The sequence below is a fragment of the Notothenia rossii genome (assembly GCF_949606895.1).
Source record: "Notothenia rossii genome assembly, chromosome: 4".
In the NCBI taxonomy this organism is placed as follows: domain Eukaryota; kingdom Metazoa; phylum Chordata; class Actinopteri; order Perciformes; family Nototheniidae; genus Notothenia; species Notothenia rossii.
The window spans coordinates 75,459,585-75,585,136 of NC_136902.1; the positions used below are offsets into that span (position 1 = coordinate 75,459,585).

The 125,552-nt window shown below is 39.9% G+C and overlaps 4 protein-coding genes and 1 long non-coding RNA gene across 9 annotated transcripts; 4 read left to right on the forward strand and 1 right to left on the reverse strand.

The window, feature by feature from the left end:
* Positions 1-19,724: 19,724 nt before the first annotated feature.
* LOC307034930 (extracellular calcium-sensing receptor-like) lies at positions 19,725-23,166 on the forward strand (the record flags this gene model as incomplete). Its single annotated transcript, XM_079673855.1, has 6 exons — positions 19,725-19,861; positions 19,955-20,243; positions 20,520-21,317; positions 21,404-21,631; positions 21,955-22,078; positions 22,271-23,166. 6 exons carry the CDS (start codon positions 19,725-19,727, stop codon positions 23,164-23,166), a joined length of 2,472 nt encoding a protein of 823 aa, XP_079529981.1.
* A 752-nt stretch (positions 23,167-23,918) lies between these two features.
* Positions 23,919-27,118, forward strand: LOC307034931 (extracellular calcium-sensing receptor-like; the record flags this gene model as incomplete). The annotated part of the gene is made up of 6 exons (XM_079673856.1): positions 23,919-24,124; positions 24,220-24,505; positions 24,635-25,459; positions 25,553-25,783; positions 25,949-26,072; positions 26,205-27,118. The coding sequence occupies 6 exons, from the start codon at positions 23,919-23,921 to the stop codon at positions 27,116-27,118; spliced, it is 2,586 nt and encodes an 861-aa protein (XP_079529982.1).
* A 13,983-nt stretch (positions 27,119-41,101) lies between these two features.
* LOC307036738 (extracellular calcium-sensing receptor-like) lies at positions 41,102-45,198 on the forward strand. Its single transcript, XM_079677319.1, has 10 exons — positions 41,102-41,408; positions 41,602-41,905; positions 42,096-42,182; positions 42,389-42,496; positions 42,617-42,783; positions 42,949-43,426; positions 43,535-43,765; positions 43,873-43,996; positions 44,089-44,561; positions 44,649-45,198. The coding sequence occupies exons 1-10, from the start codon at positions 41,137-41,139 to the stop codon at positions 45,081-45,083; spliced, it is 2,679 nt and encodes an 892-aa protein (XP_079533445.1). The 5' UTR covers positions 41,102-41,136; the 3' UTR covers positions 45,084-45,198.
* Positions 45,199-50,110: 4,912 nt separating this feature from the next.
* Positions 50,111-79,773, forward strand: LOC307036740. Of its 3 annotated transcripts, none has more exons than XR_013807435.1 (6): positions 50,111-50,491; positions 52,038-52,159; positions 60,879-60,973; positions 62,683-63,043; positions 63,163-63,254; positions 63,486-79,773. It is a non-coding gene; the product is annotated as an uncharacterized lncRNA (long non-coding RNA). The 3 variants fall into 3 exon arrangements; XR_013807436.1 differs by lacking the exon at positions 50,111-50,491 and adding an exon at positions 51,553-51,588; XR_013807437.1 differs by lacking the exon at positions 50,111-50,491 and having other exon boundaries at positions 51,950-52,159.
* Positions 77,809-107,836, reverse strand: LOC307036739 (neprilysin-like). Of its 3 annotated transcripts, none has more exons than XM_079677322.1 (23): positions 107,674-107,836; positions 104,247-104,423; positions 102,852-102,887; positions 100,926-101,087; positions 91,333-91,413; positions 91,000-91,095; positions 90,789-90,907; positions 90,514-90,582; positions 90,122-90,256; positions 89,496-89,597; positions 89,252-89,388; positions 89,027-89,120; positions 87,566-87,694; positions 85,137-85,235; positions 83,466-83,543; positions 83,161-83,264; positions 82,746-82,804; positions 82,538-82,657; positions 81,999-82,132; positions 81,536-81,601; positions 80,811-80,906; positions 80,470-80,546; positions 77,809-80,294 (listed from the first exon to the last, which is right to left on the reverse strand). In XM_079677322.1, exons 2-23 carry the CDS (start codon positions 104,380-104,382, stop codon positions 80,195-80,197), a joined length of 2,229 nt encoding a protein of 742 aa, XP_079533448.1. In that variant the 5' UTR covers positions 104,383-104,423; positions 107,674-107,836; the 3' UTR covers positions 77,809-80,194. The 3 variants fall into 3 exon arrangements, with proteins under 3 accessions (XP_079533448.1, XP_079533446.1, XP_079533447.1); XM_079677320.1 differs by having other exon boundaries at positions 107,411-107,836; XM_079677321.1 differs by lacking the exon at positions 107,674-107,836 and adding an exon at positions 105,269-105,422.
* Positions 107,837-125,552: the final 17,716 nt, after the last annotated feature.

The window sequence follows — 125,552 nt, forward strand, 5'->3', positions numbered from 1 at the left end:
CCCTGGTATACCGTAATACCGTCATACCGCCCAAGCCTAGTCCTGACCTGATATTCACAAGCTTGCATTCCATCCTGTCTGAAAACGGCTACCATCATTCCTGTCCCTAAAAAGACACCATTCAGAGAGCTCAATGACTACAGGCCCATAGCCCTAACATCGGCGGTGATGAAATGTTTTGAAAGACTGATAGCAGACTACATCAAAGCCAGCCTCCCACCCTCCCTCGACCCTCATCAGTTTGCCTATAAAGCCAACAGATCCACGGATGATGCCATCGCCACGGTCCTTCATACAGCTGTGAGCCCCCTAGAAGGCCCAGGCAACTATATAATGATGCTGTTTGTCGATTTTAGCTCAGCTTTTAACACCATCATACCTGACATACTAGTGGAAAAACTGTCAAGCCTAGGTTTCCCCTCCGTTTATGGGCCTGGATTAATAATTTCCTTACAGACCGTCCTCAGACAGTGAAAATAGGCCCATATTGCTCCTCCATCCGCACCCTCAGCACTGTCTCCCCGCAGGGCTGCGTGCTGAGCCCTCTACTCTACACTCTCTACACACACGACTGCTTTCCCATTCACCCCTCCAACTCCATTATCAAATTTGCAATGACACCACTGTGGTCGGCCAAATATATAAGGGAGACGACGAGTCGACATACAGAGACGAGATCCTGAAGCTGTCTGCGTGGTGTTCAGCAAACAATCTATATCTGAACACAAGCAAATCAAAATAAATCATCATAGACTTCAGAAAGCACCGTCCAGAGCACGCCCCCCTTCACCTCAATGGAGAGAGAGTGGAGAGGGTCTCCACCTTTAAGTTCCTGGGGGTTCACATTTCGGAGAGCCTCAGCTGGACAGCACACACAACTGCAGCAGTTAAGAAGGCCCAGCAGCGACTACACTTCCTGAGGGTGCTTCGGAGAAACCGACTGAACAAGAAGCTGCTGGTGTCCTTCTACCGGGCGACAATCGAGAGCGTGCTGTCATACTCCATCTCGGGGTGGTATGCAGGATGCTCAGCTGCGGACAAGAAAGCCCTGTAGAGAGTGATCAGGATGGCAGAGAAAACCATCGGCTGCCCTCTGCCCTCTCTGGAACACATCTCCACCTCCCGCTGCCTCAGCAGAGCTAACAAAATAATAAAGGACAGCTCTCACCCAGGTCACAGACTGTTCTCTCTCCTGCCTTCTGGGAGGAGATACAGGAGCTTCAAGTCACGGACAAACAGACTCAAAAACAGTTTCTACCCCTGGGCCGTCAGGCTGCTCAACCACCACACATAATGCAATAACCGTAACCATTCTCACACATACACACACCTTTTAATGCACTTTATATACTATTTGTATATCAATATTTTTAACTATTTATTCCCCCGTATGATTGTATGTTGTCTGTCCTATTGCCGTGTTTTTTAGTTTTATGTATTTGTTTGTAGTTTTTGCACACCGGGATGCACTCTGAATCTCGTTATACTCTGTGTATAATGACAATAAAAGGCTTTAACTTTAACTTAACTTCCCAAATATTTTTGTTGCATCCTGGTAAAATAAAAATATAATGTATAATGTTGTTTGTTTCTTTAACATTAGCGCTGCTATGCAGCCACCTGTGCCCTGTTCTACGAAGCCAGTTCAACAGACCCTGGATATGCTTGAGTTATCTTAAATAATCCTAACAAACGAGATCTCGCTAAGCGGTCCTACGACGCTGGTTATAAACTCGCTAAATCAAGCCAGGGTTTCTCTTTCTAGGTGAGAGCGCGTTCACGTGAAAGGGGTGGGGTTAGCAACATTTGACCAATCAAAAACAGGGACAAGTGTACTGACAGCGCAGCGTCATACTTCATTAATGAAAAGTAAACTAATATTAGACAAATATGAACTTTAAACATCCATGACTTAAACATATAATCCAGGATACAAGCCACATAGTTGCACGTGCAAGGTGAATATAGAACAACTGGTTAACAAATAAATAAACTACCGATTGTTTGAAAGCGTACAACAGGTTTATGATATCACTGCCCCATCTAAGACACGAGTGGATCTGACTTTAATTAAATTTGAGTAGAGTGTTTCGTCAACTTAATGTGTTGCTTAAAATAATACTTCTGCATACAGTATGTGACAATGTAAGTGTTGCACGGCCACATACGGCTCGAGAAGCTGACATCAGACAAGGAAATATATGATATATTATGATAGTATTATCGATGATGTGATTGATGATGTGATATGAATGATAAGTGCGACACGTCGGCGTCTTCTCTGCATACGGCAGTTTAAACTGTATTTCCTTTATCCTGTAATATGACTTGATAGATTTAAACTCCGTACACTGAGCTCTGATTGGTCAGCAGGCAGTGCTTTCACTGAGTTTATCTCTTTTCTATAGACGCCGGAGGCGGGCAGCGCCAGGTAAAAAAAGTTATTTAGCCTTCCCAAACCTGAGCCTCATGCGCTCATGGTTGACGGGTGGAGGGGGGTGCTAGTGGAGCACGCGCGTGACCTGGGAGCTCCCTCCACAAGATGAGGCTCCTTCCGCGAGGTCAGGCCCAACGCAGTCAGCGTGATCTGCGTGTAGGTAGGGGCGGGCTAGTGGTGGACGGCCCATAGGGGCACTAGGGCGCCGCCCCACCTATTCCCACATTCTAGATTATGATAGAAAAAAATATTTTAATTTTTTTATAAAACATTTTTTTTAAACATTTTTTATTTTAATGAGCAAGGTACATATTAAATAGTTGGTGTCAGCTAAATGTATAATCTACGATTAAATATCGATACAACAAAATTACGATGTCTACATTTAATGATAAATCACGTGTTTCCTACTTGGGGCGCAGAAATCTTTGGCACTTGACGTCTCGTTTAACAATTTGCTAGGGACAAAATGCCAATATAAAGAGGTACAGTACAGCCTTGCACCATCAGTGTCTGATTTATTAAAACAACAACATTGTAACTGAGAAACACTTAAATGCTACATTTCAAATGTTTACAATCCCTCACTAAATTCATGGCAAACCAATTTTAACTAATGCTGTCAAAATTATCGCGTTAACAGCGGTAATAAATGTTTTGAATTAATTGCGTTAAAACGGGGTTTTTTTCAGGACACTGTGTCTCAAGGATCTTAATATTTAAGAACCTATTAATGTGTTATGCCAGATTAACGGAAATAATCTCAGCTAACTGACGATATAAAACATTTTTACCAAAACAAAACACAAGTCTCATAAGAAGCATCTAAATGACCCCTTAGCGAAAAATGCTAACGGATATTGGCACAGACCTCACGATAAAAGTACCCTTATTACTTATCGTAGCTGCACATACAAGATCTCCGATTAAAGCTGAGGTTCCACAGATTATTTAGGTATATAGTATCATCACTGAGTGATCCGAATTTGCGACAGGGGAAGCAAAAACAGACATCACAACACGTACCTTTACGTAGCTTCTAGGGAGATCGTCTCACCGTAGCTGTTAATCTGATCAAAAGACGTGTTCAATGGCATTAAAACGAGGGAAAATGCGGCTGAATCGGTTAATCCATAGGTTGATAAAGTTCCTGGGCAATAATTGGAATTATTTATAATCCATAATTCAATTTTTATGTAAAAATCGCAGAGCAAAAATTAGCTGCTAATGGTAGCCACCAGAGTGGCTGCTGCTTCCGGTCTTGGCTATGCGGTAGTATAATACACACACATGACCAAATAAGGACTATGTGGGAGTTCCCCTCGATTACATTGGCTCTGACGGTTAGAAAGCGATGTCACATGTCAAAATCCAGCAGGGGGAGCCAGAGATATGAAAAATCAACCCAAATGGCCCTAGAAGAGGTTTTTTTTTGCTAAATCTGTCTAAAAATGTCAAATATCACTTGTTTTGCATCAACCTTGATACAGGGTACTTATTATATGTTGTACTTTGGATTCCTAAAGCTTTTAGTCTACTAACCCATTATCCAAGGTTAGTTTTCACTATAAGTACAAAATATATTTTGGACGGACACTATAATTTACAGTTTTTTACCATGTTCAATCGGAATTTTCTTTAAAATAAAAAACATCTATATTGAATCTGACTTTTCTACATCCAACTGACAGGTTTATCATTACTTTGAGAAAAAAGATTACTAATTTAACCCTTTTAGAAGGGAAGATATGGTCATTTGTTCTGGGAATGTCATTTTCGAGCCTGAAACCTGAAAAACAGGCTCTGGGTTTAACAGGTTAAAATATTTAACGCATTTAACGCATGTGCAGAATGGCCCGCCCCATACATCCCACCAGTGGCAGCGCCGGGATAGGCTACAGCCATACCAAGAAATGGCTTAGTCCCACCTTAGCCCCACCATGAAAAATGATGTTAAAGTAAGGTAAATAAAGTAAAGTAAATTGCCGAGTAAATTGCACAGACAGCAATTAGTAAGATTGACTTCAGTAGTCACTTGTCTGGAAATACAGAAGACTAGAAACGGTTTTGAAAACTTTTGGCACGTAGTGATCGTCTTCTCAATAGAACATCTTTGATAATGTCTTCTGGCCAATCAGAATCACGATAACGGCGTGGTGTTGTTGCAGGAAGTCCTGACGGAGAATACTTTTGCTGTAGTACATCTCTATACATCGATACAACATTACGTGAAATCAATACTGAAATAAGACCCCACGGTTTGATGATTGATAGGTGTGTGGGCTGTCTTTCATTTTGACACACAGAACAATGTTATAATAAACATACATACTGTATGTTAAATGGATATATCCTAGGGTGACCAGACGTCCCCGTTTTCCGGGGACAGTCCCCGTTTGTATTGGCCTGTCCCCGGTTGAAACTGTCCCCGGAAATGTCCCCGTTTTTTAATATACGTTAAAAACACATAGCAAGGTGAAATAAAACGTTTCATGTCAGGAAACACTGGGTAAACACTACAGACTGTGATCAAGCCAGCCCCCACTTCGGAAAACACAGTCAAGCCAGCCCCCACGTTGTATTGCGGTGCTCGAATATCCTATGCTTTACGGTAGAGGCCTGTAAAAACTGCCTTCAAAATAAAAGCGTTTACTCGGTCAATAACAAATATACCTAAAAAACACACCAAACATATTCATATATACTGGAGCTTAAATTAAGAAATATGTCCTATATAATGTGATCAATAATAATTTAAAACAAACTACGTATAACTACCACATCATAACTGAGTGAATGTAAAATGTAGGATACAGTTATGAAGACACATCTAACATTTCCACTGGGTGACTAATTTCAATTGATGTTGACTCCATCTCACAACACTCCTAAATAACATTACTTTCTGAAGCACAATTTAAAATGTATGCTGTTTAAAATCTCAAATGTAGATCTATTGTCCATCTATATTTTGATTATTATTTAATGGTCCATAATCAAAGAGTCATTCGAAGTCAATCAAAGACTTATTTCACTTCAGGGTGATAGAAGGACACCCCATCTAGTCAATCAGAGAAAATCAGGACACTCTGATGTAGAGTTTCAAAATAAAATACTTTTGAAATCTCATATATGGGCTATCGTCCTTCTGTTTTTATACAAGGATAAATAAAAAACTGTCAAATTATCAAAGACTTATTTCACTCCAGGGTGATAGCAGAACACCCCATCTAGTCACTCAGAGAGAATCAGGACAATCTGATGTAGAGTTTCAATATAAAAGACCTTTGTAGTCTCATATACGAGCTATCATCCCTCTATTTTTAGATAAGAATAAAACAAAAACTATCCAGTATCAAAGACTTATTTCACTTCAGGGTGATAGCAGGACACCCCATCTAGTCACTCAGAGAGAATCTGGACAATCTGATGTACAGTTTCAAAATAAAATACCTTTGAAGTCTCATATATGAGCTATCGTCCTGTTTCTATCCAACATTTAAAACGTTCAAATTACATTGAACCAGAATTGTCCCCCTTTTTTCTTTAACAGTGAAGAAAATTGGATATGTTAATGAGATTTTGACCGCAAAACTCAAAATGTCCCCGGTTTTAATTTTGAAAATCTGGTCACCTTAATATATCCGCCTTCTTTCATTTATCTTTCCATTCCCACAACAATATACATAAAGAAATGGCATATTTTGGACATAGTTCGAATGGTGATTAATCATGATTAATTAATTTTTAAGCTGTGATTAATCTGATTAAAAATGTTAAATCGTTTGACAGCCCTAATTTTAACATCATGCAATAAAGCTAAGACGACATTAGTTGCATTAAACTGATCTTTTTAATAAGTTGTTCTTACAATGTAGTGAGAAACATGGGCTTGTGCTTCACTGAGGACCTTTGTCATTCTCAGTGACAGGGAGGCAAACTGCAGTTATTACACTTCGCGTTTTGAAATATGTGGAACGGCCTGTCTACACAGCAGCGTTAAAAAAATCTTCCAACGCTTCCAACGCTTCTCTGCCCATTGACTTTGAATGGGGTGACGTCACTTTGCCTCGCTTTTCGCCGAACTGCATTGTGGGGAAGCAAAGCGAAGATTTCCAGGATTTTCAGGATTCAAAAGTTGATGTTTACAGCATTTACAACATTTACAGCAATCTGACACCCTCATCAGCACCCCCCACCTCCTCTCCTGGCTCCCCCCCCCCTTCACCTCACAGCCCCTGTCCCACTTCTCCCCTGTGACCCCCATGCAACTGTCCCACTTCATGACTGGAATTAACTCCACCTGCACACTTGACCCAATGCCCTCCAAATGTGTTAAAGAGAGCCTCCCTGCCATGTCCCAGCTCATCACCACCATCATTAACTCCTCCCTCAGATCTGGATCAGTTCCCCCCTCTCTCAAACTGGCTGCTGTCACACCCATTCTCAAAAGACCTGGACTCACACCTGACATCATGTCCAACTTCCGGCGCATCTCAAATCTCCCCTTTCTGTCAAAAATACTTGAACGTGTCATTGCCTCACAACTAAAATCCCACCTCAGCTCCAATGACCTCTTTGAGCCATTTCAATCCGGTTTCCGATCAAAACACAGCACAGAAACAGCTCTTCTGAAAATCACAAACGACCTCCTCCTCTCCTCTGACTCCGGCAACCTGAACAACCTCATCCTCCTCGACCTCACCGCAGCATTCGACACCATCAACCACACCATCCTGCTGTCCCTCCTCGAATCATCCCTCAACATCACTGACACTGCACTCTCCTGGCTGAAATCCTACCTCACCGACAGACATCAGTTTATCAACATCAACAACTGCACCTCCTCCACTGCTCCTCTGTCCCAAGGCATCCCCCAGGGTTTGGTGCTTGGCCCCCTCCTCTTCATCCTTTACATGCTCCCCCTTGGCAAAATAATTCGTCGCCACAACCTTCAATTTCACTGCTACGCCGATGACATCCAACTTTATATCTCAACAAAAACCATCACCCCCACAACACACTCCACTCTCACCAACTGTCTCTCAGAAATAAAAGCATGGATGCAAACAAACTATCTCCAACTGAACAGTGCCAAATCAGACATCATCATCATCGGCCCCCCATCTCGTATCAAAGACATCCAGAATTTCAACTTCACCATTGACAGCAACACTCTATCTCCCCCCCCTCACATCCGCAACCTCGGAGTCATTTTCGACAGTCAGCTCAAATTCAACCACCACATAAATCACATCACCAGGACCGCCTTTTTCCACCTCAAAAACATTGCCCGTCTCCGCCCATCACTCTCCTCCTCTGCTGCTGAAATCCTGATTCATGCATTCATCACTTCACGACTCGACTACTGTAATAGCATCCTCTATGGCATACCATCCAACCTCCTCAATAAACTCCAACATATCCAGAACTCTGCTGCCCGCCTCCTCACCCACACCCGCTCCCGAGACCACATCACTCCCATCCTCCAGAACCTCCACTGGCTCCCCGTCCGTCAAAGAATCCACTTCAAAGTCCTCCTCATAACTTACAAAGCCCTCAACAACCAGGCCCCCCCCTACCTCACAGACCTGCTGCACCACCAAACCCCTTCCCGCTGCCTCTGCTCATCAGAAGCCAACCTCCTATCCATCCCCACCCGCACCAATCACCGGACCTGGGGGGACAGAGCCTTCTCCGTCGCTGCCCCCTCCCTCTGGAACTCACTCCCACAACCCATCTGTTACGGCTGCTGCCTTCCTGATCGTCTGAGTGTTTTCAGCTGTGTGTTCTATGTAAATGAGCTGTGCGGTTGCCCTCCCGGTATTGGCTCCCATCTCCTGGTCCGCCTCCTGAAGATTGCGATTGGAGCGCGCCGGGCCCGACGCACTCTAATGGCAGCGCACAGCCGGCGCACACCTGCTGGAGATGACTACAAAGCTTGGGGACAATCCTCATTCTGGAGGCTCTGTAGGTGGACAGATGCCTCTCGCTACTTGCTCTTTGTTCTGGGGTTAAAACTTGTGTGATTAGTTAGAGTGTAGAGTAGCTTAGTTAGTGTTTAGAGTATAGTTAGGATTTGTGACTGTTGCCTGTAGTTTAGCTGTGTTTCTGTATAGATTATTTGTGTTAGTTGTACCACTTTTAGAGTGAGGTTTTGTTTCGTTCCTTATTTAGTATATTAGTATGTATTTTCCCTGTATGTCTTAAGACTCCCTTTTTGAGTCCTCCTTTAGTTGGTTATTTGTCAACCTGTGCCCTTTTGGCGCCTTTGTTTGTTTCAGGCTGCTTGCCTGCCATTTTGTTCACAGCTGTTTTAAATAAACACTTATAATTAATACCAATTCCATACTGGTGTGTGTTGCATTCCTCTTCCCCTAGTTGGGACGTAACATACATGGGGGCTCGTCCGGGATAAATAACTAATTCCTGGGGTTATAAGTGGTTTGTATAGCTAAAAACAATTTGGTAAGTTTGTGTGCAGTTTAACTGAGTATGGCAACTTTTGATTTGGAGTCGTTTTTGGTCTGTCCTTCGCATGAGCAGGTAGTTCAGTGTCGTAGAAACGACTTATATGAGATAGCGCAACATTTCGGTCTCCAAGTGGCAAAACAATTGTTAAAAAAAGAGTTAAAGGCTCTGGTGGTGGATGAGTTGGTGGAAAGGGGTTTTCTGGTGCTGCCTGCACAAGCTGAGCTCACGGTGCCAAATGACCGTGCTAAACCAGAGGGTAGTGGCAGCGAGGGGGGCGAGCCGTGTGAAGCACTGCTCAGGCCGCCTCGTAAATGTCCACCCTCTCCGGTTGGTAGTATAGATTCCCGGGAAGGGAATAAACTTAAAGTCCGCCTCGCCCGACTTCAGTTAGAAGCAAAAGACAGGCAACAAGACAGGCAACTTCAGTTGGAGGCAAAAGACCGGGAGCAAGACAGGCAGTATCAGTTTCAGTTGGAGGTAAAGAAAATCGAAGCCGATAAGGAAATGAAGAAAATCGAAGCAGATAAGGAAGTCCGGGTGCGGCAGATGGAGCTAGACTCCCAACTGCGCGCATCCGGTGCTTTTGACTCTGCCGGAAGAAACTTGCCATCTCCACCTCCTCCACCTGCCTTTGACGTGAGTAACAACATTTCGCTAGTGCCAACATTCTGTGAGACTGAGGTGGATGCCTATTTTAGCGCATTCGAGAGCATTGCTACAGCATTGCAGTGGCCGGTTGAAGTTTGGGCTCTGATGGTAACGTGCAAATTACGTGGAAAAGCTCGGGAAGCAGTTGTGGCTCTCACGTTAGAGGACAGCCTGCAGTATGACTCAGTAAAAGGTGCCATCCTCAGAGTGTATGAGTTAGTTCCTGAAGCTTACCGGCAAAAGTTTAGACACGATAGGAAGAGTCCTGATCAAACGCACGTAGAGTTCGCTAGGAAAAAGGGAATGTGTTTTGCTAAGTGGATTGCTTCATGTAACGCTATGGATTATTCTTCTCTGAGAGAATTGATCCTGTTGGAGGAGTTTAAGAAGTGTTTGCCTGATCGCATTGCGGAGTACGTGAACAAACAAAGGGTAAACTCTCTCTCGGCTGCCGCTGTGTTAGCTGATGAGTATGTGCTGATGCATAAAACTGTGTTTTCCCCTGTCTCTACGGAGAGATCCCGCCGTGTGTCAGCCGCACCATTTACTCAGCCAGCAAATGTGTGTAACGTGAACAGAGAAGAGAGGGAGTGTTTTTACTGTCATAAACCTGGACATGTCATCGCCAATTGCGCAGCTCTGAAACGCAAGGAACAGCGGCAGAATATATCCCCGCCTAAAGGCATTGGCCTGGCTACACGCGCACGCGCACAGGCAAGTAAATGTGACCCTGATGTTTCATTAGCTGATCCTGTGATTGTGCCTGTGCCTTCAGATGAAGCTGTGTCCGAGGAGAAGCCAGAAATTGTGGCTCCCCCTCCTCCTCGTGAGGATGTCGCGAGACTGGCGCAACACGCCGGCTCAGACAAGCCTCTAGACTTCTCGACACTCCCGGTAACCCGAGAGCGTCAGCTCGTGTATCGGATCTTAGTGTTAGTGTTGGCTCTACAACATGCTAAGATTGATGTTGGACCCAGCCTTTGGCCAATTGTGATGTGTACATGTTACGATCCATTCATATTCTGCCCTAGCGTGTCCACGCACAATCAGCGTCTCCTGCAATGGGCTCGGATTGTGCGGGATTACAGCAGTCGACACCCGTCATTAAAGGGTTCAGAGAATGTGTTGGCCGATGCTTGTCCAGGTTGAGTTTGAGATGTTAGTGTGTCCAGGTTGAGTTTGTGATGTTAGTGTGTCAGGTTGAGTCTGTGATGAATGTGTGTTATTAGGAATTTCGTTAGAGTGCTTAGGTTCACAAAACCTGTGGGTTTGTGTCTTAAGGGGGGGAGTGTTACGGCTGCTGCCTTCCTGATCGTCTGAGTGTTTTCAGCTGTGTGTTCTATGTAAATGAGCTGTGCGGTTGCCCTCCCGGTATTGTCTCCCATCTCCTGGTCCGCCTCCTGAAGATTGCGATTGGAGCACGCCGGGCCCGACGCACTCTAATGGCAGCGCACAGCCGGCGCACACCTGCTGGAGATGACTACAAAGCTTGGGGACAATCCTCATTCTGGAGGCTCTGTAGGTGGACAGATGCCTCTCGCTACTTGCTCTTTGTTCTGGGGTTAAAACTTGTGTGATTAGTTAGAGTGTAGAGTAGCTTAGTTAGTGTTTAGAGTATAGTTAGGATTTGTGACTGTTGCCTGTAGTTTAGCTGTGTTTCTGTATAGATTATTTGTGTTAGTTGTACCACTTTTAGAGTGAGGTTTTGTTTCGTTCCTTATTTAGTATATTAGTATGTATTTTCCCTGTATGTCTTAAGACTCCCTTTTTGAGTCCTCCTTTAGTTGGTTATTTGTCAACCTGTGCCCTTTTGGCGCCTTTGTTTGTTTCAGGCTGCTTGCCTGCCATTTTGTTCAAAGCTGTTTTAAATAAACACTTATAATTAATACCAATTCCATACTGGTGTGTGTTGCATTCCTCTTCCCCTAGTTGGGACGTAACACCATCAGAGACTGCACCGACCTCACCACCTTCAAAAAACTCACAAAAACTCACCTCTTCAATCTGGCTTTTCATGTGTGATTGTTTTTGTATTATTTGACTTTAACTTTAACTATATATTTATTTGTTGTTCCTTTCTTCTCTTTTCTTTTTTTCTTCACTATTATCTGTAAAGCGTCTTTGAGAACCTGTAAAAGCTCTAACAAATTAAATCTATTATTATTATTATTATTATGTTCAACTTTTGAAGCTGAGGTGGAAGCGTCAGCCAATCAAATCCTGTTTATGCAAATCTGACAGTACAAGCGCTAGCCAATCAAACCGTGTGCAAGCTGGGAGAGCCAGACCGCAGTTCAATTTATATATTCCTGAAAATAGAGGAGAAATGAGTTATTGCGGTAGTAAATCACCCTGTTCTTTATGACCAGTCGCTAATAACTTACCGGGATACAAACCGGAGGAACCAGGCATGGAGGGAGGTGGCAAAGACAGTGGGTGAAACTGTTAGGTTTTCGCCTGTTTGGGGATTTTATATCCAGTTTACTTTGTTTTAACATTACTATTGCTTTGTATGTCGGGGGCGGGAGATTCATGTGATTGGTTGTTGGACGCGTTGCTCACAAAAAATCCCCAAGCTTTCAGACACGCCCAGCTCCAAGATTTTCAAGATTTTTTTTAAGCTGCTGTGTGGACGGGCCGTAACTCTTTTCATATAAAACCCACACTGCTCAAACTTCGTTACTTTTCCTAAAATTGGTATATTTATTTATTTTGGGGCGTGGGGAATGAAGAGAAAAAATTATATGACCATTTTATGAGCATGGGATTTTGACCCCTCATATAAACATGCATAATGCTGCGCTATACTTTGCGGCCACACGCCGTCGCCAAGCAACGCTTATTGTTTAGGTCCTTTAATAAGCAGGCAGTCATATCATTAGCTAGAACTAGCTAGATCTGATAGATTTGGACAAAAGCGTGAGTGAATTATAACCGGACGCGAGAGAGAGATCAGAGATCAGATCAGCTGCTGCTGACGAAGAACACGCAGCTCTGCATGATCACAGCTCCGCCGCTGTGACTGACCGTTGAGCGGAGCAAAATACACTAAGAGTTATACCTAACACACTTAGCTAGTAAATCTACTCTGGAACAAGCTAAACTAGTTATACATATATTTATTCTTTACTGTCGAGTCACTTATTACAGGTTCAGCGAGCTGCACAAGACTGACGGGCTGTCAGATCGGCGAGGACGCTGCGAGGGAGAGGAAAAGAGAGCACCCCGTTTCTTTTTCCCATTTTATTATCCAGAAGTACTATATACCTTTGAATAAAGTAGTTAATCTACTATTAGTAGTTTGTTTAAATGCATTAATTATGTTTTTTTTTTTCATTAACATAAAATAAATCTCACGCACCCCCTGCAGTACTCCAACGTACACCTAGGGGTCCACGTACCCCCATTTGAGAACCACTGGCCTAGGGTACCAGATCAGGGAGGACGCTGCGCTGGCATCTCTGGGAGGAGAAACATTTTTTGGACCGTTGGTGCTCTACCTAATTTTCGGGCCTAGATGTAACAACATTCATAACTAGAGAATGCAATTCCTGAAGAAATTGCTAGTGGGAATGCTTTATGCTGAAAAGCTGACGCTGAATTGCTATTCTAAAATGTAATGTGTAAGAAGAAAGTGAAGAATTTAGATTAGCATTTTCACTAAAGTTATAAGATAACCATGTTTCATAGCGAGCATTGTGTCGCCATGGCAACGGCATTTGAAGACATTTCAAAACTGTCACGTAGATGTCTTCACGGCCGGACTGTTAGCACACGTGAAGTTTGAACACTTTTTGGCCATTATCTGAAGTCTGCTGCTCTGAGCATGTCAGTTGGAGTTATGACATCATCGTGTTCCATGACACAGGTGTTTATATTTGACCTAACAACGTGTCCAGAGATCAAAGGTTTCCATGGTGATGTGCAGTGAGAGGAGAGCATTTTAATTGTTCTGAATTAGAGATAAACCTCTTAAATGTGAATGTTTTGTTGAGGAACCGTAACAGATATCGGTGAAATTTCAAAGCGTGAAGCATGTCAAGGAACTTGAGCATCTGAAGTGTACTTTTTGTGTACTTTCGGGTTAATAATGTGGCCTTTTTGGCAGATTAACTAAAGGTGTGCGGGTGCTGTGGTGGGGAAAGATGAGGCTGAACTTACAATGGGGTTTAATGGAGACATGTTGAAAGTTTGTGTCACTTCAAGAGGCAGTTTGTTTGATTATTTTGCTTAATTTCTTTTAATTTTTCAAGCTACGAGATGTTTTCCTACGTTTCTCATGAAAGATTATGTCTCAGGAATCTAGGGTTTGGGAATTATGGCAGGTTTAAAAGAAAATATGAAGGCAAAATGAAATCTGTCCTCCACTCTAGCTGTGACATCACAAACTCTAAAATCTGAAGAAGGCCTCTTTACCAAGGTCTGAACAATGTTTAATATCTCTAAGTACGAATCCGATTTAAAAGTTGTGTTACACGAATAATGTCAGAAAGATGTGTAACATTTTAAAGTTGGAATGAGGTTTCTGAGTGAAAGTATGAAGGAGCAGTTAGCAGTTGAAGTTGCATGAATATTGTTCAAGTCTAAAAAGTTTCTGCATTGACTTCCATGTTCAAAATGTGATGAATTATGGGATGTATCTCTGGAATTATGAAAGTTATGAATAAGAAAAGTAATAGCCATCGATTCCCGACCGAGCTGAACGTTTTGATGTTTGAACGGAGTTTCTGTGATTTGGAATGTAGGAGAAGAAGAGGTGCAAAATAACCTTGCGAAATAATAAAGAATTGTGTGCGTAGCATAACAGATAGTTGGAATGCTGTATCTGCATTCCCACTAAATTAAGTAAATGTAAAACCCTTTTCACCCCGGTTACGCGTTTCATTTGCCCTGTACGATGTGCGCTTGTTACGTGCTGGGTGTGTTTTTCTATGTCTCTCTGCTGTGCAGTTACACCTGGTCCTCCCCTGGCTCCGCCTTCCCCAGGTGTCCTGATGACATTCAGCTGGGGATAACTTAAAGAGGAGAAGATGAAGGAGAGGAGGTCTCCTTTTCCCATCCTAAAACCGAGGGATTACGACCATGGCTTTCCTCTCACCTCCTGTGGATATATATATTTATGCTGTATTTATTGTGTGAACTCTGGAGGATACTTTTATAGGTTTTTTCGCGGCTTTGTTTCCTTCCCAGTAGGCTGTGTTTGGACCTCTGGGTAGAGGAGGGTAGTCTGGGTCCTCCAGCTCATGGTGTGGCTGGCCCAGGCCCCTTCTTCTTTTTTGTTTGTTTTACACTATCTTCCAGACTTGGTTCCTCTCTCTGCCGGTGGGCATGCATGTGAGTTACGGCTGTGCTACAAATAAATGCCCGTCGTTAACTGAATTCTGTGTTTGGCGTGGTTGTTTTTATGTTACGGGCCTTCCCACGAGCCACTACCGCTTGGTAGAGGGACGGGACGTAACATATGGGGGCTCGTCCAAAGGCTGTCTCGGGCAGGTGCCGGTGTTCTTTCTAGAACGGCCCTTGATAGCATATATATTTTTGCTTGTGTGTGCAGTGTAGGGTGGCTAGAGTGATAGCCTAGCTGGTTTCAGTTGGTTTTTTGTTTTTTTTCTTTGGAGTGAGTTTAGGGTGGATTTTTGCGCTATGGAGTTTGAGCTAGAGGGGTTTGCTAGTGGTCCGACTCGGGAGAAGTTGGACGCCTGTAGTAAAGCCCAGCTGGAGCTAATTGCAGACAGATTTAACGTTGCAATTAGCAAACAGCACAAGAAGCAGCTCATCAAGGAACAGCTGTTGGCGGCACTTATTGAGAAGGAAGTGTTACCGGAGGAAACGGGCGCTACCTATTTATCTAAAGACGAGGAAACCGATGTAGCTCCGACAATGAGCGAGCTTCAGCTTCAGCTGGGGCTACGTAAATTAATGATTAGAGAGAAGGAGATTGATAACAAGCTAAGAGAGAAGGAGATCGACTGCAATCTCGAAATCAGGAAACTAGAGGAGGAGTCGAATCGAATGCTTCGTTTGAAGGAGCTGGAGTTATCGGCAGTGTCGCACCAAACTCAGCAGTTGGGATCCGCACATCCTCATGAGTTTGATGTGGGTAAATACACCGGATTTATTCCAGTGTTCAATGAGAGGGACGTGTATAATTTTTTTATTCTTTTCGAACGGGTTGCAACAACCTTGAAGTGGCCTAGGGATGTATGGACTGTGATGCTGCAGTGCGTTCTAACGGGGAAAGCTCAGGAGGTATACGCTGCATTGTCTGACGAGGTCAGCCGGGATTATGGGCCGGTGAAAGCAGCAATTCTGCGCGCCAATGAGCTCGTGCCAGATGTGTATCGTCAGAGGTTTCGCAGTTTTAGAAAAAGGGATTCTCAGGCTTATGTGGAGTTCGCTCGTGAGAAAGAGGGACTATTTGATCGGTGGTGCTCGTCGACAGGGGTAAGATCTCTAGAGGACATGAGAACATTGATGCTCATGGAGGACTTTAAAAACTGTTTGCCTGACAGAGTAGCCACATACATAAATGAGCAAAAACCTGTGAAACTGTCTGACACTGCGGTCCTGGCTGACGAGTATGTCCTCACTCACAAGTCTGTCTTTGGTGAGAGGGATAGCGCGCAGGCCCGGTTTTGTGACAACAAGGTCAGGGAAAGCTCCGAAAACGTGCAATTACAGGGCAACATGTCGAGAGCTGTGGAGGAAAATGCGAGGGAGGTGAATTGGGGAACCAGAGATAGCCCATTGTGTTATTTCTGTAAGAAAATAAGTCATAGTGTGGCGAATTGTTATGCGTTGCGGGATGAGAAGAAGCCTGTAAAGACGGTCGCCTGTGTCAATACTTCTCAACCGGGTCCTCCTAAATCAGAACTTGAAAAGTTTGCTCCGTTTCTTATGCAGGGAGTGGTGTCTTCGCTTGGGAAGAACAACAGGGTTCCGGTTACCATTTTGAGGGATACAGCAGCATCACAATCTTTTATCGTGAGTGGTGTGTTGCCCCTCTCGGAGGAGTCTGCTGTTAATTCTGGTGTTCTTGCGAGGGGGTTTGGGATGCAATATGTAGGTTCACCCTTGCATTATATTCACCTGGAGTCAGATCTAGTTACAGGGCCGGGGATTGTCGGCGTTCGGTCATGTTTTCCTATCGAGGGAGTAGATCTGATATTGGGGAATGATTTAGCCGGTGGCAGTGCGCTCGTTAAGCTGGGGGTGAATGCGGTTGCAGTCACCCGCGTAAGGTCCAAGTGGGAGTTGGACGGACCGATCAGGGACCCTCCATCATGGCGTGAGGGTGGGAAAACAGGTACGATAAGTCCCGGGGCTGTTCGTAAACCTGTCTTTGCCGGTGTTGTGGAGCTGTCCAGTCCTGAAAGTGACCCCCCCGTCACCTCGGTGGACCAGATCGCTGCGGACCTCTGTGTCGTACCGCTCCGGGAGATTCGGTCACCACCAGCGGGTGTGTTCCACCATCGAAAGGGAAGCACTGGCTAGGGTTCTGGCTTTAATCCACTTTAAGCTTTGTGTGGATTGAGTGGTAAAGCACGTCTGTCGACTTAGTCGATTGTTGTGATTTTTGTTTTTGTTTCTTTAAAAAAAAAAAAAAAAAAGATCACTAACTCATGGTGGGGGTGTTACGTGCTGGGTGTGTTTTTCTCTGTCTCTCTGCTGTGCAGGTACGCCTGGTCCTCCCCTGGCTCCAACCTTCCCCAGGTGTCCTGATGACATTCAGCTGGGGATGACTTAAAGAGGAGAAGATGAAGGAGAGGAGGTCTCCTTTTCCCATCCTGAAACCGAGGGATTACGACCGTGGCTTTCCTCTCACCTCCTGTGGATATATATATGTATGCTGTATTTATTGTGTGAACTCTGGAGGATACTAGTATAGGTTTTTTCGCGGCTTTGTTTCCTTCCCAGTAGGCTGTGTTTGGACCTCTGGGTAGAGGAGGGTAGTCTGGGTCCTCCAGCTCATAGTGTGGCTGGCCCAGGCCCCTTCTTCTTTTTTGTTTGTTTTACATTATCTTCCAGACTTGGTTCCTCTCTCTGCCGGCGGGCATGCATGTGAGTTACGGCTGTGCTACAAATAAATGCCCGTCGTCAACTGAATTCTGTGTTTGGCGTGGTTGTTTTTATGTTACGGGCCTTCCCACGAGCCACTACCGCTTGGTAGAGGGACGGGACGTAACAGCGCTGTAACTGATGAAAGTGGGGGATGTTGGCTTATCTGGCGCATGCAACTCACAGCCAAAGTGCGAGTGAGCGTGGGAGCGAGCGAGGGAGAGAGAGAGGGCGCACCGGTACCGGCACTGTTGTTATTAGCAACTGGTGCTAGCTGCGCTAACGGATATAAGAAGAAGGTGTTTCTACAACAAGGTGTCAGACTGAGATGTTCAGTGAGGTAAAGGACTCTCAGTGTTTAGATAGTTAACTTTAGTCTAAGTTATCTCAGTGGGCCCCAAACGTTTTGATCACAATTTATGTAAACACATATTTCCAAGGCACTCCTTTATAATTATTGGGATAAAACAGGTTTGAAATCATTTCAATGTATACTATAGGAAAGTAAACCAAAACTATTGTTTAAAACTGGAGAGATACAAAAATATGCATAAATAAATAAATGTTAACTAGGCCTAGGTAAAATGGGGGGGGGGGGGGGGGGTGGCAGCTAAAATCTTGCCAAGGGCATCAAATCAGCTTGAACCGGCCCTGGGTTACAGGCTTAACCCTTGGTTGTGCAGCCTGATGGCTACAGGCACAAAGGACTGTCCGAGGCACCTAGTGCTGTGTCGAGAAGGGATGAGTCTGTGACTGAACGTATTCCTCAAATATGTCCAAAGCCAGACTCCTAACAATTGCATACATTTTCAACACATCATGTATGTGGTTGATTACAGACAAGCGGCTACTAGGGATTTAAATGTCATATAAAAGATATTCTGCACCAAACAATTTTAAAGCTATAGCCTTCATCTCCACAACTTTTTTAATAGATGTAAAAATAGATGTAAAAAATGTATGCACAACTGTTGTCAGGGTAATAAACTCTTGTGTGCTAATTATTGGTCACCCAGTCTGGAAACATTAAAGTGCCACAAATTATTATTACCATGATAAGTTATGTGATTACCTTTGTAACAATATAATTATTTTCTCATAAATGTATAATTGTATTATAAAACCAATGCCCTACCGCATGTTTTGGTTTTCAGATTTGTGTGAATAAACCACCTTGTATTTAATATTTTCAGATATTTTCATGATTATGGATTTTACATTTTCTTTTTTTTCCTTTTCATTATTGTGCACATATTCAGCTAGATATTATCTATTATGTTACGCCCAGGTCTAGGGGAACCTAGGTGCAGAACAAAATGTGCACTCTCCCCACTCTTCCCACTCCCAAGAACACGGACACCGAGTCAGAGAAAGCGTTTGGTAAATTTATTTACCAAAAATAATTCACAAACAGGAGTAGCAAAACCAACAAAAAAGAAACAAACCTTTAAACTCAAAATCTTACCTAACCAAGAAAATAAGTATACAGGCTTCTTACCTACACTAACTTAAACAGGAGAAAACGAACAATCCAAAAGGAAAAAGAAAACAAAAGGGTTTGCACTCCTGAGAACATAAATCTGTCTTACAAAGAAAGGCAAGATTAACTAGCTCGCAGCCAGAGGAGAAGGACAAAACGATACCAACGTGCGAACACAGCACCACAGAACAAAATATCAAATCAAGCGCTGCATTTGGAGTAGGAGAAGTTGAGTCAGTGAGAGCGTCTTCGGTTCTAAGTCTGCATACATTTTTAAAGGATATGAGTTACCCCATCATAGGATGCAATTTCATTTTAAACTTTTGACATATTGGTCTTACAAACGGTCAGTGAAAAACCTTTGCAAAGCAAGAACAGCAAAGCGCTCTGACATCATTTAACAGTGATTCGATAAGAGGACCTCAATCATCATCATCATCGTCATCATCTGCAGAAGCTCTGCCCATGAAAGGAGATATATAGTCTGTTATAATAACAATAACTATAACAAAGGTGTGTGTGTATGTGTGTGCCAGATTACTCCAGATGTTGGACTGTTTCTGTGCTATGTTACTGTTTGTGATTTTTGTGGGAGCCTTTGGAGCAGAGAACACTGAATACTGTGAGATGCTGGGAGACCCAGTGTTTCCTCTGTTATCTAAGGATGGAGATATAACAATTGGAGGAGCTTTCTCCATCCATAGCCTAATATCGAAGCCTTCTCTCTCCTTTACAGATGTTCCAGAAGCTCTCACATGCTCCAGGTATAGTTTAATGTCTCTTTTCTTGTGTGTCACAGAATAAATAATCATGTAAGTAAGAAAACTGTGAGTTAAAACAATCGTTTCTCTTTTCAGAATAGACTTAAGAGAATTTCGTTTTGCCCAAACAATGATTTTTGCCATCCAGGAGATCAACAATAGCACCTCATTGCTGCCTAATATCTCGATTGGTTATAAGGTATTTGACAGCTGTGGTTCAACACTTACTTCAACACGAGCAGTGATGGGTCTATTGAATGGACAGGAAAGGACTTTGGGTAAAACATGCTCAAGCCAGTCATCTGTTCATGCCATCATCGGAGCCTCTGATTCCTCCTCAACAATTGTAATGCTACAAAGTTCTGGGATTTTCCAAATACCAGTGGTACATGTTTATAATATTTCATGTTTGGACTGATTTCACTTTTTTTATGCAAAAGGCTTCCAATTGTGTATATCTAGCATATAACAACCATCAACAAAGACTTAATACTGGTATTATTGTGGTTTGTTTCAGGGCTATGCTTAGGTTAGGATTACATGGTTTGCACATATGCAGATTGAGGAAAAAGACAGACAACATTTATTTTGCTAAAATGTCTTACTTAATACTTATCTGAAATCTAAAGAAATATGTTTTGTTTCCCTTCTTTTTTGTTAGATCAGCCACTTTGCCACATGTGCTTGTTTGAGTAACAGAAAGGAGTACCCCTCTTTCTTCAGAACCATCCCCAGTGACTATTATCAGAGCAGAGCCTTGGCCAAATTGGTAAAGCATTTTGGCTGGAAGTGGGTTGGGGCAGTTAGAAGTGACAATGATTATGGTAACAATGGCATGGCAACATTTATCACAGCCGCACACCAGGAGGGGGTCTGCATTGAATACTCAGAAGCCATATCAAGCACAGGCCCCAGTGGAAACGTTGCAAAGGTGGTCAGAGTGATAAAAAGTGGCACTGCAAGAGTTTTAGTTGCCTTCATAGCCCAGGGTGATATAGACATTCTGGTTGAGGAAGCCCTGAAGCAGAACCTCACTGGGCTGCAGTGGGTGGGCAGTGAGTCCTGGATTACGGCAGGTCGTCTGGCAACTAAGAGGTACTCAGGAATCCTGACTGGGACTCTGGGCTTTGCCATCAGAAAAACAAAGATCACAGGCCTCAAAGAGTTTCTTTTGCAAGTAAACCCAGGTCAAGACCCTCATAATAATCTGCTGAGAGAGTTCTGGGAAGCCACATTTGGTTGCAGTTTTCAGTCCGGTCTCCATGGTCAGACCCTGTGCTCAGGCTCTGAGATACTAGAGGACATCAACAATCCTTTTACAGATGTGTCAGAGCTAAGGATATCCAGCAATGTGTATAAGGCTGTGTATGCTGTGGCTCATGCCATGCATAATATGTTAAAATGTGGTGATGCCATGAATCCTCAGTGTATCTGGAAAGATGACTTTGAGCAAAAACAGGTAACAGGTTAATACATTCAGTAAATTATTTGAATACAAAAATAAAAATAATCTTACAATATTTCACCACTGTTCTCATTTGGTAGGTTGTGAAACACCTCCAAAGTGTGAATTTCACCCTTCAGTCAGGAGAAAGTGTGTATTTTGATAGAAATGGAGACCCTGCAGCGATCTATGAGCTGGTGAACTGGCAGAGAAATCCAGCAGGAGATACTGTGTTTGTGGCTGTAGGGAGCTACGATGCATCACTACCAAATGAAAAGCAGTTTATAATGAATGGAATAAACACAACATGGGCTGCTGGATCCCTAACGGTAAAAAGAGTTTAGTATAACTTATTGTGGAGGTCATTTTTCAAATACATAACTGTTCCCTGAGACCTTTCCATAATTAATGACCAAATAAAAAGGTATATTCTCCAATGTAAATGTTGTCAAAATGTTCACATATACACTAATATACTGTACCTTCACTCTATATATTTCAGACTGGGATTGGCACTTTCACATTTTAGATTTACGTGAAAGATCAATGAGAAAAAATATAATTTTTAGAGAAACTAAGAAAGAAAATAACATTCATAAATGAAGGGGCAACTAACTGTGAGTAACTGATGAGTTGAGTGGTGTTTTTACAGAGGCCTGTGTCCGTCTGCAGTGAGAGTTGTCCACCAGGTTTCCGGCAGGCTGTGATTAAAGGGAAACCCATCTGCTGTTTCTCCTGCATTGCCTGTGCTGCGGGAGAGATCACCAAATCCAACAGTGAGTAGAATCTATACTGTAACTCATTATATATTGATATATGTAAAAAAAAAGTATATATTTTCCAGTTTCAATCCAATAAGTCTCCAAACATTACAAGGCCATTATTTATTTCATACAGTATGAGCTTGAGTCTCATAACTTGCAGCTTGCAGCACAAACACATTTCAGTGGTCCATGTTTTCTATTCAGATTCTGCCGAGTGTTCGCCATGCCCACTGGAGTACTGGTCAAATGAAGATCACAGCCAGTGTGTTCCAAAGGTGATCGAGTTCCTATCTTATGGCGAAACCATGGGCGCCCTGCTCACTGCTTTCTCGTTGTTTGGAGCGATTTTAACACTGGTGGTGTTGTGTGTATTCTTCCGGTTTCGTCACACACCTCTTGTCAAAGCCAGTAACTCTGAGCTGAGCTTTCTGCTGCTCTTCTCCTTGACTCTGTGTTTCCTGTGTTCCCTGACCTTCATAGGTCAGCCCACAGTGGTGTCCTGCATGCTGCGACACACAGCATTCGGCATCACCTTTGCCTTGTGCATGTCTTGTATCTTGGCTAAAACTATAGCAGTGGTGATGGCTTTTAAGGCTACAAGGCCGACTAACACACTTCCTCAGTGTTCTGCTGTGCTTCAGAGAACAAATGTTCTCAGCTGTACTTTACTGCAGGTGTTGGTCTGCGTGCTGTGGTTAACCCTTGCCCCACCATTCCCCTACACAAATACAGCTCATACCACTGAAAGGATTATTCTAGAGTGTAATGTAGGTTCACCTATAGGGTTCTGGGCTGTGTTGGGGTATATAGGATTCCTGGCTTTGATGTGCTTCATCCTTGCTTTTCTGGCTCGAAAGCTGCCTGATCATTTTAATGAAGCTAAGTTCATCACTTTCAGCATGTTAATATTCTGTGCAGTATGGGTCACTTTTATTCCTGCGTATGTTAGCTCTCCTGGGAAGTTCACTGTGGCTGTGGAGATATTTGCCATTTTGGCCTCTAGCTTTGGATTGCTCTTCTGTATATTTGCTCCAAAATGTTATATTTTACTGTTGAGACCAGAGAGAAATACTAAAAAACAAATGATGAGAAGAAACTAATAACAATTCCCTTAAAATTAGTGTGCATGAAAATGAAACCTAAAAATCTGAGATGCTATTTTAAAACCATTGCAGGCCTTTAACAGAGTAGCACTTGTACGTCTACATTTGCAGTTTTTAAAAAGCTCTTAAAAATATCAGTGCACGGCATCCCTGAAACTGAATTGTAAATCTGATATTCTCAAATCTACTAACTAGAACATTTTCAAAATAATGCAATGCAGTAAATCCTTTACTTGATAAATAGCTATATAACTTTGTCTTTTTCTGCTAAATTAGTTATTTGTTCCACATTTGATGACGTAAACACATTTTAGTTCCTTCTTGAATGTAACACCATAGGTTTTAGATTCCTTGGTGTATTGGGATATGTTAGCCTATTGAGATAATAATATTTATCCATTGGCCCAATGTCCAAACATTTAGGTATTTTCATCATTTAACTTGTAATAAAAACTCAAAGATTAAATATACTATTGAAAAACAGCTCAGATATCCCTATGGGCGCATGTCTCTGAAATTATTATTGTAAGGATCTGGTTATGCTAAAAACAATGATCACGACCAATAGGCCTTCTCATATGTCCATCTATCTGTCAGTCAAACCACAATTTCTGTAATTGGTTGACAGAAACACATATTCACACGTTGCATCTAGGCCCCAGTGGCTTTGTGATAGTAGGAAGAAAACACTATAAAACACTCAGAGTTGAGGGATTTTATCTTTGGGCATTGGGTGGTAAATAGCTACTATGCTGCTGATAGCAGATCTGCTCCTTGTTTCCCTCCTGGCCGTCAGAGGAGGTGAGCCTATGTGTCAGACATATGGGACAAAAGAACAGTCTCAATTTCACAAGGAGGGAGACATCAACATTGGAGGCATTTTCTCCTTCCATCAGAAACCAGTCAGTGTCAATCCATCTCTCCAAGTAAACCCAGGAACCATCCAGTGTGAAGGGTAAGAGAGGGGTGGAAACATGTACAACTTTTAACAATATGTGTTATTTATTCATGTTAAAGTGTGAATCCTTTTTTATATATCATTTTTGTAAGATTGGACCCAGGAGAGCTTCAGTACGCGTATACTATGATATTTGCCATAAGGGAAATCAACAACAGCTCAGAGCTGCTGCCAGGAGTGACACTGGGTTACAGGATCTTTGACTCCTGCCCCAGTATCCCTCTCTCCATTAGGGCATCGCTAAACCTCATGAATAGGTATGACAATGGGGAAGGCAGCTGTAGCAAACTCTCAAATGTCCATGCTGTCATAGGGGAAACCACATCTACCTCTACAATAGGTATTGCACGCACCATGGGACCCTTCCATATACCTGTGGTGAGTGAATTGGCGTTGTTGAATAAGAACAATTATAACATCTGACAATGTTTAATGAAATGTCTGTTTTGTACAAGGCATTGAATGCATCTAAATATTAGCTAATTTTCTGTCTTATCTGTATTTCAGATCAGTCATTCAGCAACTTGTGCTTGTCTTAGCAACAGAAGAGACTATCCTTCTTTCTTTAGGACCATCCCCAGTGACCTTTATCAGAGCAAAGCCTTAGCAAAGCTTGTGAAACACTTTGGCTGGACCTGGGTGGGTGCTATCAGAACTAATAGTGACTATGGTAATGGTGGCATGGCCACTTTCCTGGAAGCAGCAGAAAGGGAAGGAGTGTGCGTTGAGTACTCTGTGGCTATTTACAGAACTGATCCCAGAAAGTGGTTCTTAGAGGTAGTAGACATCATAAAGAAATCCACCTCTAAGGTAATAGTGGCATTTGCTGATGGCACAGACCTTGACATACTTATTAAGGAGCTTCATGCTCAGAATATGACAGGCCTGCAGTGGGTGGGCAGTGAGGGCTGGATCACGTATCGTTACATTGCCTCTCCAGTAAACTATGCTGTGGTGCAGGGTGCAGTGGGCTTTGCAGCACTAAATGCTCACATCCCTGGACTGCAGGAGTTCCTGGCTAACAGCAGGCCCTCCACCACAGCGGGAGACCAGGGACTGGTGGAGTTGTGGGAGACGGCGTTTGGCTGCACCCTGATGCCCCAAACAGAGACTCACGCACAGAGTTCAGTTCCAGCCTGTTCAGGGAAGGAGTCTCTTTGGGAAACAAACACACGCTTCACAGATGTTTCAGATGCAAGTTTGTTAAATAATGTTTATAAGGCCACATATGCTGTCGCTCATGCATTGCACATGTTATTTACATGCAAAGATGGACAAGGGCCTTTTGAAAACAATACTTGTGCTGACAGGGAAAATCCCCAAACATGGCAGGTAAACATAAAAACAAAGTCAGTGCCTCAATTCATTCTACTTTGTATGTTACTGGCTATGTATATTATTAACAACATATGTGTTTCCCTAAAGGTGCTCCATTACCTAACACAGGTCAATTTCACCACCAAGATTGGCGAAAATGTGTTCTTCGATGAGTTGGGTGACCCAGTGGCTCGTTATGCACTGGTAAACTGGCAGATGGATGACAAAGGTTACATAGTCTTTGAAACTATTGGCTTCTATGATGCCTCCCAGCCTGAGGGTCAGCAGTTTGAGATGAAGGAAGATGTGAGAGCCATCTGGGCAGGCGAGAATCTTGAAGTAAGTACAGATGTATTAATTAGTTGGTTTCTTTGTAGAGATGTTGAATGTCACATTGTTTTCTTATAAATTATTATTTTGATTACTGAGTAAAAGGAATTAATAAACAGTTCATTACCATATTAATCGGGATATTAATGACTTTATGCTGTCACTATGATACAGGTTCCGAGGTCAATTTGCAGTGAGAGCTGTTTGCCAGGGACGCGTCGGGCTTTTGTCAAAGGGAAGCCTATCTGCTGTTTTGATTGCGTCGCCTGTGCTGACGGGGGGTTCAGCAACAGTACAAGTGAGACAGCAGGATTCCTAGCCTTTACGCTAGCACTCACCGTGTTTCTATTGGGCAAAATCACTGCAAGCACTTTACTTGTCTATCTAAAGATGTGTGTGCTGTACAGCCTAAACATGTTTATGCTTTCAGATGCAGTGAAATGTGACAAATGCCTTCCCGAGTACAAGTCCAACGAAGAGAGGAATAACTGTGATTTGAAAGCTATTGAGTTCCTCACCTTTGGGGAATTGATGGGTATACTCTTGGTCTCCTTTTCTGTTTTTGGTGCCTGCCTGGCGATAACTATAGCCCTGATATTTTTCCACTACAGACAGACTCCAATTGTCAGGGCCAACAACTCTGAGCTGAGCTTCCTGCTGCTCTTCTCCTTGACTCTGTGTTTCCTGTGTTCTCTGACCTTCATCGGCCGGCCCTCTCAGTGGTCCTGCATGCTGCGACACACAGCGTTCGGCATCACCTTTGTCCTCTCTATCTCTTGTGTTCTGGGGAAAACAATAGTGGTGTTAATGGCCTTTAAAGCAAGACTTCCAGGCAGTAATATGATGAAGTGGTTCGGGCCTGCCCAGCAGAGACTCAGTGTTCTGAGTTTTACTCTAATACAGGTTATAATTTGCATACTTTGGCTGACAATCAACCCTCCATTCCCCTTTAAAAATATGAACCACTATAAGGATAAGATTATTCTTGAGTGTGCCCTGGGATCACCTGTAGGGTTCTGGGCTGTTTTAGGATACATATGGCTCTTAGCTGTGTTGTGTTTTCTACTTGCTTTTTTTGCTAGAAAGCTGCCTGATAATTTTAATGAAGCTAAATTTGTCACATTCAGCATGTTGATATTCTGTGCGGTCTGGATCACCTTTATCCCAGCATATGCCAGCTCTCCTGGGAAGTTCACTGTGGCTGTGGAGATATTTGCTATTCTGGCCTCCAGTTATGGAATGCTGTTCTGTATCTTTTTGCCCAAGTGCTACATTATTATATTAAAGCCTGAACATAATACAAAGAAACATTTGTTGGGTAAAGGGACCCAAAGAGCCCTTTAATTTAACAGTTAATGAATTGTTCTAATATATACAGTATGTTTTCTATTATATCTAATTACTATATAAATATAGACCTTCCTGAACAAATATAAATGTTCAGGTGACACTGTATATGAGAAAAAGTCTGCACATATACACCTATGTCTGAAATCGTTATTAATATCTCAGAAAAATATAACTGATTAAATATAGATTTATATAAACTACACCTGTTATGTTATTACTTATTACTACCCACCTTTTCAAAAATGTTATCACTGTTCATTTATTGTTCAAACAAGATCAAGAATGAACCTCAGCTCATGAGCATGAATAATGTGAAATAATACATTTTTGAAACTGAAAGAAAATACAAAACTTTGCTTGAAATGTTCACTCATTGTTGTTGTTCGTTGCCATGAAAATATATACATTGACATTATTGTTCACATGAAAAATATACATATAAGTAAACAAGATAACAAACAAATGTTGTGCAGTATGTCTACATTTTAAATAATTTAGGATTTCTGAATTTACAATTGATTCACTATCCATAACATATAAATACTTAAAAATACAACACTTAGGGCCTGTACTCTAATTTATCTAAAACCTTACACTCTATCTTAGTTAATAACATCAGCTTATGATAATTAAACACATGAGAGAGAATCATTAAGAGGATGTCAGTGAGATACACAAGTTTGTAAATAAAGTTTATGCACACCAGTCTTGCCTGTTGGGCCTACTATATGAGTTGTGCTTGTACACATAATCTTGCCTTATATGTCTTACAGTATGAAGTAAAAGTGATAAATAAACAAACTTAAACAAATAAAACGTTTCTGCCTTAATTCATTTTGCATGTGTTTATAAATTGTATGTGCTCTGCCCTACGAACGAACACATGATGTGATGGTGAATATATTTCTGTGGATCAGTAATGCAGTGTCCGTCTTGTACGCATACAAAAATGCAACATGTGGGCAAAAAAGGCAAATGTACTGAACAATGCTTTGTGTCCCTGCAATGCCACTCATGAGTTTTAGTCAAGGCCGGCCATCTAAATGGTTCACACACAGTATTCAGAATGGTCCTTTTCTTCCTTATCCCTTGTGTTCTTGGCAAAACTACAGTGGTGTCATTGAGTATTAGAGCTACGTGATTAAATGGTTTGGGCCTGCAAAGCGGAGACTTACTGTTCTGGGTTTCTTTCTTATGCATGTAATGAATGTTTCCTCTCCTTAAAAACATGTTTCTTCATATTCAAAATGTGCCTTTTATTCTACACTCAAAATAAACATATACACAATAAAGAAAGAAAAGGCCCACTTTACAAACAACACAGAACAACATCTGCTCAACCTCTAAAAAAAGACCACACATAAATTATTGATAAACTTAAACATAATAAAACACTTGTGGCCTGTCTAGAACATAGTATCTAGATAAAGACATAGAGTTTAGGATATTTTAACTCTAGAAATGAACTCATAAAGAGAATATCAGTAAGATTCCCAAGTTTGTAAATAGTGTTGCCTTATAATACAAGTAAAAAAACAAGTAACTACATGTGTACAGTTTAAAGTTTATATACTTTTGAAATAAGCAGTTTTATTTTAATACACAACCATAACCATAATTACAATATGTAAAAAATCCACCAGGTGCCTCTAAAGAACAACCTAAATGTAAGCACGCTAACAACAGCTAAAAAGTACATCCAAGTCTATTAATACTCCTGATGCACATATAAATACAGCTTAAACTATATAAAATAATGCTTACATAAACAGTCATCAGACATCTTAAATCTACTTGTGTGGGCTGACTATTGATTTTTTCGGAGTAAATACATGTACCAGTCAGTGAAACTTATTAGTGAAGGTTATATAAAAAGTAATGAATGGTAAGAAATATATATTTGTATGTTTATACAATCATTTTCCTCATCAATTACTGATTTAAATGATTCTAGAACATTTACATTTGATTTTCTATTAGTTCATACATCAGTTTTAGGGATTCTGTATTTGGATAAGGGAATTTAAGTTAGACTTTTGACAACTAATCAAAATAAATAATGTAACACATGCATCGGGCCATGTAATGTTTAATTTGGTGTTATTGTTTTTTTGCTTTTGTTTTTCAGCGAAGGATATGTTAAATTAGCGAGCTGATATGCCTCTTAAGGCTTTTTGGAATACAACAATAACTTGTTTGTGTTTGTAGAGATGCCTGTTAGTTTATGAAACACTTCAGAGCTCTCCAGAGGATTTGTCTTTAGGGTCTCATTGAGTTGGAGCACATGTGGTGAAATGAAGGTGCCTCAGGCCTGACTATGACTCAAACCTCAGGCCCAACTAACAAACTTCCTCTAGAGTTCACACAGTGTCCCCAGCCTGCCTCACACCTGTCCCCTCAGCCTTCACTGGAAACTTCCCTTCAGGCCTGTTGCATCAGGATCATTAAGAGCCCTCCTGTTGAACTTGAACTCTTTGTTAGTGCTTTGCCCTGGAGCACCAATTCTGACACTTTTATTAAACCATGATGTCACTTTTTAAACTAAAACTTTAAACTAAATAAAAAACTGAATAGTAAAGAATACAACTCCTTAAGTGTTCTTGCATTTAGTTGGATAGTCAGATCAATTCTGAAAATGTACCGGTTTAAATGACTGTTTAATTTTGACAGAATTTTTGTTGTGATGTTTAATTCATTATGAATTAAAAGTAAAAAATGTATGTAATGACGTTTTTTTCAATTATTTATTCATATGGTTAGAACCAAACAATCAAAATAGGTTAATATTAAGACTTTATATACAAGATTCAACAAAATCATTAATTCCAAGCATTTTGAAGCATAAAAAGTGTGCTAACAATCTGCTACAAACCAACCATGTTGCCTTTGCTTGTCTCTCACACACATGTTCTTGTTTTATGTCATGACATGACCAAAGTTATGTAGTAACCCTAAACAATACATCCCTGTATGTCTGTTGAACATTTCTTTCCAACCATGGACATTATATACAGCTTCAGAACTCTAACGTTACTCTGAATTTTCCCAAGATTTATTTGACTTGGCAAGAGTGATTTCCTCCCATTTAGCCACATGCATTAGTGAGAATATCACTGATGTTGGGCGGTTAGTCTGTGTTCAAGTTCAACCCATTGTTATGATGAAGTTGAGGCCAGAAATCTGTGCAGGCAGTAACATTTGTCCATATCAAATGTCCATTTACATAGACATGAATGTATGTAAGAAAACATTGTCATTTTGAAAGAAAGTAAAAGCCTTCACTAAACAGTTGCCATGAAGTGGGAAGTACAATATTTTCAATTTCTCTATATTATTGTAGAGTATTGTTTAAACACATTGTTCATATACTGTATGTTCCCTCCACTTGTAACAGGCCGACTGCACAGGATACAACTGAGTTACCTGTAACACCTTACCACCACAAGATGATTGACAGAGCATGTAGTTGACCAAAACAACTGAAACATTTAGATATATCTTGGGTGAAATCTTGTTAACACCTTTTTATTACCACCATTTGGTGAATAAAACAATAGAAATCAGTAAGCCATTGCAAGGACAATGTTGCCATCTCCTGGCAATATTGTGCAATTGCTGAACAGCAGCAATGGTGATAAGAGATGATTATGCACCTATTCATGATGATGTTTATAATAATATTAATAATAATAATAATAATAATAATAATAATAATACTAATACTAATAATAATAATAATTAAAGTAATAATAATAATAATAAATATAATATATAATATTTTAGTATTATTAATGGTTAATAGGGGGTTAATTCGAAAACACAGCATGAGGAAATATGTTGATATGCGAGGAACAAAAATAGATATATCATAAAAACGGCTATTTAAAAAAATAAAAATAGGATGACGTTAGAAATAAAGAGAAATATTTAGATGGAATATAAATGTACAAGAAAATCAGTATGATAAAAACTAAAGTGGAGAAATTTGAGCCTTATAAAAGAGATTGCATTGTACAGAAATGTGCAACATATTCAGGGTTGGATGTGTAGGGTTCACAGTAATTCAATGAACAAGATCTGCTGACTTGTTGTGCATTAATATAATGCATAGTGTTTATGGAGAGGGTCAAACCAATGTCATTCCGGGCCTCTGTTTACCATTTTTCATTGTGTTTAGTTCACCTGTTTCCTGTTTTATTTTTGAAAGATTTTCTCCCCTTGGTATCATATCTGTTTTTACTTCCTGTCCCAGTGTGATTTCCTGTCTGTTTTCATTGTCTGTGCTGGCCTTAGTTTCATCTATTCTCTATGAACCCTGCTACCCACTGTCCTCCTGTACACCAGGACTTTATCCCCTCATTAGTGCAACCTGTATTTAGGTCCTGGTTTTCTGTTGACTCATGTTTAGGAAGTTCTGTTCTGTTTTACCTGTCATTGTCTTGTCTAGACCAAGACAACAATTAAGGGATCTTCAGTTGTACATTCCGATTTCCTGCGATTGATCCTGCTCCGCTACACATGACACAAATTCGCCTCCTCCTCATGCTTAACAGTTTTAATCGTAGAAGTTCTCTTAGGGCTAAGATGCTTTATGAATGACATTTTCCTTACCAGGATACATTCCTTGCTGTTTAAAGGAAATTCTTAGAAAATGTCATTATTCCAAGAACATTCATTAAAAAAATTCCATCACCAGAAGCAACTCTTTGTATAAGGAAGATTTATTAATATGGCCCGGCGTGTTCCAGCAGGAAAACTATGTATGTCATGCAGCCTACTAGATGGAGTAACAACAACACCTATTTGGTCAGCCTAGATGTACTGTAAACTCCATTTATTTATTTTTATTCCAAACTACAACTCAGTGAACAGAACTAAAAAGTTATTTCAATAGGAAGAGGAATAATAGTTAGAGAGCAGATCCAAAGGCACCTTTGAGCCTTTGCCAAAAAATTATCATTTGTATAATTGTTATTCTGGATGTTTGCTTCTCTTTTCATTTGTGTTATAATGATATAATTAGGACATCACTGATCTTAGAAAACTTTTTTGGGATAGTAACATTTATTTGGCTTACCATTCAAATGTCAAGGTGTCATGATAACTTCATTATCTATCGATACTTTGTAGATTTTATTAAAAAACATTTGTTTTCCATAAGCACCCTGTGATTACACAATCATAGATTTAGATGGCGTCAACAAAGTTTTAACGTACCAGATTGTTCACATTTAACATAAAGATGTTATTCTCTCTATTATCAAACTTTGCCAACTTTGATGGCAAATTAATGAAAGCAGCTTGTTTTGCAAGAGGTAAGATCACCTTCCATTAAAACTCAAAGTTAATTAATTTCCAACACAACACCTGGTGAGCTCCTGTTTCACAGCCCCAGGCCTTGATGTCATCAGCTTTGAAGGAAACACTTGCTTGTCTTTGCTTGCCCAGCTGGCCCCTTGTTCCTCCTAAACCCCCGGGGTAAAGGTAAATTGGCAGGTTTATGGTGATGTCGTGACGGCGCAATAAACACAATAACAATCTTAAGTGTTTTCCAAGCGTGTGTCACGCTTCAGTGCCTGTTGTTCGTCTTGTAAAAATTCATCAACAAGTCAACCCCCCCAAGACAAGACACACTCAAACATTTAATCAGTATGTCTTTTTTTGTTTTTGTAGCTGCTCCAAAAACACATAAGAAAACTATGCCTGGATTGTGACAAGCAGTTACTTTCTGGCAGATATATATTTTATAATCCATATTATAAAATTACACTTTCACTTTGACAGTGACAATTAGAGCTGAATTCAGCCTTTTGTATACACATTAATTTATGGAAAATCTGTAATAGTGCTGAAACAGTATGGGAAATGGTCTCAACACTGTCATTTGGAAAACTACATATTATCCTTTATCCTTCACTCATTGCCCATTTTTCCTTGACCCTCCAGGCAGGTACTTTGATTGGTGCAGCTCCATAAGATTTTTGTCTGTGTTTTTAAAAATGATCTTTAATATGAACAAAAATCCAAATTGTGATTCTTAAGACAATGCTTTTTCAAACATAAGCACCAGATAGAGTTAATAATAAGAGGGCCCTTATTGACAAAGGTGAGCTATAAGGTTGAATTGGGGACCACTCGTTATTTTATGTCACGTCTTTAGGGTTTGTTATTTTGAAATGTTTCGTATAGTTAAAGTTCCGATGTCTGGGCATAAGATAAAACATATTTGGAAAAGTGAGGTAAAAGTTCATGATCATTATGAAGATGGGAACAACACGATGGTGAAAACGTGTAGAGATTTAATCAAATGCATTATCTATCTCAAATCATTATATAAGAAAGACTGGGTTAGCCAAGCATTTAGTTACTTATATAATAGTAGTAAATTAAAAGTAGCAATACTTGTGGTTGTGAACACAAAAAATGAATTTTGGTTTGCTGAAAGAAAACAATAAAGGGAGGATTATAGTCACTCAACTCCTGCTCAGCTGTTTCCACTTCCCCATTGCAAAGTCACTTTATTCCACCCACACTAAGTTTGTCCGTTTGGAGGTTTGTTTACTGTGACTCCTTTGTCCTGCCTGCAGTTTCCTGCCAGCCTTTTCCGACTAAAAATATATTGTAAGCCATTCCGAATAAATCATTGTATTGTTACTGCTGCCTCCTTATCTGTTGTTTGTGTTTTTCAACTTGCTTTTGTATAATTTGGACATCGTCCCGTGGCTGATATCAAATCAAATAGAGTAATAGACATTTTGCACTCTGCAATTAAAGAGCAGGAAGTTAGAACCGCTATCACTTTAAAGAAATCAGGGTAACCTCCCTGTTGAATATTATAAGATCTACATTGATACTCTTAAACATATTTTGCTTAAAATATATTCTGAGGCTTTATTAGTAACCCAGTACTGTATATTCAATCAGGCAGCAATTGCAGTGATCTTTACAAAAATAGAGGGAAAAAAAGATACACTGTTACCCATAAAGTTGGAATCAAATATTTTGTACCTCTTCTAATTAAATGATTTTGCCAATGTGATTTATTCTTGATAGATTAAGTGTATATATTTTCAAAACGGTATTGATCAATCTCTTCCAAACATATCACAGTGAAAATTAAATAAGAATAAAGCGAAATGTGTCTGAAAACTAAATTATTCCCACTTTATGGGCAACAGTGTGCTTACCAAGGTATTTGATATGCACTGAAATGACATACATTATACAGCAAGATCATGTTGAATGCATGATTGTTGATGACCTATTATTTTACTTGATGGGCTAAGCAGGGAGTGTGACACTCATTGTGGCCTCCTGCCTGATTGTAGTGAAGGCCTTCAACTTGTTGGACCCTTAATTCTTGCCTAAACCAAAAGTTTTTAAAGAATGAGTCCTTTACAAACGTTTGGGTTTATTATACTCTATGTGGGCGGCAGTGGCTTAGTTTGTAGTGACATGGCCATGGAACTGAAGGGTTCACTTCACGATCGGAGCAAAACAAAAACGAAGTGTGGACTGGTATAGCTGGAGAGGTGCCAGTTCACCTCCTGGGCACTGACTTCCTGCTCTGGATCTCGACTCTGCTGTCTGTATAACAAAAATATGTATGTGCATGTGCAACCATACTATACTTGTTCTGTGTGTGACCCGGGCTAACAAAAGTGTGGTATTTGTTTCTGTGCACCTGTCTGGGCGTTCTGTGTGTGTGTGTGTGTGTTTGTGTGTGTGTGTGTGTGTGTGTGTGTGTGTGTGTGTGTGTGTGTGTGTGTGTGTGTGTGTGTGTGTGTGTGTGTGTGTGTGTGTGTGTGTGTGTGTGTGTGTGTGTGTGTGTGTGTGTGTGTGTGTGTGTGTGTGTGTGTGTGTGTGTGTGTGTGTGTGTGTGTGTGTGTGTGTGTATTAAACCGGGTGGAAACTGAATTTCCTTGGGGGATCAAGAACGGTCCATCTTCTTTTATATGTTATACAGGCCCAAAGGCATTAGTTATTCCAAAAAAGTTGATATTACTCCCCTTTAGACTGTCGGAGGGCACACAATAAAGGAATACAGTCTCTCTCTATTATTGTTTCAGTTTTTTCCTGAACCTCCTTCAGTGGGTCTTGGAACAGACTCAAAGATTGCTAGAGGTAGGGCTGGAGGAAAAGCCGTTTTATTTTATGCAGGTAATATTTTTTAGCAATCCAAAAAACCTTTTCTGCACAACAAAGGTATTTAGTTGGAATGAAACTGGGGTTCTTGAGATAACACACAATGTAAGCTAAATACAGCTATAAACCCTCCATTGTGTCCCCCCTCTAGTCTAGACATGCCTGGAATAGCTTTACAGAGAGTATGCATCAGCAACCCAGTCTCACAGCATTTGGTGTTATAGTCACGACATTTAATCTATTGATTCGTGTTCACCAACACGATTTTCCCCTTTTTTTCGTGTCACACAGAACGATTTTAAAAGCAATGTATTTCTATTGATAGTATGTTTCGTGCCTGCAGCACGTCTTTTTGTCCGTTCGGGTCTTGGAAGACCGGAAGCTGTGGGGTTGATAAAAACATGTTCTTACTCAATATCAAGCCACAATTATTGTTTTTATTTTAAATCGTATAATGTCTGACTTTTTTTGTCGTCTGTGAGGAAAATAAATTGGGCGAAGAGCCTCAGAATACTGAAATCTGTATTGTTTTAAATATTTTTTTCCTTCTAATTTGTTATTCTTTTCAAAATAACACATTGTTATTTACTCACCAATAACACACAATTATCCTTGTTTTTATTAATTTGTTTAATTCCATAACCTCTGGCTTTTTTGGCGTACGTCAGGAACTGAATTTCAACATAAAAATAACCGGAAACAGACGTAGCATCATTGCGATCATGATTGCAATACACTGAAATCTTCAATTTCTCTTCACACAACACGTCTCCTCGCAGTATCAACACTAATTCGGCTGACTTTTACATTTGATCTAATTCGTAGATAGGTTATATTTACACCATAACGGTGCACAGCTGATATAAAAAGACTTGTAGTTTTTAAAGATATTACTGATTTTCTTTGAATATAAGAATGTAAATACTGAGTCTGAAATAGTATAGCAATATACTGTAAAATTATGTGAAAACATAAATAAAACTACACATCTTCAGATGTTGTACATACATAAGTGTCCTACACAATAATACAAAGTTATTATGGCTGTGTGTACCTTGTGTGCACCGCTTAGTGGTTAAAGCACGTTATTGAATTATTGTTTTTATGTGTCATATTTGATGAAAAAAATATTAAGAGTACATACTTTCATAGGGGGGAAGTAGAAGGTCTGTGATAGAAATATAGAATATAACAAATCAAGAAGATACTGTAAGTGATCTCTACAATAAAACAGTTTAGTGCAGGATGTACACAGATATTAATAGGAGGAGGTGCAAAACAGAAAAACGAATTAACCTTTATTTAAACATTAAACAATACTTTAGATTAAGGTCTTCTTTTAAATAAGAAAAAAGCTTTGGGGGTATCAAAAGATAAATATTAAGCCTGACAAAGTACTTAACGTCTAATATATTGCTTTCCTGCAATTTTAATGTTGAAGCACTTATTTTAACTGATATTATACATATTAATTATACTCTTCTGTATGTAGATAGTATAAGAAATGTGCAGAATATGACAGTTTAATGGTGGAGGTATACACACATATTAATAGATGTCTTGTAATGCACTGTTGAGGAACCTCAGCTGCGACCCAAGTTTTTCATTCATTGCATAACTACACCGTAGTTGTGTAGTATGATATGTCAATAAACCTTAGAAAATCTTGAAATCTTGAAAGGGATGTGCAAAATAGCAATTATATAGTCTTTAATTAACTATTAGTAGAGAATAACGAGTAATGAATATTGGCCTACTTTATTACTCGTTTAGGTTCATGTCAATTGCAGATAAATGTTTAGTCTTCTCAAGCACCAACTATCAAATATCTCTCCTGATTGTTGGCTCTTGACAATCACCTTTCCCGAATTTTACTCAGGTGTAACTAAAGTCTGATTTAAGGGTTGTTTATATTTCACATAATTAATCAGAATCTGCAAAGCAACTCAAATAAATGTAGTGGAGTAAAAATAGCAGGTTAACCTCTGAATTGTAGAGTAGAGTTACAAAGTAACAATGAGCTGTCATGTGGGTATATATTAATGCTGCGCATTATGGACACAAGCGATTTTCACCCATTTATTAATTATATGTTTTACATTTGATAACAACAATGTGTTTAATACTGGCAACTTCTAATTGTGGGAAAAACGAAAACGTTCAGTAGAGAAGTCCCATAGAATATTTTGCGAAACACCAGCATGAAAGCCAGCATGTGTAGTTATTGGGGGGGCGTTCGATTCCAGTCTTGTATAGTCTGGCGTGGTTTCGTTCCATTTCAAACAGCTATTTGACGCTCGGCGTAACCTTGGCGCACTGCCACTCCAACATCCAAATCCCAGAGCTTGAAGATTAATCACGGGGACAGTAGTCCTAAATGATAGCCGGGGATTATGGGTAGTGTAGTGTCTTCGGCCATCCTAAACTCAGAAATATTTTTCGCATTTGATATGGCATTAATAATAATAATAATAATACATAACATTTATATAGCGCCTTTCACGAAACCCAAGGTCGCTTCACAAGTCGGGCAGGGGGGGGGGGGAGTAGGGGAAAAGAGGCAGACAGGTCAGGGGGGGGGCAAGCAAGTAGCGGATTTTTTTTTGAAAGTGTCCAAGGTTGGGGCGCTGCGGATTTCGGGGTGGAGAGAGTTCCAGAGGGTGGGGGATGCTACACTGAAAGCTCTGTCACCGAAAGTCTGCAACCTGGTGCGGGGGGTAGAGAGGAGATCCTGTCCAGACGATCGGCTTTCCGGGATGGAGTGTGGTGGCGGAGAAGGTCAGACAGGTATTGGTATTAACACCATATCCCTACATGCATTGGGGCTAAAACATCCAATTAGCGAGTTTAAACCATAGCTGAGGATCTTGGGTAATCAGTTCAGTGGCTGTGTATCGCAATGATGCTCGAAATGTCCCTTCTTGGCCTATGTCTGTTTCCGGTTATTTTTATTTTGAAATTCAGTTCCTGACGGACGCCAAAAAAGCCCGAGATTATGGAATTAAACAAATAAATAAAAACAAGGATAATTGTGTGTTATTGGTGAGTAGCAGTGTGTTACTTAGAAAAGAATAACAAATTTGAAGGAAAAAAAGGATTAAAAGAAATACAGATTTCAGTATTCTGAGGCTCTGAGCCCCATTTCTTTTCCTCACAGACGACAAAAAAAATCCGACATTATACGATTTAAAATAAAAACAATAATCGTGGCTTGATATTGAGTAAGAACGTGTTTTTATGAACTCCACAGCTTCCGGTCTTCCAAGACCCGAACGGACAAAAAGACGTGCTGCAGGCACGAAACATACTATCAATAGAAATACATCGCTTTTAAAATCGTTCTGTGTGACACGAAAAAAAGAGGAAAATCGTGTTGGTGAACACGAATCAATAGATTAAATGTCGTGACTATAACAAGAAATGCCGTGAGACTGGGTTGGCATCAGGGTTGGATGCATGAACCGCCACAGATAAGCAGCGAGTCCTTTTCAAGTTCCTTAAGGATGAGAGATACATATTGGCAGGACCGCCCCTCCCTACAGGCCGATCACGCAGACTGCGTGGGGCCTCACCTCGCGGAGGGGGCCTCATCTTGCGGAGGGTTCTTCATTTTGCGGAGGGAGCATCATCTGAAGCACAAATGCGGCGCACCTACAGTGTAAGCGCGCCACAGTTTCGCCTCTGCGAGGCTCCACTAGCACCCCACCCTACAATATCCAACCCTGAAGCATCTCAATGTGTATCTCCTCTTGTGTCCACCCCAGTGACCTTTATAGAGAATGGGACACGGTTATCATGTCCTTTCCACCTCTGCTTTTTCCATCTGGGACACATTCCTAAAAGTCTTCTTTCAACCTTTACAAATCTGTCATTGGATGGTTTGCAAGAATCTCTTTAAGGGCAACTGAAAACTCTTCTTCATGTACTCCCCAGATTTTCCCATATATACTTCCATAAATGTTTCATTAGCAACCACATAGCTGCAACCCTTCTGCCCTCCATACCAGTCTGCTGCTTCAGGAGTCACTTGAGTTCCCCAAGTCTAGTGGGTTATTTGGGGGCTGCCACAACAGATCCAGAAGACCTTCTGGCCATGAAGAAAATGCAGTCAACTTTGAACTTGGCTCATTTAGATTGCATGTATTCAGTCTCCCCCTGCATGCAAGAGTTAATATGTTTCAGATTTAAAACAGAATTAAAATGTAATCATTTATTTAGGAAATGTTGGAAGTAACATGGGTCGAGGCTGAAAGACTTATCCTTTTTATACAGAAACGGAAGACTACAGACTTTTTTTAAATATCGCTCAAATATTTTGAAAGTAGTTCTGCCTTCCTGCTCTCGCATGTCTGTCTCACTGTCTGTTCTATTCTTTATCTTCTACTATTCATTGTCTATCTTGTTGTATAGCTCATTACCATATGCTTCAATTTAAGTCTCATATCTCTCTTTTACCGGCTCTGTTTGTATCTGTCTGGTAGAATCTGTTATTCTCAAAGCTCTATCCGTATTACCTTACTTTTGTTGTGTTTTCCGTTCTCTTTTTTTCTTTTGACTGACTGCACATGCAAGGGTGTATGTGATCGAAAACATCCAATACTCAGGGGCTTTAATTATCTTGATTTGCCCTCTGAGCAAAACTGCGATACAATTGCAATCTCCTTTTTCTTGTATTCTATTTATGTTTTAGAGGAACAAAAATACTAATCCCTTTCCCCTGAGAGCTTGAAATTCCTCCTATTACTGAGCTTTCTGTCTTAGGGAATCTCTGTCCTTCCTCCTCCGAGGGTCTCACAGGGACGTATTAAATGAATAAGGAAACCTACAGCATTTGACCCGAGGCAGCACAACATGAAGCATGTAAATTACCTTTGCTTTACTCTCTGTGGTGCTCTGTTTAGTAGCCTGCAGGGTTTGTCCTGATAATGATTTGCACAACCCACTAATGACTCATTGATTTCACCATCCAACTTGTTTAGCCCCTTTGAAAGATATTTTAAGCAAGAATAAGGAAAGTTGGGAAAAGGACAGAATTTCTGTGAAAAGTGTTTATTAATAACCAAGAACATGTTGAATCCAGGTTACAACAGTTTTGAAAGCAACTTACTGTAGCTACCTAAATGCAATATGTTCAGTTTACATGTACATTTAAAAAAATACAACAATGCATCTTACGTGCCTCTTCCTTTCTATAACAGTAAACAATGTTCTCAAGATATCAGTTTGCGATATGTCACGTTTGTTTTTTCCTGTGTGTGCGTCTGTGTGTGTTATGTATCTCAGTTTAGCAGCCTCTTGTGACATGGGTCTACTGCCTGCCTCTTCCCATCACTGAAGGATGAGTATAGTCAGGCATGATGTTGTGACATGACAAAGCTCAAGTCATTCTCCATTATGGTCAAGTGCTCATTCCATTAAAAACTGGGTGCTATTTTCCATTGATCGGAGGCCCAGGGGAAATAAGGTCAACTTGAGTGTTGTGATATGAGGCAGAGAGCCTATATAAGCTACAGGACAGCTTCCTCTGCTTACCACTTTAAAAAAAAAAGCTTATCTATGTGGTGTTAATGTAATGTAGATGTAGCAGTGAATGCGTCTGATGCCTATTACCTTGTTTTTTAACCTTCATGTTGACGAGGATTCTTTACTTTGAATTTGAAGATGATTTTTGTTTTGGCTTTACTAGAAATGTTACCCTTATTTATTTCCTGTTGATACTGTGTTTGTCAGAATGGGGTCATAATGTTTTTGTATTGTGAGCACTAGCTCTGACCACTGACACATTTGTTTGGTGCTTTTTTACTGATTGCATGGGTTACCCAAAAAGATATTATTAGAACTAGACAGTGACTTATTTTAAATTAAGGATGATTTATTCGTGGATGAGATTAGTAGAGCAAGGTCTTTCCTGGAGAAGGACCAAGCTTGTGGTTTTGAGTCTGTTGTGGTGTATAATGTTTCCCTACAACTCCTGCCAAGGCCAGAGCCAACAATGCAAAATAATCCCGGGATCAATGTCTCTGCCTGTGCTGCAGAAAAAGGGGGACATCATATTGGGGGGGCTCTTCTCCCTTCATGATATGGTGATGGAGCCCAGTCTGTCCTTCACTTCTAAGCCTCCACCTGCACATTGCACCAGGTAGGCTGTTTTTTTAACTTATCTTGAAAATGCTGTAGCTGCAAATGTTTGATGTAACCTCTGCTCAGATGCCCATATATGGCACAGATCTTGCTTGTTTAGTTCTGTGAAGCAACTTTTTATGAACTATGTTAAGTGGAATGCATTGCAATTGCTTCAACTTTGCCTGAATACATCTTCTCCGTTCTTGCAGGTTTAACTTTCGGACATTCCGCTGGATGCAAACTATGATCTTTGCCATAGAGGATATCAATAGAGATGGCAAGCTCCTTCCCAACATCACACTTGGCTACAAGATCTTTGATTCATGCAGTACGCCCCATCAGGCTCTGAAGGCTGTCATGGAGTTAGTGAGAAATGAAAAGGTTATAGGAGTTGAAGTGGAGAAAGAGAGTCAAGGCACCTGTCGTGGGACTGTACCAGCAGTGATAGGAGACGGAGGCTCTACTCAGTCCCTTGTTGTTGCCCGTTTCCTTGGAGTCTTCCAAGTGCCACAGGTAAGTTAGATAAAGCCACTCACAACTGTGTTTGCCACATTGTTATTTGTTGTGTTTTAATACCACTGTGTCAATGATTAAAACTCAAATTGTAAGTTTTGGAGTATTCAAGTTTAGTCCATACAGTATGACTGAATAAATAATGTTTTATTGTGGGACATTGGGACACGTTTGTTTTTCTTTTATTTAGGTAAGTTATTTCTCCAGTTGTGCCTGTCTCAGTGACAAAAAGGAGTTTCCTGCATTTTTAAGGACCATGCCCAGTGACTTATTTCAGGTAAGAGGAAGCTTAGGACACTGGGACACTAAGATTATTCACAATGTCACACAAACAGAATCATATTCACATGTTTATTCCTGTAACGATAGACCAAACCACCAAAGCAAATTCCTTGTAGGTGAAATCGTACTTTCTTATTCTGAATATATATAATATGTGTCCCTCTCCTTGTGTATTTATTCCCCTTTTCTTTCTATCTCTAGGTAGATGCAATGGTACAACTCATCAAGCATTTTGGCTGGACTTGGGTAGGTGTGATAGCAGGGGATGATGCCTATGGCCTTGGAGGGGCCAACATATTTGCGGATGAGGTAGGTCACACAACAATTAATAAACAATTTAATAAGAATAAATTGTCATGTTGGAATGTATGTAGCCTATACATTTAGAAAATGAAATAAGTTATCTTGAATCCTGTAATGCTCCCTTAGGTCAGAAAGTTAGGTGTCTGTGTTGCTCTAAATGAGGTCATCCCGAAGAACCGAGCACAGATCACCATTTCATCCATCATTTCCAAGATCCGCTCTTCTGGGGCTCGGGTGATCCTAGTGTTTGCTGTGGAACAAGATGCAGCTGCTTTGTTTGATGAAGCTCTCAGGCATGACATTTTGTTTTTCTAACACTATTATTATCTGTATGTTGTGATTAAAATTCACCTGTATTATTGGTTTTGTTGATTTTATTACAGATTCATGTTGCCTGAGTTTGAATGTCCATATGTTTATCATTGCAAACAAATCATATTCATATCTCTTTAATTTAGAGAGGGGCTCACTGGGATACAGTGGCTTGCCAGTGAGGCCTGGAGCACAGCTGCCGTCCTCTCCACCCCAAAAAAGTACCACCACATCCTCCAGGGTTCTATGGGTTTTGCCATTCATCGAGCACAGATCCCTGGATTGCAAGACTTTCTGCTTAGCTTGAATCCCTCGAGGCCAGGTGCCCTTGCAAATCCTTTCGTGATACCCTTCTGGGAAGAAATGTTTCAATGTAGCCTGGGTGTGCAGACTGAAGGTCAGGAACATAATGTTGAGGATAAACGTCGATGTTCTGGAGCAGAAGACCTGGAGAGTGTCAAGAATATCTATTCAGATGTGTCGCAACTAAGGATTTCCTACAATGTGTATAAGGCTGTGTATGCCATTGTCCATGCACTGAAGGCTATAAGAAGCTGTGTAAAAGGAAAAGGGCCATTTTCTCAGCAGGCCTGTCCAAATACAGACAATATACAGCCATGGCAGGTACCTTCCTATTTGCTCACCAATTCAGCACAAACAAGTTATAGCAATGCGTGATCATAATTTATGGATCTTGCTTATATTACAAAAATAATAACGTTCTTCCCTTAGCTACTTCATTATATAAAACAGGTGGAATACATCAGCTCCTTTGGTGATGAAATCAAGTTTGATGAGAATGGGGATCCTGCAGCCATGTATGACCTTGTGAACTGGCAGATGGGACAAGATGGAGAAATGGAATTTGTCACTATTGGAAAATTTGATGAGACGACCACAGTTGGAAAGCAAAAACTCCAGATCGAGGAACCTATCATAGTTTGGAACAGTAACGAAACCAATGTACGGGAATCAATAGAATACAATTATATCTTGTATATCGCATTTTTTCCAATTATATATTTTTATTGTGACTGCGTTGTGAAGTATGCTTTATCCCATTTGCTCAGGTTCCCTTGTCGGTATGCAGCAGCATTTGTCCCGCAGGAACCCGGAAGTCTATCAGACCTAACTTCCCTGTGTGCTGCCATGATTGTGTGGTTTGCACAGCTGGGGAGATAAGCAATCAGACTGGTGAGACAAAATACTTTCCTACATTTTGAGAATGTGATCAACAATTGCAGTGTTAAAGCCACAGCTTAAGACTTGTTGTCTGTGTCTTTAAGATGCCATAGAGTGTGTGCGCTGTTTGCCAGAGTTCTGGTCCAATGATGAGAGAACAGCCTGTATCCCAAAATATGTGGATTTCCTCTCCTTCAGTGGCACCATGGGCATTATTTTGACGGCTATTTCCCTCATTGGCTCCTTCTGCACCTGTGTTGTGGCCTTTATATTTTCCTATCACAGAACCACACCCATTGTCAAAGCCAACAACTCTGAGCTGAGCTTCCTGCTGCTCTTCTCCTTGACTCTGTGTTTCTTGTGTTCTCTGACCTTTATCGGCCGGCCCTCTGAGTGGTCCTGCATGCTGCGACACACAGCATTCGGCATCACCTTTGTTCTTTGCATGTCTTGTATTCTGGGGAAAACCATAGTGGTGTTAATGGCCTTCAAGGCTACTCTTCCAGGCAGCAATGTAATGAAATGGTTTGGGCCTACGCAGCAAAAGGCAATCATTACCATTTGTACAATGATCCAGGTAAGGACTTCTGACTCTTTATTGGTTTAAATGGTTAGGAAATAATTAATTTAAATGTTTGAATGACACTGGTTTGTTTTTATGCAGGTAATCATCTGCACAGTGTGGCTGGTTGTTGTTCCCCCTACTCCATGCAAATTGATACCACGTGAGAGTGTTATTGTCATTCTCTTGTGCACCGAAGGCTCACCCGTAGCATTTTCTCTCGTCCTGGGCTACATTGGCCTGCTGGCCTGCGTCTGCCTACTTCTGGCCTTCTTGGCAAGGAAACTCCCGGACAACTTCAATGAGGCCAGACTCATTACCTTCAGCATGCTCATTTTTTGTGCAGTGTGGATAGCCTTTGTTCCAGCCTACATTAGCTCTCCAGGAAAGTACTCAACGGCCACAGAGGTATTTGCTATCTTGGCTTCAAGTTATGGATTGCTCGGCTGTATCTTTGCACCCAAGTGCTACATTATCCTACTCAGACCAGAAAAGAACACATGGAAACACCTGATGGCGAAACCTGACAAATCTTAGGAGATCATATTTCATCCATATTTTATGGAATTGTTTTCACTGGCCTTTCCTACAGGTTAATGAAATATCATTTTTGATATAAGTTAATTTCAAAATGTGTTTTTTTGGGGTTGAATATTAAGTGACACAAATGACCAAGTTTATAAGTCTCCTGTTCTTGTTTATGAACATTTATTATTGTTTTACCACTAGATGGTAGCAGTGTGTTGTTAATGCTTCTTTGTGCTTTTTATCTATGCCCATCTGGAAATACGCAACCACACACATTTGTCATACAAATATTTTCCAATGTCTTTATAACTGTCCCTCTAGATAATTTTCAAGCTAATGATGTAAAAACTCACTGGATTAGTTCAATATCAATTCAAACTGTACTCTCATCATTGGATCAAATCTGGCATTTATAAAATGGAAAATTTAAAAACACGTTTATCCATCATAAAGTGGTAATGTTATCCAATGAAGCCTCCTATAGTCTGTTTAATCCACATAAGAACAAACTGAATAGCCATGCTCTTCTTGGATCAAATGGTTTTATATGACCTACTACATGACACTCATTTGACGTTCTCAGTAGAAATGTGAGGGACAGTTCATTGCTAGGTCTGAATGGGATTTGGCAGCATTGTCCATGCTGATTCGACCTTAGATAGAATGATGAGGCCCAGGGTCTATGAGGTATGCTCAGTGGAAATCCCAGCTGTCATTGGTTTATTAAACCCTCATACTCCAGAGGCCTTTACATATAAACATCACGCCTGGCTGTTCTCTACAAAAACAAACTGAAAACGACAGACATTTTTCCGGCTCTCCACAGCTGCTCTCAGACTAACATTGATTATCCACCACTGATTGATCTGTTGTTCCTCCCAAGGCAGGGGAATGTATTCGAAGATGGAGAGACGTTGTGTCTCTGACGTCCATCAGGGACAGAAAGGAGGAAAATATGTCAGAGGAGGCAGATGTTTAATTGACACTGTATCACTTATTTACATTTACTTTAACCTTTACTCTTATTAGCCTTTGCATTCTTTTGTCATCTCACATAATTGAATACAATGAAAGAGTTGATTTGTCCTCAGAGTGCACTGTCAGACCGTAGCACTATTTGCTGGCTTTAATTAAGGAAAGCAGAATATAAAGAGGGTTTGACTGTTTAAGTGAGAACAAAACTGGGCAGTAATTTCTTCAATAAAATGACTGGGCCATCAAATTACCTGCAAACGTAAAATGAAATGTGCATGGCTCTGAAAGGAATATATTAAAGGAATACTTCATCCACAAAATTATAATTTTTCATACGAAATCGCTCACCTTGAAGTCTTGATGAATAGGAGTAAATTGGGAACGTGTTTAACAACAGCAAAAAAATGTCAAGACATATTTTTACAAACTCACAAAACAAGGGCTTTACAGTATAATCCAATACAATCATATGCTCACTACTACCCAAACACATGCATTTTAGTTGTAACCTTTCTCTTTGAAACACTTTAGACTTGTCCGGACTTGCATGGATGCAAAGAGCTGTTTATGTGGAAGCTTTAAAGTAAATAGTGTTTAGGAAGTAATGAGCATAATGTACAGCTAAATACATGTGATGGATTATACTGCACAACATTAAGATTGTGAAGAACTGTTTCGATATCGTATTTCTGTTGTTTAACAGTCACTATTTGCTTGAATTAATTACGACTTTTGTCCATTTTCTATTCTTGGTTCACCTTGAATGCATGTAAGAAAAACGTATTACTTCAAGAATTGAAGTGAACACAAGTGAGCAATTCATATAGAAATGGTAATTTTGTGGGTGGAGCATTCTTTTAAAAGAGTGGGTGAAAATAATAAGACCAGAATTCATAGAAATCCATTCCTTGAAATGGATAATTTGAGACGTGATAACAGCTTGGAGGTAAACACAGGAGGGTAACTGAGAGATGTAATAAGGGCATAACTTCTCTAGTACCTACATGCAGCTATGTTGTTAATCTTGCCATCAGTCAGTTTCTGAAATGTGGAACATGCTGAACAGATGTTTAGAGACATGGGGGCTTACCTTATCAAAGACAGATAATGGAGAATAACTTCAAAATACTGTCACAAATATGAGGTGCAGGAGAAAGGAAGTGTAACGTAATATTCTGTTTCAAGTGAGTAGGAATCATTAGGCAAATATTAAGTTACCAGTAAGTGTCTTTCAGTTTGCACTCTTGGACATCTTGATTTCTACTTGACAAATAAATATACTTCTTGAGACTTTTCCTCTCTTTTGAAACACCATGAATTTAGGAGGAAATTCACATTTGCAAAAGCAAAAATTAACATTATGTGTCATTTTGAGTCTGACAAGCACTATGTTTTTGGTTTTAAAGGCACTAAAGACATGAATTATATATGAAAAGGAAAAAGGTCTCCCTAATATCACAAGATACAACAATAAAACATAAAGTAGAAAAAACTGATTAGCCAAAAGGGACAGTTTCAAAACTTGTCTCATTCCTAAAAAACAAAAATGGATTTTGTGTAGAAACCTTCAAATTACCTAAAATTGATCTTCGCTTAATCGATAGCTCCAGTTGCCGGGGAAAACAATTATAGGGGTGTAACGGTTCACAGAATTCATGGTTCGGTACGTACCTCGGTTTGGGGGTCATGGTTCGGTACGGGTTCGGTACGACAAGAAAAAGCAAAAAACAGTCCCAAATACATTATTCCAGGTTTGTTGTTATTTATTTTTGAACAGTAGTGCAAGTTTAAGTATAAAAATAAAGAACTCTAACATTTTTGAATAATTAACTGTATTACACATGTTACATTATCTATAATGGCTGATGTCAAACACAAAGGTTTCATCAAGTTGTAAAACTAAAAAGAATGTCTTCAAAATATTACAAAGTAAATAATAAGAAAGTGTTAAGAAAACAATGAATTGAACATTTAGAGTCATTTAGTGAAGCTGTCACACAATTGTAATTGTATGTGCGGTAAAGTATTTCTCTTTTCTTCTACACCTCTTACAGATATACCCATGACAGAAAAAAGTAGCTTGACAGAAAAGGGCTTTAGTTCACGGTTGAATGAACAAATCTTTAGATATTTAGACAATGACCTTACATATGTTTTGAAGGGGACAGGGTCCCTTTCATTATAAACCTGGCTTTTTACATTTATTCTGAGGAGAAACCTAGGTAGCGTTATCACCATTTATTTCACTTTTTATTCAATTAGAGCCTGCATCACATATGAGATGGGCACCATAGAAAATGCGGTCGAATCTAATGGTCTCTGTGACAATAGCACATACATAATAAAGGGAAGCAAAATATCAGAAGGTTTAGAAAGTCCCCGAAAAAAAAAGTACTGCAACTTACATTTTGGTAGTGGTGATTGGCTTTTCTGTAACAGTATGAGTCACTGTGCTGGCGTAATTAAACTGCAGATCAATGTTCTATACTGGGAAAATAGATAAGGGATGTGTTGACAGAAGGCAATCAAGAGACAGATATGCAGGGTTTCTCACATTAAATATTATCTGCAAGACCAAACAATTAGCACATGCACAGTGTGAAACACAAACACATGCACATCATCTGACTCAGGAGTTAATGTTAATGATGGGCTGTCAGGGTGTAGGGATAACACCAACTCATGAGCTGATGGCATGATGAAATGTTTATTTCGATTCTCCCCACTCAGCAGCTAGCACCTTAAGCCTCACGGACCCACCGAGGGGGTTAAAAGATCTTAAAACCGTTAGCACAGAACTCTAGCTACCGATCGATATACTTATTGGATCTGCAAACAAGCTTAGATAACATCCTGAGATTCCACAGATTATAGAAGTATAAGGATCATCACTGAGCGATCAGAACTTGTGACAAATACAGACAACACACGAGTAGCTTTAGGTATCAAAAAACGGAGATATGATCACCTTAGCTGTTATTCTGATCAAAAGTTGTGTTCAATGGCATTCAAATTAGAACAAATTTGGCTGAAGGTTAATCCATAGGTTAATCCAATGTGTCTTTCACTTTGAAAAAGTCAGGGCTGCCAACATTTGAGTTCAGCTTGGAGTGAGATTTTCTTTTGGTGAATCGAAAAAAGAAACATTCATGTGTACAGTGTTACTAACTAGGGTTTCCCATTAATGTACCAGGGCTACAGTGGAACACGCACATACAGTGTACCCGCGACTCTTACAATGAAGGCTCGATAATCAGCTCACAGCATATAAAATGGCATATAGGTGTAAGCAGAGGTAAAGTGCTATTTTACAAATGGGGGGGGGTCATGCTCCCCCGGGAAGATTTTTTTTTTTTAATATTGAAGTGAAAAGCACCAATCTGGCGATATTTTACCAATCACTCCCCTTTTAAACTGTATTCTTGTTTTACTATCATAGAGTATTTCATAACTATTTTTCATTTATTCTCATAAATGGTGACCAAAACGTTTGAGACCCACTGAGATAACTAGACTAAAGTTAATTAAACAGAGTCCCTTACCTCACTGAGCTGTAGTTATCTCAGTCTGACAGGGCAGAGCTCTCTCTTTCCTTGTTTTAGAAACAGCTTCTAATATCCGTTAGCGCAGCTAGCTAACCAGATGCTAACAACAACAATGCAAATAGTGAGTTTGGTAGAAATATACTGTATAATAGTAAAGTTATTTAAGAGAACGCCATATTTATTGAAGATTTACATTATAAATATTCCCCCAAATTATTCAAAAGCATATTCTTCCAAACTCTCTGCTGTAGTCTGACTCTGACCACCAGGAGACTATTGATGTGTGTAGAGAGTTTGGTAATAAGCTGTATAATAGTGATTGAGCCCTCTGTATCGTGAATGTCAACGGGGGGGTGCTAGTGGAGTATGAAGCCCTCTGTAGCGCGAATGTCAACGGGGGAGGGGGGAGGGGGTGCTAGTGGAGTGCACTCGTCTCACACAAGCCTTGTTTGGTGGGCGGTACCCTGGAAAGAAATCTGCGTGAGAAATACAAGGTGTGGCGTGTGAATGGAGTGAAATGCGTGTGTCAAATGCGTGAGACTTGAGAGCTCTGATAGCTCAATATGGCATTCAAACATTTTTTACTTGACTTCTTTTCTAAAAAGAATATAATTCACAAGAAGAAAGAGGCTAGCAGCACCGAAGCTACAAGTGAAGCTGCTACTAGCACTACATCATCACAAGAGCCGCCAAAAGACGTGGATAATGCCAGCACTAACGTTAACGTTAGCTGCGCTAGCAACGTTCCCCTGGCTAGCTCAAGCTCACCTTTCCCAGATGCATGGATGGAGGAGATGTGGCGGAGGAAACAAGAGGAATAGATAGTCTGCAAAGCTGGGAAACTGGGCTGCAAAGTTTGTTCATCCATTTCGGATTTATCGGTCTTCAAAACGCAAGGTGTGTGTGTGTGTGTGTGTGTGTGTGTGTGTGTGTGTGTGTGTGTGTGTGTGTGTGTGTGTGTGTGTGAGAAGCAGCGCTGTGCTGCACACTTGCAACTAATCAGAATAATTTCAAGTCCAGATTCAATGTTGTTTGCATAAGCTATATTTTTCGTTTAGTTTATTTAATAAGTTAATTTCAGGACAACTTTGGGAATTTTGTTTGTTTGTCATGAGTTTTAAATAGATTTTTTTGAAAGTGGAGATTGAGAGAGAGAGAAGCAGCGCTGTCTGCTTGGTTGCAATACTGTAGCTTATGCAATTTAGGCCTATAAATTGTTTACTTATGTGCCAGTGTGTCCATGGTTTTGAGTCTGTGTGTGTGTTGAGCGCAGCGCCGTCGGCTTTTTGCAGTACAGTAACTAAAGTAGGATTAAGCATACCGGTAGTTTCTGTGGACCTCTCGGCCCGTTTTGTGAGTGCACTGCGCGCGTGCACACTTGTGTGGCATTGTTTGGGATGACCTAATTAAAATAGCGCCCCCCCCAGTAAAAAAGACCCCCACTACACCACTGGTTTTCAATATAAGTTAAAAAAAAATGTTGGACGGACACTATAATTTACAGTTTTTTACTATGTTCAATCTGAATTTTCTTTAAAATGATATTGATTCTGACTTTTCTGCATCCAACTCACAAGTTTATCATTACTTTGAGAAAAAAGATTATTAATTTCATTTAACTTACAATTCATTGAACTTATTTTCTTCCAAAAGTTAATTATCCAAAGCCTCTGTACAACCCCTTCGATTTACATGCAATGGTTTGGTCCCGCCTCCAAACTCCAAACGGCACTTTCTAGCAGAGAGTGAGAGCATGTGAGCAGGGATGCTAGTACTTATGTGTGCCATTGTGACAGACAAGAATAGTCAATTCTGAGAGATAGATGTATCCTGCTGTACTGTATGGCTTGATTGTGCGTTAATCTGTTGGTAATGCCTTGGGGTTCCAGCGGGCGGGATCACTGCCCTCTTCCTCGCTCGATTTAGACGAGTGAAGGCGGGAGCTGCGTGATTGTATGTCTTCACTTCTCTCACTCACTATTTCCCTTTTTAAGGTAATTACAGTATACAAAGCACTATACATCTATCAACCCATGTTATATATAATCCGTATTACATCACCGTGGTTCGTTGTGAGAGGAAAGTGTGTATTTTGCACTTTGTTGTATTGTTTGAAGGTTCTTGCTAATTCTGGCTAACTTTCTGGTCATTGAAGCTAGCTGCTGTATACCTTGTGGTGCCGCTGAATCTGACCGTTTGTCATGTTGTTAGCAGCTAAGCTAGGCACTGTTACATGCACATGTCCATACAGATGTTGTTTTACCACTGTTAAAGAGCTAAAGATAAAGGAGAATTTTGTCATAATTATTGGTCCTGAAATTTGAGTATATTCATTGTAAATGTACAAGCTTCATTATAAAGATGGCTCGATTCAGACGAGTGAAGGCGGGAGCTGCGTGATTGTATGTATTCAGTTCTCTCACTCACTATTCTCCTTTTTAAGGGTACAACACCATGTCTCAACGACTCACAAAGTCAGGCTTTCAAAAAGAAAATAAAGGAGAGAAAGAAAAGAGAGAGGGACTAAAGGGCGACAGTATGTCACCCAGTTTTTCAAGAGAAAAGGTGAGTGTGTTCCATGAGTGGTGGAAATTAGTCTGTTAGCTAAGCCTATTCCATTGTAAATAATAATTGTTATGTTCTTTTTTTTTACCAAGCTGACATTAAGTACTGTTAATATCTATATAGAAAATGCAGAGGTTTTTCATTTCACTTTGAAGGAGGTGAGCTGCATTGTGTTGAATTACATGCCACTTAACATCTGAAGGGAGACTGGAATACAATATATATATATATATCAAAACAAAAAGCTAACATCTCATTTCCATTATACATTTCATACACAGTATTTTCCCACATATTTAAGTTGTATTCATTTAGATTGATGCATTCATGTTGAGAATGTTCCATTCAAAAATGTTGTTATTAAAAAGGCATTTACACCATAAAAGATGACTATTGAGATATATTGTCAGGAATGTAAGTCTTATATGTATGGCCAGAGGGCAGGACCTATAAACACATTTACTACCCAATAGCATTGTGAGGCTGAACAAAAGGACCTTTTGACTATGTAAATGTAGTCTTTTAAAAAAACAAAAACATTTACTGACTTTTTTGGATAGCTTAAAGTAATGTTGTAAAATTACAACCGGGGGCCTTACAGGGTTAAGGGCTATTGTTTATCGTTATTTACTTTAAGATGTTTATTCTTAACCTATCATTGAATTAAAAAACTCTTATTTAAATGATGTCTGTGTGTCTCTGTATTCCTGATGATACACTGAGAGAATGAGCTCATAGTGCTGCTGATCATCATAAGCTAAACATACAGGACTGTCTCAGAAAATTAGAATATTGTGATAAAGTTCTTTATTTTCTGTAATGCAATTTAAAAAAAAAAAAAAAATGTCATACATTCTGGATTCATTACAAATCAACTGAAATATTGCAAGCCTTTTATTATTTTAATATTGCTGATTATGGCATACAGCTTAAGAAAACTCAAAAATCCTATCTCAAAAAATTAGAATAGTTCCTCAGACCAAGTAAAAAAAAAAGATTTATAACAGCAAAACACAATCAAACATTTGAAAATGTCCATTAATGCACTCAGTACTTGGATGGGAATCCTTTTGCACGGATTACTGCATCAATGCGGCGTGGCATGGAGGCAATCAGCCTGTGGCATTGCTGAGGTGTTATGGATGCCCAGGATGCTTCAATAGCGGCCTTTAGCTCATTAGCATTGTTGGGTCTGGTGTCTTTCAGCTTCTTCTTCACAATACCCCACATATTCTCTATGGGGTTCAGGTCAGGGGAATTTGCAGGCCAATCGAGGACAGTAATGCCATGGTCAGTACACCAGTTACTGGTGGTTTTGGCACTGTGGGCAGGTGCCAGATCATGCTGGAAAATGAATTCCTCATCTCCATAGAGCTTTTCAGCAGACGGAAGCATGTAGTGCTCTAAAATCTCTTGGTACACAGCTGCATTTACTCTGGGCTTGATGAAACACAGTGGACCAACACCAGCAGCTGACATGGCTCCCCAAACCATCGCTGACTGTGGGAACTTCACACTGGATTTCAAGCAACTTGGATTTTGCTCCTCTCCAGCCTTTCTCCAGACTCTGGCGCCTTGACTTCCAAATGAAATACAAAACTTGCTTTCATCTGAAAAGAGGACTTTGGACCACTGTGCAACTGTCCAGTGCTTCTTTTCCTTAGCCCAAGTCAGACGCCTCTTCCGTTGTCTTGAGTTCAGAAGTGGCTTGACCATGGGAATACGGCTATTGTAGCCCATTTCCCGGACACGTCTGTGAACAGTGACTTTTGATACCTGGACTCCAGCTTCAGTCCACTGTCTTTGAAGCTCCCCCAAATTCTGGAAGCGACTCTTCTTCACAATGCTGTTAAGGCTGCGGTCATCTCTCTTGGTTGTGCAGCGTTTCCTGCCACATTTCCCCCTTCCAACAGACTTTTTGTGGATGTGCTTTGAAACTGCACTCTGTGAACAGCTTGCTCTTTGAGAAATGTCTTTTTGTGTCTTACCCTCCTGATGGAGGGTGTCAATGACGGTCCTCTGGACAGCAGTCAGATCAGCAGTCTTCCCCATACTTGTGATTTAGTTTACTGAACCAAGCTGAGTGTTTTTCAAGGCTCAGGAAACCCTTGCAGGTGTTTCGAGTTAATTAGACGATTCAAGTGATTCGTTGAACACCCTACTAGTATACTTTTTCATGATATTCTAATATTTAGAGATAGGATATTTGAGTTTTCTTAAGCTGTATGCCATAATCAGCAATATTAAAATAATAAAAGGCTTGCAATATTTCAGTTGATTTGTAATGAATCCAGAATGTATGACATTTTTGTTATTTAATTGCATTACAGAAAATAAAGAACTTTATCACAATATTCTAATTTTCTGAGACAGTCCTGTAATAACATCAACCCTTAATATATAAGGGGTTATATTAAATTATATTTGTATAATGTAAGCTTCATTGATACTTTGCCTGTGGGAATAAGAAAAAAATAGTTAGATATACTGAATATTATTTGATCTATTACACCACAGCTTAATCCCAAATAATGTAGAGGTGTGTTGTAGGTGCCTTAAATAACCCCTTATTTTAGTTGTATTTTTATTTTCATATAATAGTGATTTCAATGGCACCCCAAAATGATCACTGGTTCCATCCTGGCCACCCCACTGAAAATGTCCTGGCTCCGCCACTGGCATGCAGGTCCCAAGCCACTGACTGTCTAATGGTAAAGAGTGCACATTGGAAGACTACAATGAGCGATGGCAGGAGCATGAGGCTTACCTCTAAATTGAACGTTTCAGAATATCAGAATACCATTATTCGTCCCACAGAGGGGAAATGTACAACCTTAAAACAGGGGAGATATATTGTAGCAAGGAAACACAGAGATAAATTACAGCACAGCGCTTTTTAATGTTAAAGAGTGTAATGCTAAAAGATTAGGACACTGCAATATAATTTGAGCAATATTCTCCCAGCATGATGAAACTACATTGTAATAGTCTCCAAAAAATATAATTGGCATAATCTGGAATGTACTACGGTGCTGCCAAGCAGCTGAGACAATGTACAGGATGTATCCTATTGTGTCATTATAATAGGCGCGTTCACACCGCAGTACTTTCCCCACTTTAGTTCTGATATAGTTCCGAAATGTCGCGTTCACACCAAAAAGAGCCGGAACTAAAATTAGTTCATCAGAACTTTTTTAACCCCTATTCAGTCCCTGCTAGAGAGCAGGGACTTTCGTGGGAGAAAAAGGTTCCTGTGTTTGATTGGCTGGGCGGAATGCAAACCACGCACCGTCAAACTCCCAAAAACGTTTGTGAAGCCGCCATTTTATTATCATTATTAGAATTAGCATTAGCCCAGCGCAGAAACGCAGAGAGACTAACTTATGTCAACACAAAATAAAACATGGGAGCGGTGGAGATGAGGAGGTGTCGGCGTTCTGGCCGTTTACTCGGAAGGCTTCAGTAGAAGCTGCTGGGAGTCCCAGCAGCTTCTACTGAAGCCAGTCCCTAACTCCGGGGACTTCCGGCCGGGGATTTTGGGCGGCAGTATACGCCGTGAAGTTGTTTGCGGCCTGCCAGTAAACCCAAAGCAGAAGAATACGAAGTGACGTCAGCGGCTTCATTTGCCTAATCCTCCCTCAGGGACTTATTCCGGAGTGAACGCGATTTGTACTTAGTTCATGAAAACTAAAGAGTTCTCATGAACTAAGTTCTGATGAACCTTTGTGGGAAAAGTACTGCGGTGTGAAAGCGCCTAATGTAATGGAAATCAGCCTACTGGGTAAAGCACCCTTTTAAGTTTGATCAGCACCATTCTGCACACATCTTCTCAGCGATCATAAAAAGGTTGTCTTTCACAGATACATCGAAAGCTCTTGCTATGTTTTTCTACTAGCTTGAAACGCTCCGGAGGGTCGTATATTCGCAAATAACCCTCTATGGAAAATCCTAAATTGTAGGATAGTTTGGCCATTAAAATGCTTTTTGATTAGATTTATAGTGTATTGTATTTTTAGAATCCACGTCCAGTGGATGTGTAGGATTTATAGTTTGATAGATATTACGAAGATGATTTGAGGTCTCGTCAGGAGAACGTTAATATACTACGTCTTTCCCCACAGCGTCCATGTAAAGTAAGCGTCAACCCTCACGGGGTGAAAATAGTATTTCCGGTCGCTTTGCGTCAGGCCGAACCATGCCCCTTAGCCTGTTTAGCCCTGAACATGTTTTTCAGGTCTCAGGCTCGAAAATGACATTCCCAGAACAAATGACCATATCTTCCCTTCTAACAGGGTTACATTAATAATTTTTCTCAAAGTAATGATAAACCTGTGAGTCAGATGTAGAAAAGTCAGAATCAAAATAGATGTTTTTTATTTTAAGGAAAATTCCGATTGAACATAGTATAAAAACTGTAAATTATAGTGTCCGTCCAAAAAATTGTTTTTACTTATAGTGAAAACTACCCTTGGATGATGGTAAGGTAGACTAAAAGCTTTATGAATCCAAATTACAACATACAGTATAATAAGTACCCTGTATCAACATTGATGCAAAACAAGTGACATTTGACCTTTTTAGAGAGGTTTAGCTAAATAAACTCCACCTCTGAGGTGATTTGGGTGGAAATGGGGGTTTTACCGTTTCTCTGGAACCCATTGGTCGATTTTGGTGATTGACATCTTTTTCTGACCGTTAGAGCCAATTGAATCGAAGGGGAATCTCCCCCCTCACACACAGTCTAGGGCCCCGTCTCAGGTCGGTTAAATGAAATCCTTGCTTCCCTCACTTGCGTCGTTTCCCTGTGTTTAGTCCCTCCCTGGAGGGATGCAAGGAAACCACGAGAAGCAGGGAAATGAGTTTTAAGAGCAATGGGACGTCCTTTCCTCCGGAGCGTCACGTGAAACGACGTCCGTTTGTGATGACGCCGCACAGCTGATCGTCTGACAGCAGCTCTGTCCCCGTTATTTTCACAAACACCCCTGCCACACATTTACTGACTGAAACATTTGTATCATCTGTTGTAGACCCCAATAATTAAAATCAAATAAGAACTCATTCTCAAAAAAGATAAACGCCATTCTTAAAATGTATAAGCGAACAATAGTTTGATTAATATTGATTAGAGGGCACAATAGAAATAAAATAATTGAGAGAAGAAAAAGATATATATTATCTATCAAAACCCAGTTAGATTAACATTCATTGGATTGCACACTTTGTTTGTTTGTGTGGATATGTAGCACATTAACATTTCAATAGCACTTAATGACTGACTGAATGGAAATGACAGTAAATGAAAATATAAAACGAAAAAAGCGATCATGAAAATGTTTCCAATAAATGAATAAAATGACTTTTTGACCACTTTGTTGTTCAGATATATCACATATTTTAACTAAATGATACATGAATTTAAACAAAACACAGTTTAAACTGAGGAGTGACTCTCGCGAGGAGCGAGGAAATGAAAGTAGTCGACCTGAGACAGGGCCTAAAACAAAAAGGTGTGGGCTTCGTGCACGCCGTTTTGCACCAGAGGGAAGCTGTCTCTAGCTCTGACTTCTAGAAACGGAAACGCAGGTTGATTGCTTATGGATTATCAGAAATCATTTCAAAGGGACACAGACACATTGGATTAACCTATGGATTAACTTCAGCAGCGTTTTTATCGTTTTAATGCCATTGAAGACCACTTTTGACCAGACTACGACACAGGTGAGCCATGTTAGCGTTTTTAGCTACCTAGCGCCACATGTTTTGATGTCTGTTCTTGTTATTATCTCCGCGAGTTCGTATAATTGAGTGATAATGAGGGTACCCCTCGATTCTGTGTCACCTCACGATTAGGGCTGGGCGATATGGTCTCTAAATTATATCGCGATATTTACTGACTATATCGCGATACACAATATATATCGCGATATTCTGAAATTTCCTCTAAAACACATACATTTTTTTTATTTAACCCCTTGATGTTTACAGTCACGCCAGTATGATGATTCTAGTAGTCCCTGCAACATATGTCTGCATTAAACCATTGTTATTTATACTGTCTTCATTCGTGGTTTCTATTAAAACGATTTTAACCAACACACAAAAAATATATACTTGTGTAGCCCCACAGTTAGCTGCAGTCTAACGGTTATATTATTAGCCTTGAGTAACATTAAGGAGGTTTGGGTTTTTTGTAGCCTCACAGTCTCAGTCACACAGGGTCTGCCACTAACTTAACATTGGAATGAGAAACTGTTTTATTGACAGTCAGTCGATGTGCACATCAGGCTACAATATAGAAAGAAATGTGGCTCATAATGTTGGCTAACTTACTTTCTGCTTCGTCATTCTGTACCATACGGGGGGGGTTCTGAATACATCTGTGATTTTAGCACATTTCGCTGCCTCCTCCTCGCGTGCTTTTTTCTCCCTTTCCCTCTCTGCACCACCTTTCCTCCTTTTTTTCGCAGGATGGGGGTCCATCCTTCCACAATTATTAAGGCTGCCGGTGTCAGTTCAGTCGGTCCAGTCCACACTAATGCAAACAGCAGCGCGCTGGTCTCGTGAGAAACGGAGTGGAACAACCATCTTCATTATTCTCCTGAAATGTAAATGTGCCCAATCGCTAGTCTGACAGGTGCGTGGTTCTCACTGCGCCTCATATCGGTGCGACTTTATTTTGGACACCTGCCTGCCGCATTCATGGATTTGGCCTGCAGTCACCGCATCTGGGCTGAATTAAACACGGGCCATGTCAGCAGGCCACATCATATTATGCCAGCGTTGCGTTCACAAGACGTACAAGAAAACATGTTGTGCTAAGGTTTAAACTAGCTAACCTTTCTTTCGCTCTCCTCAAAACAAATGCCTCTCTGTCACTGTGCGTGTGTGTAATGTTTGTGTGCAAGTTGGGCGGTGCCTGCGTGTGTGACTGTGTCTATGAGGGAGAAAGGAAAGCTCATTTTGGCCGCGGCGGGAAACTGATTTGAAAACATAATACTCGATGTTCACGATGTGGTCATTTGCGACATTGCATGTAGTGCAATCCACAATGCATTGTGTAAACTCGATATATCACCCAGCCCTACTCACGATGTGAAACGATGTCATGGATGTGCAGAAAAGATAAATAATAAGGTTTTGTGAGTGAATTTCAGTGCAGTAATCTGTTAGCATTTTCGCTCGTTCAGAGGCTCAGCGTTAGCACTGTGGCGTTTTTCTTGAATCTTTTTTAAAATCATCAGTTAGATGAGTTTCTTCCCGTTACATGGATATAAAACATTCATAGTTTATTAAATGAACATGCCCTCAGACACTGTTTCCTGCAAGATGTTGCGGGAGGGCCCCGGTACCGGGGTCTCTCGGGTTTAACAGGTTAGAGCTCTGTGATATAATGAGCATATACCCCGGCCTGTCGTGAGCTATTGCTTAAATATACGACCCTCCGGAGCGTTTGCAGTCAACGGGAGCACTAGAGGTCGAAAACTTTAAAACGTGATTATAGGTCGTAATAAGCGCTTGAACAATCGACCTATTTGGTCATATGAGTTGGAGGACTTGTTGGTTTTTCAATAAAACTAATAAAATGAAACCTGTTTTGTTCCTAAATTCTCGGCAGATAGTCAAAGAAGCTCACAAGTGGTCCTTTTTTACAAAGCTCTTCTTTCATCAGAAGGATAAGGACAGCTACCGACTGACACATTTTTGACATATCATATTTGGAGTATTCACAAGCAGAGAGTTTCTAAATGATTACCTAATTGAGGATTGGCTTTGTTGTTGTTGATGGAACGTTATAGAACAGAGAGTAAAGGATCAAATTTAGATGGTAAGAATTAGATATTATGGTTAGGAAGTAAGGGGCATTTAAATTCACTTCATCATAAGCAACACACACTTTAGTTCTGCTGATTGAATCCATGAACATCTGATTCCCAAATATTTCGAAATCCTCACCCGTAGACTGTACCAATCCCCAAAGTCCACCCTGTGATGCGCAGCAGCTCAATCTTTGCCCAGGCATGTGCAGTATTACTGGGAATTGAGTAAAAGTACAGAGAGTAGCTCCTTTTATCACTCAAACACACACAGGGGGAGCTCACCTGCAAGTAAAAGTGTTGATAGATAGATAGATAGATAAGAGAATACAGATATATGTTCCTGTATTACAGCATAGGAGACTTTGCAACAAAAATAACAAAAACATGGATCATCATTATGATTGTCACACATCATTAAACCTCACCATGGGTGTACCTCATAGGTGTTTGCCACAATGGAGACTGCAGTGCAAAAATCGCCAAAAATAACTGGCACACAAATGAAACCATACTAAGTCTGATTCTTTTGAGTGGTGCTCTCTGCTAGACAAGTATTATCTGCCGTATAGCTGAGGGTGATGTTTGATAGTAGGACTGGGTTATTGGACATTTCCTCCACTGCACTGAAGCCAGTGAGAAGCTTATTGGTTCCAACTGGAGCAGGTGCGACAGAGGGGAAGAAAAGAAAGTTGATCGTCGAAAATCAGGACATATGACGACAAAAAGACTTAATTCAGCTAAACAAGGACAAAAGATATTCAAAATCTTTTCAAAGGAATCTACAGTTTACTACAAAAATACAACTCACCTGTTCACACAAACAGGAAAAATATCTCCTATCATCACCTGATTATTTTTACCTGGAATTATCTTAACCATCGACCTCTTTATAATCCCTGCAGGATAATCCCAGGGAGGCAGCAGAGTGAAGCAGTGCAGAGATATGCATCACTTGGAAGACAGAAGGTTAGCAAGAGAAATCCAACTGAAGGACAAAGTATGAACAGCATGCCGTAGTTAACACAACATAGTATGCTGCAGCCATGGGATGGATGTGACAAGAGATAGAAAAATTCAATATCCTGTGGAGGCAATATGTGACCTTTTATCAAATGCTCTATCTGCTGTTCAGAGGAATTTAACGGCGGTACAACAAATGAAGTGATATTCCATCTTCTTCTCAAAACACACTCCATGCCAGCCACAGTGAGGGTTATTTCTAGTAACAACAAAGAAAAGAAGAAGAGGACTATGCATTTAATATAGCCTAGAGAAATCAATGCCACATCAGAAGGGAAACAGATTGGGTAGGAGAGAATTGTAAACAAGTAATTTGGAGTGAAAACAACGACGGGGACAGCAGTTTCCAAATAGATTATGTGCCTTTTCTTATCTTAACCTCAGGAACTGTAACTTTTGCAGAGACTAAGGCTTTGACCTTATTATTGACCTCTGAAAGATAGTACAAAATATTTTGATGAAAATCAACTACTAAACGTTATAGTAGCAGGGATTGGGTAATTCCATGTTATCACGCAATCAACTTGAGCCTATATCTCTTGAACCGTACTTGTCTAATGATGGGTTACATGCGGGCATGCTTCTGATACAATTAGCAGATGATATAGATTTGAGTGGTCTAAAAAGAGGAGAGGGGTTAGAGGAAGAAAGAGAGAACTGTCATTTTCAGGATCAGGCCCTGTCAGTGACAAGTGTTCGTTCAATTATAGCATGAGTGCCCTCTCTTCTCCACTCTACCATTCCTCCTGTGCTCTCCTCCTTCAGCCATTGTTGGTTCTTAGAGAGTCTCCATTAATTACCTCTCCTCTCATCTCATTTCCTCCCCCCTGGCCTGTTTCTCTCTGTTAGAGGAATAGTTTGATATACGAAATATGAAGCTGCGAGCCATTTGCCTCATCTAAGATAAAATGCATTTTACCTTAGCACAAAGACTGAAAACTGAAAAGCTGACATATCCGTGACAAAATCCCTGTCCCAAAATCTCTCACACTCATATAAGCTTCATATCATGTGTTAAATCTGCGCAAAAATCAAAGTGTTAAAACATCAAGGCTCCAGGAAACCACAGCTCCGGAAAAGAAAAAGTCCTTTGCATAACCTCTTGACATTAAGATGTTTATTGTGACATGCTGTTTGAGGCTTTTTTTTTACCTTATAACAAGATGTTTTCAGGCTTAATACATGTTGATGTTATCACACCTTCAAAATGACATAGACTTGTTGTTATAATAACAAACTTTTGTTTGAAAAAGGGAAATGGTGTGCAGAGAACAGATACAGTATATTGAGGAATATAGCTCATTTACACATTAGATTATGTTCTACTTTATGCTTTGGTTGAGACATGGCAAGATGCTGATACGGTGGATGATTTAACCAATGCCTTACTGTATTGGGTCCCAACATACCCAGCTTGAAAGCAGCACAGATGGTGTTCCTTGTATCCATAGAGAATCCGTGCTCCTGCTGCTGATCTGATAGAAGCAATGTTCAGACTCATTCTTCCTTCTAGTACAACCCAACACATTTTAAAAGCCTCTTGTTTGTGTGTCCAACTTCTCAAAATATCATCCCCCATGATCAATAACAGCACATTTTGCCATGTCTCAACCTTTCCAGCCTCTTTGTTTGTTCCTCACTGTATTGAGCTAACTGATGAAGACCCACTTTGCCCTTGGGAGACAGAATTACCGGCCCCAGCTGCAGAAGCTCCTCCAGGGGAATACAGGGAGAAAGGCACAGGGCCTTGCACAGATGAGACCATGTCCACTGAGAGAAGAATATGACGAGAGTGGCATCACCTCCAAAAGATAAGGGAAAACCGTACGTTCCTGGGATTATCATAATGTGTTTCGTTAATGTTGAGAGGGGCATAGGCTAGAGTCAGATGTGACCGATGAAGGGCTAAGGATGGATTTAAATCCCCAAGATTTGTTCCACCCTTCCCTGCCGGATGCCAGTGTCAAGCCTTCACAGCACGGAGCCTGGCGGTGCACCCATCACAACAAAAAGATTATAGAAGAGAGAGGTGCCATGTCCAAGAGAGGTAAGAAACCCACATTCCAACCACCAATTCAAGCAAAACGTGATCCTGAGTTTAATTCAGCAAATCTTTCCACAACCTCCTGACACATTTTAATTGTTTATTTGATATTTGTCTCTCAGCTTCGTCCCACAAACTCTTCCCTGTTCTGCTGATAGTGGGATGGATTGTTGGCTGCACAGCCGTTATCTACTTTGTCTTCATTTTTGCTTGGGTACGTGACTTTACCAGTCAAGTATAATTTGCTTGTAAATACATGTTTAAGCTTTTGAACAAAACACTAGGTGAGTCCTAACCCAACCCTAACGCTATTCTTCATTATACATCAGCATGTTAGTATATTCATGCATGCAAGCATAATTAAACTAATGTTATTTAATATATAGACAGCTAATCCCCTGTTTGTTTGCTCTACTAATGGATTTTGATTTTCTTTCTTTGGCAGAAAACAGGTGTACGGGGAAGACATTAAATCCATCACAGAAACTCCTTTAATGCAGGGTCAAAAGATGATTTATCTTATCCAAAATTACGTTTGTATTACATTCTGTTACCTTCTTGTTAATGTGCTGGTATAGAATGAATGATGGACTCGGATATCTGTGGCAACCTTTATTTTGACATGAAAAAGTAATCAAATAAAGATATGTACTGTGGTTTTATCCTCTTCGATTTAATACGTCACATAATGTTGTTTGACTCTTTTAGGGATTACATATTGAAATCCATTAACAATGAACTCAAATAGAAGTCCCAATGAGAGCACAGTGTCAACAGTGTCAGATGTAATACATTCCATTTGTATTCAGGCTGCTAGCTTAGCCTTTGAGAGATAAAGTAAAACTGACCCTGTTTTGTTACAAAGGAGTAGTAATTTGAGAGATGAATATACCTGAGAGTTTTTGCATATGTCTGTCCTCTGTGTATTCAAGTCACACTGCTGTCCATTAAAACATACTAAGTGTTAGGAATGTCAATTTGGTTGCCATGGTCACCACGCATCTTTTTTATCCTGATGAGTGCCACACTCTCATAGGACGTTATGATTAAAACAATGGAAAGAAAATTGGTCGGGGAGCTACATCTTCTGAATCACTTTTAATTGTTATGATCAGAGACAGCCAAAAGGGACTTTCTGTTCATAATTTGATTTTTGTAAGGTAAACACTTGATGAATTGTTTTACTTTTGACACATTAGGGAATTTAAGATTAAAGCAGAATATTTCGATTTCAGCTACAACTAATATGCCTGACATGTCAACTCATAACTAGCCATTACAACAAAGCTTCCATGTCATAGTAGCACGGTCAGCCTTAAAGAGCAATGCCTTTAATAACAGGGAATTAGATTGTCTGGTCCTTAGTGCAGGTTGTGCCACTTCCACTTTCCAGTAAGCAGAGGGTTTAAGCCTTATAACACTGTACACGCAAAATCCTCTTGTTTCCTTGGTCTCATGTGCTCCAGATGCAAACATCACTGTAATGAGGTTTAGATGGAAACTTTCTCTACCACAGAAGTGCAATATGGTTAGTAGAAACACATGTAAGACAACAAACACATGCAACACACGAAGGCAATCAATCCAACTCAGACAAATTAGTGAGAGTCAGGCAGACTGAAGCTTCAATTGAACATGTACAATATTGCATTATCATTGATAAACAAGTGTGTTCATGCCATTAAAAGACCCAATTTGTATACCCAATACTGCTCACTTGCACTCGTCGACACGCTCACATCTCCAGACCATTGCACGCTCAGTCTATATTTAGAATTGCCTCTGTATAGAACCATATGCAGGTACACCACAGAGTGCTGACTAATAAGATGTCTTCCAGGTGTTGTACATTAACTCAGTGGGTTTACAGTACTATTAAGATTGTATGTTAATTGGTAGACTGCTTGCATAACAGAATGATTGAATGGAAAACATGTGGTTATGACCCAAAGGCTACAGACCAGGGGTGTTTAGAGAAAAGCCAGGTCTCCCTCGGTCTTAAATAATTGGGACCACAAAAAAACATTCATGTGATAAGGAAATCATAGGGATTTCTTTAATATGTTATAACTGCAGCTTAAGACCAGATCAAACTGCAGTTACTAATACAAAATAAAACCCTAAAATAAATCCGAATATAAAAAGTCAGAAATGGAGTAATGTGATTAGTTGTGTAAGTGTCTAGAATTTGATGGAAACATTTCAAGCAGTCCAGATGTCAATAAGCACAAAAGGCATTACAAGCTCGATGAAAAAAAAAGATTGTATTTCTCTCTTTAAAAAGAGCAAATGCCCTGTCTAATATTATTTTTAAAGCCGAATGAAATGAACTGCCTTTCTACCTGCGCTCACTCTGCTTGTGCACTCATTGCTAATCACCGGAGTCTTCTACAAGTTGCTAGCTTGACAGCTGTGAGTACTAAAAATAACCATGTTGGTCTAATTTCATAAATATATGTTAAAATGTTGATGGTTTTGGGTTACGTTTGGATGGAGGGCCTTAAGGAACTTTGCTGCTAGATTTAGCAATGTTTTAATCCAATGTTAATGCATATACTCTAAATGAGTTGCCTCCAATTGTCTGTTTTACAATTAGATAATACTTCAAATGAAGTATACTTTTGCTTACTTCTCCAATGTTGAAGCTGCCTTCATTTGATCAGCAGTTTGTTCCTCAAAGTCTGTGCCGCACAACTAGGGGTTAGCTCTTGGCATTTTTCACTGCGCACTCACAAAGGTCAAATAATGTATATTTTTACATTGTTTGCCCCTTTATTCAAATCGCAATCATTGCCAAGCAGGGGATGTACCCATGGAAAATAGGCTGTCTTCACCCCAAAATTAGCACCAGCCTTTTGGGTATGTGTAGTGTGAGTGCAGCTTAAGAGACAATCTGAAACCTACACAGTACCTTACCACCTTTAACACCAACTTCACTGATAATTGCCTCTCTGCCAACACCTTCCTACAGTCTCTCTCTCTCTCTCTCTCTCTCTCTCTCTCTCTCTCTCTCTCTCTCTCTCTCTCTCTCTCTCTCTCTCTCTCTCTCTCTCTCTCTCTCTCTCTCTCTCTCTCTCAACACTGAGTTCGCCAAAGGATCTGTGGTACTTTCATAATATGGAGGTAGCCATCTAGATCCTCCTGTAATTGGTCTGTAAGTTTAAAGCAACCAAAAATATATTTTAAACTAGAAAAACAAACCAGATCATGGTTCAGTGAATCCGTTCTGAGACCACCTGTATCTGTGATTCATCAGTGTGTTATGATGCAAGATTTCACTGAAGTAATGTGTTTATGGACTAACAAGGCATCACAATGGAAAGCAATATGCAGGCGGGAGCCTAAAGTGGCTTAATAGTACCGCCTCTTAACGAAGAAATAGTATTCCCCCCTTGTGACAGAAAGTGTGTTATTTCAGCTGAACCAATTACGTTTGGCGACCTTCAAGCCAGTCCTGAATTTGAAGCAGTTAATGAGAATTGCATAGGTTACAGTGTCACTGACTGCACTAAGATGTGAAAGTAATGAAACCGATATTTCACCTGTCTCCTGCTAACAGATGATCAATGGTTACTTTAATGGTAGCAGGCACTGTACAGTAGTAATACAATAGCCTCGATAAAGATTGCATTTCTTGAAAACTATTTTGATTCATTAAAGCTATTTACTCGTAAAACAACGATAACATTCTTAGATAAAATAAAAATGCTCCCCTCTGTGGGGGGATATACATGAATATGTGTCCCCGGTGTTCCAGGGAACTCACCAAGTGTCAGAAAACACAACCCTCTCTATTTTCCTTCATACCCAAATCTCTAAAAAAGGGGCTGCAACGGATCTGATACAGACTGATCCAGATTTGAACACTTCTATGACGTCACAGAAGTGGCGCTACCGCTATTGGGCCAACCAATCAGGAGGATACAGCCACGGACATTAGAGGCTTCTCAATTCTTAAATTTCCCCTCCTCGAGACTTAGTCCAACCCACAGGAGATGCGAGCGGAGGACCGAGGAGGGGAACCGAGAAGAGAGGAGGGGAAGCAGCAGGCGGTTAGAGAAATGAGAATTCCTCTCCTCTGAGAGGTCATTTTGAAGAGACGTCCATTAATGATGACAGGAGGCACAGCAGCCCTTTGTCTGATGGACAGATGTGTTCATGACGATTTATATATTTACTTTGATTAATTGACAGTGCAGTATAATGAGACAATAACAGGCTACAGATGCAGACACACACACACAAATATATTTATATAAATATATACAATTTAAAGTATGAGAGCACTCTCATAATAACGTAACACAATCAGAGACTGGATATATCCCCCCCCCCTCTCTCTGGTCGCTGAAATGGGGAATTGAAATTACGGGCCAAAAGTTGTATTTACAAGTATTAAAAGTAAGCAGAGGACACCAAACCAACTGAGACCCCTCTGTCCGCCGCACCTACGCACTGTACCACACACACCTACGCACTGTACAACACACACACCTACGCACTGTACCACACACACACCTACACACTGTAACACACCTACAGCTCCTAAAGCATAATCAGGCTACAGCCGTTGTGTATTTTATTATGTGAAGCCCTAAGTGGTCTTAGAAAAATATCAACTCTTTGTTTGTAGTTATCTTCTAAACTAAAGCAAATAAAGAGAGTAGGCCTGTTATACTGAGTGATATATATTTTACACACTGCTCTGCTTTCTGCACGGACCTCACAGCTGTTCTCTCTGGAAACATCGCGACGCGATGAAACCAGTTTCTAAAATAATATCCAGGGGATGCATGCAGAGCTGTCATTGGCTGAGATAAGTCCGGCCGTGCGTCACGTCTCCACCGTTCCCGGAAATGCATCCGCGGAGGAGCCGTGGAGGACCCATCAGTGTATCCTCGGTTATAGCTCCTCCAGAGAGCCTCCTCGACGCTCGATCCTCGGTGTGCATTTAGCACACCGAGGAGAGGAGTTCTCATTTCTCTAACCGCCTGCTGCTTCTCCTCCTCTCTCCTCGGTTCCCCTCCTCGGCTCCTCCGCTCGCATCTCCTGTAGGCAGGACTAAGTCTCGAGGATAGGATTCGAGGATAGGATTCGAGGAGGGGAGTCGAGGAGGGGAGTTAGAGAAATGAGAAAGGGCTCGGGTCACTAACGGAGGACCAAGGAGTCGAGGAGGGGAAATTTGAGTATTGAGAAGCCTCTAGAGCCGTTCGAAAGCGCTGGAGACGCTGTAGTACATATGCCAGGCCTGTAGACGGTGCTGTTCTCACAGAATCAGCCCATGAAAAGACAGTGTTAAATTGAGCGAAATGAGGAATGGCTAAAATGCATGATCTGTTTGGTATTTTGAAAAATAAAAAGTATAAATATGCCTTATATAGGTATGGTCCTACACTATATTATTCAAATATAGCATGATAGGTCCACTTTAAAGGTGGGGTAGTTAATTTTGGAGAAACCAGCTCGAGTGTGCTAGAATTTGAAAATACACAACCGGAGAAAACCTGCCACTTCCTTACAGAGCCCCTCCTCCAACACACACGAACACGCACATGACCAATTAGAGCACGAGATAAGTTTGTGCACAGATGGAAGGCTGACAGGCAGGTAGGCCATCCAGTTACTTTAGCCGGGCTGGCTAAAATGATTGGTCGTGCTTTTTACAGTACTACGGCTTCCACAGATGAAATTTTTTAATGGATTTTTTTTCAAAGCACTTAAGATATTCTTTGCTATCGGGATGTTAAGAGCATTCCATGGAATATAACAAAAAGTGTATCTCGAGCCGGTTTCTCAAACTTACCTACCCCACCTTTAAGTCAGCTGAACAGCATCGGTATTTTTAGAATCCGTGTATCTACCGTCCAATTGTTTTTCTTTATTAGACACGTAAACGGAAGACCGTCTGAGAGGCGTTTTTGCTTTTTACCTTACAAAATGATCAAATGGTCATTGGAGCGAGGGGCGGGGCGAAACTCACGGAAGTGATTTCAAAACAAAAGCACTTGTTTGCTAAAATCACACTTTGAATCACTACAGTATCCTGCTGAAGGACCGGTGATTATCAATCAATCAATGTTTATTTATATAGCCCAATATCACAAATGTTACATTTGTCTCAGTGGACTTCACAGTTTGTACAGAATATCAGTATGACAATACGACACCCTCTGTCCTTAGACCCTCACATCGTACAAGGAAAAACTTCCAGAGAAAATCCCACAGTTTAAAGGGAAAAATGGGAGAAACCTCAGGGAGAGCAACAGAGGAGGGATCCCTCTCCCAGGACGGACAGACGTGCAATAGATGCCGTGTGTAAATTGAAAAGATAATACATTTGCAACATAGGTAGTCCAAATGTTTGGAAATGCATGTGTGTATAATAAGAAGATGAATCCACGAGGATATCCATCCAGGACTTATGATCCAGGACCACAGCCACGACTCAAGATCCAGGACTCGCAATCCATGACACAGGACCGCAGGATCATCCATGACTCCAGATCCCGGCGTATATAGACACCAAAAAGAAAGAAATTTGGGGAAGCTGGGTTAATCGGAACATGAGAGTACACAGGTATAGACAGAGAGAAGGAAGAAGTAAGATGTCCCCCGACAAACTAAGCCTATATCAGCAAAACTAGGGGCTGAATCTAATCAGCCCTAACTATAAGCTTTATCAAAAAGGAAGGTCTTAAGCGCACTCTTAAAAACGGATAGGGTGTCTGCCGTCCGAACACAAACTGGAAGCTGATTCCACAAAAGTGGAGCTTGATAAGAAAAGGCTCTGGCTCCCATTGTACTTTTAGAGACTCTAGGAACAACCAACAACCCTGCATTCTTGGAACGCAATGCCCTAGTAGGACAATAGGGTATAATGAGTTCTTTAAGGTAAGATGGCACCTGCCCATTAAGGGCTTTGTAGGCGAGAAGAAGAATTTTAAATTATATCCTGTGTTCTATAGGGAGCCAGTGTAAGGCAGCCAGAACAGGAGTAATGTGGTCCCTTTTCCTAACTCTGGTTAGTACACGAGCTGCAGCATTTTTTAATCAACTGAAGCGACTTGACTGACTTCTTGGTACACCCTGATAATAAGGAGTTACAATAATCCAGCCTTGAAGTAACAAATGCATGGACTAGTTTCTCTGCATCGTTTTGAGGCAAGATATGCCTGATTTTTGCAATGTTACGTAGATGGAAGTAGGCGGTCCTTGAAATAGATTTTATGTGGGTGTTAAAGGATAAATCCTGATCAAATATAACACCAAGATTCCTTACAGTCTCACTGGAGGCCAAATTAATGCCATCCATAGTTAATATATCTTTAGATAATTTGTTTCGTAGATTCTTCGGGCCAAGTACAATAACTTCAGTTTTGGTCGTGTTTAACATAAAAAAATGTAAGGTCATCCACGTTTTTAAGTCCTTGAGGCAGTCTTGAATTTTATTTAGATGATTAATTTCATCAGGCTTGATTGATAAATATAGTTGAGTATCATCTGCATAACAATGAAAGTTTACAGAATGATTCCTTATAATATTGCCTAACGGAAGCATATATAGGGTGAACAAAATAGGTCCAAGCACTGAGCCCTGTGGCACTCCATGGCTAACTTTGGTTTGCATGGAAGATTCATCGTTGACACGTACAAACTGAGAGCGTTCGGATAGATAGGACCTAAACCAGCCTAAAGCAGTTCCCTGTATGCCAACTAAGTGCTCTAGTCTTTGCAATAGGATATCATGGTCGATAGTATCAAATGCAGCACTAAGATCGAGCAAGACAAGAATAGAGACAAGTCCCTTGTCAGAGGCTATTAGAATATCATTTGTGACTTTAACCAGAGCTGTCTCTGTGCTATGTTGTGTTCTAAAGCCAGACTGAAAATCTTCAAATAAATCATAGTTTTTTAAGTAATCAAACAGCTGTTTTGCGACTGCTTTCTCAAGAATTTTTGAGAGGAACGGAAGATTAGAAATAGGTCTATAGTTGGCTAAAACCTCTGGATCGAGGTTGTGCTTTTTAAGAAGCGGTTTTATCACTGCTACTTTGAATGATTGTGGAACATAGCCTGATAATAAAGACATATTCATAATATTTAATAAAGAAGTGCTAATTAATGGAAAAACTTCTTTTAACAGCTTAGTTGGAATCGGGTCTAAGATACACGTTGATGGTTTAGAAGAGAGAATCATTGAATTTAATTGTTCAAGGTTTATGGCTGAAAAGCATTCTAGTTTACTATCTAGTGTAATATTAGAACTTACGTTTCCGGGAGCTGTTGATAACACTATACTGGTCAAAGGCAAGAGGTCATTGATTTTGTTTCTAAGAGTAACAATTTTATCGTTATAGAAGCACATACAATCATTACTACTGAGTGCTATGGGAATAGAAGGCTCAATCGAGCTGTGGCTCTCTGTCAGCCTGGCTAGAGTGCTGAAAATAAATCTTGCATTATTCTTATTCTCATCTATTAATGAAGAGTAGTATGCTGCTCTCGCTTTACGCAGTGCTTTCTTATATTCATTGAGAGTAATATGCCAAATTAAACGAGATTCTTCAAGTTTAGTGGAACGCCATATCCTTTCAAGTTGTCTCGACTTTTGCTTTATTTTGCGGGTTTCGGCATTATGCCATGGAGATAATCTATGTTGTTTTATTTTCTTCTTTTCCAAAGGAGCAACAGAGTCTAATTTTATTCGCAGCGCATCTGTAGCACTATCAACAACATGATCAATTTGGGGTGGTGTACATTTTGTATAAGTTTCCTCCCCTACATGCAGACATGCTATCGAGTTAAGTATTGGTGGAATCTCTTCCTTAAATTTGGCTATAGCACTAACAGATAGGTTTCTGCTGCAGGAGCTTGTGGCTAATGCTTTGTAGTCTAGTAACAGTACTTCAAAAGTTACTAAGAAATGGTCGGATAAAGCAGGATTATGCGGTTCGACTAATAGTTGCTCAATTTCAATACCATAAGTCAGAACAAGGTCAAGAGTGTGATTATAGCAGTGGGTTGGTTTATTTACACTCTGACAGAAACCAACAGAATCTAATATAGAGGTAAATGCAACAGTAAGGCTATTTTTATCATCGTCAACATGAATATTAAAGTCACCTACGATAATTACTTTATCTGTTTTAAGTACCAAAGCTGATAAAAACTCAGAGAATTCTGATAAGAATTCTGAATAAGGACCTGGTGCACGGTACACTGTAACAAATAAGATTGGCTGCAAAGTTTTCCAGGTCGGATGCGTAAGACTGAAAATGAGGCTTTCAAAGGAGGTATAATTTAATTTTTGTTTAGTATTGATAAGTAAACTTGAGTCAAAGATTGCTGCAACTCCACCTCCTCGGCCCGTGCCTCGGGCAATATGAGTATTGATATGGCTGGGTGGAGTGGCCTCATTTATGCTGACATATTCTTCATGTCTCAACCAAGTTTCAGTGAGACAGCATATATCAATATTATAATCTGATATTAAATCATTTACCAGTATTGCTTTAGATGCTAGAGATCTTATGTTTAAGAGACCACATTTAATCTTCCTGTTTTGTTGCACTGTAGTAGTTGTTACATTTACTTTTATTAGGTTATTATGTATGACACCTCTATTAGGTTTTACCTTAAATTGTCCTTGGGCAGACACACACACCGTTAATATTGGGTATTTTATTGGGGTCGGGATTCCTATGGATGACTGCCTAGGAGAGAGTGCAGAGAAGCGTGTAAGACTGCGACTCTGCCTCCTGATTATTATAAACAAGGTGAATTTAGCGATCACAATGAAAACGGCCAAGACACATATTGAGCCCAGAAAATGAAGGTTATTGAGGGCTGTAAATATAATAAGCCTCTGTCTAAAATGGACAACATTGTTAGGAGATTTAAACTATACAGCGGTTCTGCACTGCGGTCACTCAGCCGTCTCTCCACTTTGTTTTTTCAAATCAGCTGCTTTTCATTATTCCTGCTATATTTGACGAGTGATACAAATATTTGTTACCACAAGTTCTTAAGAAAACTGACTCTGTTGGACTCGGTTCTAGTTTGACTTCTACCAGAAATAAAATGAAGTACTTTTACTGTGTACTTTGTGAGTAATCTTCTGTCAAAGTCCCCTCCTTAGTAGCCTACATAATTCATGTTTTTCTGCTATCTTTGATGAATGATAACAATATAATTTTACCATTAGTTCTTAATGAAATTGATATTGTTTGACTTTGTATTAGTTAGCCTACTACTTACAATACATTGAAATACTTTTACTGTGTACTTTTTGGGAAATACTCGGTCAAAGTCCCCTGCTGAGAACAAAATCAAGCCACTTCTGCTAAGTTTGATGAGGGAATTCTTTTTTGTTGCCATTAGTTCTTTGTGAGATTGATCCTGTTGGACTCAGTACTACTGAAACTACCCCCACAAGTACTATGAAGTACTTACTGTGTACTTTTCCAACAATACTCTGTCAATGTCCCCTCCTGAGAACAAGAATGCATGTTTCTCTGCTATTTTGAATAAGCGTTAAAAAACCTTTCTTCATGAGACTGATATTGTTGGGCAGAGTATTTTAAGAGGATGGTAGACTGCACACTGACACACTCTGTCACTCTTGTTGCCCTATATGGTGCTGCTGTCTTTTAATATATAATTATTCCTCCGCCGCTAGTTCGTACCTCGCAGATTCTTCAGTCTCATCCTTCCATCAGTCCCAGTCAATGCCTTCCACAGATGACATTTTTTTATGGATTTTTTGTCAAAGCACTTAAGATATTCATTGCTATCGGGATGTTAAGAGCATGGAATATAACACGTGTATCTCGAGCCGGTTTCTCAAACTTACCTACCCCACCTTTAAGTTAGCTGAACAGCATCGGTATTTTTAGCAACCACAGGATGTCACTGTTTTACATTAACTATGCATTGAGAAAATAATATACTCAAAGAGGGTATGCTTCCTTGGATAAATGATGTAAAACTAGGAGTTTCTACATTTTCAAGGGTTCATCAGCCATGAACTATTACATTATTTCAAACATACACCCTTAACACAAGTCAAAAATGCAAAGCTACAAAACTAGTGATACTTTCAAATAATCAAAGAACCGAATCATAAATGTTGTATACCACTGCCTGAAAAAGTATTGGCATTAAAGCCTTGATAATTAAAAACGTAACAGAAAAATGCTGCATCTTCGAAATCAGAATGCCGAGTTATCATTGGCCTTTTAACAGTGAGAGCACAATTTGATTGCACTTCACAATAAGAGGTCCTTTTCAATCAAGTGTGCAATGGCACAGTGCTCTCTCTAATTGTCTACCTGAAACAATGTATTACTTATGTAAAAATAATGTGCACGTGTATGTAAACGGTAAGCACATGGGGGACTTTAGTGCATGTGTTCTTTAAGGTGTGCATGTAGCGCACCTGCACACACATCTTATAATTGCGGTGTGCTTCCCTTCAGACACATCAGAGACCACATACTGCCTCAAGCGCGCACACACACACACACACACACACACACACACACACACACACACACACACACACACACACACACACACACACACACACACACACACACACACACACACACACACACACACACACACACACACACACACACACACACACACACACACATTCCAGAGGCTGCCTGCCCCCACACACACACACATACCGCTGGACCCACTGTTGGGTCGCCCAAAGGGCAAATGTAGGAAAGCTGAGTCGTTTTATGACCAGAGTGCAACAGAGGAGAGCAGAAGTTTTTTATTGACAGCAAAAACTAAAAGTAGGTCGACATTATAAAAGCAATCTCCAATATCAAAGGTTTGCAAATGCAAAGGTGTTAATTATGTTTTTTTGTTCCAATGACAGATACTGTAGCCTATGTTATCAATCAAGTAATTTGCTTATTCTTATTTTGTTTAAAGTTAAACATCCCTCATGCTGTTACTCCGGGTTAAAATCTCAGACGTTTATGGTGAGCAACGTGCAAAACACTCCCAGGAACATGCTGAGGTGTCGTAATGTTAGCTGTGAGCTTAGCTGCTAATGACAGGGAGGGTGAGAGCACGTTGAAAGTGGGTGGTGTGAACCTTTAGACTTCTAAGTGCTACCAGCCACTGAGAGCTAAAGGGGAAGCCAGGAAGTAAATAAGGTATTGCAACTGATATTCAGCTGACATTAACTCCAATGAGTTTCAGAAAGTCACCTCACCACACTGGCTTGTTTCTATATGTAAATGTAATGTGCATGATGAAGTATGAACAATAAGTCACCAAAAGTCATTGATTAAAGCCATCATAGTTGAGTCTGCCATATTGGTCACTTGGGTCATCATTTTTTGGGAGTAAATCTCACACAACGATGTTGGTCTGCTCCTCCAATCAGTGGTAGTACATTCTCATTTGAGTTGTTTGGTTTGAAAATGTTTTTCTTTTTTATGAAAAATTCCATTAAAAAAAGATCATGAACTTCCCAAATTCCCTCATGTGTATTTGCACTAAAGTAAATACATGTGTTAAAAACGAAATGTTTTGTTTCTGGCTCTTGTTACTCACCATTCCTCTAGATATTTGTAACACTTGGCCCCAATGTTTAGCTATATTTCTGGTGCTCTTACCTTATACTGTACATCGGATCCTCTATGTTAGAATCCTCTTTGGCTCTCTCTTTTACACCTGAACTCCTTGAAATGTTTTTTTCTTATTCCCATGTACATCTTTGACAGCCTCTCCAGTTTCAGCGTGGGTACGAGCCTTCTCTGTGCAGGAAATGTGCTTGTTGGTAATTGCAACATGGGGTATAATTACCAAAGGCAGCATGGGGGAAGCTATAAAGAATTTAAACATTAACTGTTTCTATAGCCTTTGACTTACAGTACGTAGGGCATTATCCCCATGTTTATAGGTCTAATTGTTTAGCCTAATGCTGCCGCATTTCTCTGTCTCTGTGGAAATAAAAAAATAAAGCTGTCTCTTCCTAATGCTACCCTAAAGACATTTAATACGTATATGAATTAAACTAATTATTTCACTATATAGACAGTACTCTAGGCTGCATAATGTCTGCTTCGATATATAGAGGAATAATACAAGATTTCTATTTAAAATCTCTAAAGTCCAGAAAAAAAATAGGTCAAGTCAGCAGCACAAAACATACATGCTCTCATTGTTGTGTACGGAGCCCTGGAGGGTTCATAGAGAGAAAAAAATATAAAACGAGACCACGTTTTATTAATTCGTGCGCACGAGATGTAATTCGTGGCCTCAATTTAAATACTGGAGCCTCGCAGCGGCGAAACCGTGCTGCACCACACTAATTGCGCCGCATAAACGCATAGGTGGGCCGCATTTGCGGCACAGTTGAGGCCCCCTCCGAAAGATGAGGCCCCCTCCGCGAGGTGAGGCCCCACGTAGTCTGCATGATCTTCCTGTAGGGAGGGACGTCCCTGAATACACGTGTGTAAATTACTGTTCATGGTCATTTGAAAACAAATGTCGGTGTCGGACACACACATACACCGAACACACACACCCACAGAGCTGAGCTGAGCAGAGCACAAACACACACACACACATCATGTAGCATTTCACGTTTCCATAGCAACGACAACTTCCTGTCGACAGCGTAAAATCGCCTTCAAAATAAAAACATCTAAATAAAACAGGAAGTTAACCTAAATTACATTTAAGACGTATACAACTGCAACGAAAGTAACAAAAACAATGTCATATCCTTTTCAGCTTCACAGAACACAAATTGGTTTATTTACACATGCGCCCTGGTGACCGGACATCTCCTTCATAAGACGAGTAATAGGGGGAATTATTGGGCAGTTCGATATGTGTAGAGGTGTGTGTGTGTGTGTTTGTGTGTAGAGGTGTGTGTGTGTGTGCGCGTGTAGAGGTGTGCGCGTGTAGAGGTGTGTGCGTGTGTGTGTGTGTGTGTGTGTGTGTGTGTGTGTGTGTGTGTGTGTGTGTGTGTGGCTAAAACGTAGCAGCCTCGATCTATTCAGCTGTTCTAATGAAGGTAAATACAGTGAAGGCGCTGCCTAAAAGACACAGCTCTCTGATAGCAGATACTGTGAGAGTCACGGACATGAATTCATAGATCAAGGCAGACTGATTCACGGACTCTCCTGTTTTGCGAATCCTGTGCTTAAACAAATAGCGCTACACTTCTGGCTGAAATGTCCCTAAAATAAAGTCTGAGTTTGAAATATATCTCAAATAATGTATGCACTGCCATTTCCCCACATAATCATAACAGTCTGCAATGAAACGGTTGTCTCCTGTGCGCTCCACTTCCTATTGGCGCACCGGTAACTTTTTCGTGCGCACGAAAAAGTATCTTGTGGAAACGAGAAAGTATCTTGTGCGAATGAGAAAGTATATCGTGCGCACTAATTAATAAAGTGTGGCCTCGTTTTATTTAAATTGAGGCCACGAATGACATCTCGTGCGCACGAATGACATCTCGTGCGTGCACAAATTAATAAAACGTGGCCTCGTTTTATTTATTTTTTCTCTCTATGAACCCTCCAGGGCTCCGTAGTTGTGCTAAGCATCATTTAAGTCTTAAAAAAGGTTTCTCATTTTGATTCTCCCTTAACAACACAACACTTAAGATGTAATGTAAACAATTATTTATATAAGATTTAAGAGCTTGCTTCCACATAGAAGCCTTTTTCAGATGGTAAAAAATACATACACAAATACATAAACAAACGTTCCCCTGCAGGCTTAGCAAGTAATTTATAGATTTATTCTGAAAGAAAAAAAATGCTCCCCAAGGTGATTATCATTCATTATTATAAAGTATCTAAATACAGGCAACTGAGGTATATCTGTATTTCTACATGTGGAGTGTGATAGAGAGGGAGATATAGAGGCAGAAAGAAAGAAAGAAAGCATTAGGGACTGAGAGACACAGACAGAGAGCTTGCACAATCAATGAAAAGGACGAAACACAGGAAAACAACACGTATAAAGGCTGGACAAGGACTGTTACAGACTTTCTATACAAATGGCCCGTGATCCTGGCACATCATTCACATCTATAAAAGGGTTCAATTAAACCTTGTGCTAGATAGAGCCTTGGTTACACTTCAATGTAGAAAATAAAGCCTTACAAAATCATGAACACTATTCAATCCAATGATACAGCCTTCTTCAAAAAAATGCATCGACTGTCGAAGAGCTCATTAGGCTTCAGCAAAGACTTGGCCCGCTGTTTGAATTAGATAATTCCTTTGAAAGCTGTGTTATATCATCGCCTTTAAATTGACTCCTCAATTTTTAAAAATATAATTATATAAAGATGGAACATGTGGGGCACATAATGTGATTAACCATGATCAGCTCTAAAAGTTGCTACACGTTTTTTTTAAATAGTTTCATATTTTGTCAAATAAACTACTCCTCTTTCTTACCAAAAGTTAGTTGAGAATATTGATACCACTCATCAGTTTGCTATATGTAAAGCTACAGCCAGGTAGTGGTAAGCTTAGCTTAAAGACTGGAAACAGCTAATCTGAGTCCAGTCCAAACAAAGAATATGCCTACTAACACAATTTAACCAATTAAAATAGAATTTTTTATTTTTCAATCAATAACAAAGGAGAAGAATTCAAGACGTGAAATGTTGTCATCACCATTAGGTTTCCAGGCAGCTGGCTTAAACTCAAGGAAATGCTACCTCCATCCAAGAAACAGTCTGGTACATACTGCCATACAAAACCACAATTTATTGTTTTCCACACTTGCTACTTGTACTGATAATACTAACATGGTTATTAATGAGCTTAAATGATATTGCGGGTCAGGCTGGCAGTTTGCGGTTGTTATGCTCCGCTAAGCTAATCAGCTCCTGTCTGTAGCTATGTCACACGACAATAGTAAGTGACTTTGCCATCAGCAAGAAAAGTATATTTGTGGTAAAATGCTCTAATCTTTAGTTTTTCTGCAAATACACATACAGACGCTGAAATACAGCAGCAAAACAGATCACGTCAGACAAACCAATTTGCTTGACAAACAGTAGGCAGTAATGATGACTTAAAAAAACTCAAAGAGACAGTAATCCACGCAGAAACACACAGGAGGATCAGTGAGTGTATAAAAGGGTCTGCTGACTGTCATTTGTCTGCCTAATGATTCATGAGCAGCTGTCATCTTAAAGGCAAACATGTAATTTTGGTTTATTTGACATACTGCTAATGAACAGCAGCCATCTGTCAACCACAGTTAAGTCATTATCCTCAAATATAGAACAGTGTTGTGTATATGTGATTACAATGACAGGTATTGGTCTATTCAGCAAAATAAACTCTGATTTAATAATTTACCTAATCTAGTTGTTCTTATAAACAAAGAGTACCTAACAAATACATTGTATACTGTATCAGCGTGTAGATGAAGGCTGAAACCAGCTGAGGTTTCAAGAGAGGCATACAGCTCAGTCCCACAAGGAGCACAGAGGTTCAGCCCTGTTACATGTGTATGTGCGAGTGGGTGGCTGATGTATTCATATGCTAGTGGATTGTCAGCCTACCCCTCTCTTTACAACTACTTGTACAGTATTTTCACACACACACACACACACACACACACACACACACACACACACACACACACACACACACACACACACACACACACACACACACACACACACACACACACACACACACACACACACACACACACACACACACACACACACACACACACACACACACACACACACACACACACACACACACACACACACACACACACAACAATGAGAAAAGAAGATGAAAATCCAGACTGAAAAAACAAACAAAAAACACAATGAGTGATTGTATCCAGTGAGTAGCAGAATAATCAGGCTGATTGAATGAACTACAGTATCAGAGTCGGAGAGACATGTGCTCTTTCTGTCCGTGAAGGTACAGTCCACTGCTTTCCTCAGAGGAAGTGCATACTGCACTGCAGTGTCAGTCCACCAGCCCTGGTTCATCCAGTAAAGAGCTAAGGGTAACTTTCACTTCCCTGTAGCCCCCCATAAGTCCCACCGTCAGAGGGGAGAGGTACTGCAGCGGGACAGGATCTACCCACGTCAGAACAGTCCCCATCCTAGAGGTTAAGGGATCACCACACACGGCAGATGTTGTCCGGGACCATGTAGCTGTTCTTGTTGCATTTGAAAGCTTTGGCAAATTCGGGGAAATTCTGAAGGGAGCCCAGTACCCTGTAACACATACAGAGGGTAAAAGATGCTGTATTAGAAGGTTACTTGACATTATAATTCACACAGCATTTATATTATTTATCAAGGTTTTAAAGTGTTACCATTGTCATTTATTTAATGCCCTCCATCATACGTGGCGGATTGATGTAAAGGAAAACATTTTGTTTTACTTTACCTGAATTTCCCTGGACTGTGTACATTTACTTTAATGGAATTAACAGCTTGTTCTGGTCGGTGCGTTCCACACCACACCTGAAAAGACAGAGATTAGGATGCAATGTATTTGACCATTATAATTTCTTATCAATGTATGTATGTATCTATCCATTCATCCATCACCTCAATTATACATTTCATCCTCCATCAATAACTGATGCCATCAATTCATCATATCCATAAGCCAATCAATCCAACCATATATCGATCCCTCATACACACATACATCAATCCATCTGTTTATCATGTATTTAATGTACTCAATCGTCCAAAGATCCATCAATCAATAATCAGGATTACCTGAGCAAAGTTTAAGAAGAAGAGTTGATCGTGGGAAAGGCCAATGCCAGGCAGTGATGGCTCCTCTCCATGCTCCTTCACGTAGTTCTTATAGGCCTGCAGTATTGAAACAAATGTTCTTATCTTATTTTACCAACTGTTAGTGGAAAAAATAGTACAACTGTTTTGAAAAAGCTTTCCATCCTGTTGTTTCAATTGTAAATGATGACAGATTTGGTTGTTATTATCCTCATCAAAAGGTATAATTACACAGTAGTTTCACATGCTGGGCTAATTAATGTAACCATAAACACATGTCAGATATCCTGCAGAGCAAGAAAAGTCAATAATTATACAGGCATGTTGTCTGTTTGAGACCGGTTTACTAATCAATAACATAAAATCTATACTTTGCCTCAAAGGAGCAATGCAATGGATAGAATGCATGCAATTATAAACGAAACAACATGACATTGCAGAATACATAATTATCTCTTGAAATCAAATCTGTGAATATCCTTTCTCTGTTCACCTCTAGTAAAACTGAGAAAATCAGCAGCAATATCATATCCTTCATTCTTGTATTTACATTAGCTAATGAGCCTGTCAGTGACTTGGCAGAATGACACATCTATTAATGTTAGCAAGCAGACAACATAAAAAGCTGCATACTGAATCCCATCATCTATCATCTTTAAACTAGGGCCATTAAACTGAGTTTCTTCATTTGTTTTCAAGCTCATTACCTGATATGCCTGCCGTATCCCTCCATTGTCAGCGATGTTCTCCCCGAGGGTGTTGTTACCATTTAACTAGAAAGGGGTCATAAGGAGAGAAAACAAAAGGATAGAAGGGAGAAGGACAGAGGGTGATAATGATTTTTCCGATGTATTTCAGCAAATCACAGCTATCACTTTTTTGATCATACAAGAAATCTTTTGTCCCAGGGGATAAAAGAAGCATTGTGCAAAGCAAGCGGACAAAGGGAAGGGGGTGGATATGTCAACACTCCATATTAAAAGGCACCTGGAGGAGAGAGGACTATAGCTTGCAAAACCGGGGAAAAGATGAAAATGGATAATCTGACAAAGGTATCAGGAAAGTAGATAAATAAGACAAAGATTGAGGTTTGGGATAATACTTAAAAAGTTTTACTGATATAAAAACTTGAGGACAAAGCAAAGCAAGAGATAGTCTACCAGGACATACATGAAGTCCATTGGCCAGGTCCCAGGAGAAGTTGCCATACTGATTGACAATGCACTTCGACAGGTCTAGGAACTTCTGAGTGGAGTCAGGTGTCCACCAGTCCTTCAGGTCACCATCCTTATCATAATTACGGCCTTAAAAAGAAGCAAAATGCATGAATGGTTGACTTTCTGGATTAGAAAAATATGACACAAATAACAGCAACACTTCTTTATGCCCAAACTTCAATTTTCCCGTTAGCTGAGACAGCACTGAAGTGGTGCAAGTAATGTCAAAAATATTTTCCAATACATTTTCATTTGCTTATGTGTGGGTCGGTTGCAGTTGGGGGCATCAGTATCAAACAATACTGACACTGAACCTCATAACTTCAGATTACCCAATGGATATGAACTCAAAGAAAAATGACCTGTCGCACAAAGAAATGACATTTCTGAATTGGTACCAGTTACAAAAGGGGAAATATTTCTCTCAGAATGGTATTGTCTGCCAAAACTGCCTTTGGGGGAAATAGAGAGCAACAGTGTGGAAACTCCTACCATTGTCATCAAAGCCATGAGTGATCTCGTGACCAATCACCATGCCGATGCCACCATAGTTGAGAGATTTAGCCTGGCCTTTGCTGAAGAAAGGTGGCTGGAGGATTCCTGCAGGGAAAACTAACAAAAGAGAAAAGCAAAATAATGCTTTTTCCTAGAATACTTAACAAAATGTTGAATGATTACACAAGTTTGCATGTACATATACCTATTTGGTTTTTGCTGGATGAGTAGAAGGCGTTGACAACAGCAGCTCCAGTTACCCACCTGCAGAAGGAAAGGAGGGTGAAATTAAAGAATGATACTGTGAGGAGCCCGGTAGTGCAGCAAGATTCAGAGTTGATGAAAGGTATTACAATTAACCTAACAGAGAGCTAATATTAGCATTCCTGTTGTGCTCAGTGAAAGGCTGAACTGTATGTATGAGTAGGAGTTTGTGTGGGAGAATGGGAATGCACTGTGCTAAATGCAAGATTTAGTCTTACCTCACACAAATACATATTTTATTACTAGTGATGTAAACACTTAACATTGTCACTTTCAATTACTATGCAATTGAAATAATCCTGTTAGCATAGCAATGTTCTAATCAGGCCCCAAGAATGACATCAGTTAACTCTTACTCATCTTTGTTGACTTTGACTCTGAGTTTCCGCAGGCGTTTCTTCTGCGCATACTCCAGGTTCTGCAGGATGTTTTCAAAGTACTCCTCTGTTCTGTAGCTCAGCTAACACCAACACACAGCCAAAGAAACCGGAGGATTAGCCATGATGAGAGCTATCAACACTTGGTCATATTCTCCAGAAAATCTCAGAAAAGGCAGGAATTTACAGAGATGTTTTCATAGCACTGATATGAATGTATTCGGTTACACTTATTCCGGGAAAGAAAAAGAAACATTAAAAATGGCAACTCTTCAGACACTTACATCTTTGTATTCATTGTTAAGATATCCGTCATCCCTGATGTCGTCAGAATAGCCAATCCGTTCCCGAATAGCACGGGCCTATAGAAAAGTAGATGAGAACAAAATGGGAAAACAAAGTCTTTGTCACAAAACCCTGCAACTTTGGGCCACATGTTATCGGCATATTAAACACTGAATCATTTCTTAAATCCTTTTTAGCAAGCAGAAGGGAATCTATCCTTCTAAAAACGTAATGTTATGTGCGTCTTCCTCTGCCTGCAAAGCCATTCTTGTCAAAATGAAATGATGACCTCATATGCAGTCTATTTATGTACTTTTGTTTTTGTCTTCTGTTTGTTATATATATATATATATATATATATATATATATATATATATATATATATATTGTCTCAGAATATGTGTTTGGTTGTATGTCTGTGTGTGTGTTAATAAAACATTCTGTGGGTCCCAGAATCAGCATTGTGTTTTCTCTGCTCATTATGACTGTAGTGTATGTGTAATGACTTCTGGTGGAGCTATTCACATTTGTATTGGTAAATATAGACTTGAAACCAGACGCCTGTACGACGAAGCCGGTTCAACCTAACCTGGATATGTTTGAGTTAGCCGGATGGCCTAATCGAAAACATACGCGCTCTCGCTCAGCGGTCCTACGACGCGTGTTATCAAGTGGATCGATCAAGCCAGCCGTGTCCTATCTAGTTAGGTGCGCGTTCACATGAAAGGGGTGGTATTTGGAGCATTCGACCAATCACAAACATGGAGAAGCGTACTGAGAGTGCAGCGTCATACTTCTGAATGAAAAGTCAACTATAATATTAGATAAATATGAAGACGTTAAACTTTAAACATCCATGACTTAAACTCTTTATCCAGGATAAAAGCCACATAGTTGCACCTGTAAGGTGAATACAGCTGGTAAAAGAAAAAGTGTTGGAATGCGTACATTAACAGGTTTATGATATCACTGCCCCGTCTAAGACACGAGTGGATCTGACTTTAATTACATTTGACTCAAGTGTTTGGTCAATTTTTATTTAGGTCAAAATATTATATTTGTAAACCTGAAGAGTCAGTGTCAGTGCCTCACCAGCCATGAACCTCACTGCACGTCACTGCAGAAGCTTATATATAGACGTCTAAGTTTTTTGTGCCCCACCACTTTTGTACATATAAAAACACCACTGGTGATATGATGTGATATGGGACACATTGACGTCTGCACTCACAGTGCCGCGGCTGTACGTAATGTTACTTTGATCCGGTTACTTATGTTGTGGCAGATATTCAAGTAAGCTTTCTTAACGCTAATGTTATATTAGATAGATTGCTCTGAAGATGGGAGGTGATATTCTATTAAATGTAACGTTCACACAGTCGGTGATTTTTGCCGGCCGTCTTTCCTGCAACGGCAGTTTAAACTGTATTTCCTTTCTCCTGTAATATGACTTGATCGCTTTAAACTCTGCACACTGAGCTCTGATTGGTCAGCAGGCGGTGCTTTCACCTGCTCTGGACCAGGTTAGCCGCTCAGCATAAGTTACCATGGAGATCTCGCCCGCTAAAAAGAGAACCAGCGTCGTAAGACCGGAAACCCAGAGATTCCCCTGAAGTTAGCCCGCTAAAGCGAAAATCCGGCTTCGTTGTACAGGCCTCAGCAGTTAATACCTTTTCCTCAGCTGCTTTCTTGGTCTCCGCATCCATCCATGTCAGGTCATAGAGGTTACTAATGAACACTTCCCGAATGTCTTTAATCATCTCCTCCATCTGAACACACACACACACACACACACACACACACACACACACACACACACACACACACACACACACACACACACACACACACACACACACACACACACACACACACACACACACACACACACACACACACACACACACACACACACACACACACACACACACACACACACACACACACACACACACACACACACACACACACACACACACACACACACACACACACACACACACACACACACACACACACACACACACACACACACACACAAATATGTCACAGATATTTGACAAACGTATAAACTATTGTACATGTTTACAACTTCATTGTACTACTTGTTGTCTTAAAAGGTTCTACAGTGTATATCAAATTGATGCTTCCCACTTCCTTTCAGCACTTTAAAACTTTTAATATTAAAATGTACTTAAATAAGCATCTAGTAGTTTGGGATTAACTTTTTGATTGAACAAATCAAGAGCTGTTTAACTCCAAATTAAAGAGGTTATTGATCTTAATATTTACAATATGCAACACAAATTAATTATTATTTTCTTATTAAGCAAATAATGTGTGACACAGAACAAATATTTCCATGTGAGAATACTAATAACCAATTATATACACATATACTATTGGCATTGTAGAGGTCTCAAGATGGAGGTCTCAGAATAATCAGATGTTTTTATATGACCGTTCTCACAGTAAGATGCTCCAAAATCAACATCCAAATCTCCATTTTCAGTGGGAATCTGTGGTGCAAGTTGGTCTCCATACAGTATTACTCGAGTTGCAGTATTTACAAGTATGCGCCTAAATACTGTTCATAGAGACAGACTGACGCCACCATACATCATTCTGTGCAAATCATGTACTGTACCGTGGTCATCAGATAGTTATAGGCCACACACAAACAAAACAAAGCGCAGTAAGAATGAAATCTGAACAGTAAAGGGGGGAAACTTAAAAACTGCAGTGACAGCTAAGGTCATGCTCGCAGATGTCTATAACCACAGTTGTGCTCTGAGACCGCAGAGCGCTGACAGAGGCATTCCAGCGTCTCATCACATCAGCCGATTCCTCACTAGTACACTCCATGACCACTCGGACAATATGCTTTGGTTTACCAATAACTAAACTCCAGGGACCATACTGATGAAGCTGTTTGGAAGCCTTGAAACAAACGTGTGTGTGTGTGTGTGTGTGTGTGTGTGTGTGTGTGTGTGTGTGTGTGTGTGTGTGTGTGTGTTGATGCTTTAGAATAATATTTAGATTGTTGTCTGTTTGCATGTGCAATTTTAAGATGTACTGTATTAACACGTGTTACATGCTGGGTTTTTATTAAATGGAAAGCTTATTTAAACGTTGTGTATCATATTAATAATTTAAAGTGCAATGATTTCCATTTATGGGCACCAATTCACCGCTCTTCAACTTGATCTATTCACTCGCTGTCAGAATAATGAGGTTTTGCCTAGGTAATCTAAGAATCACATTTCTCATTATGCAGAAAGAAGTTGTTGTATATTATTGTTGCGTTATTTTATGGATCAGAATAATATTTGCTTAACTGTGTACGTCGTTTTTTTGTCTGCATAATAGTTGTATCTTTTAGTAAAAATCATGCTGTAAAACTTTTCCACATAACTTAATTGATAAAGGCAAAAAAAATGCAATAATTGTCAAAGATCAAATTGTACAATGTTTTCTTCTGAGTCATAGGTATCAGTGTTAAGTATGTGTGGAAAAGTGCTTCATTACACTGATGATCATATCCGAAATAAATCTCTGTGGCTGCGAGAAGGTTGGTATGTGAGGAGTGCAGCATGTGTGCCAGCTGCAGGGCAACTCTCAGCACACTTACACATATTATATGCATGGTCGTGAATTCGGAGAAAGGGGTGTTGATACCTACTTGGAATTGTGTGTCACTTTTCACACACACACAAACACATTCGCTCAGGGTGCAACATGAAATCCAAGAGTGGGTAAAGTTCCAGGAGAGGACCAAGATTTAAGGCGTGTGAGGCACTCAGCATTGCAACTGATGTACACGGTTACGCAAACGATCTGAGTGCAATCTGACACACATCCACACATGTGCGCACAGAGTTGAAATTCACGGTGGTGTTGGTGGGGGCATGATACAGGACACCTTGTTCAGCTGCTTTGAATGGGTGAAAGCACATAATGCATTACACTGGTGGGGACAGAAGACGCACATGTGATGAAAGATTTAAACACGAAAACACACTTAGCAGGAAACTAAATGCTGTCAAACTGTCTGTATGCATGTTCAAACCCTCCAGTATATAATCAACCCTTCACTGACCAGTTCTTTGCTCTTTTCAGAGAAGGCCTCCTGCACATACAGTCTTCCCACAGCATTGTCCATGTTGCTGTTGACGTAAAGTGCACACTGTCGCCACACTGCTGCCTCTGACGTTGTACCAGACAGAGCCTGAAGGAAAAGTAACACGGCAGCGATCAATTAGAGGTGCAGAATGAACCACTCAGCATGTTGTTTAAAGAGGCTCATGGTGATTCTTTATTTGCACCTCCATTATGCATCACTTTTGCACTTAGGCCTTTAAGAACAAGGACAGAGGGGAATTGATTTGTTTACAAAGAGAAAATGAGCAGAGTGTCGACAACAACTGTTTATTTGAGCCTATTAAGCACAATTTATATCTGAGTATCTGCATATTGGTAAGTTGATGCTAAGAATCTGCAGTATAGAATAATTTAGAACATATCTACATAGTGTTTCAACAAAGCATCAACAAGGTTATTCCAGCAGCATGGCTTAAGGGTCGGCCAAATTGATAGAACTTTGATCAAGTTAAAAATCTTCTTGAGTACCAGATGGATTTCTATAAAGTTATATTCACACATTCATGGTCCCCAGAAGATAAATCCTACTCACTTTGCTGCTGCTTTGATCTTTTATCTAGACCCAAAGTGAGCTTCGCATTTTTTCTTATGAGTGAAATGTCTTGTGACCCTACAAGTATTCATTTGAATAACATAGTGTTCCACCAGCAGTGGAATAACATTGCCAAATGCTTTTGTTTATGACAAAACAAATGCCAACCTAATTATGTTCCCATCAGCCTTAGTTGTCCTTTTGTTTTGATGCTAATTAGCAAATGTTCCCATGCCTAATATGTTACATTAAAATGGTACTATACATACCTGCCAAACATCAGAATTTTGTTATTGTCGAGTTATAAAGTTCTAACGATCACAATTAGCATTTAGCAAGTACATTTGGTTTTTCTGATTCAGAATCGTCAGATCCAGGAATACTATATTGATCCCAGGGAGAAAGGTGGCTATGTCACAGTTGGTCCCATCCTATAATCTAGTATAAGAATGAATATATAGACTATAGACTTAGAGATATCATAAGAAATGGAAATTATAAAAAGTATATAATATACACAAATACATTTATAAAAAACATGTTTACTACAACATGTAACATAAGTTTAAATACTGACAATCTAAAAGCACTGGATCTATGCTTGAGTGTGGTCATATTTGAGAGCACTAAAAAAAGGATATGAGTATTAATATATGATGTAGCATTTACGAGTAAGCTGTAGGAGTGCAGGGTTGATTTATTGCATGAAAGTGTTGGCATAGTTGAATATATAGATAAATAATGTGGCTATAGCCACTGACAGGGGTGAAGTCCCAGGGCCTGTCTACTGATGCCATTTAGTGCCCAACTGATTGCTATCCACCTCTAAAATGTAGTATCAGTTGTGCCAAGGTCTTTGAGGTTTACCTTGCGGAAGGCTTTCCTGGTGTCCCTGTAAGATCTGCTCAGGCCCACCACCATGTTCATAGCAAAACGCGACACCATGTAGTTCTGCAGATCCCTGTGAGCAGAAGAATGATGTTCAGAGAAATTATAATCACACAAAGCTACACTATGTCAGTTCTGGGTGAGCAGCTGTTTTCTTACAGCACCCAAAGGCACCCACAAACACTTCAGTTTCAACAAAAACACCTCTTGTTGTATTTGGCCAAGATAACGCTGAGTCTTCTGTAATAGTTGGGGGAGTAGTTGATGACCTTCTCTGTGTCAGGAACACTGATATTGACTGTATCCATTATCTTCGCTGTGAAGTAACTCCAGTCAAATACCTTCAAGTCCAAAAGCACAGAGAAACAGGACAAAAAGTGGCATTAAAAAGAGGAAGGAAGGTGAAAAAGAAACAGCAAACTCTGACAGAACAGCAGTCTATTTTTACCTGGGATTCAACCTCAAGGGTAAAGTTGGTGCTCAGATCACCCAGTTCCATCTTGTTGTAAAGCAACACAGGGTTGTTACGGTCCTCTGGAGTATCAGTAGCCTTGGAATGGATAAGACAGATAGGCAGAAAATCAAGAATGCTGTCAGAACAAAACTCTCATGTTTTCTGACACATCTGAGCAATTCCCTGGCAGGTCCAGCAGCAACAAACATATTTGGTGTCCCGTGAGGCTTCAGGTCTGTAAATGTCAGAGCTTGAACAGTGTGACTGCCTTGTAAAAGCCATCAGCCGTGTGGAGGGGAAGTGAAGCGTGGTAGTGAGCAGAGCACAGAACCAGCGCAGAATGACAAACATGGACTGTGGAAACCTGTTGATGTCAGAGAAAAGATGTTGTGTAGGGACCAGGCTGGTTAACAGCTTGTTTTACACAGCAGCTGCTCCAGACTAAACCCAAAAACACACACAGAGGAGAGCAGTTTGGGCAACAAATGGTTTGCTCACATTATATACCTAGCGGAGACAGACGATAAGGTGTGCATTGTGTGTTGACGTGTCCTCAGTTTCTCAAAGAACACAATGGGATATTTTCTGAAACAGATGGAGGAAAAAGTGTGAATGCTTACATTGGCGATGTCCTTCTCCAGGTCCATGACTCGTGCCACCTGCTGCCTGATGCTGGTCTCATTGATGACCAGTTTCCGGTCAGTGCGAATTAGCTTAGCCAGGTCAAACATGAACTGCTCGTAGGCCCGACATGCCTGTCAAACACACACATTCATGATATTTGTATTCAGTTTTGGCTTTTAAAGGAAGTTATTTCCAAAAGTATTTTCATAGAAGATTATACATTTATTTTTCAATAGCCTATTTTTTTTACAGATTTTAGAGCTGTTTCTCTTTTATAAAAATATTGGTGTTAAAATTCAGCAGTTTAATTGTAAAAACTTGGAATTCATCCTGTATTGAATAAAACCATTCAATAATTCCCAAGTGTGTGGGTCCACGTCAAGCCTACCTCTGCGTACGGTCCAGTGCAAGCATAGTAATCTCTGGACAACAGTCCAAGGTTTGTCTGCTGGTCAAACTGGTGGAGAGGAAGACAAGATCATATACATCCTTATTTATATAAGCCAAGAAATACGATTTGAAAGAATTGGTGGATAGTTATTTTCTAGCTACATGCATATTATGATGTGTGAGTGTCTGTAGATGTTGTGAGTATCTGTGTAGATGTGATTTTATGCAACAAAGAGAGAGACCTGGGCTTTCTGCCAACAGTTGCACACCTACATGAATGATGTGAGAGTTTGAATCCCTGTCATCGGTGCCAACAAAAAAGTTAACCAAGAGTTGTGTTCCATATTTCTCATTCAGCTTGGCGATTACATTCTCCAACCTCCACGTTTTACCTGAGTAAAGCAGAAAGAAGGAACAGTGAGAATGAAAATAATTGCTGGTGTATGACATCTGTTTTATCTGAAAGTGGAAAATAATACTCTACCATAGTTGGTCTCCCAGTTATCCACAGCCATGGGCCAATCAAACATATCAGACAGCATGTCGAGCAAAGGAGCCCCTCCTCTCAGCTCAATTAAACCTTAAATGAAGCGTAGATAGAAACAAGCAAATATATCATTTTAGAATGGTTATACTTTTTTTATATTTAAAATTCAATTTTCTTGATTCTTTAAACTAATCAATTATTATCAGAGTTTTTATAATTTATAATTTGAAAATGTAATAGACTTAATGAGAGACACATGACCTTTGATGACTGTAAGAAAAATGGTATTAAAAGATTTTAAAATGAATTGTCTGTTGCCTGCTCACTCACTCTCATTGGTACAGGACTTGTAAAGGGTCTTAGCTTTGGTGAGAGCAGCGGCTTCCCCCTCCACAGTTTTTTCAAGGACGCCTACAAATAGAGCAGAAAAACAGAGCAAGCATGAAAGAAAACAATAAAGACAAAGACAGAATGATGAAGGAGGAATGAGCGTACATGTGACAGGAGGGAAAGAAGTGATTTAGTGTTTTTTTCATGTTCTTAGATTCAAAATATAATCTACCTTTCATCCAGATGCATTAAATCATTTTAATTAAGGCATATTGTCTGTCCCTGTGTCGGAAAGTGTCGACAAAAATAAAGTGATGACTTCCAATTGTGGCAGTACTTCACAACCAGGGACAAAAAAAAAGGGATAAGAAATGTTTCACGGTGAAAGAAAGAAAAAAAATCATTTATTAGTTTAAAGAAAATCAACTTCAAAGCTTTCATGCTTTGAAATGCCACAAAACTGAAGAAACATTAAAGTATAGTTGAACATATTTCTATTTTAAGTTTGTATACATAATGTACAGTACCTGAAAAGCAAATTAAATATGTTATGATGTTGTATGTAATGAGAAAACTAATCAATATTTGAAAATAATATTGTTATGAGCGTAAATACAGAGGAACAGTGCATTCCTATGTTAAGTTTCCTTAAGAAAACAGACATTATACAGTTTACATGTGTGTGTGCATATGACAATAAAACAGTAGAATCTAACGCTTTAATGCAATGGAACGTTGTAATAATTAATTTCCTAGACCAGGGACCAGGAACGCATATCAATGACTAGTACACCAGTGTAGGATCATAACATTTCCCTTGTACGGTGCATGGCCAATCTTTGCTTCAAATGACTGACAAATGATTAAACAAAAACAATTTAATGCAGTGCAATTAATCTTTACGTTTGAGTTGTTCAGATTATTTCGGTCATTTGTTGTAGAGGTCAACGTTGTCATATCGATCACAATTGAAAAATGCAATGCATAATTTAATCTCTGCTTGCTATAAATTGAATTCTGATCATTGCAGTCTTAAAGCAAGCCACTTGAAAGAAGGGAAATCATACACTAAAATATGAAAAGAAGTTAAGAAGCAACTAAGCTGAAGATGTAGCATTAAAAGTTCATTTCAAAAGAGAAGTGTACACCATTGCTTGTTTTATTGTCTGCGTTCATTGCCTCTTCAACACCTGTTGTTGGCATATGGACGCCAGTTAGCTCAGCCTGAGGCTACATAGTGTTTCTAGGTAGACAGCTAATCAAAATGAGTGATAAGTGTTGGAATTTATTGTAAAACTTGCTCCAGTGAGGGGGAGGAGAATGGCACAACCAATATACTTCTTCTGTGCTGCCTCAAGGCCGACAGTTGCATATTTTAGCTTTAGTGTAACCATTCCTTCAGGATGCGCTGCTGTTTTTTCAGCAGACAGCAGCCTACTCAACTGGTATCTTAAACTTGTGCTCAACTTTAGTTCAACTTACTTCAAAGATATGATTTGATTATGACTTATCTTTGGGTACCAAATCATTAAACAACATTCTGCAGTTCCTTCTAGTTTGTGGGGGCTCACGGGAAGCATGGGAATCTTTTTAAAGACAATTTTAGAAAAGGATTGCCATGTCAGGGATTAGGAGCTCAATTCCTGACTGAGTCGCTTCAACAAGCGTTAGTTCTAGCTATTATTATTTATGATTTAAAGCACAGAGTACGGAGGGAAATAGAAGCGTCTTAGTGTGATCCCTTGTAATCCTTAACACCTGCTCATAACTCCATGACACAGCGCTGCTTGGTTACATACATTATAGGTCCGTTTTAGCTTAAGGATCAGTATAGGTACATTAAAGGTTCAACTTTTTTCTCCATGTGAAAATAAACTGTATGCAGCTGCTCATTTGGAAAAGTATTTGCAATGTTGTATGTTGGATTTATGATGTGTCTATTTGGTTTATGGGGGGCAGCATCATGAATAAGGGACCTTGTATGTCTCTTAAATCTAAGTGCATGTGATTAACTTCCTTTAAATGCAAAATGTATGTAAATTGTAGACTTTGTGATTGCTATGGATGTTGTTTATGGTAATTTAGAGGCTAAATGGGCTGTTGAAATGTTATTAAAGCAGGCAGTAGCTTTTTAAATGTAAATATGCAATTGAAATCTATTTTCATTTACATTTGTATCACATATTATTGCATTTAATTGTGTGTGCAAGGTGTGTCCTGTGTTCATTATTATTGTTCTGTCATCATCCTTCTGGACCTGTCTGCGGCATTCGACACGGTGAATCATCAGATCCTCCGTTGCACTCTCCAAGAACTTGGAGTTTCAGGCTCTGCACTTTCCCTCCTCAGCTCATACCTCAAAGAACGCACCTACAGGGTAACTTGGAGAGGGTCAGATTCTGACCCTTGTCAATTAACTACAGGGGTCCCTCAGGGCTCTGTCCTTGGTCCCCTCCTCTTCTCTCTGTACACAAACTCGCTCGGATCAGTCATTAGCCCGCATGGTTTTTCATACCACTGCTACGCTGACGACACCCAATTAATTCTGTCTTTTCCCCGTTCTGAAACCCAGGTCGTCGCACGCATCTCTGCTTGTCTTGCAGACATCTCTCAGTGGATGTCTGCTCACCACCTCAAGCTCAACCTTGACAAGACTGAACTGCTTTTTCTTCCTGGAAAAGATTGTCCCACTCTTGACCTAACAATCAACATCGGCCCCTCTGTTGTTTCCCCGACTCAGAATGCAAGGAATCTGGGTGTGATCCTAGATAACAAACTGTCCTTCACTGCAAACCTCGCTGCTACAACCCGCTGCTGCAGATACACTCTTTACAACATCAGGAGTATACGTCCCCTCCTGACCCAGAAAGCAACGCAGGTTCTGGTCCAGGCTCTCGTCATCTCACGCCTAGACTACTGCAACTCCTCCTGGCTGGTCTACCTGCATGTGCCATCCAACCTCAGCAGCTCACCCAGAATGCAGTGGCTCATCTGGTCTTCAACCTTCCTAAATTCTCCCACACCACGCCGCTCCTCCGCTCCCTTCACTGGCTTCCAGTAACTGCTAGAATCCACTTCAAGACACTGGTACTTGCGTACCATGCAGTGAATGGATCTGGCCCTTCCTACATCCAGGACATGGTTAAACCGTACACCCCAGCACGTGCACTCCGCTCTGCATCAGCCAAACAGCTTGCTGCACCCGCACTGCGAGGGGGACCCAAGTTCCCATCAGCAAAAACACGTGGGTTTGCTATCCTGGCTCCAAAATGGTGGAATGAGCTCCCCATTGAAATCAGGACAGCAGAAAGCTTACACATCTTCCGGCGCAGACTGAAAACTCATCTCTTTCGACTCCACTTCAAGCGATAGAATTAGTAACCAAGCACTTATATACTAATAAAGGGCTGGCTTATCTAAAGCCAGTTGAGTAGCACTTGAAATGTTTTGGCTCTATGAAACCTGATGTACTTATATGATTCTGTTTTCTTCAAGTTTGTATATTCTTGGTCGAATGCACTTATTGAAAATCACTTTGGATAAAAGCTTGCTAAATGCAATGTAATGTAATTGTTCATTTAATATAATCGATTTTGAGGGTTGATGATTGAGAGCTCTAACATTGCAAAACATTTGTCTGATGTGTGCAGTTTCATTTAAGTATTAGTCCATCCCTCAGATTAATACTTTTTCGAGCAATAGACAAATCATAGATATCTCATAGCTAAGCATCAAATCAAGTCAATCACAAAGCCTTTAGTTGTTGAAACCCTCTGAGTGAAGCTGTGTAAACCATGGTTTCTCCAGTACAATGAGTGTATTATTCATCATCAGTCTATCAATTACCTTAGATCCCTTATTCCTCACAGAATACAAATATAAAGTGGAGGATTAAGGTATATCTGCATGGGGCTTTTCAGCTTGCCACACAAACCATGAAGCAAACAAAGTAGGCTATGTCCAACCCAACTGCTGAAACTAATCCTGCCACTTTCGCAATACAATGACTCAAAATAAACAATGCCACAGTTCACATCATTGAAACTACATTTTATATATGAAGGTAATCCAACTTGGAATGATAGTTAGGCTTAGTTTTAGGAAATATGCTCATTGGATTGATGAATAAACCATCACACAACTCATGGCTTCAGCCTGTCACTTATAAGGCATTCTCTTGTAAATGTTGCATAGGGATCAAACACCATCATACTGTTCATACTGCACATCTAACTGCAATGCAAAGATCAATGAAGGAAAGAGGATGGATCTTAAAAATACAAAGTCAACTGCCGGCCCATCTCCCCTGAGTCCATCCGTCATGTCACTGTGAGTGAGTAAGGATCAAAAGATAAGGATGACTGTCTTTCTTTGTAATGTTTAGGACTTACTGACAGGACCAATCATAAAGAAAGTTAAACAAAGCATATTTTAAACAATGTTTATCCCTTTTTTTAAATCTTCAATTTCAATGAATGTCACAGTACTTCATCTTGTCTTAAAAACCTGCTCTGTTATTGCATGATTTATGGAAAGTCCAGTTTCATTTAACTCAGCAGCTCCAGTATAATACATTTAATTCACACTAATCTATATTAATTATTTTTATTTGGTCAATGATCTGAGACGATTATTTTCTGTATTTCTGCTTGTTTAACTCTTTACAAGGCTGCCTTTCAGCCTCTTTCTACCCTTTCATTTGTCTAATCCTCCTGTTTTCTCATTATCGTGTGTGCACTATTTATGTGCTCATTTAATCTTAATGAATCCTGAGATAGAGACCCTTCATGGGGTGCTTCCTGCAAAAGGGCACAGAGTATGTGTTTATGATTGGATTACTGACTACCTGGTGCTAATGTTGAACCACAGCAAAGGCTTACCCTCTCTCTGTCACACACACACACTCTCTCTCTCACCCCATATTTGTGCACGTTTGGATTTATTTGAGAATGGATTTTCTGCCACCTGATGTTTGTTTGAAATTTCAGCCGAACCACTCAGTATGATACAGAATTTGAATGTTGTTTCTTCTCTTTGCATTGCCATTTTATCCTTGACTGACTGTCTTTCCAACTGGCATTCCCATTGCAGTGTTTTGAGGGAGAAGTCCGCTTGCAGTTTATCATTATGAAACATTTATTCAGGGCATCATTACCATACTCACAGAAGCTGTGAACGAAGTTGAAAATAAAATGAGCTGACACTTTATGAGAGTGAGTCTCAATCAGTACCAAAAAACGAGTTTGTTCTGTGTGTGCTATTTCAAGATAAAATACTTATTTTACAGTCATTGCTTTAAATTGTCGCAGCGGCAATTGTAAGGAAACACATAAAAGAACATAGATCAAGTTTAAGAAGTCATTCAAACCAGTACAACAGCACATAAGTGCTTTAGTGAAGTTCTTAGAAATGCAAAAGTTTGTTGAAGTACTTGGATTAAAGGTTTATGGAATTATAGGTTGTGTTTGCAACACAAGGTTTTTTGGTATTCGTGTTGTTTAGGAGTTGCGCAATGAGAGAAATGATCTAGATTTTCAACGTTTCCGGGAGTATAGTAAGTTAAAATCTAGGTATTTGATCAAAAGCATGACCTGTCTAAATTAAAATGTAGGAAAGAAGGTAGTTACACTTTCCAAGGTTCATTTAGATACAAACATCTGTCATTGCATTTACTGTATTCATCTAACTTTGAAACTATGGTGTGAATATTTAAATAGATCAAATCATTAAAGTGGTTGCTTAAAACAGTTATCCAGTTCTAGCCAAAGTAGTGTTTATGCTCCATCATATTGATACCTTTGATTTTGGTGAAATCCTGATTTCTCCCCTCAGTAACATGTTGTCAGTAAAAGTAATGCCCCTTGGCTTGTCTTACTTCATAAATAAAGTTATGTCACATACCCAGCACAGAGTTGGCTGAGAAACAGCTCACAGTGCTGAGGTTTTACCTTAGTGGAAGTCTAAACTCTTTCCTGTTATTCATATCCTCCCTGGCAAAAACATATTCAATTCAGGATTTTTGTGTCACAATATTTTAGTTGGCCAAGAATAACTGCATTAGTATTCATATTGCTTTACTTGGCCACTGACATCTGGTCTGCTATCTTTATTTGATATGTTTATGAGAAGTAAAGAATTAACGGTGTTGTGCAATGGTCCTGACTGGAATTTTTAAATCACAAAGGTCATATGAACGCACCGTTTATCTCACACGTCTTATTGCAGTCCATATTGTTTGACATAACCTATGTCTCGGTTATTGTTATCACATGAAAAACAGAGACATCCAGTCTCTGGCTGTTAGCAGCATGCTTTGATACTTCATGTCAAATTTCAAAATTAACATAAGCTGGTTTCTGTGTTGTAGGCTTCAAGTCATATCTTCTCTGAACGATTTAGACCTGGAGTCATGCAAGTACGCTTTGTGTGATACAGAAATGTAGCAGTGCACTCACGTACATGCTCCAGCCCAGATGGATGCACGCATCATAGAGCTTAGCTTGGAGATGACTACCACATACTGTTTCACATTTCCTGACCAATCCTCAAAGCTTTTCTCAATATAGCATCATCCTCTGGCTACACAGTTCTACTCTATGTTACCCGAATCCCTGTAGCTCATGTGTATCTCATCTGACTTGTCTTCTATCACCCTACTACAGTAATGCCATTCATTGTAATTCCACCAGATATATTCTGCCATTTTTGTTAGTTTGGGTGAAAATGATTTACATCACCCTCTTCTGTCTGTTGTCCCTTTCGTCTTCCTGACACAAGCTTATTTGTAATTAAAACACTCACGGTCAATTAGGCATATTATTGCACAGTATGCCTCACCTGACTAGGGTGAGGTGAACAAAACGAACTCAGGCAGGCGCGCTCACACACATACACACTGAGCTGTGGCCACAATCACAGTGCAGATCCTCATTATGAATCATTTATGGCCTTTTATAGCAGCAGCCAACAATTCAAGGTATTTACAAGCAGCCACAAATCAACACAGCTTTTCACACACATACACACTCGCAGAGCCTGTTTTATTGCAGTCATGCAGCCTAGAGCGCTGCAGTGTCCAGGTGTGTTCGTGCCCCTGCAGCTGTTGACAGGAAAAAGGATTCGTCCAACAGCAGGCGGTGGTGTCCAAGCAGGACACAGCAGCCGGTCCCGGGATCGGAGGTTGCATGTTTGATGTCACCTCCACAGTAGAGGTCACAACTCTGCCAAGGCCTCTGACTGCCGAGGCACATGTCACTATGAAAAATATAAATTCTGACAGCTAGGAGGTTTTCATTTCCACTGCAAGTGTTCAAGAAAACAGGATGCACACATTCTTTGGGAATATCTATGATCTTAAATGCACAGTGCACTCTTTGTATTTATTTCACACAGACAGAGTAAACCTGAAAATATGTGTAGAAAGTAAAGACGAAGACATTCAATCTCCGACCAGTAAGCCAGACACCATGAAGGAACGTCACAGCACTGACAGTTAGTGGGGATTTAAGCTGTTGAATGATTAAGACCAGTTCTTGGCTGCTCCATTGCTTTCTACTGTAAATGCAGCATTTAGAGCAGTTCAAGTCAGCGATTCTGAAACCTCAACCTTTGCACTTTTGCCAGCGCCTCATCATTAGTTGCAAAAGCGTATTTTTCCTCTATGTCTGCTTTCAGACAGGCAGCAAATATCACAGTGGGAACTCCGCTGAATATGTTCAGAGGCAGTCAAAAATAAATGTAACAAAGTGTGAAATGACGCCACACACTTACACAAATACATGTTATGTACGTACACTCACATACAGTAACAAAATGTCAAAAATGAGCCCTTTTTGAGCAATTTTTGTTCTCCTTTTCCCCCGTGTGTGATGTTTATGGGTGTTAAGCCATGGAGAAGAGGAGAAGAGAGTGGAAGGTTGTTAGCAATGTAAAACTAACAGAAAGTTAACATGCATAATTTGTCCTAAATGCTTTTCCTACAAATCTATGATAATATGCCCTGCTTGTTAGATATTCAATTATATATCTCTAAAAACAAATCTCTTGTTCAAGTAAATAATTGTAAAGGAATAAGAACCAGTATTTTGTATCACACACTGTTATAGTTATTTTAAAAACACACTACAAACACCCTTGAGGTAAAGGATATAGAAATGACTACATTACAAGTAATCTTTACACTCTAATACATGTTATATTGAGCTGTACAAATATATTAAGAAGTTAAATTAAAGTGAGGACAGTGAGATCTGTCCTAACGAGAAGAGAAATGTTATGTTTGAGAAAAGGGTTAGAATTGTCTTGACTTAAGAGACTCATAATAGGCTAATTTCAAAAAATGAAGGACAAAAAAAATCAGGCACTTTTGATCTTGGATTTAATAAATCAATCTGGCCGTTACCAATTTGTAGGTTTATCTTTATTAAAGAAAATGTGCACATTATCATGGGGTCAGATAGCAAGACAGGGTATTAGGCAGTGTGTTTTTCCATCACGACAGGAAAGACAAAGTGCTCAACCCTGGTGAAAATGATCTGAGTCCACAAGACAAGCTGCACTTTAAACTCTAGTTGTTCTGTCCCACTAAGGATCAGTCTTTCTCGCCTCTTGGAATCATTTATTTTATTCTGCAGCCAATCTGTACTGTCGTTGTTATAGTGAAATTAACTGGCATATAAATAGAAGATGTATGGTAGATGAAGAGGGTTGTTTGTCCATGGAAAGTGTGTGCCCCTTGAACATTTAGCAACCTCTGTTCAGGACACAAATGGCCTTCTCAAAGACAACTTGAGGTGACGTACAGACCCTAACACACAAATCCACAAGCGCTCACACACATACGTGGTGTAACTTGACCCTCACTGTATCAACTATACCACAAGGACTCTCTAATCCTTGCTAAAAGCTGGCAAAACACCTGAGACACGCACACTTGCAATTAAGATTTTTCTCACTGCCTTGTGTTGACGTCTTCAGAAAACCGTCTGATGCAATGTCCCAATACACACACACACACACACACACACACACACACACACACACACACACACACACACACACACACACACACACACACACACACACACACACACACACACACACACACACACACACACACACACACACACACACACACACACACACACACACACACACACACACACACACACACACACACACACACACACACACACACACACACACACACACACACACACACACACACACACACACACACACACACACACACACACACACACACACACACATGATGCCAGCTCATGTTGACAAACTCTCCCCTCACAAAGTGTGACTGAAGTCAAACTCCCATGGCATCTGTGATATCTATAGAGCTGCAGGCCCTAAAGTACAGTCCTCTTTAGCTCGCATTCTCAAACAACTGAATCAAGTCCTCTTATGAAGCAAGTGGATTGAAAATGACTTACCCTTCTAGTTTGCTTAACAAGTCTTAATCATGGAGTAAAGAAAGTACAATTACTCTAATGAAAACAGACACACTATAGGTGTCCATATGTTTGTCTCCCTGAATGTTGGTCTTTGTTTGTTTGTGTGGGTGTGTGTAGGTGTCTGACCTTTAAGAATGACCTCCAGTTCGTCTCGTAGGATGTCAAAGGTACTGTATCTAGAGCTGGTCTCAGGGATGATGTTCTTTTTCAGCCAGCCTCCACAGGCATACTCATAGAAGTTGTCACAAGGGTTCACGTTAGCATCCATGTTCTCAATTAGGCGAGACGCTGCTTGGACAGAGTGAAAACATATGAGGAACTGGAGAAAATAGTTTCTGACAGAAACTATATTATACTCAGGGGTGCACATAACTTTCTGAGTGAGTTACCAGTCCAGGAGACAATGTTTGGTACTCAGGGCTGCCCACGCAAAGTTCTGTGTTCGGTCCCTCTATTTCACGATCGTTGACGGGGGGGGGTGTGGCTGGGGGTGTGGTAATTGAACGTTGATGGGGGAGGGGTGGTCGCTAGTGGGGAACTCGCGCCAGAAGTTGTGGACAATTCTGACGTTAACAGCAGCCCCGTCTGTACGCACGGCGACCGGCTCTGTCGTCCAGTGATCGAAGCGTCTTCTGGAAATGCTTCACAAGTCCGCCGGTAGGCTACGGAAATGCGCCTGGTGAGACAAGTGACGGTACGCATTTCAGATGTTTGCCGCGCATGCGTACCTGCGTACCAGTTATGTGCACCCCTGATTATACTGCAGGTTATTAGTACAGTGTGAATTAAACTAACACAATGTATATCAAAGTCCTTGGTAGTATGACATTATGCACTTGAATGATCTTCTTATAAACTCTATTGAAAACTATAGCCGTAGGAAGAAGGCCAGATGCATTTATCGATTGATAAATATAATGATCTACTTTATTCCTAAGAGTTAAATGAGAAGATCAATACTACTCACATACTCACAGACAAGCCATTTGCTTGTTACCTTAGCTTAGCATAAACAACACAGTAAGAAGTAGCAGCCAACAGGCTCTGTAGCAAAAATATGATTTATTCAAATGTAGTGTAAAGTTTCTGTGTGATTACAGGAAAGCATATGCTGGAATATTTTTCTAACTATCCATTTGGTGTTGCCATTCAACCAGCAAGGACTCCAGGAGGTCGCTAAAGCCTGCAACATGTCAGCTGTGGATTGTGTTCGCTACAGAAACAGCTATGCGATAGCTGATTATACCTGTTTGCAATCTTCGTGCTAAACTAAAATAACCTTCTGCTGGATTAAATCTTTCAGTGAATCGACGAACATGATAGTTAAATTCATGTTCGCGTCTCAAAATTAGCATGACTTTAGCAAGCAGCATGTCAGATTATAGACCACCTCAATTTTAAGAAGCTTGACAAAATGTGTATTCTTCGAGAAGCAAGGAATAACATAATGCACCTAAAAGCCACTTAAAAAAATCGAACTGTGAATACACATTTGCGAAAATAAAACAGTATAATGGCACACTGGGATACTTCGGCACCAGTTCTGAACTTGTGTGAACTTTTTTCAGCTGCAATTGCATAACATGAGGCAGCTGAGAGATCTCTTGGGAAGTCTGTCAAATCTGACTGAATGGGGAGTTTAGTTCCCCAAAAACGCATTGTTAGAAAAGGCCATCTGTTGCTGGAAACTAGAGAAAGAGTTATAGTTTTTTTTTTTACTATACAACATTTTTTTCTCATATCAACAACTTTTACTAAATTGAGAAAATAAAGTATTCAGATTTGGACATTTTGGACACACATTGAACATTAACATTAACACTGATGCATTTGATTAGATAGTTCAGTTTCTTCACTTATCTTGTTGTTCAGAGATAATCCAAAACCAATAACCCTTTGGAACATGTTTCTGTCGATAAGAACTGTTTCTGATTGTTTGATCACTTTTTTGAATACCTTCTGCATCACTCACTAAATGTTCAACATTTGATTTCCCCTCAGAGAAAAATGAAGGCCTTCAGAATGAGACCAAAGAAAACACACAGTGCTTACCTGACTGCGTGCAGTCAGCTGTGGTGCAGATTTCTTCTACAGAGAAATGAAAAAGAAACAATTATTATTTGGCATTTTTGAAGTCATCAGTAAATATATTATATTATAACACTTTGCTTTACCTTTTAATGTATTACTTTATATACAAACCATATATCCCTAGACAACTTAGAAATGTTGCTTCCATTTTGTCAGGAAAATGTAAATGCTAAACTGTTAATCATATTCAGGCTGACATATACTGACACACACCTCTGAGCTGTCATGTCTTTATATATTAACACTACTTCATTTGCCATGAGCAATGACAATCATGTGAACACATGTTCACACACAGGTACATAGATAGATAGAGTCATTAAACTCTCGAATTCTCCTGACAGAGAAGTGTAAACCTTTATCAAACATGAGATTGCAGAAGATAATAATAGCAAAACACACACACACACACACACACACACACACACACACACACACACACACACACACACACACACACACACACACACATGCCAACTTAACCAGTTTTGCAAGTATTGTTGTAATTCATTAGATGGCTTTCATGACATGTGTTTCCTCTCTTGACCTGCTGAACTACCAATTGGTTACTTTGTCAATAATTAATCTGTAGATTGTTAAATAAGCTTTTTTTGTATTGTTACAGTATAGGAGATTGCATTTTGTATCATGTCACAGTGATCCGTAGTCCTTGGACTTATTACTCAATAACAAATCCTAATGTTATGGAAGAGTGACTTTGGGTCAGAACTGAAGTAGTTAAATACATTTGATATCCAACTCAATATATTAATGATTAAAAAATATGGGGTACTCATATTATAGGCTTGATCTGAATGAAACAGGTTTGATAATAAATAAATAAAGTTTTGTGGCGGTTTTCTGTTCGATTTCCCTTTGTCCATTATAAATGATCGGTTACAACATTCTTAATCAACACAAAGGTCTGAACTGTAAAATATAACAATGCTTTGAAGGTGCATATTGTTGTGTAAAAAGTCATTAGACCACAAAGCAAACTCTAAAAAGGACCTTTGCACGCTGCATTCATCTTTCTGGCCCAGTGGTTGTACTTTTGCACTTTGATTTAAAAGCACACAACTCGAGTGTCTTCTATTCACCTGAACAAAGTACTGCTCTTAAATCATGCTCCTTCAAGCTTAACATTCAACTCCAGCTGGAAGTGACAGTCAGTGCATGTGTACAGCTTCTAAAGTCCTTAAAAATGCACTCAATATTGAGGTGAAAAAAACTATTAAAACAAAGAATGTCCTATAAGCTGAACATCTTATCAACCTGAGTCTGTTATCCCCACTTATGTTTTCATATAAGTATATTTCACTCTCACTCTTTACTCTGTCCTTATTCAGCACTCACCAGTCTTCTGTGTTGCAAAAAGGATAATAAGGGCGACGATGACGATGAAGAGCAAGGAGACAATAGTAATGAGGCAGACCTCAAGGGAGGTCCAGCGAGGCTTCTTAGCCAGCTTGGGGGGGTTTGTCTCTGTCATTCTCAGGTCTCCTCCTTCAGCTGCCGGCTGTATCAACTCACCTGAGGAGAGGGGGAGAAACACAAAGCAAAATAAATGAGTCAACAAATGTAATGCCATTTATCAATGAAACATGGCAAACATTTGCTGGTGCAGCTTCCTTAATTACAGAATGTGCTGCTTCTCTGTGTTTGTCCTTGTAAACTGAATAGTTTCCTGTTGGTATTTTTGTAGATACAGTATAGGAGAAAACAATGTCATCTTGGGCTTTGCGAAATGTTTTTACAATTTTGCCATTTTATTTAATGATTAATGAACTGGTAGAAATATAAAGGGATATAATTATTGATAATGAAAATAAGCATTAGTTGCACCCGTAAACAGAAGAAAACAAGGAGAGTCACATGCATTATATTTAGTTCAAATGTGAAATAAAAATGAACTAAAGAATCAAAGACTTGTCATGAAAACATGTATTTTCAATTGTATCAGCATCATTTAAAAATCCAATTCCCAAAATCAATTCATCATTGAAGCCATCAAGCAAACATTCCAAACATTTGCTGTTTGCAAATTCTCAAGATTGAAGATGTTATTACTTTGGCAACTTACTACTTTCAATCAAAATATAAAGATATGTCAACAGTGTTAATGTCTTCAGAATTATGAAGCGCAAGCTAAGGAAAAACAATACAATGATCGAGAGAAAGATAAAACACCCCTGACAGTCATAAGAAAACTTAAGAGAAAAAAAGACAAACCATAATATTGTATTTTTAACCATCTCAAAGAGAAAGGTGAGAACAATGGAAGTTCTTATATCGAGTGGCAGTTTGCTCGATAAAAAGAAGAAGAAACACACTTCTGAAGAGTAGAAACCAAGAGAGACCTTTCCTCTGCTACTCACTGTTGTTTTCCTCTCTGGGGCCAAGTGAGAACTTCACAAAGCTCGTGTAACGACCAGTTAAGTCTATCTCTGAAGGCAATTCATCCTTATTCCCTCACCGAAGGCACACATAGACACCCACTCACACAGTCACTTCACACACACACATCCACAGCCATGCTATCACACATACTTTTACAAGCTGGTGTCATGAGGCAGATGGGTGGGTCTCTCTTTGGGCGTGCTGAGATGAGAGCGACACCCGAATAAAGGACAAAGTCTCTTAGCTTCCTTTGAAGAAAGCCACAGACACACCGACTATATGAATATAATAACAACAGTTCTGCTGAACCTCCAAATCCCCTATCATTCTGTTTCATGACCAAACAATAGCAGTAAAGAACACTCCCCCAGTTACAGTCATTATCCAGGCTGGTAATGCTGAATCACACCAACCACAGCTCCCAACAGGCTGCTTTCCCAACTCCACACTAACCCGACAGCATGCAGGACTTCACTCTGGGTCAAAAGATTTACTTTAGGACATGGTGGCCATGCATGTAATGGATATTATAGTTTGGGTTTGAAGCATGCAATTCAACAATAGGGATAAGGACAACTGACAATATGGGCAGAAAATGAGTGATTGAAGGCTGAAAACAGTAGAGGAGACAGTCGTGTTAATCAGAACTTCCTGTCAACCTGCCTCTGACTGGCTGAGGGAACTTTGTGTCAACTTGTTGTTCTTCTTTTCTTTGTTGTCCGAGCAAACACATCACAGTGACAGCCGTCCTACAGCTCTAATAAAACCATGCATGCGTGTCAGCATTGGAGAAGTTGTATATTCATTTGCTCTAATCCTGACAGGTGGCATGCCAAGAAATGAAAATGCCTGTCAAATGTCTTGGAAATAGGGACATAAAGCCGGAGTGAAGGAATGTACAAAAATGAGCGAAAGAAAGGGAGGGGGGCGTAAAAACAGAGAGGGACACTGAGAGGTCCTAAATCATGTTAGAGTGAGCCGAGGCACGTTAGGTATGAATCTTAAGGAGCACGTACCTGCATCATTCACCCATAATGATAACTGCTGTGTGTCTTTATATGCCTTGGTAGGATATAGGAATTGCACCTGTTTGTCAGGTCGTTCTCATTCCTTCTCAAAATTGCTTCTGGATGGATAAAGGAGTGTCTTAGTGTATATGTGATGATACCTTTAAGGATGTTTACTCTGTTAGGGGGAAACACCTAATACTGTATGTGTGTGAGTTATTTTTAAGGTGAGCTGCCATTTCTGCTGCTGGAGTTACTGCTCTTGTTGCAGGAAGCAGTCACTGACTTTACTTTACGCATTGTGGCTCTGTTTTTTTTCCTGAATGGTTTGAAAGCTCTTTATCGTGTCTGTCAAGATTTATCTGAAACATAAACAGTCCCTAGTGAGACCTTGCTAACCTCTTCAAAATGAAACCCATCATTCACTGACACGCCCTGCACACACACAAGTAAACCAAGACTACTTGCACAATTTTTTTTTTTTTTAACAACCTACATTTGTGAAAGTTATGAACATGTCATGTACCTAATTTGAGGTTGAATAAGTACAGGAATGTGGCCTACTTTAACTTAAAATAACACCTTCTCTGTTTCGGCACAGGGTTGCACACAGGAAGCCAAAAGGTGCTTTGATTTTGCTGAAATAAAGTTCCAACTGTTTTTTCTGAGTATTAATCTATTAAGCATTACCCAATTGGAAAAAACCTTTTTGAGGCATAGTAAGGAATATAGCACCGCACTTAAAACACCACTAGTACACTTACATCCTATATGCAATTAACCAAAACCACAGAGTAAGTTTAGGAATTTCAGGAGTTTAAGACATTCATTAAAGTGTGTTTTCTGATAGGACCTCATGCAACTGAAACACATATTCAGCGCACACAGTGAGCAGGACCAAGTTAAATGCATGCCAGGTCCTCATCTCCTGTTGCACGTCGGGAATTCTGAAGGGGGTGGCATAATCAACTGGTGCATGCTGCCCCGTGTCACCCAGCCGGCACACGGGCACACGCAAATATAATGCAATCACGCGCACACATGCACGCAGAGGGAGACGCACACAGATGGCACAGCGTTATAATACGCGCTCTGGGTGCGTGAGCGACTTACCAGATGTGTCGGGAAATTTTCGGTCGATGATATATATTGGCATCACATCCGCTGATCCATTAAATCCACAAAGGGTGCGCGAAGAGCTGATCTGTTACACACTACCTATTTGATTCACCCTGGATTTCAACAAGGCGCAAACCGATCCTTCCTGTCTCTTCTTCTCCTTCCTTTGGCTTTCTATTCTAGGAGTGCACATTCACACAAAAACACACGCGCTCACGCAAAGACTCTTCACTATACAACTACCTACTATACTGTACCTCATCTACCCAGAGAGGATCGCTGTATTGAAATGACCCATCAGATTCTTGCGCGGGCGCAATTGGTCAAGTGTGTGATCCACAGGGGGGAGATCCCATATTTATACAGCCTGTGACATACAGTATAGTGAGGCAGTGAAGCAGCTCTCTGAAGTTCCTCCGAGTCGTTACCTCCTCCGTCAGGGCGGACCCTTTCAGAGGCACTTGCTGTCAGTGGCACCTAAATAGCCCCAGCGCAGGTTCAGGTGAATACAGTAAGTAAGATAAGTGATGTGTTGTAGGGTTTATTTTTATTGAATTTACTAATAGAGCTTTTAATCAAAAGCACTTTGTAAGCAAGTGATTATAGCAACAACAAAAAAACAGGTTCTGGTGAATGTATGCTATATATAGCTTCACTTATATTCAGAATGGCTAATGGTTAGTTTCAAACAGAGTCAATAAATAGTTTATTTGTATTTGGTCTTCTGATAAATAAGACATTCACACATCTTCAATTCACCATTGTTTTAAACTGCAGTCAGACCACTTCAATGTTTGCTAAATGTTGTCAAATACCACAGCTGTTGAACCAACAATGTTCTTGGGCCTTCCATGCTAAATGTAAGAGGTTCTCTCCAGCACCTTTGACTGTACACTAAAAACCTGCTTGCTCTGCGATCTTCATTACCACAAGTGGTTCGTGAACAAAGTATACATTTTTGTGTTTTATTGTGACATGGCTCACTATCGAGCCCCATAAAAAAACCTTTTACTTTGAGCCGCCTGTTTTAGAGCTATTACATGACATATGGCCTTTTGATCTGATGTAGAATAGCAAAGTTCATCAAAGGGTCTGTTACAGCGATTAACTATGGAAACACATTAGGGTTTTGGGTTTGAAAGTCAAAACTACATTAAAGTGAGACAAAAAACGATGACTATCACTGCAGAGAAAAAATGTGTCATTGCTATCAGTGGCTTGTCAGAGTCATGCGGTTTGTCAAGCAGGGGTTACTGATGGTCACTCAGACCTTTAAGTACAGAATATTCCCCATTGGGCTTTTTGCCTTAATTACCTATTACAGCTGAAGACAGATAGGAAAGGGGAGGATACTATATGCACATAAAGATACAATAGAGACTTTTGAATGTCTCAAAAATGATTAGGAAACTGCATTTATTTGAACTTATCTATGACTGCATCTAGGCCATCTCATGTAACCTTTAGACTTTATCCCTGCATTTGATTTCCTTACTGCTCTTGTCAATGTACTCAGAAATGGAAGATAAATGATTATATCCCTGTTTTAGTGCCATCCCATCATACCATCCATATTTAATTGCTTCTGATAAAGTAAAGCCAGATTCTCTTACAAGGACTGATAACTGTGATGCTGAACCGACAGCAAGTTTCACAGCAGCTGCCTGTCGATGCATTGAAAATATGTTCACATTTGCAGACAGTGCAACCTCTGTGATCATATTTTCCATCTTTTTGTTGTTCTGCTCTCCAAATAAAACCCCTTGCCCCTTCTCTCTTGTCCATTTGAGCTCCTTTCCCTGTCAGTAAACCCAGCATGTAATGGACTCCAGGAGAGGATTGGATTTTAATTGCACTGTGCTCAGGGGGACACAGGTATTAAACTGACTTGTGTTGCAAAAAAAATATACAGCACAAACATGGATACACAGGGACACATGCAGTCTGCATTACTTTTGGTATTGTATTTCTCAATGAAACCGAGTGCCAAACCCACAGATTACGCATCAAGTACTAGCATGCGCTTTGCGTCCTTACATTTAGTTGGAAAACCCTGCCATTTGACATGAACCATGTGGTTTTAATTGTGCGTTTCTTGAAGGAGCAAAAATCTACACATTTGCTTAAGATTTGATGCATCATCAGAGTTTTGAGTGACATCACTGTGGTTTTGCTATTAATTAACATCATAAGACATCTTTGTTATTCATGTCTCCCTCGACATGAATAATGTTTACCAGGGAATTGTTTCTGCAAGGCATCAGCACTATGACTAATAAGCAGTTCTGCAATTGGTCCACATATGCTTGTGAATCACAGAGACCAGTAGGTTCTCCAAATTCCAAGGAGTTGTTTTTCATCTGGGTCTTTGGTTGAATGAAGGTCACTCAGACTGCTTGTTCTATCAGCACCGTCCTTCAGGAACTGTCAGGGGAGTAACTCTCCCTTCAGCAACAGAGTGGCTGTCCAGTACTGTTCAAATATTGCTGTTGGAGCACATAAAACACACATACACACACAATCTAACCCCAAAGTACAGAAACACAACCACACAAGCAAGTACTCACACTTCACACACATTAATAGGCTCACTGCTGTCAGTTAGAGAGAGGGGCTTAACGTCAGAGGTTTGGCGGATCATGAGGCAGCAAAAAGAGGAACAGAAAAGACGGACATAGAGATAAGAAGAGGAAAATGGTTAAAAGTGCCAACTTACCAAACATTTCCAGAGTGGCCCAGACCGTTCATGATTTTCTTTTTTTGCTTTTGACTGAATAACCGTGTGATAAAACATTAGCTATTTGTACACAGGGGAAAGTGTCACAAAATGAAAGGGCGTATGATCAAATATTCTCTTTCCAGAAACATATACGCACTCTTTGGGAAGACTCTGTATTAACCTTATTATCTGGAGATATATAATCACAAGTTTATGTCTAATCAGAACATGTCCGAATGTGCACACATATACAGGTTTTTCCACTTACATTCAAAAGGCATAAGTGGGACCAATTTCCGTTTAATTTTTGTCATCTTTCATTGTGTTAACCTGCGTCATTGCCTTTATGGTTATCCATTTGGAAGGTGCCAAGAAAAAACCCCAATTGAAGATTGATTTCCGATCATCAGTTACTATCCTCTTCACCTGCCCGTACTTGCTTTACCACATTCAGTAAGTATTCATGGCAATCTACTGATGTTGAAAGGAATCACAACCGACTTAGATAGTCTGTTTCAAGACCGCCCAATGAAGTTAATAAACATCTCATAAAATACCCTTAGTTCCACTCTGAGAACAAATTCTGGAACTAACTAAACACGTAAATGATTGGTACGATGCCGTTATCCTGCTCATGCTGTGCCACACACTTTGCTCTTGAAATGTCTCTTTGTGTCTTTTAAAATACACCAAATGGCCTCTGCTTTTATCTTGTGCATGTCTGTCCATGTTGAACTCATTCAGATGCCGAGGACAATAGCAAAGCATAAAGTTTTTCATGTCATGTCTGTACACCCAGATGCTGCATGTATTGCAGAACATGAATATTTTATTCCATCATAAGTCTATTTAAAAACCACCCTCGTGATGTTTTTCACATGGATCAGAGGACTATGAACAATGTGAAAGGGGTCACCTGTAGTAATGAAAACACACAACATTATCACCCACTCAACTCTAAGAGCGTATTAGCATTTTTTCAGTTTAGCCTACTGTATTAGATTTGACGCCATCAGTCTTTCAGTTCACTCTCAAACTCTAATAAACATTTTCTAGCATCAGCAGGCAGCCTTTTGTTAAGAGCTCTGATAAATCCACTATAGGCTACATGGCCAGCACAGCTGATAGACAAGGATTGTGAATTAGCAACTAAAAAGCCAAATATGTACGTTAGAGGTTGGAAAGGACCAAAGAAGAGCAAATAATGAACTTCAGGCTGCCAGAAATTCTAAATGAATGCTTAGTTGCTCTGTACATGCTGAATTTGGGAATGAGAAAATACTTACTAACTCATTATCAGTGTTGGGACCAACGCGGCCCAAAGTAACGCACTACTGTAACGCAACTAATTGATGTGGTAACTAATAACGTTACTAGTTACATATTCCCATTAGGTGACGCCGTTATAGTTGCTGTGATTTAAATGGGTGCGTTACTGCGTTACTGCGTTACATTATGTGATCCAACTGAACCGAATCTCCCTGCGGATGTAATTTACAGTTGAATACAGCGATGTCCTCTCACAGTACCATGGAAAAGTGAAAGTAACCAGAGAGGAGTAATGATTGGTTAACGCGGGGTAACATTTCAGGGTAAGCCAATCAGAGACAGAGTTGGGCGGGTCTTGCCTTATGGGGAAAATACACAGACACACAAACACTTGCTAACACACACACATACACGGCAACGCCCACCACCAGCTCACACACACGCACACAATGGCAGATGCAAGTATCAGCGAGAGCAGCAGCGCATTTACAACTTGGAGATATAACCTCTATTTTAAATGTGTGGGGATAAAGGACGCAAAAAAATATTACGGTCAAATGTAAACTGTGTGCAGGACAGAAAGCATTGCACTTGATTGTTGAGGCTACAATAAAAATGCCTGTCAAAATGTCTAAACATATCATTTGTGTTTTATTGTTCCACTACATTTAATAATGATAATTGCTACAATGATGGGGAGTTGTCTTTTCTCTTACTGTGCCACAGAACAACACAAAAACTTGTATTTGTATTGTTATTATTTTTAAAGTTTAAAGTAAAGTAACGTGTTACTAGTTACTTTTATAATTTAGTAACTAATAAAGTAACTAGTTAGAGTTTAAAGTAAAGTAACATGTTACTAGTTACTTTTATAATTTAGTAACTAATAAAGTAACTAGTTAGAGCGGTAACTATAACTATTACTAGTTACTTTTTAAAAGTAACTTGCCAAACATTGCTCATTATCCATTACAAGTTTAAAGGTTTAATATCTGAAAATGTCCTGCTTTGGTGCCCCACAGTGGTGAAATCAAAGCAATGCACGCCCTTGACATTCTGCCCCTCCCTCCGCATGGATCCATCCAAGGGAGGGTTCAGAGGAATGGGGTTAAAGTTACACACAACATATATTTTCACCAGGATTCGCTAACTTGTCTACATATTAAAAAATATATCCAACACTGCAGAATCTCCACAGGGGGAGCTGACCAGATCCACACATGTTGGCCTGTTTCAGCTGAAGTTCTGCTGCTGTTCATTTTTTTTTTTGCAGATGTGTCACAGGCTTGTCTGGATTTCAGATTATAAAACTGCAGCTCTGAAATTGCTGCTCTGTAGATGGATTATATCAGGGGGGCAGGTGCTTCACATCAATGACACACACACACACACACACACACACACACACACACACACACACACACACACATACACACACACACACACACACACACACACACACACGCACAACTTTATGTTTACTTTTTTTACTTTTACACTTCCCTCCAAAGACCTCACATGGTGACAGCTGGTAGGCTATATGGTTTAAGCTGGTCAAGTCGATATTTTGTATCTTTGATCTCAGACTTAGAGTGAGTTCCACTTGTTTTCACAATCTGGTACAGTACGTGCCATTCTCTGTACTTTGGGTTCCACATTGTACCAGGGACAAGACCGCTCTGTGAAGAACAATTAGATCCAAATTAATTCACTTGTAATCTGTCCCAAGTCTTTGCAATATTCTTGAGAAGCCTGAACAGCTCCCTTCATCTTAAATGTTTGACCAGAGGATATTTTTGAAACTTTTAGCAGCCTCTGCGTTATTTCACAAAGTGTTATTTTATCCCTGATTCCATATTCTTGTGTTGTCGTGTTCATGCATGGGTACGGAAGCGTAACGGTCCGATAGCGCTCTTCTGTCAAGGCCACTTAGCATGCCTTCTCCTGGGTGTGTTTTATTACCCCCCAACGTGTTTGTGCCAGGCTCTAAAAGTCTGATAATTCACTCCACTGTGTGCCAATTCTGTACAATGTTACTCACTACACAAATGAAAAACATTGGTGTATATGTCTGAGTAACTTTTCCCTCATCTCACTACCATGTTTACGTTTTAAATAATGTTTTATATTAATGGTCAATACACTTTTTCTAATCAGCAATCTTTTGATAAGGCCTGCTGGGTTTAACTATGCTTCTTGTCTGTTCAAATATCACTAAATTCAGAGTAATCTCAGAGTAAAGGTTTGTGAAAAATCTGTAAACACGAGAACACTTTTTTGTGAACCTGTCACTTCACTGCATGAACAGGTATTTCTGTTCAAGGACGTCATTAATTGTTTCAAGACGCTTTCTTTTCTAGTGTATATTTATGTCATTACTCCACATGTTTCAGCAGGAATCGTGGCAAGGCATGTGGGCACATAATAATGCAGATGCTACAGTGAGAGTCATCCTAATCCTGATATTGGACGGATTTGACTGAAAGCAACTGATCAGCCATGTCTAGACAGATTCACCAAAAAGTTTTTTTTTCTGTCCACAGAGAGGATCCTGTGAGTCAATGCTGCATTATTTTGGTTTAGACTGTGTGACTATTCTGTACTTTGTGGAAAAACGTCACCTCGGGTGTTTCTGTTTCTTGTGAACTGAAATCGAATTATTTCAAGCAACATTTATCTTAACACTCTAACACAATATATAGTCCACCACTGACATAGTAGGCTTGTTTGAGACGCGTTGCAGCTCGCTTCGAAAGTAGACGAGAATAGCCGATCGCAGCCGGGGGAGGTCTAGGCTCTCAAGGCTGCGGGCGTCTTTGTCCCGCGAGATTTCAACGTGTCATGTGAGCGAGCCTCCAGAGCAAGTCGGACAAAATGACTAACCATCATGCAACGTACGAGCAAGACGTTGATCAAAATTGCGCAGGTCTGCGCAGGTCTCGCTTGTCTCAAACAAGCCTTCTTAGTCCTACACCACTAATTGGGTTTACACACCCTGTTTCCTCCCCTTCTTCCCCTCTTTCTTAACTTATCTGACAGGAAGTGTTTTTCTCAACTCTGTGAGCAGTGAGCACAGATGTACACTATAAAAACAAATGCCTTGGCTCAATAAAGAAAATCAACGCAACAGTTTGCATCAATGTTTATTGAGTTAAGACAACTTCTAATGAAATTGTCTAAAAGCAACAAAGTTATTTGAGTTAGGGGAGAAGGCTTTTCCTCTACAATCAGAGGTGATTTTAATTACCACTTACTTAATCATTTGTAGCATAAACACAAGTTTTGAAGTTGATTACTCAAAAGATTAAATTGTTCCGACTAGTTTTACCACATGATTTAAAATGAATTTTAAGTTGTATGTACTTAATTACCCTCATTCGGGATACAAGTTTTTAAGTTGATTAGTCCAAAAATGAAGTTGTTCCAATTTGTTTTACTGCTTGATTTAAAAGGAATTTTAAGTTGGATGTACTTAATTACCATCATTGTGAACACACGTTTTTAAGTTGACAACCATTTATAAATGAAGTTGCTCCAAATGTATTGTATTCAATAGTTTTTTTTCTTAGCTTGTTCACGTTTTTGCGTTTAAAGAAAGAAATTAATTGATTCCACAACAAAAATATTTGGCAATTCACTTTTTATTTAGAACTGCAGTTGTTTATTTCAACACATGATGTTTCAATCAGGAGAGAATTCATTTAGTTTGAACATTTATTGACACATGCCATATGAATACCTGTAATCACAGCTGACTGCAGGAGAGAGGAGAACCATTTTATAGTTTGGCTGCAGCACGGTGATTGGCTGCTGGAGAATGAGGTGAAATGTAATAGGTTAAAGAGAACGCCTGTGATGAGCTGATTATATAAGCAGCTGCGGAGTGAATGTACACCCAGTCTTCCTGAAATAACTTGCGCTGAGCTTAATTTAAATCTTGAGAAAAAAGATAAATAACACAAATTTAAATTGTCCCACAAATAATAAATAAACACATTAGCCATATTACCATGGGAAATGGGGACACAGCAAATAAATGCTGCCATCACAACGAAGTTGGCCTTTGCATATTTAAAACCAGTGCCAAATATGTAAAATCTGTAAAGTTTTTGTAAAACTACAGTAACAGACTTTCAATGGCCACCAATCTGCAGATCACACAAAAGATGTTTACACTGCCGACAGTCATTATTTCAAACAGTATGAACACATTTAACACAGAATGCTTGCTCATTCATTTGTTTCCCTCGACCACAATGGTTGCCATCGTATGGTCAGATCCTGGGGTGGACCGGTCACTGATGAAGGCAATATTCATGTCCTTTTGAAGCACATTAAATAATAGGTTAGCGCATAAGAGATAATGAATTAGGTAATTGCATACTTTTTAAACTGTCACTCTTAGCTAATTCAGAGCCATTATTACCGGCTGCTAAAGCACCGCTGGTATTATTTTCACCTATTGAGTCTGCATGTGTGTGTCATCATGGCAATGTGGTCCTGAAGACACACAGAGGTAGTTTTGAGTACTTTGCCTAGTGTTTAAATGCATGCGGAAAGATTTTGTCAATCACAACCGTGCAAGTTTTAGTGTATCTTCTCATCTTTTTTTGCAGGTTCCATACAATGTTTGAACTGGTTAAGTGAAGAGCAGAAGCCACTTTTCACATTTTACACAATCCTTTTCCCATGCCATTGCTGTCAACACCTATCCATGCTGAACGTTGCTAAGATATTATCGATTGGGGTGTGGCCAAAAGTGCAATATGCTTCGAAATGTAACTGACAGCAGTGCTTTTTTCCTTGGATTTGATTTGATTTCAAGATTTTGAATTACGTCGCTAAACTCCTTGAAAAGGTCCTCTTCCTTTTCTCCAAGGTACACGACAAGGCAGCGGATGGCTATTCTCTGCGTACTTCAATTGTATTGTGCTATTTTTGAAAAAGGAAAAAAAGAGAATTTACCTAAATTAATATATTCTGAATGGGTGACTGCCAACCACTTGCATTTCAATGACAGCTCTAAATAACGATCCTACCTCAAGAAGCATGTCCTTGATCTGCTTCACCGAGATTCATTTTTAATAAAAAGTGATATCACAATAGTAACCAAAGTATGTTTACTCTCACAGTAGCTTCTACTACTTTGTATCCTCTCACAGAACTATTCACAGTTCAAAGGCTGCTAATTTTAGTCAAACAGCAATTTGCCTATACAGTGCAACAAGGCTATCTACTGTATTTGAATGACAAAAGATGACACTCACCTTAAAATGTCCTTTGTATATTTCTATTTGTCTTAACTGTCGGAACTTGTCCAGGCATGTTAAGTGGGAGTGGACTTGAGATCCTTAACTCAAGGTGTAGAACAATTAAGTTATCAAGCCAATTGCTTACTACAACTTGAATTTAGTTTTAAGTCAATTAACGCAAAGATCAGAGTTCAAATTACACACAATATTAAGTTGATGTAATTACCAACATTATTACGTCAACATAACTTATAAATTAATGTTTGCAACTTAAAATGTTTATCTAAATCAATTAACTCACATTTTTATCTTGCAACCATGCATATAATTAAGTGGAGGTGAAAGGTCGCCTGAATTTGTTTTTAGAGTGTAGAAAAGGTGTCCATCTCTCTTTTTCTTTTTCAATCTAATTGCACCAGAAGACTACTGCAATTTATTTTTTCATGTAAAGTGAGTATATGTTCAGTTTGAGAGAAATGAAAGCTTTAGCGCAAGTTCAATAAGGAAGACCTAACAATGAGTCACTTACACATCACTCTATTGCTCTCTCCCCCCTCATTAAACATGTGGGCGTCACCCCTCAGCAGCCAATTGCTGCACACATTAAAATCCTTAAAATGCCTGCTCTTCCTCCCTGTCAGTTGTCATTTCAGGTGACCACACGCAACCCTCCTCCACCCCTCTCGCCTTCCGTCTCCTCCAGGACAAAGCTAACCTTCCTCCTCCAGACCGGTCCCACCTACTTATCACCACCACCAGTGTCTAGACCCCGGGGATTTTCATCGGAGCGGTCAATTCAATTCAATTAAATTCAAAACCTTTATTTATTCAGGTGAAAACCCATTGAGATCATTGACCTCTTTTTCAATGGTGACCTGCTCCAAGTAGATTCCAACATGAATACAAACATGACAAAAAAACAAAGAGGACATCATATGGCATATTTACATTGACTACAGTTTGTATAGCTAGTAGCATTTACAGATACCAACAGTTTCCGATTGGATAGCATCTATCCTTGCTTTAAAAACATGTAATTTAAAACTGTAAAACCATCTTGGTTACACAAACTGCTCAACTTCCATTCCTTTTGCAGACTGTTCCAAGTTAGCGGAGCTGCGCATCTAAAAGCTGTATTCCCTAAGACAACCACAGCATTCGATCTCAGGCAGTAGCCATTTACAACACGCCGTGAGATCAGGGAGCAGATGTAGGATGGAAGTTTCCCTAACATTGCTTTGTATATAAAAAGATACCAGTTATTGAGCCGCCGTACAGTTAGTGAAAGCAAACCTGCCCTTGCATACAGGGTACAATGATGGGTTAATGCTTTACAGTTTGTCACAAATCTCAGTGCACTGTGATAGGCGGCATCTAACTTGATCAGGTAATTGGCCGGTGCATTCATATAAAACAGATCATCATAGTCCAGCACAGGTAAAAAGGTCTTTCCTGGCCTCAAGTGAGAAACAGGACTTATTCCTGAAAAAGAAACCTAGCCTAACCCTCCGTTTTTTTAGCAGATTATTGACATGAAGTTTAAAAGAGAGACAGTCATCAAGCCAGATATCTAGGTATTTGTAACAGGTTACCACTTCAAGTTTTTTCCCTTGCGTAGTTACAATATCTAAAAAAGGCTCTGGTGTCTTTTTAGCTTTTGAAAAGAGCATTACCTTGGTTTTATCCACATTTAAAAAAGCTTTAGTTCAGAGAGCTGAGTCTGAACAGTGTTAAAAACAGTCTGTAATTTAACAACCGCCTCCTTAATGGAGGTACCTGCATACATCACGGTATCATCCGCATACAAATGTAAAGTAGCTTCATCCACATTATCACCTAAGCTGTTGATATATATGGAGAATAAAAGTGGACCTAAAACAGAACCTTGTGGTACACCATTAGAAATGTTTAACCACTCAGAAGACAGCCCATCAAAATGAACACATTGGGACCTTTCAGAGAGGTAGTTCACAAACCACCCCACTGCAAGGCTGGATATGCCAATACTGAGTAGCCTCTGCTTTAAGATGCGATGATCAACGGTGTCAAACGCTTTGGAAAGGTCAATAAACAGAGCTGCACAACTCTGCTTATTATCTAAAATACTAGTAATGTCATTCACCACTTTCATTGTCGCAGTGATGGTGCTATGTTTCTTTCTGAAGCCTGACTGATGTTTAGACAGGATATCATTTTTACATAAAAACTCCTTTACTTGCTCACTCACTAGTAGTTCGAGCACTTTAGCCAGAACTGACAATTTAGAGATTGGCCTATAGTTATTTAAAATAGTTGCCTCCCTCCTTTCAGTAAAGGCAAGACATAAGCAGACTTCCATACTTTTGGAATTGTATTTGTGCTGAGGGAGAGGTTAAAAAGAGAAGTAAGAGATGGAGCAATACAATCTGCAGCTATCTTTAAAAAGAAAGGTTCTACGTTGTCCGGACCAGCCGGTTTCCGAGGATCTAACTTGGATAATGCTTCATGAACAACACCAACAGTAAAAGGAGTAAAACTGAAAGGGTTTTCCAGACCACATTGTTCAGAGTCAGGGATTGGAGTGTTCACAGAAGCAGTAGCACAGTCAGTGACAGAATCAAACAGAGAGCCACAAGACACAAAATGCTTATTAAAGCAATTTAGCATAGTAGCCCTGTCTGATATAATGCCAGATACTGTGGTGAGGCACGGAGGAGCTCATTTGGGATATCACCAGTAGAAATCGATTTTATGGCTTTCCAAAATTTCCTAGGATTATTTAGGTTTTCTGTGGTAACTGACAAATAGTACTTTGACTTAGCACTTTTTATTTGCGATGTGAAGCTATTTCTTAGCTGCCTAAAGCGTAGCCATTCTACCTCTGAGCCTGATTTCCTAGCCTTTGCCCAGGCATTGTTTCTCTCATGAAGGAGACTGAACAGTTCAGCAGAAAACCAAGGATTGTCTCGTCCCTTCACTCTAAATGTACGCAGGGGTGCATGTCTATCTATAATTTCCATAAAACCAGGATAAAGATAAGACCATGCAGTTTCTACATCAGCACACAGATCGATTTTACCCCAATCAAAATCAAACAGATCATGTACAAAACCCTGCTCCACAAAGTGTTTTTTGTCTCTTTTTAGGATGATACGAGGTTTAACCTTTTGGACCTTAGTGTCCCTAATTGTGGCTAAAACACAGTGGTCACTCACATTACTAGCAAATACTCCCACAGATGAGTATTTATGTGGAACATTTGTTAAAATGAGATCAATTAAGGAGGATTTATTTGGGGACTTAATATTTGGGCGAGTAGGACTATCTATAATCTGAGTAATATTCAAAGAGGTACACAGGTTTTTAAAATCCTCTGACACAGAAGTTAACCAGTCCCAATTAAAATCACCAAGCAGCACTATTTCCTTGTAGGCAAGTTGAGATAAAAGTTTTGCCAATGAAGATAAAGAGTCCTTGAAAGCTGAGGGGGGTCTGTAGCAGCCCACCACCATGACCTGTTAACCCTTTGTTACTTCGATATTCACGGCTAAAAATTCTAGTTGTTTACTAATAGATTTGGAAACCATCTTGGTTACACAAAACTTATTTTTCACATAAATGGCAACGCCACCACCTTTTTTAGGACGGTCGGTGCGATATACACTATAACCATTTATGTAAATGTCAGAGGCCAAAATGGATTTATCTAGTCACGTTTCTGATAAGACAATGACATCAGCATCAGTCGAGCTCGCCCAAATACGGACAAAATCTAATTTAGGTAACAGACTGCGCACATTTAAGTGAATTAATCCCAACCCAGACCTAGAAATAAAATCAGCAGGAGTAGCTATCTGACTACTGCTACTACTGGGTGGACCAGGGTTTGGTTGCACATTCCCTGATAGTAACAATAATGAAAATACCAAGCACCTTTTCTCTTAACCAACACACATACATTGTCAACTGTTTTAGAGTCACCAGCAAACTCCGCGAAAGTGAGATTAGAGTTCAAAAAACAGTTCTGAAGAACCATCATAAAAAACAGTTCTGAAGAACCATCATAAAAAAACAGTTCTGAAGAACCATCATAGCGGTTCTTTCCCTCCCGAATGATTATCCTGCAAACCGGGGCCTAATCGCCGAACACCATTCCATTCTCCTATTGTATTATCATGACAATAATTTCATTTACATGACGTGTAACAATAAATATGGATTCCATACATAACGTCTCTCCGGTTTGAAATATACTGTAAATAAGGTCAAGGTGACATGAGGGGAAACACAGGCTGCAAAGACAGACTTGTCACCACTAAATACTGAGTGATCTCTACCGCTTCCACAAGGGGTTCTGGTTGATCTTGAAGGTGTGTGGATCTTTATGCAAAAGCCAGTGCCCTCTAATGTTGTGTTATGAAAGCACAGCAATATGTACTCCCAGCTCTTAACCCCTGTGGTGAAACATGCTTGTTATTTGTAGTGATGTTCAAAAGAACGATTTTTTTAAGACCAGCCAAATATTTTAAATTGCTCATCACTGAGATGTGCATTGAATTGGAAAGACCAAGATTGAAAACATATTTCCCCAAGATAAATCTGCTGCCAGTTGACTTGCTGAAGAGTCGCAACACTTTCACAGTGTTTTTAAGAGGGCTCTTGTTTGATGGAATGCCAACTTGAAAGCTTTTTTTTTTAAAAGTTTGCCCACCCTTGCTTGTCAACAGGATAAGAGCCAGGATAGTGCACAGATGTTAGTTAACCCTTGTGTGGTGTTCGGGTCTGTGGGACCCGTTTTCATTATTGAGCTAAATAAAAATGATATGATCAATTATTTGTTCAAACTGACACTCAGTGGTCGTGAAGAACATACGTATATCAGAACACATTTTCAATGTGATTCAACAAATGTAAAAGGGCAAATATTAACCATATATGTGGTTTATATTGCTTGTAATTTAAATGAAGTAAACATCTGTTGAGTATTTTAACATAAAATGGTTTGATTGTGTTGAATTGAAACCCAAAAAAGGCAGCGGGTCCACCAGACCCACGAGCACTGGCTGAATAACAAAAATATGAACACCACACAAGGGTTAAGAAAACTATTGGACCTTAATCTCTTATCTGTTTGTTATAGATAATTGAAACTTTTGTATGTTGACTTAAAAGAGCAAAGCATAAATGTTTATTGAAAGAAGAATCATATTTTATAATTTACTTTTCATCACATTGGCTTTCTGCCTCATTTTCAAGCTGATGTCCTTTTCTGAATGTTTGCTTTCACAATATTTTTTTCTCAAAGCAATGCCAGATATATTGCAGTATACTACATTTTTGTGACAGTGAGACATGTCTGTTGAAATTCTCTGTCTGCTTCTTAATGGTTATTGCATCAGAGAAATGAATGAGAGCACAGTAATGTATGTGGCCCAGAGGGGAAAAGAGGTACTAATGGGACCTTAATGAAAATCCCCAGTCTGCTTAATAATGTAGAAATATATACGCATCATTCACACAGGGAGGTGAGACAAGACACACACACACACACACACACACACACACACACACACACACACACACACACACACACACACACACACACACACACACACACACACACACACACACACACACACACACACACACGAAACACATGGGTTTGTCACAAGGCCACCTTTTTGCTCTCTTTTTACCTCCTTTCCCTCCCTTGACATAATGTTGTCTTTAACACTAATACCCCAGAAAACAAATCATCATCATCAGTGCACCTGCGTAAAAACTCAGACAAGCTACGTAGGTCTGCCTAAATGTCCTCTCTGTTACCATCCAGGTAAATTACTCTGGGCTGGTTGTTTTCTTGTTTTTCTTCGGAGAGTAATTGATTCCATTAAGCCAGGCATGCTGGAGGAATTCATTATGCTGATTAGTGTGGCGCAGGTTGTTTGGATAGAGGTTTGGAGATCATAGAGAGGCATGGTGATGAAACAGAGAGCTCATTTGTCACATTGCTTCACAGTCAGATGCCTTGATCATTGTTGTTACTGAAGAACTATAGCTATGACCCAGACATTATACTTTTCAGTCAGGACATACAGAGTGGCACCAATGTCCTTACTCAAAGCTACCAGAAAAGCAGATATATGCTAAAACGATAAATAGTTATCAGGCTCTGGTTTTGTTCAGCTTAAGTTGGCTTTAGGCTATAGTTTGTCACACCTTCTAACTCCAGAGGAACCCCTTACCCAGGACTGTGTGGTCATAACACAGACCAGCGTTTTTTAAAGTGCAACAGGTCCATCTGGTGGAGAAATCTGAAACTATTTGCAACCAACGATAGGTTCGGAATTGTTCAAGTCTTGGGAATGCTGTTAACCTGTATAGGAACGTCAGTTTGGAAAAGTGTTTGCTCACTGTAATCGTTTATCCTATTGCTACACACCCTAATATGTATTATATTACATGTATGTAAGGACAAAATAAAGTCTGTATTGTTTTTTTTAATTGGTCTCGCATGCAGTGTGGGGGCACTGGTCGGAGGCTAGTTGATGCTGCAGTGGATTGCTGTAAACATTGCAGAATGGAAAACAATTGCAACACACGAAAGTGATATTCCTTTGTCAACTATGTTTTATGTTGATCTATACATGTAAAAGTAGAGAATATTATTTTTCATGTAAACCAGACCTTTGTCATTTAAGACGGACTGCATGCTGCCTCTTGCTGTCACTTTGACATGAATCTAATGGTACAATCAAATGACTCAATACAATGGCCCAATCAAATGACTTGATTTAATGGTAAAATTAAATGGGCCGATATAACAATCTAATAACTATATTCAATGGGCAAAATCAAATGGTGAGATTACTTTACTTTAGGGCGACTGTGGCTGTGAGGGAGTGTTGTTGTCTTTCAAACAGAAGGTTGTGGGTTCGATCCCAGCCCATGCAGTCAACATGTCGATGTATTATTGGACAAGATACTTAAACCTGAGTTGCTCCTGATGGCATGGCCAACGGTGTGTGAATGTGTGTGAATGTTAGGTCCTAGAGTAAGTTACACTGCTCTGTATGAATGGCTGTGAATGGGTGAATGACATGTAGTATGTAAAGCGCTTTGAGAGGTCTTAAAGACTGGATAAAGTGCTATATAAGTACAGTCCATTTACCATTTACTTTGGTCCAATCAAATTACTCGATTCAATTGATCAATGAAATGACTTGATCCAATGAAATGGGCCGATCAAATGAGTTGCTTCAGCATTCCAAAAAGTAGATTACTCCGATGGGCAGGGCCGTCACTCCCTGCAGGCAGATCATGCAGGCTGCATCGGGCCTCACATTGCGCAGGGGGCCTTGCGTAGGGGGCCTCGGCTTATGAACTCGTCTTGTGCGCAGTTCTCAGCGCAGTTCCCCGCGCACAAATGTGCAACTTGCGAATGTTGTATAAGTCAAATGTCAAACTTTTGCCAATTGCCCAATTAAAATATCAGCTGCAATTCACGACATGAAGAAAGCAGTCTCTGCATAGCATATAGGCTAATGGAGATGCAGTTATTTCCAGCATTCTTTATTTACCATTCATTCAAGTATTTTATGCCTTTTATCTGCTAATGTACAGGAGGAAGAGTGATAAACTGTCTGTCTATTTGGCTTACATAACAGTTAAAGTTTACAGCCTAAAAAACATGGAGCATTTTCCCCCCTTTTATTCATTTTTATGTCAATTTGCACATTTCATGGTGATGCTCAGCCTCTCCCCTTAACTCATAACAGTCATCATCATGTCAACCACAACACAGAGAAATACTGATACTCTGCTGACAGAGGGAACTACATTTGAATACAGATTTAAGAAATATCAGTTTATCAGAGTATAATAAGCATGTTTTGTTACATATTGTAATAAATTAATATAATATTTATATTATTGAATTGATTATGATTATTATTATTAGTAGAAGTAGTTTATTTGCATTAATTATATTTTAATCTTTTTGAGGCTAGTATTTGGCAGGAAATGCAGACGTATTCACCTGTAAACGCATACTGAACGACATACATGCACATTTACCATTTACCTCACTTTATACAAAAGTAACTGTTTTGATAATAATAATAAACAGGAATTATATTTGCAAAGTACTGTGTTTCCCTCATTTTATTTTCCACTTCTGTCGGTGGGGGGGGGGGAGGCTCAATGTCGCTTGGGGCCCCAAGTTGGCCAGGGACGGCCCTGCCGATGGGTCTATCAAATGAAAGGATTCCAATGGGCCAACCAACTGCCTCTGTTAGTGAAAGGGAGAGAGAAGAAGAGCAGAGAGTAAAAGGTGTTTGACCTTACTCAGTGTCTCCATGGAAACAGGTGCTGTGCGGTTTATCATAACTTTCTGACAGTGGCTTTGCTTGGAACAGCAAACACAAACAAAAAATTATATATTCTTGAACGCTGCATTGTTTTCTTAACTTTTCTGCTCCCAATAAGCAATAAACAAGTCAACAATAATGGAAAATATGCTCAAAGGTTGTCACAGGAAAACTGAGCAGGGTGGCCCCAAATGCGGATAGCAGAACGTACCAGAATACCTTTATTTAAAGTCCAACCCAGGCAGAGCAGGGCAGTATATGCTTTTATATATATACAGTACATTGGATGCCCTGCTGGCTGATTAGGTTAAGATGCAGATGCAGACAAAACAGCAACTTAAAGCCACCAGGGGCCAGATCATATCTACACAAACTGTCTGTATATTATAGGTATCAGATACAGTATGTACAAAACATGTCTGTGGAGTGTTTGGCTATATGAATACCCAACAGATCATGCATTGTAGCATGCCATTAAGCCCGATGTTTCAGCCCTGTTCCAAAAGTGCTGATTCTGTGTCTGTAGCTCTAAATGCTAATGAGCTACT

Coding starts and splice junctions, on each gene's coding strand:
- LOC307036738 (XM_079677319.1), top strand. CDS start 41,137: ATGATTTATTCGTGGATGAGATTAGTAGAGCAAGGTCTTTCCTGGAGA. Junction 41,906..42,095: donor GAGTCTTCCAAGTGCCACAG/GTAAGTTAGATA, acceptor TCTTTTATTTAG/GTAAGTTATTTCTCCAGTTG. Junction 43,427..43,534: donor ACAATATACAGCCATGGCAG/GTACCTTCCTAT, acceptor TTCTTCCCTTAG/CTACTTCATTATATAAAACA.
- LOC307036739 (XM_079677320.1), bottom strand. CDS start 107,453: ATGCCAATATATATCATCGACCGAAAATTTCCCGACACATCTG. Junction 82,805..83,160: donor GTCAAAGTCAACAAAGATGA/GTAAGAGTTAAC, acceptor TTCCTTCTGCAG/GTGGGTAACTGGAGCTGCTG. Junction 80,295..80,469: donor CACAGTCCAGGGAAATTCAG/GTAAAGTAAAAC, acceptor TATGTGTTACAG/GGTACTGGGCTCCCTTCAGA.